We start from the raw sequence: 144,179 nt of genomic DNA on the forward strand, positions 1-144,179 counted from the left end.
CACGTCGTCGTGTGCCTCCGCCCCGACGCATAACGTCGTCCGACGTCACGTAAGTACGTGGTAGGAGGGGAGGATTGGTCGTTAGGTTAGAGGAAGATCCGCGTGAACCAGGAGGCCAACGAGGCACCCCACCTGGCATCAGCGGATCATTGTACCACTGCTCCTCGCGTGAGACGTACCGGAGAGTAAGCTTTTTCGAGGCATTATCCAGCGGTGGTCTTGGCCGCGTGACGCCGACCGCGCTCGTTCCGATTTGTCTCTTAATGTCCGTAAAATTAGCGTCGCTCCAGAGGAGGGTACAAAAAAAACACCGCCCGTTCGTCTGACATTAATGGTCGTGGATGAAAAAAAAACTGAAAAGATTTTGGGTTCGCTCAGACCGGTGGGAAAGTTGCGTATAGGCGTAAGGCCAGACGGATTTTGAATCTTCGTGTTTTACATGGATGGAATATTAAGGCGTAAGGTGATTTTAGATTTTTCCCCTCCCCCATTTTACTGGAGTCTTAAGGTTGAACTTGACGTGAGGCTCATCCCAGCCGCGTTTGGGGGGGTCTCCCCCCTTCAGTGATGAGGTTAATTAGTGGTGCGGCTCTGAGTTAATTACTGGAGAATTACCGATAAGTTGCCTGTAGCTCTGAGCCAGGTCGATCATTACTACCCCCGCTGAACGGCCGGTTACCCCCCCCAGTCAAGATGGTGAGGTGTTGTAGACCCAGAGATGCGCTGCTCTCCCCCAGTAGATAACCTAGTGTCATACACACCATTGAGATCTTGTGTTAGTATCTGGCCTTCCCATGGTACTGGCCACCGGCAGCTAACTGCACCGCAGACCACCATATGGTCTGTTATTGGGCTTTCCCATTGAACCTCCACACGTATTTCACACGTAGTTCACGCCCTCACATTAGTGGCATCTCGCATACAGCCTCAGAATCTCACAGTAATGAATCAGGATTCCCTCCCTCTCTCCCCAGCCCTTAAAGGTGGTGGGTGTGAGGTTACGTGAGTAGGTGCATATTACGGCAGGCGGGCCAGAGGCGTGTGGCTTGTGTGTGCTGGTTTTATGGAAATTACACACGTGTGGGTTGATACCATCCCCTTCCCTCTGTAGGATGCTCCCTTTTCCCATTTTGTCGATTTAGAATTAGTCCATTTTTCATCTCCTACATTCTTCATTCGTAGAATTAGGATATTAAATCTCCCTCTTCCATATCTCTCTCTCTCTCTCTCTCTCTCTCTCTCTCTCTCTCTCTCTCTCTCTCTCTCTCTCTCTCTCTCTCTCAGCTCGCAAGACTTGGGGGTCCTCCCTTCCGTCTGTTCCTCTTATCCCGAGGGCGGAGATGTCTGTTAGAAGGGGTCTCCAAACTCTTCCTCTTCCTCTCAGTTGGTTAGCTGTGAGGTATTACCAGTGCCGTATCTCCTCACTCCCTCCTCCTCCTTACCATCACATTTCCTCATCATGGCACTGTAATATAGTGGGCTTCACGGTGCGCGTAGGTCTTTCTTCTGCACTTCTGAGGTATTGTACCTGTGTTACACCGAGAGATGAGCGCGATGGTGTTCTCTCTCTCTCTCTCTCTCTCTCTCTCTCTCTCTCTCTCTCTCTCTCTCTCTCTCTCTCTCGGTCCGGTGTGGTTACATTAGTAACAGCTTGGGCATGATGCGCTCCTGTATGTCATTCCCAGGCTGTGGGCAAGACAGAATGCGCCTTGGTGTAGCATTCTCAGGCTGTGGGCAGGATACGCCTCGATGCGTTATGGGACCATGGGCAGGATACACCTCGATGCGTTATGAGACCGTGGGCAGGATACACCTCGATGCGTTATGAGACCGTGGGCAGGATACACCTCGATGCGTTATGAGACCGTGGGCAGGATACGCCTCGATGCGTTATGAGACCGTGGGCAGGATACACCTCGATGCGTTATGAGACCGTGGGCAGGATACGCCTCGATGCGTTATGAGACCGTGGGCAGGATACGCCTGTGTTTGTCACCAGACTGCCACAGTCCCCTCCGCCGTCCTGTCAAATCTGGAGGAGACGCCATTGCACCTGACGGCGAGTCTAGTGGGCCTGGAGGAGATGGATCATTATGGCTCTTCAGATGAACCCCCTTGAGTGCAAATCATACCTTGACTTCGAAGCTTCGACCCTTCACCACGACAATACGACCCTTGAGCAGGACGCTACGACCCTTGAACACGACGCTTCAACCCTCGAACACGACGCTACGACTTACAGAACACAATAGCACGACTTTTTTTGGTGTGAAGTGCTCCGCCATTGACCTGATGCTTGAGGGACAGGCCAAGGGGGAGGGGGTTGGTCAGGCTACCATAACCAGGGTTCGAACCTTCGTACTCAAGTGATTCCAGCGTCGTGTTTGAGAGGCAGACATTTGGAAACGATAACACCACCCCAGTTTTAACCCAAGGTGTGGGTTTGGCACCTGTCGATTTGGGCGTGTACGAGGGAGGATAGTGTGAAAGGTGTGGCAGTGGCAAGCATTGTGCGAGAGGCTGGGGTAGCGGTGGTGCATGTGTGTGTGTGTGTGTGGTAGTGCAGTAGGTGTGGTTGTCGTGCTGGAAGGGCGTGGCAGTAATGGGTTGAACTAGTGGTGATTTTAGAAGTTTAATTTAATGTTTTTTTTTTTATTCTGTTGCATTGTAATTGATTGTGGCAGTGGATACAAGAATTGTTATATGTGGTGTGTGTGTGTGTGTGTGTGTGTGTGTGTGTGTGTGTGTGTGTGTATTACTGGAGATAACGCCATTGAGGAAACAAAAGGGAAAAAAGACTGGCTTGCAGTACGAGAGAGCAGCGTGGAAGTGCCGAGTAATATAACTCAGCGCAGTGTAGAGTATGTCTTATCACTGTTGGGGGGGAAGGGAGGAGGAGGATTGTGAGGTGGAGCCGGCCGGCCTCCCTCCTCCTCCTCTTGAGTTGCCTGCGGATCTTGCCCAGAGCAGCAGCACACAAGTGCCAGGCGTTGCCTCACTGCCGGCCGACCCCGAGTTGCTTGCTGTGTGTGTGTGTGTGTGTGTGTGTGTGTGTGTGTGTGTGTGTGTGTGTCAGTGGTCTGTACTTGGCTGGCTGGGGAGGTGTGGCATGATCCTTTTTCCTGTCGAAGACAGTCAGGGTGTGTCTTTTGAGACCCGTTTCGCTCACGTTGTTGTTTCATTGTATTACCCCTGTCCTTACGTGATACTATTCTCCTGTCGACGGTCAGGTTCTCTTAGGAGACGTAAGCGTGCGAGGAGCGGCGGTTGACGGGAGGTGGTGATGGTTGATGGCAGGGTATTTCCCCATCATCATTACCTATCCTCACACTACAGATTTTCTCTATCCCCTGTCCCTCCATTTCCTTTCCTATCCATTTCGCTCCCCTTCCTTCCCCCACACCTACTCCTCCCACCCTCCCACCAGCCTAGATCCTCTCCATATCTCTGGCTCCCTCCCCTTCCCTGGGCTCCTCACTGTGACGACCCGTTGGGTGGTGGGTGCTGGATGGTGTGTTTTAAAGAGTGCTTTTACCACGAGGTGAGTGTTGTCAGACTGCACTCGTCCGCAGCGCCAGGTCGCCTGGCAAGCTGACCTTTTCGCAACCGATGTAGAACGCGGGGAATGGGTCAGCACCTCCGCCAGCCTGCCTCCCCTGGCGGCGGGAGGAGATGTGGGCTGGTCTGTACAGATTTGTTGTGGCCCATGATTCTCCTCATGGCCTGTGTGGTGTTTGAGGAGTCATGTGGGTAGGGATGGTGATGTTGTGTCACCCCGCGGCCGTGACTGCACGGTGTGTGTGTGTGTGTGTGAGTCACCGTTTGTTGTTGTTGTTGTTGTTGTTGTTGTTGTTGTAGTGGTTGTTATTACATGTTGTTGCTATGCTTTTATTGAAATCTTTTTCCTGTAGTGCAGAGTTCATATTTTCGGCCACACACACACACACACACACACACACACACACACACACACACACACACACACACAGAACTAAAAGCTCTTTTCTGCCAACATTTCTCTGATTGGCCGACCAAGGTTAAGTCTTCGGCGTACATTTAGAACACCCCCATCTCGAGGTGCGACCATGTGAACCCGCGCTGTGTATACATATTGCAGTCGACATGCCCTCCGCAACGTCTTGCGGCACCTAATATTGCCGATGGGTCCCGCAGGAGAATATTGCTGGGCTAATACAGTGAGGCATCTGGTTTCTGCACTGGCCTTGTAAACTGCCAGCAGAACACTTCGTCACCACACGCAATGCACGCACCCCGACGCCAGAACCAGTCCTGGATAGACCGTGTTGAGATTCTTTTTATACATATATATATATATATATTCAAGCTCTTCGAGATTGTACCGTGGTTGTGTCTGAGCTGGTGTGTGTGTGTGTGTGTGTGTGTAAGGGTGCGTTTTACTTGGCCGTAGCCTACTTGCTGGTGTGTGAGTGCGTTGTCACAACCCTGTTGTGATTGTATCTTGATTTGTTGGTGCGTGAGCGCGTGTAAAACTCGGGTGTGATTTTTATCTGGTCTGTCGGGGTGAGAGCGTTTCAGATTTTGCTGTGATTGTGTCATTCGCTGGTGTGTGTGTGTGTGTGTGTGTGTGTGTGTGTGTGAGCGCGTGATTGTATCTTGATTCATCGTTGTGTGGGTGCGCTTCATGCTGCTATTGTGATTGTATGCGACTTGAATAGTGCCTTAGCGAGGTTTTCCTAGGTGATCGTGTATGACCTGTTGGTGTCTTATGTGCCTCTAAGGCCCTCGAACCACTGTAGTCTCCTCTCTCTTGTGAGGGCTGTAATGTATGGATGTGAAGGACGTTCAAAGGCCCCCCCTTTTGATATATATATATATATATATATATATATATATATATATATATATATATATATATATATATATATATATGTATAACTGTGACCGTATCGTGAATCCTGTTGCTCACTGACTCTGCAGTACACCGATTTCCCCTCCCTAAGTAAAGGTTATCATCGAACCGATGACACATCGTCCGATAGCCTCTGTCTGGAATAGATCAGTGTGGAGAGAGAGAGAGAGAGAGAGAGAGAGAGAGAGAGAGAGAGAGAGAGAGAGAGAGAGAGAGCACTGGTATGGTGCCAGATCTCTCTGCAGGGATGTGTGTGTGTGTGTGTGTGTGTGTGTGTGTGTGTGTGTGGACGGACGCGCACGGGAGGCTGGACATGTGTGGTGGTGTTGGCTGTTGCCGCAGCCTTGCTCCAGCATCAGCGGGCCCGCCTGGGGTGGCTGGACGCCGGCTGGAAAACATCCGTCCTCCCTACCTTCCCCCCCCCCCCCCCTCCCACACTGCTAAAACTCTCTGGTTGGGTAAACCACAGTTTCACTCGCCGACCTCGTCGGAGTAAACCTCCCTGGGAGAGCAAAACCGGTTTTATCCGCTGACGGCGTCGCCCCCTAACTCTCTGGCCGGGTAAACCACGGTTTCGTGCAATGACCTACGTCCTTAAACGACTCTGTAAACCGTAGTTTCTCTCACTGATCTCGTCGAAGTAATCCCAGAGTAAACTGCAGTTTCATTTGCTGACTTCGTCGAAGTAAACTCAGTATACCACAGTTTCACTCGCTGACCTCGTCGGAGTAAATTCTCAAAAGTAAACCACAAATTTCACTCGCTGACCTCGGCGAAGTAAACTCTCAGGCAGGGTAAACCACAGTTTCACTCGCCAGCCTCGTCGCACTAAACTCTGTGCAAGGGAAAACCACGGTTCCAGTAGCTTATCTCCGGGTATATGGAAATTGCTTCGTATGTTGGGACCATTGCTCACACACACACACACACACACACACACACACACACACACACACACACACACACACACACACGTACGTACATATTACAACACCCGCTTCTCCCCCTGGTTAAAGGGGAGGGTATGGTTGGGGGTGTGTTGTGTCGTGGCTTGGTGGTGGTGGGTGGCTGTTGTGGTGCTGGTGTTAGTAGTGGTGGCCTGTGTGGGGTTGTGGTGGTGACAGAGGCTTTTGTAGGATTGTGGTGGTGGTGGTGGCCACTGTTGTGGTGGTGGTAGGTGTGGTGTAACACGGCGGTGGTGGTCCACCCCCCTTCTCCAGCTCTCACGTCTACCACACACACACACACACACACACACACACACACACACACACACACACACACACACACACAGCCACTCTCACTCTTTCCGATACTTCACCCTTAAAACCCCCTCTTGAGCACGACGCTTTGAGTTGGTCAGCGCACGTTGGTACGACCATTGTACACGACCACACGACTACCCGTGGGTATCAGTGGACGACCTTTGGGATGGTACTACCCTTGAGGTTCAGTGGCCGGGCCTTTGACCTAACCCATAGGGTCAGGCCGAGAGGCCAGCCCAGCGTCCTTAAAGGTCGTACCGTTGTGCTCAAGGGTCGTTTATGGTCGTGCACAAGAGGACGACCACAACTGTGCATCGGCAGCAAATATGGGTTAGCTTCGCGCGTGGTCGTTTAGCTCGGTGTTACGTGTATGTGTGTTTGGCTAGGACCTAAACACCTTTCTCCCGGTTGATGGATATTGTTGCTTTGTTGCAACAATTTTTTTTGTAACACATCCTCTTCGTATACACCGTCACGAATTTCGCTCACGAATAATTTGTGAGGACATCTCGACTCGGCGATTGGTGGATGTATTTTGCATTCGATTTCAGCCAATAGGATTAACGCGGGGCGTGTAACAGGTTGAATGTTCGAAACTTATTATTGTGCATCCACTTGATAGCTGTATGAGATAACAGAGTGGTTGACCGCTCAGGAACTCGAACGCTGGTCGATGTTTGTTCATAGGTTACGGTGCTATGCACTACAGTGTAGTCGATCCTGTTTCTGATCTGAACTGGTCGCTTTTCCTGCCTCCATTTGAGGTGTAGTCACTGATGTTCCATGCCTGGGCATTCCTGTTACATTGTGGGTGTTATAAAGCATCGGGTTATGTGCCAGGCAGGGGAGTTCAGATGCGGAGGAAATGACTCGAAGGTCTTTGACTCGTTTGTTTTGGTAAGAGGCCGCCAGGTTGATGGAGGGAACTACCTGGAGGCTGTATGTTCAGAGGTCGAGGTGCATACGAAGGATGGACGGGTACAGGGTGTGGGCGGATTGTGAGAGGGGCGTCGAGGCCAAAGGGCTTGGCTTGAGGGTGTGGAAGATGATGTTCGCTGGGGCAGAGTCCCCGTCATGAGCAGTAGGTTGCAGCGGTGATGGGTCGCTGATAACGGGAGGCGCGAACACGATGTTCTCCCTGTCATTTATTGGTGATGCAAGGGAGGGCGACCTGAGGATACAGCTCGGCCGAGTGGAGGTTTAGGGCAGGAGGCGTGGGCCTGTGTGGCATGGTAGGAGGCGTCAGGATGTGCAGCAGCCTTAGAGAAGTGTCAGGACGAGGGGTAGATTTGGGCTTCGTGATGGAGGGTGTAAAAGCCCGTGAGCGCATCAGACGACGAAGGGCTGCCAGCCCTCTCGCTGCACCGTAGGGTTGCATGGGCGTGTTCCGGGGATTACTGTCTGGACCTGGTGATGTGGTCTGTTGTTGCTCTGTTTAGATTCGTAATAGGATGACCACGTGTAATGTTGGCTTTTATATATAAGATTTGTGTGGGGCTTACGTTTGAGAATAGGATTGTGGGGACGGGGGTTGTGGTTCGTGAGGTGGGGTGTGACCTTAGGGTGTTAGTTGTAAATTGTGGCAACATGGTCTTGGGATTGTGGGATGTGGCACCAAGGTGTGAGGTTGTAGGGTATGGCAACAGGTTTGAAGGGTTATGGGAGGTTATGATTACGGGTTCAACGACTGTGTGGGAAATGGCGGATCGTGGGAGCGTAGGCAGAGAGCAGTTTTCGAGTCGCATGGGAGATAAGTATGGCGATGGCGGGCGCGGGGAATGGCAATGGGAGTCGAAGGTACGTTATGGGGGTGTGGTAGAGATCGCATGGGGCTCAGAGGCTGGGACACTTGGTGATGGGATATGATGGTGGTGGCGGGATCCTGCGGGACGTGCGGACATACGGCAAGCGATGTCGAGGGAACATGACGACTGTGGCTCTGCAGTCGGGTGGTTGGTGTGTGGTTTGTGGTGGTGGTGTGGGGACGTGTGGGTGAAGATAACATTCTTGGTGGTTTATATATATATATATATATATATATATATATATATATATATATATATATATATATATATATATATAGTCGAAGTGTGAGGCATTGTGGCCACATGCTGTGACTGGCTAGGTATGTGGGTCGACGGCCGCCGCCCTAGTAACTGCCACCTCCCCCACCACACCAGGAGGCTCTCCTCCTGACCCCCTTCACTCATAGAATCCTCCGAGCGTTGCAAATTTGGCGATCGGTATCGTCGTATCGATCTCCATAAGGTTTGTCTTATTTGCGCCATTGTCCTCCGTTTCGTTCCTGTGGGTTGTGGTGAGTGGTAATTGTCTTTCATGGTGTCCTGTTGGTAATTTGATGTTGTTGGACCGTACCGGCGGCGGGCGTTTTTAATTACGCGGGCGTTATCGGGCTGGTCTGTCAAACCATTGTTTGGACGGCGTTTTTTTTTTTTTTTTTAGATAACTCATTACGAGAGGTCTTCTCTGTATGGTGGCAGTGAGCGGAGATAAGCCGTAGCTATTTGTGCCTGGATGTAGGAACTGGGGCGGGAGGGAGGGCTGTCAACGCATCTTGCTGTGATGTGTATAGGTTTCAGGAATGTCACAAGACTGCTTCACCGTAGTCTGTTGCAGTGACGCGCGTAGTTTCAAATTTCCGACCCGTCTGCCGAGTTGAGCGTAAGCGTTGCGTTTTCGACGCGTTGCGAGCCTCTGTATGGACGTAAAGGGAGAGGGGAAGGACTGGTGTTCCCCGTGGCTGGCCAGCAAGCGGCTGGTGTGAACCCAGTGGCCACAGGAATGGTGGGAACGCTTCGACGTCCTCCCGCCTCCGACGTGGTAATTTTGTTAGCGTTTTCCTCATGGTTCCGTGATTGGGCAGTGTGCCATAGAGAAAAATGTCTAGTTTTATTATGATTGTATGTTAATTATTGAATGAATATGATAGCAGATCTCATGAGTATTTTTGCATTGTATTTTTTTTTTTATGGTTATCATGATTTACTTTCGTTTTGTTCGTGAGAGAGATAATTGCTGCTCGTATCTTTTTTTTTTTCCTGCACGAACGTGACAGCAGGAAATTCTCTTTTGACGAGGTCTGCCACCTGGCGTTGTGACGTGTGGAGTCGTTGCCTCCTCCTCTCCTCTCCATGAGCGACTGATCAGTCATCTGACGTACGGTCGCGGGGTGGCAGGACTCGACCAAGTCGCCACCCTCAGCCTCCAGCGGTATCCAATTGTCAGAGGAAGTGGCGGTATGGGTAGGTAGCCAGCCAGCCTGGTGCTCAGGCGCACACCTGCGGAGGAGCTGCTGTTGCACGCTCGACTGGCGGGTGAGGCCCAGCATCATCTCCCCCCCCCCCCCCCCACTCCCAGCGTCTCCCTTAAGCCTTTTGACAGGTGCCGTATCCAGCCCTCGTTTGCGGCGGAGAGAGAGAGAGAGAGAGAGAGAGAGAGAGAGAGAGAGAGAGAGAGAGAGAGAGAGAGAGAGAGAGAGAGAGAGAGAGAGAGATGGGAACATGATGGCATCCCTGAGTCGCAGTCTGTGTGGCAATGGTTGTGAGGAACACCCCACCCCCATGATTATGAGGAACACCCCCACCCCACCCCGATGCTTGTGAGGACCCACCACCCAGCCCCTATACGACTGTGTGATGGTGACGGTAACAGGCTCGGATGCGCGTGTCTTTTTTTTTCTCTCTCTCTTTTAAAGGGAGAATAATGTATTTACAGTTAGGGGAGTCGTGAGCGAGGCGTCTGAAGCGGCCCCCGGAGCGTGGAGACGACCAGGATGTGGTTGACCGAGTGTGTGTGTGTGTGTGTGTGTGTGTGTGTGGGGAGCCAGGTAGCTGCTTGACTGGAGCCAGTGTCTCCAGATGGAGAAACTCGTGGGATCTCGCTCTCTCATTCTCTCTCTCTCTCTCTCTCTCTCTCTCTCTCTCTCTCTCTCTCTCTCTCTCTCTCTCTCTCTCTCTCTCTCTCTCTCTCATGAATGAGGAAGGGAGGGAGGGCGGAGGGGAGGCTTATACTCCGTGGGGTTTTGCCTGTTGGCGTTAGGTAGGCGGCATGGTCAAGGTCCCCACGGTCGTGAAACTTGAGAAGCTGGCGGTACGCCGACTTGAGATAGGTCCTGTATTTTTCCCCTTCCTTTTCTGAGCAGCAGTGGGGGATTACAGGGTCGCACACGCTGTGGCTGATATCGGGGGGTTGGTATGGCATGGCATGGCTGGGTATTCCCGTTGTGAAATGGGAGAATACAGTCGGTCTGGCGGGCGTCGTGTCCAGATGGAGAGGGTACACTGGATAGATGTGTACCCATCAGCATTTTCATTGAACATACTTCCTCCTCCTCCTCTCCCTCCTCCTTCTGCTTCCTTGAGCTGGCTCCCTTCTGCACTAGGTAAAAGATATGTCGTAACACGCCATTATTGCGGAAAGATAAATGGGGGGGAATGTTGTGAGAGGGGATGAGGTTGGGGTGAGACAAAGCGATAGCTTGTCTTTAAGTGTCGTGGAAGAAGAAGGAGAAGAAAAAAAAAGCATTGGTTATTGTCTTGAGGCCGACAATAGAACCAGGTGGTGCAATTCGTCTCGCCCGGGTGTTGGGGGTAAGGGAGGTCCACGTCACCAACGGTGTTTCCCCACCTTGCTGAAGGCCTCGTGTTGAGCAGAGTGTCGAGGTGTGCGAAGGTGGGGAGAGGAGGCTTTTGTCGCCGTGTTGGTTCGGTGGCGCCGTCAGGAGCGAGCTGTGTGTTTGTGTGTGTGTGTGTGTGTGTGTAGGGTGAATGACGACTAGAGAGCGAGAAGGTCCTTTTTTTTCCTGGGGTGATGATGGTAGATAGAGTATTTTGTTGGGTTTCAGTGTCGGGGTGGGAGGAGGAGTTGCTGTGTGACGCGACCTGATGCCCCGAAGAGGCGTGTGGTACTGTCCCAGTCCCCGGAAACTGCCGTTGTGACGAGTCGCAGTACCTACGAAACAAGAGTGTCCGTTGTGCGTGTGTGTGTGTGTCACCGTTACGTTACCCAGGAACAGCAGCGTCCGTGACCGGCCGTGATGTGTCACCATCGCGTCACCCAGAAACAACAGCCCCGCTCGTGACGGCCCGACTCGTCTCGGTGACGATACCCAGGAGCGGCAGTCCCCCGTGACGGCCCTCCCGACACACGTCACCCGGAACAGTACTCAGGAACAGCAGCTTACTGTGACGGCCCTAGAGAGAGAGAGAGAGAGAGAGAGAGAGAGAGAGAGAGAGAGAGAGAGAGAGAGAGAGAGAGAGAGAGAGAGAGGTACGTTTGGCTTGTGTTGCGTCCCACCGTAACAATACCCAGAAGCGAACCCCATGACCGGCTCTTGTGCCCGAACGCACCCTTCCGAACACATTGTTGTTGTTCCGCCGCACAGAGCACAGAGCACCACCTTTTATCTTTGGGGAGTCGCCATTGTTCGCTGGGGGTTGTGGAAACTGGTGGTGTATATATATATATATATATATATATATATATATATATATATATATATAGGGGAGGGTCGTCAGGTTCTGGAGAGTGTGTGTGTGTGTGTGTTTCGCCTTTCCTCGCGAGGGAGGAGATTCCCAGCGATTGGTTCGACGTTTGCGCAAAGACGTGGACATAATTCCGGACTGTGCAGGTATTACCGAATGTGGGAACAGACCTGGAGTCTGTTTTACAATTTCCTTTTACTCTTTTTTTTTTCCCCCCCTGCGTGACGTCTTTTACCCTGTGGAAAAAAGTCAAATTGTTGTTCGGTGTTCAACAGGACTCAAAAAGTTACGATAAGTGATCAACAGCGAGTAATTAAGATATCGAGTGATTCATCATTTGTGAAGGTGGCTACAAAGTGATTCAGATGTTGAAAAGAATTGGCGAGTGAGAGGAAACGTTTTTTTTTATTTAAGTGCTGCTGCTAGGCCATCACGCCTGTGTTATTGTGAAGGAGTGTCGAGTGCAGACAGAGACAATTGGGAACAGTGAAGGAGTGAGGAGGGGAAGCGGAGGCGAGATGCCTTCCTTGTACGAGCTGGACTTCAGGAGGAATAAGGTAGGTGTGTGTGTGTGTGTGTGTGTGTGTGTGTGTGTGTTGTGTGTAAGGAAGGAAGGAAGGAGAGGGGTCGTTTTGCCTTCTGTCCCATAACACCCATATCTCTCTCTCTCTCTCTCTCTCTCTCTCTCTCTCTCTCTCTCTCTCTCTCTCTCTCTCTCTCTCTCTCTCTCTCTCCACTGTGTCATCTGGAGCAGTAGTGAACTCTCTCTCTCTCTCTCTCTCTCTCTCTCTCTCTCTCTCTCTCTCTCTCTCTCTCTCTCTCTCACACACACACACACACACACACACACACACCACATGGTTACCTTTCTCGTCTTAACGAGAGGGAAATCAGGAACTGAGCCTTGGGAAAATCCCTGCTTTCCCGTTCCTCTTTCTCCCGCCTTTAGAAAGTGATAATATAAGAGGGAAGGAATTCCAGGCACCCCACACCGCTCATACCCACCTCAAAGTCTCGCTGAGCGACTTGGAGGAGGTATGTGGGTACTATACACTAGTGTTTTATACATGGTTCTTTTTTTTGACATCACTATTGCGCAGGATTACCCCCACACACATTCACGCCATCATCATTTTAACAGTAGTTGAATTCATCAGGTCGTTATTTTCACGTGAGGTGATTTTGTCATAGAATTATTAGATGTGTAGAAAGAATATAATCATTTGAGGTTGTCGAATTACTCCACAGCCCAAACGCCATACTCTGCATGACGCGAATTTTGTCAGGCTGGTTGTGGAACAGTCCCATGTTGTGTCGTGGGTGCATATGCACGTTAACACATCAGCAGCAGACTGCATGAACGGTGGAGGGAGGAGTGCTGTGGAGGGAAGTAGAGGGAGGAGTGCTTTGGAGGGAAGTGGAGGGAGGAGTGCTTTGGAGGGAAGTGGAGGGAGGAGTGCTTTGGAGGGAAGTGGAGGGAGGAGTGTTGTGGAGAGGGGAGTGCTGTGGAGGGAGGAGTGTTGTGGAGAGAGGAGTGCTGTGGAGGGAGGAGTGCTGTGGAGGGAGGAGTGTTGTGGAGGGAGGAGTGTTGTGGAGAGAGGAGTGCTGTGGAGGGATGTTGGTGCTGTGGAGCGGCGGTCGATGTTACCATGATGAGTGACGATGTTTACAAAGCTTGGGTTGGTGAGACATGTGGGTCACAGATAACGGAGATAGAATGGGTTGTAGATATCTCTCTCTCTCCCTATCTGTCGAATGGTGATGGTGAACCGTGTGCAGATACTGTGAGCTGTGTACACTGACGGAGAACTGCAGTGTGCAGTTAGTGAATTATTGCTACTTTGATGGGTCCAGTGTGAATGCGGGTATCCCAAATAGTTTTTAAAGATACGAGCTTTGGCATATAATAAATAGAGTCTGTGGGTTATAGGTAAGCAGGAGGGGGAACTGTGCATATGTAACGGTCTTAGTATTAAGAGGTTTGCCAGAACCAATACAATGCTGGAGCGCCCGTGTGAGATTAGAAAATGTGGTGCTCTTCCCTTGGACGTGGGTGTGGTAGAGAGGGGCCGACGGGGAAGATGCATTTTTGTTCCGAAGAACTGAATAGGCTTGTATGTTACGAAGGTGCTCAAGATCAGGGTCCAGAGGCACTGAAAATATAGATTCTAACTTCAACACGTTAGTACAACCCTTGTGTAAAATGGCTCGCCCTCTGACCTGACCTGTAAGGGTCATGTCAAAGGCCTGGCCGTTCATACCCAAAGGTCGTGCTGGCGTGCTTGCACAAGGGTGTTAGAGAGAGAGAGAGAGAGAGAGAGAGAGAGAGAGAGAGAGAGAGAGAGAGAGAGAGAGAGAGAGAGGCGGGAGTGGGTTGCCAAGTGTCGCCTGAGGGAGGGAGAGAGGGCGTGTCGATAAGAGCAGTGCGGTATGTAAATGAGTTTGGGAAGTACAAAGAGCAGTGTCACCTTGATGTGGCGGATGACACGGTCTCTCCTTATGGAATTAAACGACGTGGCCTTCTGCCGAGTCGCGGGGCCCGTGCCTTTGTTCGCTCCTGTATGAGCTGTGGTGAGGGAGTGCAGATGACGTTGGTGGTGGACGATGGTAGGTCGACCCACCTCCACTCCAGCTGGTACGGGGCGTCAGGTGTGGTGGAGGTGTTGCGAGGCGCGGGATTGGTGCACGGGGATAGGCAGGGTTAGGACTTGGGCAGTCAGGCATGGAGTGAGGGGGGGAGGGTGGGGCCTGTTATAAGAAGGGTGGTCCGCAACTGTGTCAGCGGACGGGAATTGACGAAAGCCACGGGTGAGGGGGGACACAGGACACCGAATGGGGGCCCGAGTGCCCCATGGTGCTCTCAGAACGCTCCTGGTGATGACATAGGTCTCCCGTGTGTGCCATAGGCTTGGGGGGAAATAAGGTACTGTATCATGCTGAAGTTACTGGAGAGGCAGCTCAAGCCGATATATTACACGTCACTGCTCTCTCTCTGTCTCTCTCTCTCTCTCTCTCGTTCGTGGTTACCGTTTTACCACAGGCATATATGACGATTGCCTGACAAAAGGCCTGATATGCGAGGATAAAGCGTCGATTCACAATCTCTCTCCCGAGTTGCAAAACCTTACGTACGTATCTGCTCTTGTTAGGAATGACGGCTGGTTGCTAGAACACACACACACACACACACACACACACATATATATATATATATATATATATATATATATATATATATATATATATATATATATATATATATATATATATATATAGCAAAGGATCACAGTTTTGCGCGTGATCAAGTATATTCCTATGAGTCCACGGAGAAAATGGAACAATATAAGTTCCCAAGTGCACTTTCGTGTAATAATCACATCATCAGGGGAGACAGAAGAGAGAAATATAACAGTCAGTTGCTATACATCGAAGAGACGAAGCTAGGACGCCATTTGGTAAATATGCGATTGTCCAAGACAATCGCATGTTTACCAAATATATATATATATATATTGACATTTTTTATTCATTTAAGGAACATCATTGCTTTTTAAGGGTTTGATTTTAGGTCCGGGTAGGTTGGTATAGGAGGTAAGAGGGTGTGCTGTTAACGAGAGAGGAAGGTCATGTGCTGCGATGCCATTCATGGGGTGTCGGGGGTTTTCCGTCGGTCATGACGTGATGGATGGGTGTGTCACGGTTGGCAACTGTCGGTTTTGCCTTCGGCTTCTGAGGTTGCCAGCATCTCCCTTTTGGCCAGTCACGAGGGACGGGTAAGTACGGTTATCCTCCGCTTTGATTCCTCGAACAGTGAACTCCTACCGTACGATATTTATCCGATGTAAACGTATGAATGTTGATGGGACGATGAAAACAATATACCCACATCACTGCAAGCGTTTTTCGGAGAATATCACACCAGTATTCTTAATTACTCTCCTTGATGCGAACGATTCTACGGGTCTGATGCGCCTGCGCGAGACTGTTATGGCGGAGGAGGACGCGTCAACGGGAAGACTCTCCCGTTGCAAGATGTGGGTTAGGGCTTGGGAGGGAGGGAGGAGCAGCACCTGGGCGTGGCTTGTGGACCGAGCTGGCTCCCAGCACGTGCAAGACAGTCGACAGGTGCACGGGTTCGGATTTGCTGGTCATCTGCGTTTGTGGTTTAGAATGGTGATAAGCTATATATATATATATATCCTCTTTTAAGGAGGAGAGGTGTGGTTGTGTGGTGGCGTACTCTAAGGTTGAGCCGTTTTGAAAAAGTGTCATTGTATTCGTCTGGGATGCCTGGTGCCATCCCATGAGTTGTACAGCAGGTTGTAGGGATGGTTGGTTGTGGTAATCCGGGTGACAGTCGTTGTGGTCGTGTCGACACTGGTGACGTAAGTTTTAGTAAGTTATGTACTGGTGTTGTGTACCCCCCGAGTTTGACTCGTGACTTTAGTTACGGCCTCTTTAAGCACGGTGGTTTTTTGCGGGTCAGGTCGGAGGCACGGCAGTCGTACACAGAGGGGCGGAATTAGGTCGTGGTCAGGTTGTGTCCTACCGCAGTGGTACGGTAGTGGCAGTGGTCAGTGGCACGTCGCGGGTGCTGCAGCGCCCCAGAGGAAAGTGGTGGGGGCTGGTCGGCCTCGCTGGTTCACGGCCTACCACTGTTATTTGTTGATAAGGTCAGGCCGGCCTCAAGTCTCCTGGTCACAGCCCAAGCTCCTCATTGTCCTCGCATTACTATTGCCTCCCTCATATTTTTTCCCCTGATATCAGCCTCCCGGTCTCCTGGTCACAGCCCTTGATCTTCATTAGCCTCATATTACTCCCTCATACCTCATTTTTCCCCTCATAACAGCAAACCGAAACAGTTATCTTGCTCCAAATCGTCCTCCTGTTATTCCTTCTTCCCTTATGGGATGCACGGTAGAGGAGTACGAGAATGCATTCGACAGGTACTTAAGACAGTGGACCAGACCAGCCAGGCTGTGGGTGGGGGCTGTGTAGGTCTGACAGCTGCGGCTGCCAACAGCTTGGTCGACTAGCGACCCAGTCTAGCAGCCTGGGCCCAGCCTGGGCTTTTGAGGGTTGTGAAGACTCTCCCACGAAGGACACCATGAGGTATCCAGAGTCACATAACGTATATATTTCAGTCCGGATCCAAGACCAGTTCACAGTCGTGTGCTGTGCCATCAGCCAACACGCCGCGTGTTTCACGCAGATTCTCCTCTCTCTCTCTCTCTCTCTCTCTCTCTCTCTCTCTCTCTCTCTCTCTCTCTCTCTCTCTCTCTCTCTCTCTCTCTCTCTCTCTCTCTCATCGTAGACAATCTTCTGGGGCGTCAAGCCGCCGAGCCCCGAGCCAGCTGACTAATGTTGATTGCCAGAAACCATGACGTCGTTGAAAACTGGTGCAGGTGGTGGTGGTGGTGTGGGGTTGGGGGGGTCTCCTGACGGTGACAGGTGATGTGTGGTCCTGATGCAGACAGATGGCGCAGGTGATGGTGGGTGGGGGCTTTAAGGCAGACTGGTGGTACACATGTGGGGGTTTTGAGGTAGACAGGTGATGGGGGTTTTAATGTAGACAGGTGATGGGGGTTTTAATGTAGACAGGTGATGGGGGTTTTAATGTAGACAGGTGATGGGGGTTTTAATGTAGATGGGTGACGGGAGTTCTGATTCGGACGGGGGTCGGGTGTTGAGGCGTGGGCGGGGTCAATGGTTCTCAAGTGTCATACTAGCATGTAAGATACACAGAATACTAGCAGGACCTCAGTTTAACCTGGGAATGGCTCGTTTTCATGGGCGCCGCGACATTGCAGGCCACATTACAGGAAGAAATATTCACATGTCACCGAACCTCCCCAGTACGTTTTAAAATGCCGTGTCTTTTTGACGTGGTTTTCTTTTCTCAAATATCGTGACTGGTAACATTTGGTCAGTCGCAGCTTTCCTTCAGGTTATTTAATGGCTGGCGATGTGATCTTTTTGTGCGTGTGGCTGGAGGGAATGCTTAGCTGGCGAGGCTTGTGCGTGGGGGCTGGAGGGAATGCTTAGCTGGCGAGGCTTGTGCGTGGGGGCTGGAGGGAATGCTTAGCTGGCGAGGCTTGTGCGTGGGGGCTGGAGGGAATGCTTAGCTGGCGAGGCTTGTGCGTGGGGGCTGGAGGGAATGCTTAGCTGGCGAGGCTTGTGCGTGGGGGCTGGAGGGAATGCTTAGCTGGAGGCTTGTGCGTGGGGCTCGAGGGAATGCTTAGCTGGCGAGGCTTGTGCGTGGGGCTGGAGGGAATGCTTAGCTGGCGAGGCTTGTGCGTGGGGCTGGAAGGATTGCTTAGCTGGCGAGGCTTGTGCGTGGGGCTGGAGGGAATGCTTAGCTGGCGAGGCTTGTGCGTGGGGCTGGAGGGAATGCTTAGCTGGCGGGGCTTGGAAGAAAAAAAGAAATGGTTGGAAGTTGAGACATCTTGCTTCTCGTGGTCATGCATTTGTCGGTTCATGGTACAGTACATGACCGTGAACTGGACTTTCACACACACAAACACACACACACACACACACACACACACACACACACACACACACACACACAGAGCTGTGGTTAAGGAAATATGCAATAAGCTGTTCACATCGTCCATTTGGCCATGAATATAATATGCATCTCAAAGTAGGGTTGATACAGGTAAAGAAGCACAGAGAACGACTAGAGAGGATCCAGAGATGAGCGAGGAAATGGTGCCAAGATTAAGAGAGATGATTTACAGGTAAAAAGGTTATGGACCCAAAATTTGGTCACCCATGGAAGAGAGAAGAGTAAGGGGCGACTTGGATCATAACCTTTTGAGTTTTTAAACCAATCTAATCGAGTCACCAGTGAGCAGTTCTTCGAAAAGTGTAGAGAACAGCCAGCGGCCATGGCATGAAAGTCTCCAAGAAGTGTTTACTTTGCAAAAATGTTTAGATACATTTAGATGCAAGAGTTGAAGATGACTGGAACAAACTCATCGAGGTAATTATGAATTTGGACACCACGCACACACGTTTAAAGTGTTGTATGATTAGGACTGTAAGGTCAAGAGATGGGATCCTACGAGTGTAAGACTCCCCATAGGGTCCCAAGAGTGTAGAACTCTTGCCATGGCATCCCACGAGTGTGGGACTCTCCCCATGGGGTCCCAAGAGCGTAGGACTCTCCCCGCCATGGCATCCCACGAGTGTATAACTTTCGTCATGGGGTCAGACGAGTGTAGAACTCTCCCCATAGGATCCCACGTGTGTAGAACCCTCGCCATGGCATCCCACGAGCGTAGAACGCTCCCCACGTACTCTGCAAAAGAGGTAATTCCACACATCGCATCGAATCACACACGAAAAGGCAATAGGGCGAGCATATGCCACACCAGTGCACTTTGATGCAACATGTATTATTTTTCATCCCCACAGTTTAATTGCTCTTTGTGAGAGCGGATGCTGTCGTTTCTGTCTTTTTTGGGGGGGAGGGAAAGAATATTATTTGTCGTTTACATTTAATGCAGTGGAACAGTGGCGAGTGGGGAACTATGCTTATAGATGACGAGTTAGGTTCAGCATGGAGCAGCCTTTGAGACGTAAACTCATGATGTATATATATATATATATATATATATATATATATATATATATATATATATATATATATATATATGTGTGTGTGTGTGTCTGTGTGTGTATATATATTCCTATGAGTCCACGGGGAAAATGAAACACGAAAAGTTCCCAAGTGCACTTTCGTGTAATAATCACATCATCAGGGGAGATCCAAGAAAGAAATATAAGTCAGCTGGTATACAACGAAGAGACGTAGCTAGGACGCCATTTGGTATTATCTTCTGGGTTGGGTTCCTGGTAATGTTGGGTGTGATATTTTTCCTCCGTTTACCGCGTTGATGACTGCATGGTGTGTGTGTGTGTGTGTGTGTGTGTGTGTGTGTGTGTGTGCCGGACCAGCAGCGTGGACCAGGCTGGAAGGACCGTGGTCTTTCATCCGAAGTTCGGCCTCCTCGGGAGACCAGGGCTGCTCCCGCAGTATTGCCATCACTCACTCTTACCTCATTCCCTTCTCTCCACCCCCACACCCGTCAAGCATTATTATTTATTTTCATTCGTCAATGAATGCATACTTAATAGTAACTTGATTTATGTCAGCTAGAAGTTGCATTTATATATTAATACATAGTTTTATGTTTGTTTCTGTGAGAAAAATTGTGAATAATTCATTGGAATGAATATTTTTTTTCCTAAGCGGAAATTACCTTTTTTTTTTTTCTTATTGGCGTGGGATTTAGACGTTGGCGTCACTGTAGAGGGGCGGGGGGGTTGAGACAGAGGGTGGAAATGCTTTCTCAGAATCGACAGCATATTGTCGTGAGAGGGACTTTTGTGTAGAGCCGCCTTTTACACAGCAGACCACAAATGGCCCCTTTACTGCTGGCCTTCTGCCGGAGATGGAGGGATGGTCCGGCTCCAAGAGGAGGAGGAGTAGGAGGGAGATGGTTGGTGTTGCTCCGGTTTGGTGAAACACTTGGGAGAGCGGTAGCAGCCGCCAGCCACCACAGGAACAAACGGCTCGCAACACCACCCACAGTGACACTGCAGAACATACAAGTGGCGCGGTAACACAAGGGGTGGAAAGTGTGGAGAGAGGTGGGTGGGTGGGGTGCTGACACAGATGCACGCAACACAAGGAAGTGGGTGGGTGAAGGGGAGAGACCAAAAAAAAAGAAAATATATAAAAGAACACCAAAATTTAAGGAGTGGTGGAGGAACAAACGAGTGACATTTCACTTGAAGGAGTGGTCGAGGATCACACGAGTGACGCCACAACACAAGGAGTGGCAGAGGATACACGCAAGTGATACCACAACGCAAGGAGTGGCAGAGGATACACACGAGTGACACCACAACGCAAGGAGTGGCAGAGGATACACACGAGTGACGCCACAACACAGGGAGTGGCAGAGGATACACGCAAGTGATACCACAACGCAAGGAGTGGCAGAGGATACACACGAGTGACGCCACAACGCAAGGAGTGGCAGAGGATACACACGAGTGACGCCACAACACAAGGAGTGCCAGAGGATACACACGAGTGACGCCACAACACAAGGAGTGCCAGAGGATACACACGAGTGACACCACAACACAAGGAGTGCCAGAGGATACACACGAGTGACGCCACAACACAGGGAGTGGCAGAGGATACACACGAGTGACGCCACAACACAAGGAGTGCCAGAGGATACACACGAGTGACACCACAACACAAGGAGTGGCAGAGGATACACACGAATGACACCACAACACAGGGGTTGGCATGGTGGCGTCGGAGCGGGTCACCAGCGCCAGGAGTTGCAGGAGAGGCAGGCTCACCAGGTGCCACAAGAAATGGCATGGAGGAGGGGGTTGGGGTAGGAAAGTCATTAGCGGCTCACCAGCACAAGGTTAGCAGGGAGTAACGAACGCCAACGGCACTGCAGGACAAGAGAAGTGGCACGGAGGCTGGTGACTGGAGGAACAGTTCCCACTGAGTGTCGTGTAGTGCCTCAGTGGGGTATATTGTCGTATTCAGGTGTGGCCTCAGATGACAGGGGCACCGAGCAGATGGGTCAGTGACGTCTGTGAGTGTGTGAGGAAGAGCAAGTCCGTCGTAGGTTGTGGATTATAGGTTGTGTGTGAGTATGACAGTGTTGTACAGCCACGGATCCCCAGGCACATCTAGGCCAATACGAGAAATCTCGCTTTGATCGGTATTTAACATTTGCTTCTGTCCAGGGAGCCATTTATGCTGTTCGAATATTAATACCTTTTTTGTTCAAGAAATGTCGTGGCTAATGCATATTAATATGTCGGAAGAATTACACATATAAAGCATCTGATGATAAGGTTGTACGAAAATGTCGTGTGTTGGTATAATCCCAAATGGTACCGTCCTGAGTTATGAGTGTTGACACTGGGAACGATCTTGAACACCCTCTCTCACATGGGTGGCTGGTGTTTGCTCTCTAACGCATCACATCGAAGCCACTAGGCTTGGACTCCATGCCTCTTCCATACTCACTGTTTACACTCATCGTTTAACTCTTCGCACTCCTTTTCTCGTCCATCTCCTCCCCTTTACACATACATATAGACCTGACCTCGATTAAGGCTTTTCTCCCGTGAGTGGAGCTTTGCTACACCCATGCACACACTGAAGCTGAAATTGATGGAGTTTATGGAGAGTCGGTAAGTTACACGGATGATATCGTTGTGTTTCGGTCGGTCGGGTGTGATTCAGGGCAGGCCAGGGTCAACATGGCTGGGAACACAAGGCGGGGAAGGATGTGATCCAGGGCACCCCAGGGTCAACATGGCTGGGAACTCAGTACACCATTGTTCACCGCTTGACGCCCTGCCTCCCTCCCCTAGGGAGGCTGATACACGCTCCTTCCACAGTGGCTAGATTGCCGTCTCAAGCACCACATTGATTTGGAGGCCCTTCCACCCCCTTGAAGTGCCTTCCGCCACCATTGAAGTGCCTTCCGCCACCCTTGGAGGGGCCGACCGTCTCCCTTGAAGGGCCTTCCCTTACTGTAGGACACTTTTTTACGGATCATTTAAAGAATTTGTAAGTCAGTTTCCTCATGATTCTTCCCATTATTCTGTAGCTACTCAATATGGAGCCTCGAGAAGTTTACATCAGTTCTTCCTTCGTCCATCCTTGTCATTGGCCTCCGGGATTATATGACGGTATTTTATTTTCCTCCTGTGGACACGCCCGTGTCCCGTGTGGCTGGAGATTTTTAGGGATCGTGTTGGGCGAGGATTGGTGTGGGGGTCAGCACACGGGCACACGTGTAGGGATGTGACATTGCCGGGTGTCTGGCTGGTATGGGTGCGTTCGGAATGACGGGTGTGTCGGCTGAGATGCACCAGGTGAAGACTTGGGGTTATGGGCGAGGACGTGAGAGCGTTGGGAGGAGGGGGAGGGGGGTGGGGTGCGTGAGAGTGCGTATAATGCCGTGCGTTGGGAGTGTGGGAGATGTGTGACAGGGCCGAGGCGAGGCGGCAAGCCGCCACAGTAGTACTGGGGGTCGGGCCTTGTGGACAACCTCCGCCACACCTCCACAGCTGTGTGTGTGTGTGTGTGTGTTTGTGTGTCTATACCTGCCACTCCTCTCGCCACGCCCCCCTCCCTCCCTCCCTCATCTCTGGACCCGCCTCGTATGTTGCTCGTGTCACTAGTGCTCTCCTTAACGCCACGTGAAGACGTTGGTAGCGCACCTACCCTACTGGGCCCACAGTGTGTGTGTGTGTGTGCCTACATTTCTCCGTTGTGGTGATCAGTGTAGACATCATGCGGGTGTATGGCAGCTTCAGAGGACTACAATATTTGACAGACGGCGGAGTGAAAACTTTTTTTTTTTCAAGTGTCGGGTGTTGTGAAGTTAATGTGCAACGAGTAAGAGAGTGTTGTGCCGTACGAGGGGGAGGGGTTGTGATTCTCCTCCCGACCCTCGCGGGGCAGACAAGTGCTCCCAGCACCACGCTGGGCCTGGCTGACCCTTATGCCAAGGGGCCCCTGTTAGTGAGGAACTGTTTAAGTGTCATGCATTAAGTGTTACGAAGTTGGCAGCAGCTAACTGCCCGAGTCGTGAAGATATATATAGCATACTGGCCAGAATTGTGAGGATTTAGTGTGTCCTAGTGATTGGAAATCTCGTATTCACACTCCCGAAAAAAAAAGAAATTGTTTTTAAGGCATTATTTGGATGTGGAATTTAGGTGGTTGTGTTGTAGCGGTTTATGTTATAAATGTGTGTGTGTGTGGTTTTGCTCTGTGGGTTTTACATATTGTAGTATTGAAATGTAAAGTCAGCTCTATAACCCATATATGTTTTGAAACTTCCGGCAGGACGTAGCAGCCCTTGAGCACGACGTTAAGGCTCTTTAAACACGACGGTTTTGACCCTTAGCCATGATGGCCTGGCCTTTGACCTGACCTCCTCAAGCTGAGGTCAGAGCCCTGTCCCTCGATACCCAAGGGATCGTAACGTCGTATTCAGGAGTCGTGTATTTACGTTCTGAAGGGGGAGTAGCCGTCGTGGCGAGAGGTCGTACCCTGTCGTGCTAAAGTGTAGTGACATATATGTTCAAGGGTCGCGTCGTCGTCGTTGCCATGGGTCGGGCTGCTGTTGTACTGCATGAGGAAGGACGGGGTCGACGTCGTGAGTGCGTACAGCCCCCATTGTCTAGATAGAGCACCGTACTGACACGTATATACCTAACGGGCGCCGCCTCGTATATGGCCCACGTCCCGTAGGGCGAAGGAAGTGGTGCAGTTAATAACACTCCCCGGATGTGACTGTAACAAGTGCGAAACCTGAACCTTATTTTCCTGTTGAACTGAGAATGGTTTACAAGAGACACGTAGATCCGACTGTAATGATGACCGTCGAAGGTACAGTCATTTGTCCCGCCGTAGATCGTCGAAGGTACAGTCATTTGTACCGTCGTAGACCGTCGAAGGTACAGTCATTTGTACCGTCGTAGACCGTCGAAGATACAGTCATTTGTACCGTCGAAGGTACAGTCATTTGTACCGTCGAAGGTACAGTCATTTGTACCTTCGTAGATCGTCAAAGTTACAGTCATTTGTACCGTGGATCGTCGAAGGTACAGTCATTTGTACCGTCGTAGACCGTCGAAGGTACAGTCATTTGTACCGTCATGACAGACCAATGTAATGTGGTCGAGGGAGACAGAAAATTATATGACGTCCCGTTCATTTAGCCAGATTAAACTAGGTCGCTACCACAACACCAGTCGATGGGCACAGTATACAATATACAGTGTACCAGTATACAGTGTACGTTGTCACGTGTGGTCAGAGGGGAGTATGATGCGAGAGTTGCTGGCTGGTCCTTGAGGATATGACCTTTTGCGTCAGAAAGTCGCCGCGCCCAAGGTTCCGACGGCAGGGAAGCCGTTGCGTGTTTTTCGCTTGGAAGGTTTACCGCTGCGGCGAACGTTGATTCATGATGTAATTTCTCACGTCCCAGTGACACTGCCGTATTCTCAGACGTCCCTAGAGGTACTACCGTAATCTCAGGCGTCCCTAAAAGGTACCACCGTAATCTCAGATGTCCTTAGTGGTGCTACCGTAATCTCAGACGTCCCCAGAGGTACTGCCGTAATCTCAGACATCCCGAGAGGTACTACCGTATTTTCAGACGTCCCTAGAGGTGCCACCGTAATCTCAGATGTCCTTAGTGGTGCTACCGTAATCTCAGACGTCCCCAGCGGTATTACCGTAATCTCAGACGTCCCTAGAGGTGCCACCGTAATCTCAGATGTCCTTAGAGGTGCTACCGTAATCTCAGACGTCCCCAGAGGTGCTACCGTAATCTCAGACGTCCCCAGAGGTGCTACCGTAATCTCAGACGTCCCCAGAGGTGCTACCGTAATCTCAGACGTCCCACAGATACTCCCGTAATCAGACTCTCACATTTTTATGTAAGATTAAAGCTGAAGTTTGATTTTTTTTCTCTTAACGAATATAATTGTTAGACTCGAGACGTGGATGGCATAATCCGAGGTCATTGATAGAAGGTGTTACTTGTGCTACAGACTCGCCAGTCGACTCTACTCAGGAAGAAGAACTCCAGCTTCTCCGTCGTAATGTTGGGAAACGGTTATGGGATTTCATTAATTCTTTTTGCTGAAACATCTTGGGGCAAGAGAACCAACCCAAGGTTAGGTTGAAGCAATTCGTGAGAGTCGGCGGCCAGACGTTGCCTTGGTGTCGGCCGTGCCAGGACCGCGTCGAACTCCCAAGCCAAATTATGCTGTGGGAGGGAGTCGTCACCGGCCACCCGCACCGGGTTAATTACCACCCTTCAACTACAGTTACAGTCCTCCTCCATTACCCCACTCCCTTACGCCTGCCAGCTACATGAGTCCCCTCACCCACTTACGTTCTACTCAAGTCTCCTCACTCGCTCACATTTACACCTGGCATCCCTGACGGCACGGGAAGCGATCCGTCACTGTTTACGCCCATATACGCTCTCACCTGACATCCTTTAAACTGCCTGGGGAGGTAAACTGACACCGCTACATCCATAGACACTCCCGTTTGACATCCTTGACAGCATAGGAAGTATAAACTGTTACTACCTGACCCACGTACACTACTACTTGGCGCCCACGACAGCATGGGAGGTAAACTGTTACTATCTGACCCACGTACACTACTACTTGGCGCCCACGACAGCATGGGAGGTAAACTGTTACTGTTTGACCCACGCACACTCACACCTGGCACCCACGACAACATGGGAGGTAAACTGTTACTGCCTAAACCACGTACATTCCCACCTGGCCCCCACGACAACATGGGAGGGAAACTGTTACTGACTGAACCACGTACATTCTCACCTGACACCCATGACAGCATGGGAGGTAAACTGTCACTGACTGAACCACGTACACTCACACCTGGCACTCACGACAGCATGGGAGGTAAACATTCTGCCTACACTGACCTACATCCCCACCTGGCACGATATATATATATATATATATATATATATATATATATATATATATATATATATATATATATATATATATATATATTACGTTGTTATACTGAGGTGCACAGCAACGCAGGTGGATCACTCACTACACTGGCACTGCAGTGGAACACCCGTCGCAACCATGACCGTTACACCCACGTACACACCCACCCAGTTCCCACTGGAGGCATATGGGAAGGTTAGTGGGAGGAGATGTGGCGAGGAGGGTGGGGGAGAATATGATGAGTTAAACTGAAGGTTTTTTTTCTACGGTTTTGAAGGGAAGAAATGATACTTGGAGGAGAACCTGCATTCACCATGTAGTGATGTGTTTCGTATCTGGTAGGGGTATAATGGGAACGATTTGTGGTACGAAAGAAGACTTGGAAGAAAAAGGAGAATCAGAGTAATGAGAAAAGGGTCTGAAACTTGGTACAGATATTGTTCTGTAACGCTGGAGATACGTGTCATTAAAGAAGACGTTTGTGGAACGTGTTAGTGATGAAATATAGTGTGCAAAATGAAAAGCATGATAGCTCAGATGTGGTTATTGATGAGGGAAATATTAAGAGAGTGAAGGATAGCTGTCAAGTGACGCTGGAATCGCATATGAAATTCTCAGGTTGTAGGATGAGAAAGAAAGCACATAGCGTTGGAGTGGTATAAGTTAGAGGATTGGATGATAACATGAGGGTGTGGGGGATTCTGAAAAGTGACCCCAAGGTCCTAGAATTGATTTAACTCTGGTTAATGTTGAGCAGTGTTTGTGAGAGAGGAGTTGAGGAAGGGATAGTGGGAAGTGCTAAGATAATATCCTTTAGTGGTAACATGTTTACTGAAAACAGGAGTCTTAGATTTGCCCGTTAAGCAAAAGGTCACCTTAATGCCACGTAGGTTCACGAGATGTTCAGATATGTTAAAAAAAAAGACATGAAAAAAAAAAATTGTTGACGTCGTGGTCGATCTGCGATCGTTCCAGGTAGCTGGACCTATTAACGAGTGTATTTACTTGGTATTTCGAGCAGTTCCTGGTGCTATTCTGATGAAAATTATACCAGTTTCTGGGCTGTAGTCGGCGGCCGACCTTGGCACGGCGTGTGGAAAATGACTCATAGTGTTTGTGTGATGCAAAGATGAGGAGACAAATGAGGCCACCTTTGCAATGCCGTAATTTCCTGCCTCGTTCGGACGAGTGAATTACAGGAACTTGAAAGTAAGTGATGTAGGTTAAGGAACACAGCGAAGGGAGTGTGGCTTGACAAGAGAAGACGAGAGAGAGAGAGAATATGAGGAGTTGGAAACCTGAACGACCACGTCGGTGTTCGATCTCTTACCGGTGATGAACTCCTCTCCTGCACGCCCCACCCGAGGCAGGCAGGACCTGCTCCTGGGCTATCCTTGTCGGAGCGCACACGCCCCCTCACGGTGCTTCTCCCGCAGTGAGCGCCGGGCATGAGGCTGCAGTCTTGATCAAGGGAGGATGGACACGAGGCGAGTGTTTGCCTCAGCGTCAGGTGCTTCTCCGTCAGTGAGTCGAACGGGCGGCCGTAGTGCGAGAGACAATGGACTCGGGGCAAGTGTTGGGCGAGTGTTGGTGCATCGGCCAGGTGCTGGGGCGTGGCTTGCTCCTGAAGCCGAGGCGTGTCCCGTACTCGAGCGATAGCGACTCCTCCTCCTGGTGCTCCGACAATTTCTCCAGCACCACCTTACCCCCCGGCCTCTGGAACCGCGCCGTCACCACCACCACCATCACCACCACAGCCACAGCCACGACCGCCACCATCTTCTTGGTGCGTTTGGCCTCCCTCCCTCCCCATGGGAGTGTTAGTTGGTAGTTGATTATACTGTAGACGTAAAGCAGATATTACAACAATATGTTCTTAAGGTTATTCCCTTGACGTAAAGCAGATATTACAACAACAGGTTCTTAAAATTATACTGTAGACGTAAAGCAGATAACATAGTAATGATAGGTTCTTAAGATTATTCCCTTGACGTAAAGCAGATATTACAATAATATGTTTTTAAGATTATACTGTAGACGTAAAGCAGATAATATATTACGACAATAGGTTCTTAAGATTATACCCTTGACGTAAAGCAGATAATGTTACAGCAATGGGTTCCTAAGATTAAGTAATTTGAGAATTGTAAACTTCACGCTTTTGGGAACAATGGTGAGAATACCATTTATTGTTCGTAAATATCAATAGATTTGATGACTGATAACGCGTTTTAAAAATCACTATGATTTGTCCTGATGGATTCTAAAGGAGAACTCCGTTTTATAAAGTTACGTTACTTTACGTTGTTACTTTTTATTCTTCAGAAAGTAGAGTTATGAAACTGGCGATAGAGCTCGTGTTTTGGAACAGGATCACAAATAGCTGACGCTTACTCCTCTTTTGAAATGATTTCACGTGATTTTATTCAGTTTACCCGCGTGGTAGACCGTACAGACGCAAGTAATTAAGGAAGAGAATTAGATTGAGTAATTGCATTGAAGGTGTGTGTGTGTGTGTGTGTGTGTGTGTGTGTGTTGCGTAAGAAAATTAATTGTTGCTGCATTGCTGCTTTTGGTGTGAGAACTTAAGAAAAAAAACAAAAGATAATCCATTGAGGACGTTATGTCACCGGGTTGAGATGGAGTAATATTGATTGTGGACGTCTTTCAACCGTCGTTTGACTCGACTCGTGATGGACGTCAGTCGTGAAATAATAAGAATTGATAAAGGTATCAGTCGACAGAACGATGGAATACTTATGTTGGCTATGTCGTGAGTACTACATCGGGATCTGGTGGTCACCTGGGGAGCAGGTGTAGAGAGGAAGGGATGTGTGCGTGTGTGAGGAGTGAAGTGTAGGGGGTCAGGTTTTTGTGGGTGAGGGAGGAGGTAGGGTCGTCGTAGCGTAGGTCTCGTCGTGCGTGCATTCGTGAGGCTTCCCTTGGGCCGTTTGGGGGTGGCACACGGTAGGGGAGAGGAGGAGGAGGGGCTGCTGCCGCACCACCTGCTGGTCGGCTGGGTTGAGGTGGGGGGGAGGTGGCGGCCATGCCCACACCCGCTCGCCACACTGGCCAGGGAAAGAAAGGAGGCCAATCTCAGATTACGACAGGACTGTTTTTACAGTACGGTGGCGCGGATTATCGGTTATGGCTTGCGTCAGACGCATGTCTCGTATGCTCTTGTAACGTAGCCTTCAGTTGCCATATTTGTGCTACCGCTGTAGATATATACATTGATATTGTCAATAGATGATTTTTGATGTTTTCTTGACTGGGCTGAGCACAGGTCAGTCCACGACAAAAGGATCCGCAAGTCATGCATTGAGAAACACAGTTCCTGTCCAAGAAGTGCTAATGCGTTGTATTTTTTTCAGTTTATTTCGATACTTTTAATGAATCAAGAATTCTTCATTGTAAAGGGGGGGAAGTATATTTTTAACTTTTGTCTCCAGCGTAGAGAGAGAGAGTCTCCTAGAGATCTTTTTTATTTATTTATTTAATTTTTTGGAACTGTCTCCTCTCCCGCCTGTCCCTGGGAGTCATGACCTGGTATGGTAAGGATGCGTTCGACCTGACCTGCAGAGAGGGTCGGGTCAAACGTATCAGATCGTAGGCATGTATACATTCCCCTCACCCGCCCTGAATCCAATGACTCGAACAACGGTAAGATTCATGACTCTCTTAAATTTTGCTCCATTTTTGCCTCATAAAGAAGGTTCAGCCTAGAACTTAAACCTGCCCTTGATAAAAAAAGAGTTCAACCTAGAGCTTAACCTGCCCTTGATAAAAAAAAAAAAAAGTTCAACCTAGAACGTAACCTGCCCTGGAACGTTTTAAAGAAAAAATAAAAAACTCCCCACTTTTGGCCAGGAAACTGAATACAGATGCTTATGATATTTTCCCCTCCACACCAATATTTCCATTTAATTCTTATTTTAATTTCGGTAAACTGGCAGCACAACAGGCCACCACCGCACACATATATGTTCCTCGTCGATCCTTCCTGATTATATACTGTGAAAGGAAATCCCTGATGACTCAAAGTGATCGCTATTGTTGACACGTTCGATGGTTTCATATGTTATTTGGTTCATTTATATTCTTTTGTCATATATATATATATATATATATATATATATATATATATATATATATATATATATATATATATATATATATATATATATTCCTATGAGTCCACGGGGAAAATGAAACACACCATAAGTTCCCAAGTATATCAACTGACTTTTATTTCTCTCTTGTGTCTCCCCTGTTATGATTATTACACGAAAGTGCACTTGTTTCATTTTCCCCGTGGACTCATAGGAATATCTTGATCACTCGCAAAATTGTGGTCCTTTCCAATATATATATATATATATATATATATATATATATATATATATATATATATATGATTCATATTACATGAATTGTAATGGTTTGTTCGTGCACTGTAATCATGCATGCCCGTACTGATAAGATACTCATGTGTATTTTGGTCTTTACAGGTGAGTGAACCCCTGGTTACACTGTCACAGCACGTCACGTGGGGCGCAGTGAGTATGGCCTTTCTTAGAGAAACGGTGGCGAGTTTGAAGGCAAGGTGATATAACCTGGCCTGTTTGCAAGGGACTTTGCTCTTAGGTAAAGAAATGTGTTTATTGATATAAGAGGTGCTCACGGAAGCTACCCATGGCCCTGTGTGGCATGTGTGTGTGTGTGTGTGTAGGGTTGGAGTAACGTGGACGGAGTTTACACGTTAGGTTCCACAACATCTGAATCTTTGACGCCGCGGGGAAGGTGGGCTTATGTAGCCGCTCTGGCGGGTGAAAGTGTTTCAGAACTCCCACTTTAAACGGGCGAGAGAGGAAAAGAGAATTGGCAAACATGCCGACAAACTGTTGTGCAATTGTTCTGAGGACAAAGAGATAATGACATCCAATTTTTATCGAGCCCCGGGATCCCGGAAGCTGTACCCAGCGATCGCTGTGGCGTCCATTCGTGCCAGCCCACGTCCGCAGGCGCGGGCCTCGGCCACGTTTGCTTTCCCTCCTTTCTCATCTTTTCCCTGTGACGTTTTTACTTCTCCGTAGGAGTCTCTTGTCATTTTCTTTATTTTCCTTCTTTGATATTAGAAAAAAAAATATCGCCATTCAGCCTTGAGCTTAAAAATTATGCCTTATGTTTTGATAGGTTATTTGTGCCTTAGGAGTAAGTTATTAACGTCTGTATATGGTCGTTATTTTCTATGTTTTGATAGGTTATTTGTGCCTTAGGAGTAAGTTATTAATGTCTGTATATGGTCGTTATTTTCTGATCTTCGTCCTTCATGGTGTGTCGTTTTAAGTCGCGACAGACCTCTCGTGGAAGCCAAGAAAGGGATTCAGGCACACAAGTCTCTTAAAGAGTTACACAAGTTGCATAAATATACGTGGCATGCGAGAACAGAAATGGGAACAGTGACTAGGCTTATCATGTGATTATTGGAATATTAATATCGGATCTGCATGCAAGACCTGATACAGCTGGTTGAAATAACGAGGGAATATTATATCTTTTGCACAGAACATAGGTGACAGAAATAGTGACCTTCGGAATATGTAGATTTCACCCATGGACAGGTGTGAAGAGCGGCCCACTTTTGTGTATAAGATTGAATTCCCTATCTCAAGTTATATGTCACGTATCGTGTTAATCTGATTCTCCTAAACCAGCTGAGGGGCTGAAAGGTTGATGGTATCTGATACGCTACCGGTGTTTCTTGAGTAGAACCCAGTACCATACAAGGTGCCCAATATTTCTTTCAGAATGAGTTAATATACCCAGATTTATAGACGGTTATTGAGAAGCTTTGGCTATGCCAGATTTTAAACACATTGATATATTGTGACTTATTGAGGCTGTGTGGTTATAGATACTAAAGTTAAGAGTTGGTAGTAGATTAAGAAAATAGATTGATGATCTAATGGAAGGTTTTTGTCATTGTTTCGTAGTGTGTCTTAAATAGCCAAGGTGATATTAAAGTGAGTTTTACAGAAAACGAAATTGTATCCGTTTTCTTTGAAGGAGACGAAGGTACACTAATCTTGTCGGCCTCACGCGTTGTAAATAAAAAAAAAAGATACCATTGTTTATTGATTTTGCTCCAACAAGCATTGTATAAAACTAGTTTGAGAGATATTAGGGACAAATTGTGAACTATAGAGAGTCCAGCAAGTAAACTGACGTAAAAAATTCAGATTTTATCGTAAGCCAGACAAATGGATGACTCCGACAGTGTATCGTCTGAAAATTTCTCTGATTAACTATCAAGTTTATTGCAAAAGTCCCAAATTAGTTAAAGCCTGGCAGGTATTAATGGATACCTCCAAGGTTCAAGATCAGTATAATATAATGAATTCAGGTCCTGATTGTATCTTACTAATTAACTCTAAAGGTGAGAATTTTTGAATCAGTTGAGCAGTTTCTTTGTAATCCCAAGATATGTAAATAGCTTGTGAAAATGAGCGTAAAATATGAGGGGGCATATTTTGACTCAAGGATTTGATTGAGGATAACGAGACAGGGGCATTATTAGAGGTGTATTTTGATTTTTCTTTGCAGATTCGACGAAAGCATTTATTCTGAAATCTAGACTTAAGTGTGTTCCCTCTTGCGAAGTAGCGTGCATTATATATATATATATATATATATATATATATATATATATATATATATATATATATATATATATATAGAGAGAGAGAGAGAGAGAGAGAGAGAGAGAGAGAGAGAGAGAGAGAGATTCCTTTTCTGTCTGGTACATGAATTATCACCATATGCGTGAGTTGTAATCCTGGAGGGAACACGTAATGACTTAAGTGAGTGTACCCTTACAGAACGTCTCTTACATTCCTGTTTTCTCTGGTATCTACTCTTCCAGAATGGCCATGAGTGGATCTCGTGTGGGGAAACCCTGGTTGAGTATCCCCTTACGAAGCGCCTCACATATACGTTTTCTGTAAGGGGTTAAATGTCGGAGGGGAGCACTGATCTAGATCATCACACTGTAAAGTAATATCTGGGGTCCGGTGTTATTGTAGATGGAGGGGAGAAAGGAAGATAGTGGAGATAGACAGAAAAAAATGGAAAACTAAAAGAAGAGAGAGAGCTCTGTCTAGCTAAACGTATATTATAGAGCGCATTATATGAATCGTGTGCATATCACGATTATATATACAAAAGGATTTCTTTGAAAAATGATTGTACTCTCACGTTAATAGATTCTATCTTTCATTTTAGCCATCTCTTCATGGTGTGTCAGTATTATCATTACTATTATTATTTGAAATTTAGTTTGTTTTGTACAAACACGAGTATCCCGTTCCAAACGTCATGTGTAGTGTTCGTTTTCTGTTGAGGTCCAAGCTCAAGTGGTAGTAATGATCCCTTAGAGTATTTACCCTGCCAAGGTTGTGGTCAACTGAAACTGTAGGAGTCGTGTGTGGGGATGCAGGGAGCTGAGCAATGCCATCCCGAACACACTCTCTCTCTCTCTCTCTCTCTCTCTCTCTCTCTCTCTCTCTCTCTCTCTCTCTCTCTCTCTCTCTCTCTCTCTCTCTCTCTCTCATATGGTAGGCCAAGTTAGCGTCGTATAAAGATTGTAAGCGGAGCCATTATCCCTGGTGAGGATCCCCCCCTCCCCTCCAGCATAAAATGTATGTTGATATGGGGGAAAAACAAAAATAGATTCTTAAGAAAGCACGAGATGATGGGAAGCCAAGGTGTGGAGGGAGGCCTTTTACCGATCACTCGTGGCTCGAGTTACACACACCCCAACACACACACTCTGGTCTTGTCACTGATCCTACTCACAATCTGTCGTCATTTCAGGGAGTAATTTGCTATGTTGGCTCTTTTGGGGGTCTGTGTCTGTACCCATCATGGAGTTATGGTTCATTTCGGTGCTCGGACGATGATGAATGTATGTGATTCAATCACTCGATCAGACGCCGTTCTTTTATTTTCTGTCCAGGTTGTTGGTTCTGTTTGTATTAGGCTTCAAAGACAAAGGGAGATGGAAACGTGGAGATTGTGTAAAGTTTAGGGGAGAGAGAGAGAGAGAGAGAGAGAGAGAGAGAGAGAGAGAGAGAGAGAGAGAGAGAGAGAGAGAGTACGTTCGCGTGTATTTCTAGGACGGTAAAGTGAAAAGGTTGGAGTCATACGACAGATACAAGCGAATATCACGCGAGGTGGGAGAATGTAATGAGGAAGGCAGAAGGCGTGGTTGGTGGTTTCGACTGCCTGTGGTGGTCGTGTGGCGTCCTACAAGGTTGGCGACGCCCTCTCCCTCCCTCCCTTCCCCCAACTCTGACTCACGATATTCTCTTTATGTATGTCAGCCAACAACTTTCCTCGGTCGCCGCCACCACCACACCCCACACACAGTCTCATATGTATCATCGTGGCAAATAAGGCACACGCAAACCCCTCGTCGTGGCAATCCAAGGGGGGTTAGGTACACGCCAAACCCCCTTCAATAGCTGTTGTAGCCTTCCTCATAGCTGGTGTGGGCGTTGCATTCCCCAAGGGGTCTTGTTGACGCCGTGAGTTTTGTAGCCTGACTGTGGTCTTGTAGTGTCGGTCAATTTGCGGTTCGTATTGCTCTTTATGTGGTGGATGATGATTAGCCATGACGAACGGTGTTTTCCATTATTATTGTGACTGGACGGGATGTTGTAAGAGGTTGTATCCGAGAGGAATTTTTTTTTTTTTTTGTGTGTGTGTCTGTGATTCTGGCAATGTGAAAGGGATCGTGTTCAGTGTTGTGGGTATTATTTCTGGCGTCCATGAGTCTCAAGATTTGCTCTCTCTCTCTCTCTCTCTCTCTCTCTCTCTCTCTCTCTCTCTCTCTCTCTCTCTCTCTCTCTCTCTCTCTCTCCCCCCACCCCAGCGCGAAATGCGGGTGTGACATTTAAAAGGGTGATGCAACGCTATCTAGAGTGCGGCTCTCGGTCGAAAGCATCAAGTGCGTTGCAAAGAGTGTGCCTTTGAGGCTGCTGTACCAAGTGACTGCCAAGGTGCGTTTAAGCTTACCAGAGGCCATGTGGTGCATGGCGGGGTTAGGAGTAGTTGAGAGAGAGAGAGAGAGAGAGAGAGAGAGAGAGAGAGAGAGAGAGAGAGAGAGAGAGAGGGTGAGTGACCTTGAAGTTGGATACGTGAAGGGCGGGGGGAGAGACATGCAAGGTATTTCCCTTCAGAGATCCTGACCCTTGTCGTTGTGGCGGGCCGCTGGACCTTTTGAACGTGTAGGTGTTCATGACCACCTCACCGCCACAGCTTGGCTAGAGAGGTGTCTGCCGGGCCGTGATGGTCTACCCAGGGTCGATAGGTGGTGTTCCGGTCCACACCCTCGGTTGGTGGTGTCTTGGTCCAGTGGGCCCACTTCGGCAGGAGGAGTGTCCTTGTCCAGTGGGCCCACCGCGGCAGGAGGAGTGTCCTTGTCCAGTGGGCCCACCTCGGCAGGAGGAGTGTCCTTGTCCAGTGGGCCCACCTCGGCAGGAGGAGTGTCCCGGTCCAGTGGGCCCGCCTCGGCGGGAGTGTCCCGGTCCACTGAGCCCAACACCGTGTCAAGAGCCCGCAGGCCGCTCGTGCGCGCGGCCCCATCTCATGACACCTGTTCCCAGTCTGCCGCTCATGTGACCACCTCACTGCGCCGTCAGCTGAGAGAGAGAGAGAGAGAGAGAGAGAGAGAGAGAGAGAGAGAGAGAGAGAGAGAGAGAGAGAGAGGAATAAGAGGAAGAGTCGGAGGAGGAGTTTCTATTTTGGTTATCAAGTCTTTGTGGAAAACGATTCGCAATGAGATATATTTATTCCGGGGTCACGTACACACTACACTAACGAAACGTCAACAGGATTTCATACAACTGAGAGAGAAAGCAGGAGGTTATCTACCTCGTAAACATACCTATTACTTGCACGTTCCGATTCGCTTTTTTTTTTTTTTTTTTTGCTGCATTCGTGACGGATTTCGAACCCTCAAGTTTTCTGGTATTTGGAAAGGTTCGGGCCTTTGTGGGATTCGTTAGGAGAAAGATCTAGTGGTGTGTAGGACGCTCTGGTTTTATGATGAGAATTATTTGGAAGTGTCCAAGAATTTTTGTCTATTATAATAATTATTTGCAAGGGTCCGGGAATTTATTGGTTTATGATAATATTTATTTGGAGGAGTATAGGAACTTGTAGGTTTGTAGTAGGAATTATTGGAAGAATCCTACAATTTGTGGGTTAATGAGTTATTTGGAAGAGTCTAGGAATTTGTGGAATTATAATTAGAATTATGTGAAAGAGCCCCAGGAATTTGTGGGTGTATAATTAGAATTATTTGGAAGACTCCAGGAATAATGGGCTCTTTTTTATCGTATCTATAAATGTTCAGAGACTAATCTAATTGGGTAATGAAACTGGTTAATAAAGTGTGACAGACAATGATTATTTTATAAAGTGATACAGATTTGAGGTCCATCATTATTTGCCCCTGAAGTATCGTTACTTGTAAGTGTGACAACATCCCTCGTTGCTTGCAAGTGTGACAGCATCCCTCGCTACTTGCAAGTGTGACAGAATCCCTCGTTGCTTGCAAGTGTGACAGCATCCCTCGTTACTTGCAAGTGTGACAGCATCCCTCGCTACTTGCAAGTGTGACAGCATCCCTCGCTACTTGCAAGTGTGACAGCATCCCTCGCTACTTGCAAGTGCGACAGCATCCCTCATTACTTGCTAGTGTGACAGCATCCCTCACTACTTGCAAGTGTGATAGCATCCCTCGTTGTGTGACAATATCCCTCACTTTCCCATACACTGTTCAGGACCAGCTTCCCACACACACACACACACACACACACACACACACACACACACACACACACACACACACACACACACACGGTCGCCTCCACCGCCACACACATGATTGGTCTCCAGCGCCGCACGTCATCGTCTCCACCATCTCACAGTGATTGCCCGCAGCACCACACACACACACACACACACACACACACACACACACACACACACACACACACACGGTCTTCTCCATCATCACACACGATGATCGCCTCCATCGCCACACATGGTTCTTCTGCATCCTTCTCCATCACCACACACGATTGTTCTGCAGCAGTGTCTCCATCACGACAGAGGATCGTCTCCATCACCGCACACACACACACGTTTATTGTCTCCATCACAACACACGATCGCCTCCATCATTACACAACACACATGGCTGTTCTGCCACAGCCTCTCCATCACGACAAATGTTCGCCTCCGTCATCACACAACACACATGGTTCTGCAACAGTGTCTTCATCACGACAGACGATCGCCTCCATCACCACACACACACACACACACACACACACACACACACACACACACACACACACACACGTGATTATATTAGTCACGTATTGTTTATTAGTGAGATTATACCAAGGTGAAGATGCTGTTGTTTGTAACGGGTGTGTGGCAGAAGGAGTCACTTCTGGGTGGGAGGACGTGGTAGAGGTGGTGATTTGCTTCCTGAGCAGAGGCGAAGGTTACACGGGAAGGAGAGAATAACAGGAGACCCGATGGTCCACGAAGAGATAGGTTATCTGCTGTCGTAAAGCAGGTGGCGCCTCCTCACCCACCTCTCCCTCCGGCTCAACTGCCAATAGAAAAAAGAGAGGGGGGAAGGGAGGGGTGAATCAGAAGACACATCATGTAATATGGAGAAAGTGCACTTGCCTGGAATGTTTTGTAGGAAAGTGTGATCAGGATTAGTGCCCTAGTAATTTCACCGGTGGTTGCACTGAGGCTGGACTGAAAGAAGAAGAAAAAAAAAAGAATAGGTTGAATTGTCTCTTCGTGAAGTAGGATTATTTACCTGATAAGAGATATCACTGAAGCATGTGTCAAGCCTTGATTTGAAGGTACTGGTTGTGTTTGCATTTATTACATCCGGTGGCCATTTATTCCCATGTTCTACAACCCCTGAGCTGGAAAAAAAAAAAATCTTACATATTTAGAATCTTCGTACCGTCACAGTATTTCTGGTCATTTATTTTGTTTTCGGTTAGGGAGAAATCTACGTAAGTTCTGGAAATTATTGAGCGATTGTAAGACTTCTTACATCTCATTGGAGTCTTCTCTGCCTTTATGGAGTCATAGTGGAGGTGGTGGTTGTAGGGTGGAGGAGGGGGTTGGAGGGAGGTGGTTGTGGTGTTGGGGAAGGGGATGGTTGTGGGGCATGGAAGGGGTTGGTGGGAGGTGGGTGTAAGGCAGGGGGTTAGGATGGCGAGGGGGTGTGGGGGTGCGGATAGCTTTAGGGCAAGGGAGGAGTTGGAGGGAGGTGGTTTTAGGGGGAGGTTGGAGGGAGGTGGGTATAGGGAGAGTGGATTTGGGTGGCGGTAGCGGAGGAGGGCAGGAGGGGCAGCGGGTGATGAGGACGCAGGGACCCGTTGTGAGGTTAATGCCTCTGGCCACCTCCTCCTCCTCCTCCCAGTCTGCCTGGGAAAACAAACACCGATGTAGGTAGAGTCACTCCTCCGGCGTGATGGGTGCTCCCCCTACTGAGCAGGAGCCTCTCTCTCTCTCTCTCTCTCTCTCTCTCTCTCTCTCTCTCTCTCTCTCTCTCTCTCTCTCTCTCTCTCTCCCTCTCCCCGCTACCATCTGCATATATACACACACTCACTCACACACCCTCACGGCGCTCCTGCATCACACGCCGACTTAAAGCCATCCTTTTTCTAAACCACAAGCCCACGACGCGTTGTACCGAATCATCATGGTATTTCACTGTGTTCTGTATAACAGATGCTCGTGAATTTGAATAACTGTGTGATAATAATTCTTGAGAAGTCTGCGGGTGAAAAAAGTTGATAAGCACCAGGAGACTGAAACAGGTTAGAAAATAGTTATCCAAGTGGCTCTGGATATTCGTGGCGTAAGTAGCACAGATATGTATATATTTTTTTTTAACCCTCGGTCTTTGTCAATACGTATATACGTGTGTCACGTATCAGTAGTGTGATGGAAGGAGCGAATGGTGAAGGCAGAGGTGGAGGAAGGGCGTGTTTGTAGCCCGGCTGGGGCAGGAGGAGTAGTACTCAGTGTGGGGTGAGCTCACCACCTCCCAGCCAAGAGTTGCCGGATAACGGGTTGTCTCCAATTTACTTCCAGTGCCGCCCTACCGTCTCCCCTGTGGATTCTCCCACAAGCTCCTGCGACTTGCGGCCGTGTTCCTCACGACGCGGGTCGACGAGACGGTGTGAGGGTGCGGGGGATATTACGAGTGTTTGGAGAGTTGTGTTTATATGTGGCGGTTTTTGAGCCCCGCCCGCGGCGCTGAGCAGCCGGGCAGCCGCACTCACCTGGCGGCCACTAGTCAGTCGGTAAGGAGGCCGCAGGTGCGACGGTCCTCGCGTGACCTCCTCTTTGTCCTCCACCCCTCCCCAGTGTTCCGTGTCGGTGTGGTAGTGTCGTGGTGTGAGGGGCGTACTGGTGGTAGCCGCGTGAGGGCCGGTGTCGGTAGTGGACAGGCCGAGTGTTATGGTGGCACCGATCGCAGCAGCAGCGGAGGAGGAGCACGGCTCACTGGTATTCGTGATAGTGGACGACGTGCCATGTAAGGCGGCGCCATGCCTAGTCGCGGGTTTTTCTCGCGGGCGGTGCACTCCGGCAGCTCGGTGAAGCCTGGGCCCGCGTCCCTGCCGCCGAGCAGCACGCAGGCACCTCACCCCATATACGCGGGGCCTCCTCCCCACGTCAAGAACGGCGGTTGGTGGGGCGTGCCGCCCTGGCTGCAGAGGGGCAACAAGGGTCTCCCTCGACACAGCTCAGGACCCATCCCCCAGGTGGCTCCGTCGGGACCCTCGTCGTATCCGGGTACCACCTCACCGGGCGCCCACATCAACACCCTCCCCAGCACCCTTCCCGGAAACCTGTCCGGCACTCACCCCGGCACCCTTCCGGGCACCTTCACGAGTACCCTCCCTGGGCGAACCAGCCATCACCCATACTATCTCCACCACTCCCATCACCTCGAGCAGAAACAACACCACCACCACCAACAACACCACCACCAACTCAAGTTGGATCCCAAGCACCATCACAAGATCGAGCAGAAGCACTCCCACTATCACCAGTATCACAAGGGTGCGCCCAGGCAGCAGAAGCAGCAGGCGACGTCGTTGTCGTCCTCCTCCTCCTCCCGTCCGCCGTCGGTGGCTGAGTCTCGGCCACACACGCCTCATGACCCTTACTTAACGAACGGCACGGGCGACGCCGGGCCGCAGTCGCTGCCCACCACGTGGGAGACACAGGGGCATCGTGGCCAAGGTGAGCGTGCCATTCATCAGCAGCAAGACCAGCCCGACTGTAAACAAGAGGCGGCACTACACCAACAACAACAACAACAACAACAGGTGCAGCAGCAGGAACAACAGCAAAAGCAGCAGCAGCAACAACAACAGCAAAAGCAGCAGCAACAGCAGCATCAGCCCGACAAGCTGCAGCCAAAGAGAGACGTGGAACTGAATCAGCTGGTGAGTTTTGTGGTCCACCCAAGGCTGTGAATGTTGGTTATATCTGTAGTGGTTGTGTCCATGAGGAGTCTTTGTCTCCCTTCTCTGGTCACGCAAACCATTAAACCCATCAGACTTTCCAAAACAACTTCGACCAGAAGAAAAAGAAAGCCTTTCGCGTTCAGTGTTGTGAACTAATTGTAATTCCTTATGGTTTTCGCAGAAATTGATTTTCAAAATTACTCGGTTTTTAGTTTAAAATCTCCGTTTCAGCCTTAGTGTGTATAACAGCTTTTCTGTTTTATGTTCAGGATATTCTAATAGCAGCTGAATTTTGTTTTTCTATGTTTTACTTATATTGGTTGACTTGCTTAGTGTCATGAGCAAGTGAAGCTCACCTCTCGTGGATGAAACCTCCTCCTTTTCCTGTAGATGGAACGTCATCTGATGAGCATTTTGTGTAGTACACTTTTGCAAACACTGCCAGGCAGCAGTTGACTCTGTGTTGGCACACTGTATTCCCCTGCTCGGGCACAGGATGGGTGTCAGCGTGTCCACTCACAGATTTGATCATTGCCTCTCATTTTAAAGCCTGGTAGAATTATTGAAGGTTCTGCCGTGAAGGTCATACGGAGAGGTTCGAGGGTTCTCGAGGTGTATCTTTTTGCTCAGGAACCATTATGTGTTTTTTCCTCCCCAGTAGCAGAGTAGGTTGATGAACGTGGGCGTGACCCAGTCTGTTCTTCGGTGGGGGGGTTGTGGTGTGCCGTGGACTACTGAAATTCGTGTGAATAACATTAGCCTAGTCTTGGAAGACCCGTATATTTTTCACACGACCCCTATTAACGCTCCGTTTGGCCGTATGAGAAATTCTTAGTCTTGGCTGAAAAGTATCTTATAGAGTTGTGTATACCTTTGGTGTGCATTGTTTATTGTAGACATTATACATGATGTTTTTTTATGACTATAATGCTTTTAGGTGTATTGTAGCGTTTTGGGAAATATCGTATATTTCATCTCTAAGGTTAAGGAAGGTTAATCAGACCGTACGGAGGGACCTGTAAATCATCTGCTACAAGCACCATCCTGGTAGGTCGATGTCGTGCTTTTCAAGGTCACTTCCGTACTCCTGCAAGGGGGGGAGAATGTACGTAGGGTTCTTGCGTTAGCGGTTTGTAGTTAGGTTGGTTACGCCGGCGCCTCCTGGCACGGTGCTCCCTCCGCTCTCATTGCGGCTAGGCTGGCGTCATGTTGCTGTTTCATGTCTGGATCTAGGAAATTTTTATGCGATTGTACAGGCGGGTAACATGAATGGCGGCTGCGCATTATTATTTGCGAATTATAAATGTAAGTAAGGTTAGCGGAAATATAAGTATAGGTAAGGTTAGTCGAAATGAAAATAGAAATGGGTGACACCAGTTTGATATTTTGTGTTCCGCCACAAGGCTTTATGATACTCACCCCAGTGTCTGTGTGTCTGTGGATACATTCATGTTAGCACAATAACTCAAAAACAATATAGGATAGAGACTCGTGCTTGTGTTATCTCTCGTGTTGGGTGACAAGCTGAATATATTTTCAGGCACGTATTTGTTTAAATCCATATTGTCATTAGGAAAAAGCTATTACATTTTATGCGAATGTTGGAAGTCGGGTGCTGAATAGTTGCCAGGTCACATTTATATACCATGTGTGTCGGGGCAAGGAAAATTACCATGGCATGAGCTCATTAGTTTTGCGGTATTGAAATCTCTGTGGGGCATGGCTAACACAAGCGCTTCGTGTTTGGACCTCAGACACCCACTTTACGTGTGATAGTAGAGTATATATCAAGTCGTTGGTTTGATTTTCGAAAACCTTGGAAAGGGGAATCCCTCTCGTGCATGTTTGGTCAGTCCGGATGCTGTGTATACGAGCTGTAACCCTGATGGTAGTTGGCAGGAAACCCAGCTCTCGTGAGGTGGCCTCTGCATTGCATGTCGTGGTCCAGCGGTAGTCAAGGATACGCGGTGGTGGAGAAATGTGCGGTGAAACTATTGTCGAGCTGGCTACTTTCGTATTGTCATGAGGGTATATATATGGTGTGGGTTAACGATAGTCACAAGGTATCGTAGCTGATATGGCGCCTTTTGTCACGAATGATGACAGTCTTGAACTGTAGTGGTGAGAGAGGGGGGTTGGTGAGGTTACCTTACCTTAGTTACCTTACTGCTCTACGCCTCTGTGTGATAATGCACCTCTTGAGATGTGTTCAGGAAGGCTTGTCATGAGGAACGGTGTGAACGCCCTTGAGGTACACTTGCGGTTGAACCGCCTTGAGGAACGGCGTGAACCCCTCTTGAAGGCTCGATGTCACGATGATTATAGATGACGGCATCTCAGAGTATGTAGAGAGATGAAGGTCGGGAAGGTTTTAATGATGGTAGAGTGCCTCAGGGACGAGTCTTGGGACCAGTTCTCTTTCTTGTATGTATTATTGTATAACTTTTGCAGTTGTGTCAATATATATATATATATATATATATATATATATATATATATATATATATATATATATATATATATATATATATATATATATATATATATAACACATGGCTCCTGACTTCACGCCTTTATGAGAACGATCATGTTAAAGACTCATGTGTAAAAGTCAGATTGAAAATGGTCCCCTCTCTCTCTCTCTCTCTCTCTCTCTCTCTCTCTCTCTCTCTCTCTCTCTCTCTCTCTCTCTCTCTCTCTCTCTCTACTCTGTCTTCATTTTCTAACCGACGTTTGGCCCTTTTTTTTTTTAATTAGGAAAGTTTTTATTCAGGGTATTAGAGAGTCAGTTTATGGCTGTGCTCCTTTCCCTCCGTTCGTCTCGAGAATGTGATCGAGGCAGCTTCTCCAACGCCTTGGTTCTCGAGTGGTCAACCGTGAAGCCCTTGGGTACTGCTGTAGTTAGTCGTTATAACCATGGGCACGCACCCTCGTGCCCATGGGCCATAACGTCATGCTTTATGGGCCATAACGTCATGCTTTAAGGGCCATAACGTCATGCATTATGGGCCATAACGTCATGCTTTAAGGGCCATAACGTCATGCTATAAGGGCCATAACGTCGTGTTTGAGTCAGTCATGCTCAAGGGCTGTACTGTCGTGCCTAAGGGCCTTGACGTCGTGCTGAAGGGCCGTACTGTCGTGCTCAATATGGCCGTAGTGTCGTACTCAATATATTATAGCCTGAGTTGTTCACTCTTTTAATCCGAGTTTTATTTTCTTTTTCCTGTTGATGGGACTCCTTGACCATTACCTCATTTTCACCATTTCTTTTGAGGGGACTAACATTGAAAGGGTAGACATAGTTGATGACAGTATGTGCTCTTGTACTGGATGGTGGGAGGGTGTATAATTTGCCTGCGTCCGTGGGTGTGTGTGTGTGTACTTACCTATGCGTACGTACGTGCGTGCGTGCCTTTATGTGTGTAGACTGCTTGTATGGTTATTTGATTTTGTAGTCTTGCTTTTCTTTACGTCTTTTGGATTTTTTTTTTTTTTTTGTTGGGTCTTCCTCTATACACGTTTTGCTTGCAAGGATTAGGAGTCGTATTGGAAGCATGTTTTGTACTGTATACATAGCTAGAAGTCCCATGTATCTAGAGCTTTCATACTCCCATTGTACTGTGTATGTTCAAGGACGTTTTACGGCAGATATGACGATACGTCTTCGGAAGTGAGTGGAATGATCTTAAAAGTGTGAGTGGAAGGAAACGTGTTAAGAGAAATGCATAAAATTGGTGTCGGGATGTAGAGGTGTACGGTCGCATGCCGATCAATTGGAGGGTGTGTTGGAATCCTGCAGGTGTTTGTAGGGTTGAAAAACCCTTGCTGTTGCTGTTGGGGTGTACGGTAGCGTTGGCTCGGGGGAGGAGTGGCGGTAGTTAGTGCGTGTAACTCGAGGACCAGTTGTGGTAGTACGTGATGAGGAGAGATTTTTATCAAGGGATGTGCACGGGGTGGAACACGTTTCCATCGAGATGTAGCGAGGGATATTAATTAGCCTGTGGTACGCCCTTGTACCTGGTTCCTCATGCTGTTGGATGGAGGGGTATTCAGGGAGTCTGCTGGCGAGGCGGGTGATGGTGCGTGTAAGGGTCGGGATGAGCAGCCGTGATCTCCGGGATGGTTGGCTGCTCGGGAGAAACTATACGTGGACACCACCCATGTCGGGTTGGCTCTTGACGGGGCTGCTGGGGGAAGCCAGCCAGAGCCGCTTCGCTCCACACTTTCCTGCACGCCATCCTCTTCTCAACCACTCACCATTACCGGTCTTTGATATATATATATATATATATATATATATATATATATATATATATATATATATATATATATATATATATATATATGATTAGTTGAGATAAAAACTGTAGATCAAAGTACACATGATGTGTGTGTGTGTGTGCCTCCCTCCACACTGACGCGGCTCACTTTCTCCTCCTCCTCCCTCACCACTGGTCCGAACTCCTGCTTGAGGAAAACAAGGCTTCGCTCGGCGTTTCTTGTGCTCTTGCAGGGAGGGCAGGAGAGAGAGAGAGAGAGAGAGAGAGAGAGAGAGAGAGAGAGAGAGAGAGAGAGAGAGAGAGAGAGAGAGAGAGAGGTGTAGTAATGATGCCATTGGATTGCGTTACTCAGACAGGCCGTTGTGCGTGCCTGATCTTGATGTTATGGATCAGGTATTACACCATGCGTGGGGCGACTGTGAGGCGCATCGGTCGCTGCTTGCTTTGGTTGTGTGTCTGCTCTCTCGAGAGCTACACTGTGTGGTGTGGGTGGGGCAGCGCCGGTCACCGCTGGACCATGGATGTATACCGCATGATGTTGAGTGCAGATTACGAGCAGATTTCGGTATGTTCCAATAGTGTTCGACATAGCATGGCAGACGCATGTCTTAGTCACAGCCATGTTGGCTGAAGAGGCTACGAAAGAATTCATTTGTAAAGAAAAGATGGAAGATACGAGTTTAATTTGAGTACACCAGGTGTTTGTAGGGCCCGAATTTTGAAAGAGGGAAAGACGAGGGAAGGACAAGAATGCCACACAGATTTCTCGTACGTTGAAGGGAGAAGTTCTCGCACTACTTGGTCTCTGCCCACACACTACACCAGTGGCTTTGGGAGGTGCTTCCCGAAGGGGGTGAGGGGGATGAAGGCAGCCATATCCCCATCTTTATTTCCTCCTCTGTGGCGGGACGGTGGACGAGGCGGGACGCGCCAGGTGGAGCACACACACACACACGAACCCGTGAAAGGTTACTAGCGAGAGTGACCCAGCTTAAAGGCCAGGGGGGAGGCGGCTCTGGCGTGGGGTGGGGTGGGGAGGAAAGTTCACCTCACAAAGGACTTGGAAGAAATTCTGCACACCGCTGAGCCTGCACGTGAACTCCCCTTTTATTATTCTTGTAGGGCCCCTCTTCAAGGAGAAAGGTGACGACGTCTGTTGAAGAACTTGTGGAAGATGTCGCAGGTAGAAGAGTCGTAACATTGGAAGATCGTGTCGCAGGTGGAAGAGTCGTGACTTTCGAAGATGTCGCAGGTGGAAAAGTCGTAACTTTCGAAGATGTCGCAGCTGGAAGAGTCGTAACTTTGGAAGGCGTAGCAGGTGGAAGAACCATAAGGCGAGAGATGACGCTGTTGGAAGATGTACAGGAGCTCTTATTTCTCCTATCTGTGTCCGTGTGAAGGAGGAGGAGGAGGAGGAGTCTCCTCACGCCTGGTGGTGCGAGACAGTTAACCCACAAGATTCGACCTGGGAAAGGCAGGCGGAGTTTCGCCTCTCGTGGAGGCCCTGCTTGTGGCACACACACACACACACACACACACACACACACACACACACACACACACACCAGACCCTTCTAGTGTGCATTAACCTGCGTCCACATAGCTGAATAATAAACTTGTGAAGGTCAGCAGGTCACTACATCATCAGACTCAAGCTGGTTGATTTAACCTGCGTCCACAGTGCAGGATGATAAACCTGTGTGAAGGCCTGCAGGGGGCGCTAACATCAAGGCTGGTTTATTGACCTGCGTCCACAATGCAGGGTAATAAACCTGTGTGAAGGTTAGCAGGGGGCGCTAACATCAAGACTGGTTTATTGACCTGCGTCCACAATGCAGGGTAATAAACCTGTGTGAAGGTTAGCAGGGGGCGCTAACATCAAGGCTGGTTTATTGACCTGCGTCCACAATGCAGGGTAATAAACCTATGTGAAGGTCAGCATCAGCTGGTTTAGTAACCTGCTTGTACTGTGCGGGATAGTAATCATGTGGAGGCCCGCGGGGGTCATCCGCATCAGATTATGCTGGTATATTATCCTCCGACCACAAAGTGTCATAGCAGTGTTTTCCAGTGGCAGATACTTGATGGCTCGAAACTACCCTTGGGAGAGAGAGAGAGAGAGAGAGAGAGAGAGAGAGAGAGAGAGAGAGAGAGAGAGAGAGAGAGAGAGGTGGTGATGATGGAAGAACAAATGGATGAACGTTAACACGGTCGGATGGCGGAAATAAATCCCCTGGCATAACTAGGTCGTTGGTAGTTACCTTGGAAGGTTTGTACGTTGTTGATGATGGCTGGTGGAGACGTGGCAGGCCCCCGGTAGCAAGCCAGCCAGGAGGGTTGGTGGCCTGAGAGCTATTTAGGAATTCATGTCACTGAAAATGTGCGAACCACAAGCAAGACCAAAGAAGAGTCGACGGATGTAATACTTATCCATCTGGCTCCCATTACTCGTATTCTCAGCTCCATGGGGATGGGTCGGGGATCCATCCAGCAGTCGAAAGTCTCTCATACACATCCTTGTACTGATTTCCAGATTTGTGAAGCGAAGCGCAGTGTTTTCCCACACTTTTAGAATACTCTCCTACATAATACACCAGGAAAGGAAAATATAAGCTGTTGAATATGGAATGGAAGAACCGGGTGTAAGGAATGAGGAAGCGAGTGTGAGATTTGGGAGATGGCTGACTGGCTGCGTCCCTGGCGTCACTAATACAAGAGAAAAAAAACAATATTAACCCAACTTTGGGCGATTAATAGTGCGAGGCGTTTGACACCATTGATAGGTGCAGCCACCATGCCTTAAATTGGCGAGAGAGAGAGAGGAGAAAAGACGCGGGGCCCTAGAGTTGGTGGGAGAGAAAGAGAAAGAAGCGTCGAGAGAGAGAGAGGAGAAAAGTCGCGGGGCCCTAGAGTTGGTGGGAGAGAAAGAGAAGGAAGCGTCACAGAGCCTGAAATTGATGAGACAATAAGGGAGGAGAAAATGTCATTTTAATTTAAATTGATGAGGGAGGTGGAGAGGAGAAAGGCCACTTCCCTAAATCTGAATTTTGTGTACCGTTAAGACTCCCCTCCTCACCCCTTATTGATGATTGAAGTAGCGTGACATATTGAGTGTAGCTGTTATGGACTTGAGGGGAGGAAACTTGGAAGTTATTGAAAGGTAGCTTTAATTAGACAGTTTTCCGCTAGAGTCGTCTTCATCGAGGCGGGGATGAAGGAGTGTGGAGGGTGTGTGTGTGTGTGTGTGTGTGTGTGTGTGTGTGTGACACATGTGTCAGGTCCCGTGACCACAGGGGCCCTGGCGCTGCTGTCGACGACCTCCCTTGCCCTCCGCCACCACCACCACCACCACCACCTTCTGGATACTTTGTCTCACCACAGCCACCACCATCCGTAGCCTTCCTTACCCCCATTTGCAGCTCCTCTCCCTTATCGTTACTTCCTCATCACCATCATTATGTTTACCTGTAGACTTCACGTCACCGTCCTGGCCATCTTGAGCCTCTCTCTCCCTCACTGTGGCCACCTGTAGCCTGCCTCACCACCACTGTGACGACCTTTAGCCGCTCATACTGTGTTATCACGACCTCCTGTAGCCGTTCGTACTGTCACCACAACCACCTGTAGCTGTTCGTACTGTCACCACGACCACCTGTAGCTGTTCGTACTGTCACCACGACCACCTTTAGCTGTTCGTATTGTCACCACGACCACCTGTAGCCTGTCTCTCTCCCCTCCTCCACCACCAGTAACATGTCATCGCCTCCATTTACGTATGTAGCCTTTGGCCCATCACCACCACCGCCTCCTCCTTCAGCAACCACAGCACCGCCACATCCTCACACGCTGCAGGCACTTCGAAGGCATCTACATGGCGTGTGGTGTTAGTGTGGTAGCAGGACTATCCACCAGACTCCTTCTGGCATGGTATTAAGGGGTGTTGCTTTTGTAAGGGAGTTGGACGGCCCACCATGGCGTTAAGGGGGATGCTGTGTTGGTAAAAAGGGAGCTGGACTCTCCTCTCATGGCCTGGTGTTAAGGGGGTGTTGACATGACAACAGGTTTTCCATGTTCATCTGCTGGCTGGCCTGGCCGCTCGCCATCAGCTGGGAATTTCAACGAGACACAGGTAGTGATCTTGCTTTAGGTGCAGGCCGTCGACTGCGCGTTGGGGGAGGCAGGTTCTTCTTCCTTGGCGTGTTCCTTGCGTCACACGATTGTAAAGAACCACTGTCCCCATACACGACCTCCTGTACCCAGTTCGAGGCTGCCATGGCAAAGGAATGGTCTCTCCTGACCAGCTGTTTTGACATTTACCACAGGATAGCGCATGAGTCACAACCAGTGGGACACGCACACTGACTTCATCTGCAGGATGTAACAGGATTGCAAAACGTATTTGGTGGTGTTGGTTTTACTTGCCCAAGGCGAAAAGTCGAGGTTTGAAAATATTTCCACCACCCCCCTGCTGAAAGTCTTAAGGAGGGAGAGGGAGGGAGGGTGGGGGTTTTGTTTTAGGGAAGGGCGGTGTAGCTGATTGATGGGACGGTAAGAAGGGAGGAAATGGAGGGGGTTTGGGAGAGTGGAAGGGGTACTGGGGTGGAAAGAGATGGGTTGATGAATAAAAGAGTTTGTATTCCACAGAGCTTGTCGCCTGGCATTGCCGGGACAAAGCCCTCATATGAGGTACACTTGCTGAAGCACCTCGCCGTCGTTACGTGTGTGTGTGTGTGTGTGTGTGTGTGTGTGTGTGTGTGTGTGTGTGTGTGTGTGTGTGTGTGTGTGGCGGAGTTATATTGCGGCCTCTCGTCAGTGTAAACAGTGACTTAGCACTGAGGCGGGAGATGTCCATAGGGTTGCGGTAAGGAAGCTGATTTTAAAAAATGGGGGTCCCACAATAGTTTTTTTTTTTTTTTATATACATACCACCTGCATCACTTGCTCGACGGTGGTGAGGGGGTTGCGCTACGGTGCTATACTTATTCTCGTACACCTGTCTTGAACATGAGACCCGGTGGTGTGAGGAGAGGAGGGAGGGTCTTGAACGTGAAGCAAGGTGGTGTGAGGAGAGGAGGGAGGGTCTTGAACGTGAAGCAAGGTGGTGTGAGGAGAGGAGGGAGGGTCTTGAACGTGAAGCAAGGTGGTGTGAGGAGAGGAGGGAGGGTCTTGAACGTGAAGCAAGGTGGTGTGAGGAGTGGAGGGAGGGTTTTGAACATGAAGCAAGGTGGTGTGAGGAGAGGGGTGGGTGTGCGTTGAGTTGGGGGTGTTGGTGTTGAGTAAGGCAGCGCTTGCTTGCCCTTGAGCTGGTGCAAGAGTCGGGTGTGGCGGAGCACGCTCCTCGTCACGGATCCAACGACTCCCCAGCACATGCTTTCCACCCCACCGCCACCAAGGCGAGGATGAGGTGTTGGGAGACAGCAGTGGCGCCCTGAAGAGCGCTGTTTTAGGACTGCGTAAAGGAAATGAATTACCTCATGATCAAGAAGCTATTATGTCGACGTTGGTTAGTAATGAGGTGGTCGTGTGGTATGGAATGGCCTGCTCAGCAGTTGAAGAAAAAAGGTTGGGTTTCGTGTTCCCTTCCCCACTGGGGGCTCTCTGGGGAAGAGAAAGCACACACACACACACACACAGACACGGGAAATTAGCGGTGGCGTAGGCTGGAGGGATCGATTGTGAGGTTTTAGCGGTGCTTTACCCACAAGATTGAGGAAGCAATGGTAAGGGCAGGTTTTCTTTTCTCTCTCCCCTCCTCCCTCCCCCATCCCTCTTCTTGGCTAATGACACATTGTGCGTCATGACTGTGGGGAGGGGGTGGTGGGGGATGATGACGAGGGGTGGGAGGTGTCTCCCGGCAGGGGTCACCGCCAGGGGTCAACCCGGCCCACAGCCAGGTTCCTTGGGGCGGAATTTATGTCAACAGCGCGCCCTTCCCGCCCGCCCACACCCGCGCCCTGTGGCTCGAACGTGGGGATCCTTAAGGAGCCGTACACTCTGCCTCCCTCCCTGGCTCTGTGCCGTGGGTTGTGGGTCTTTAGAAGACGGTACCTGTGTACTGCCCCGGCTGCACCGCATGTTCCGTTGGCGCACCTATGCGACGCACTGTTGTTGGTTCTTCCGCACTGCACGTTCCGTCGTCCGTGCACCTCCGCACCACAGAGGTGGTTTGTCCTGCAGCACACCTCATGTCCCCCCCCCCCTTCCCCTTTTTGTTCACCTATGACACTGACGAATGTTCCCCCCCCCCCTCCCCTCCCTCTTTCGTTGTTCGTTACCGTTCTCGTGATGAGGTGCGTGAGTCACGTAGGTCCGTGTGGTGGTGGGGGAGGAGACCGCAGGCGGCGGCATGGCAGTAGTTTCTCTCTCCCAGTCTACATCAGTAGTCGTGTGTGTGTGTGTGTGTGTGTGTGTGTGTGTGTGTGTGTGTGTGTGTGTGTGTGTGGACTCCTGGTAAGTCTTGCTGCGGGGTCTGTACCCCATACACACACACAGTTATCTGGGCGCACTCGTGTCTCACGAATTCTTCTACCTCGACGCCCCATTCCCCGGCTGCAGTGGGTCTGACTTGCCAAAATTCTCTCTCTCTCTCTCTCTCTCTCTCTCTCTCTCTCTCTCTCTCTCTCTCTCTCTCTCTCTCTCTCTCTCTCTCAGGCCCTTGTTCCCACCTCCCTCGTTCGAGGTTCTTGGTGAAAACTGGGATGCTGGTCTCGTGTAGACGTGGATGGGCCCGTGCCAGGCTAAAAGCCTTGGTGAATCTTGATAACTTTTCACACTTTCTGTTCTGGACTCGTGCACTCGCGATCTTATCTTTATGAGCATTATCTGCGCCGGACCCGACGTCTGGTACCGCCTTTAAGGCTATCCACTGTGGTACGATGAGGATCTAATGCCATACTATCTGGAGGCGAGACGCTTACAGTTCCATTGCAACGGGGTTTGAGGGTGAGAGAAATGAGCGGTCCTAAGGTACAAGGGCAGGTGGCTTATTCGATTATTTTACTACTACTACTATTACTACTGTTACGATTATGCGTGCAACTAATTTTATTGCAATGACCCTGTAAGAAAATTCAGTATTGATCCAATGTTTATTGGCATGTTCATAGTCTCCTCTTAAATTTGAAGACAAACTCCTTAGGACTGGAAATTTGATGCGAGTATCTTGGGCGTGGCGCTGATCTTTGCGGCCTCGCAGACCTCTACAGTACTGGCAGGGAGGAAGACATAACGCGAGGGAGGAAGACAGACGTGGTGTACCTCACCGAGCCATGAACTCTCGTGGCTATGCCTTTGGGAAGCGTGTTGGTGGTGAGGAGGTTGACGAAGAGGCATATGACTCCCTGGCTCCGCGAAGTGGGTCGGGCGGGGCGCGGAGGGGAGGACTGTGTCGGGGGTGTGGTGTAAGGAGTGTGTGTGTAGTGAAGGTGGATGGGGTTAGGGGCACTGATAAGTGGGAGGAACGTACTGCGGAGTAGGGACGGGGATCAAGCCGAGGTCAGGTGGTGTGGGGGGAAGGCCTTTAGGGGTGTAAGTGGTGGTGGCGGTGGGGGTCGAACCTCTCGGGCAGGAGGTCGAGATTAGGGTGGTTAGAGGGAGGCGTGTGTATGTGGAGAGGCATGGGCTGAGGGATCGACTCAGGGGTTAAGGTTGTTGGAAGAATAAAGTTCAAAGTGTTTAGTGATGAGCATTAGATGGTTGGCAAGCGTGTGCTAGTGAGTGGTTAGAGAAAGCCTCGGGCCTCAGGGGTCATTAGGCAGCATCAAAGCAGTCCCCCCAACACGACAGTAAAGTCTGTGTATCTTTAACATTTATGGGACGCGTGGGATAGACGATAAGGAATTACCTGTTTAGCTCGGCTAATGACGCTCTGCAGGTGTGGGGATATTATGGTGGTCGTGTGTGTGTGTGTGTGTGTGTGTGTTTGAAGGTCGTCAAGCATCAGTCTTGCCGTCGACTTTTGGCCACCTGTACATTCATCCTGGCCACCCTTTGGCTACATACACCATCCCATTTGCTTTGGGAACGGGTGTCTTTTTTTTCGTGGGTAATTCCTTGTCTTTCCCCACCTGCTTTCGACACCCTCTTCTCCCTCTGCGGCTTCGCGTGAGGGAGGGTGACCGTGGCTTTGTGATGGCTCAGACTCCACGCACACTTGGATCTGAAAATACGTACGTTCGTCTGTCTTACCCAATGGTGGACATGTTCCCTGTTCCCCACCACTGTTATTGTCATGGTCACTTAGGACTATACTTATTTATCAGTCCTGCCGCTTCCATCCCTCATGCATTCGCGTGAATGCATCGCCCGCCACATAGACATTTCCTCTGGATCCAGTTATACAGCTGTGTTTTGTGACGTTCTCTCCAGACGAGCGTCCAGACCCTCTTCATTGCTGTGTCATCGCATGGCGCACCATGCCCGCCATACCCCTCCATTCAGGTCATACGTTCCACCAATTCCCCAAGTTTTTTTTTTCCTCGCAAGCACCTGTCGAAAGTATTAGACCCAAAAACTGTATTATCTGCAGTTTTCATCCTATCCGTCAGTTATTCTTGTGTCACACTCAGCCGTGTACGAATCCTCCTCACGTGTTGTGGGTGGGGTTAAGCAGGGATTACCAACACGCCCTGGGCTTCAACCCCGCAGGGTAGGCCAGGCAAGGGACCACCAAGTTCCCTCGGGTATACTTGATACCTGTAATTAAACCATTCCTCACACACGTAGAGAACTCTTCTGTCAGCCCCTTCTTTCTCGTCGCCCTCAATCTACTGCCGTCCTTCTGCATGTGGCGTCTTCCGTTTTGCCTTTTCGTCTTGTATCTTCCGAGAGAGAAATGCCCTCTTGGAGTTAGAAGGTTCCGCGAGTCCCGTTATGTGTAGAAATCCCAGTGGACGACATATTCGGCCTGCCTGAGTCTCGGGTATCGCGATGATGGAGAGGCAGTTTAAGCTTAGTGAGAAGCAGGGAGCAACTGCTAGCCCGCGTGTTGGCCTCAGTAGAGGCAGTTTTATGGTTTGTGGTGGTGGTGGTGGAGAGACAGATAATGGCGTGTGGTGGTGGTAGAGAGGCAGATAATGGTCTTTAGTGATGGTAGAGAGGCAGATGATGGTGTATAGTGATAGTAGAGAAGCAGATAATGGTCTTAAGTGATGGTAGGGAGGCAGATAATGGTCTTTAGTGATGGTAGAGAGGCAGATAATGGTCTTTAGTGATGGTAGAGAGGCAGATAATGGTCTTTAGTGATGGTAGAGAGGCAGATAATGGTCTTTAGTGATGGTAGAGAGGCAGATAATGGTCTTTAGTGATGGTAGAGAGGCAGATAATGGTCTTTAGTGATGGTAGAGAGGCAGATAATGGTCTTTAGTGATGGTAGAGAGGCAGATAATGGTCTTTAGTGATGGTAGAGAGGCAGATAATGGTCTTTAGTGATGGTAGAGAGGCAGATAATGGTCTTTAGTGATGGTAGAGAGGCAGATAATGGTCTTTAGTGATGGTAGAGAGGCAGATAATGGTCTTTAGTGATGGTAGAGAGGCAGATAATGGTCTTTAGTGATGGTAGAGAGGCAGATAATGGTCTTTAGTGATGGTAGAGAGGCAGATAATGGTCTTTAGTGATGGTAGAGAGGCAGATAATGGTCTTTAGTGATGGTAGAGAGGCAGATAATGGTCTTTAGTGATGGTAGAGAGGCAGATAATGGTCTTTAGTGATGGTAGAGAGGCAGATAATGGTCTTTAGTGATGGTAGAGAGGCAGATAATGGTCTTTAGTGATGGTAGAGAGGCAGATAATGGTCTTTAGTGATGGTAGAGAGGCAGATAATGGTCTTTAGTGATGGTAGAGAGGCAGATAATGGTCTTTAGTGATGGTAGAGAGGCAGATAATGGTCTTTAGTGATGGTAGAGAGGCAGATAATGGTCTTTAGTGATGGTAGAGAGGCAGATAATGGTCTTTAGTGATGGTAGAGAGGCAGATAATGGTCTTTAGTGATGGTAGAGAGGCAGATAATGGTCTTTAGTGATGGTAGAGAGGCAGATAATGGTCTTTAGTGATGGTAGAGAGGCAGATAATGGTCTTTAGTGATGGTAGAGAGGCAGATAATGGTCTTTAGTGATGGTAGAGAGGCAGATAATGGTCTTTAGTGATGGTAGAGAGGCAGATAATGGTCTTTAGTGATGGTAGAGAGGCAGATAATGGTCTTTAGTGATGGTAGAGAGGCAGATAATGGTCTTTAGTGATGGTAGAGAGGCAGATAATGGTCTTTAGTGATGGTAGAGAGGCAGATAATGGTCTTTAGTGATGGTAGAGAGGCAGATAATGGTCTTTAGTGATGGTAGAGAGGCAGATAATGGTCTTTAGTGATGGTAGAGAGGCAGATAATGGTCTTTAGTGATGGTAGAGAGGCAGATAATGGTCTTTAGTGATGGTAGAGAGGCAGATAATGGTCTTTAGTGATGGTAGAGAGGCAGATAATGGTCTTTAGTGATGGTAGAGAGGCAGATAATGGTCTTTAGTGATGGTAGAGAGGCAGATAATGGTCTTTAGTGATGGTAGAGAGGCAGATAATGGTCTTTAGTGATGGTAGAGAGGCAGATAATGGTCTTTAGTGATGGTAGAGAGGCAGATAATGGTCTTTAGTGATGGTAGAGAGGCAGATAATGGTCTTTAGTGATGGTAGAGAGGCAGATAATGGTCTTTAGTGATGGTAGAGAGGCAGATAATGGTCTTTAGTGATGGTAGAGAGGCAGATAATGGTCTTTAGTGATGGTAGAGAGGCAGATAATGGTCTTTAGTGATGGTAGAGAGGCAGATAATGGTCTTTAGTGATGGTAGAGAGGCAGATAATGGTCTTTAGTGATGGTAGAGAGGCAGATAATGGTCTTTAGTGATGGTAGAGAGGCAGATAATGGTCTTTAGTGATGGTAGAGAGGCAGATAATGGTCTTTAGTGATGGTAGAGAGGCAGATAATGGTCTTTAGTGATGGTAGAGAGGCAGATAATGGTCTTTAGTGATGGTAGAGAGGCAGATAATGGTCTTTAGTGATGGTAGAGAGGCAGATAATGGTCTTTAGTGATGGTAGAGAGGCAGATAATGGTCTTTAGTGATGGTAGAGAGGCAGATAATGGTCTTTAGTGATGGTAGAGAGGCAGATAATGGTCTTTAGTGATGGTAGAGAGGCAGATAATGGTCTTTAGTGATGGTAGAGAGGCAGATAATGGTCTTTAGTGATGGTAGAGAGGCAGATAATGGTCTTTAGTGATGGTAGAGAGGCAGATAATGGTCTTTAGTGATGGTAGAGAGGCAGATAATGGTCTTTAGTGATGGTAGAGAGGCAGATAATGGTCTTTAGTGATGGTAGAGAGGCAGATAATGGTCTTTAGTGATGGTAGAGAGGCAGATAATGGTCTTTAGTGATGGTAGAGAGGCAGATAATGGTCTTTAGTGATGGTAGAGAGGCAGATAATGGTCTTTAGTGATGGTAGAGAGGCAGATAATGGTCTTTAGTGATGGTAGAGAGGCAGATAATGGTCTTTAGTGATGGTAGAGAGGCAGATAATGGTCTTTAGTGATGGTAGAGAGGCAGATAATGGTCTTTAGTGATGGTAGAGAGGCAGATAATGGTCTTTAGTGATGGTAGAGAGGCAGATAATGGTCTTTAGTGATGGTAGAGAGGCAGATAATGGTCTTTAGTGATGGTAGAGAGGCAGATAATGGTCTTTAGTGATGGTAGAGAGGCAGATAATGGTCTTTAGTGATGGTAGAGAGGCAGATAATGGTCTTTAGTGATGGTAGAGAGGCAGATAATGGTCTTTAGTGATGGTAGAGAGGCAGATAATGGTCTTTAGTGATGGTAGAGAGGCAGATAATGGTCTTTAGTGATGGTAGAGAGGCAGATAATGGTCTTTAGTGATGGTAGAGAGGCAGATAATGGTCTTTAGTGATGGTAGAGAGGCAGATAATGGTCTTTAGTGATGGTAGAGAGGCAGATAATGGTCTTTAGTGATGGTAGAGAGGCAGATAATGGTCTTTAGTGATGGTAGAGAGGCAGATAATGGTCTTTAGTGATGGTAGAGAGGCAGATAATGGTCTTTAGTGATGGTAGAGAGGCAGATAATGGTCTTTAGTGATGGTAGAGAGGCAGATAATGGTCTTTAGTGATGGTAGAGAGGCAGATAATGGTCTTTAGTGATGGTAGAGAGGCAGATAATGGTCTTTAGTGATGGTAGAGAGGCAGATAATGGTCTTTAGTGATGGTAGAGAGGCAGATAATGGTCTTTAGTGATGGTAGAGAGGCAGATAATGGTCTTTAGTGATGGTAGAGAGGCAGATAATGGTCTTTAGTGATGGTAGAGAGGCAGATAATGGTCTTTAGTGATGGTAGAGAGGCAGATAATGGTCTTTAGTGATGGTAGAGAGGCAGATAATGGTCTTTAGTGATGGTAGAGAGGCAGATAATGGTCTTTAGTGATGGTAGAGAGGCAGATAATGGTCTTTAGTGATGGTAGAGAGGCAGATAATGGTCTTTAGTGATGGTAGAGAGGCAGATAATGGTCTTTAGTGATGGTAGAGAGGCAGATAATGGTCTTTAGTGATGGTAGAGAGGCAGATAATGGTCTTTAGTGATGGTAGAGAGGCAGATAATGGTCTTTAGTGATGGTAGAGAGGCAGATTGCACCGTCGTGCTGAAGGATCGCACCGTCGTTTTCAAGGATCGCACCGTCGCGGTTAAAGAAGTTAAGGAATACACGACACTGGAAAAATAACGCTGTGTCAATATTAGTTCTCCCTCCCGTGTCATGTCATTACCCGCCCTCTCCTTGTGAAAGTGGTCTGTTGTTCTTGTTCAATGGCGCGAAACACGTCAGAAATTGCCTCATGTTATTGCCACATTACCGTGAACACCCCCACCCTGTGCACGGCGGCACGACCCCCGAGTGTGATGACCGGGGTCTTCGGCTTGACCTCCATACGGGTCAGGGTGGTGCTCAGACCCCAAGGGTCTATGGGAGGGGGAGGAGAACTGTGGCCTTCGGATTCACAAGCCCGAGTCTCGGAAAATCCCGGGACGAAGGGTGCATGACGTAGGACCTGTGGACGAATGACGTTGGACATGTGGACGAATGACGACACCCGTGGCTCACAGTCCCCACACACTTTTTTTTTTTTTTTTTTGTTAAGGGTAATTTAGTTAAGAAAATGATGGGTCCCCTTTGGTTGGCGACTTTTCAAAAGCAAACTACATAAACGCAAGACTTAAAAGAAGGCGTAAAAGGGACGTATGACTTATAACTGGTCACAGTGATATTAGAGTTGGGCGTGTAAGCTACACAAGGCCAACCCAAACCATTTCACAACTGGACTTGGGACAGACTTCCACATTCACCGGAGAAAAGTCTGTGTATAGTTTGACGATCGCATAGTTTCACGTCGAATGCATTTGACGTTTGGGGACCTTCTTTGTATAGCAGAACTAGGTTAAGTCTGCCATCCCTCATATCTACTCCTCATATTTACTCTGGTTCATTTTTTTTTTTTTTTTTTTTTTTTTTTTTTTTAGCTTTCTTGGCCACTCATCAGCGATGTAGTGTGACGACAGCGTCGGGAAGACCATAAGACGAGCGAACGAAACATCCTGGGGAAACATTTTGCAGCGCAGCGATTGTGTCTTAATTTCACCTCCCCTTTTTTTTCTTCCTCTCGTGTGGTGGAAATGGAAAGCTGGTCTCCTTCCACGTAACCTTTAACGTCGGCTGGAACAGTTAACACAAGACAAGGGCGTTCTTTGTGCCTCTCACCGTTTTTATATTGATTCTGTGCACGTTCGTCGCCTCGATTGATTTTCATATATATATATATATATATATATATATATATATATGTATATATATATATATATATATATATATATATATATATATATATATATATATATATGTGTGTGTGTGTGTGTGTGTTTACCAGCCTAAGCCAGGTGCCCATTTATCGCCAAGCCCCTGCCCCATAAGGGGAAGGATGAACAGCTGGGTTTGGCAGTGGGCCGACTGCCACGCCCGTGATTCGAATCTGGGCGTGTCGGTGCGACGCTTACTATACTACACTACGGAAGCCCATGTGTGTGTGTGTGTGTGTGTGTGTGTGTGTGTGTGTGTGTGTGTGTGTGTGTGTGTGTTTAATACTTCAAAAGAATTTTTTTTTTAATCAAACATCACTCGTAAGATATCGAGATCTTAAGTTCTTAAAATTACTTCCAACACGACTAGAGGACACAGGTTGAGCCGTGTGATGGACCGTAATAGCAGCAACGGAGTTAGACGGGTCTCAGTACGGAGTCAGACGGGTCTTAGAACATCGCCCAGAGAACAGCAGCTGAAGTGACAAAGGCCAGGTGAGGATGGCGTCATGAGCGGCGGGCGGGAAGACGACGACGCCTGAGTCATCATCATGTCTTGGTTGGTTCAGGGAGGTGGGGGGATCTACGCTCGTGACGTTATGGTAATAACTGTGTGGTTCCGTCCGGGGACGCTTCCAGTGTGCGCCCGTCGGTAAAAAACCTTTCAGGAGCCCACCATTAGTGCTTTGCCGGGGAACGACTGACTGTGTATATCCAGGAGAGTCTGACTGTACAGTCAGGACTTGTGACTGTATACCCAGGAGCGTCTGACTGTATGTGTAGTCAACACTCTTCACTGTATGCCTAAAATCATCCAGGAACATCTGACTGTATACTCAGAAACGTGTGACTGTATACCTAGGACGTCTGACGGTATGGTCAGGAACATCTGACTGTATACCCAGGAACATATGGCTGTACAGTCAGGATCGTCTGACTGTATACCCAGGAACATATGACTGTATACCCAGGAACGTGTGACTGTATACTCAGGAATGCTTGACTGTAGTATACCTAGGAAGACCTGACTGTATTAGCCGGGAATGTCCGACTGTATACCAAGGAATCTCTCAGGCAGGCTGTGACGTACCGTGGCCCGAACGGTCAGAGAGGCGCATCGGAGGAAAGGAAGTCGAGTGATACCGTCTCTGCCATTTGAGGCATACTGAAACGGTCGAGGGGAGCCGTGGAGTATCAGGTTGGGGCTTGGCTATGGATGGTAGGCTTTTGGTTCCGGTACATTGTGTGCATTGCAGCTAAAAGAGTGGATGTAATGCAAGTGATGAGGCCATTGGGATATGTTCCTGACGCTCCCTTCGATAAGGCCTTGGAACAGGCATGTAGGTATCGGAAATCGTTAGTATTATTTATATTTATGGGATTTAGGGGGTGTCAGATTAGTTTGTGGTGAATTGTGGAATATATGTAGACTGTTTGACGAACTTCTAGATTGAGAATTGTGTACGTTAGACGGTGAATGTCGTCAAATTATTCAAGCGTTCGATCGTATTTTGATGTGCCGGCCGAATGTTTCGGCGTGACGGCGTTCGTGTGGTGGTGCGTTGTTGTCCGTGGGCGTGTTAGGTGTGGCGGTGTCCGTGATGTACTTGGCGTGTGGGCTGGTGAGGTGAGGGGGGTGGGGGTTGGTGTGGTTGGGCACTTCCGGAGGGTGAGGTCAGGCCCTCCCACTCTCACTTTCCTTGAGGATTGTGGCGATAAGTAATGGATCATGGTCCCGCGTATTGGAGTCACGCGTATTTGTCTCGAGTGTGGCGGCCATTTGATCCGAAATAAGTTTTTAGTCGCTTCACCGTAATGTTTGATAAGAATATCGCATTTTCCGGGGAAAGTGCTCTCGTCTTGTTGTGATGACGGAATTTCCAGATCGGGGTGATATTTCGAGCGATCGGAGCGGTAGCGATGTTTGCTGCATCGCCTGGTGCTAGCGAGAAGAGCTGTTACTAACAGCTTAGCCATGTCCAGCGTCAGTCTTTTAAGTTGTTGGCCACGTAATGTATGACTTGAATGTAACGCTAGATTTAGGTTCTCCTATTAATGATGACACAAGATTGGTGATGATGTTTGTGGTACGCTGTAGGGGAGATGTACGGTATATATACATAATAACCGATTTGGCTGATCAAAATCAACATAGTCTACTCTTGGCCATATTGGATGAAAAGGAGAATATGGTAGGAGGAAAAAATTACTTTTGCCCCGTGTCATATTGGTCACCTTACGTAAAAAAAAGGTAATTATAGTCATAGGTCCGTGGTGGTAGACGTGACTGTTAAAGGAAATAAGGGAGGGGGTTAAACATCCAAGGGGGAGAGGCGATATCTTTCGTGTGTCTGGTCTCCACACACAAACTGTGGGAAGCAGCGGCCAATCTCTTGGCACAAGTCAAATAGCTGATAACGCGAGGCGGTGGAAGGGTCGCTGAGTGCCTTGTGGTAAGTGGCTTGAAGGTAGACGCGAGCCTGTGTGTTACGTAGGGGGTTTACAGGGTTGTGTGAGGGTACTTGGGGACGACGAGGTTCCGGCCGTGACGCTGCTGCAGTGGGGCTATTGCGTAGCCATTGTGAGTGTGTAGGTAGGGAGGGAGGGTGAGGCAGCACATTAGTGTGGGGACTCTTCATGGGTGTCCCTATTGTGCGGGCTAGCCAGGGCCTCCCTGGGTGGGAGGGGCGGGAGGAGGAGGAGGAACAAAAGGCCAGGAATGCTGCCACTAACGGCACCGCGGGTACTACCCCCACACCTACTTACTCCTGCCTAGGACCCCGTTCCCTCCAGCCGGGGGTCGCCACTGATCTCAATATAACTAATGATTACGGGTGTTGCTGCAAGATGGTCGTAACGGTCCCTCCAGGAGCTGGGCAACCCGCTCCCAACACGTGCCCTGACGATTAGCCAACCAAAACTAACTCTCTCTCTCTCTCTCTCTCTCTCTCTCTCTCTCTCTCTCTCTCTCTCTCTCTCTCTCTCTCTCTCTCTCTCTCTCTCTCTCTATATATATATATATATATATATATATATATATATATATATATATATATTTTTTTTTTATCTATGAGTCCACGGGGAAAATAGATCACGATAAGTTCCCAAGTGCACCTTCGTGTAACAATTACATCATCAGAGGGAGATACGAGAAAGTAATATTAACAGTCACTTGATATACGACGGAAGAGACGCAGTAAGGATGTGCTCTGTTTTCCTCTCATAGTCGAATTGTTGACGAATGGAGGTTGGTTCGTTCATTGAAGAGACTTTATAGAACGATAGTATCTAAGGTGAAAGTTGAGATTGGAATACCTGAAGGAATGTATTAGATTTACGAGGATACACAGAGTGAAGCGTTTTAAGGCGTGGCAGAGTGTATTGTGTCTTGTCTTTTTTTTTTCTTTCTTTTGAAGAATTTTTTTTCGTATTTTATTGTATGTCGAGCCATTGTAGTTGCTGTTTGGCTTCTCTGTTCACAGTCATGCCCTTTCCTTCCTCGCTTATTCTGTTGATTCATTTACAGTTGTGGTTGTGGGGTTAATGTTTGTACGTTACGGAGAGGGTTTTTTTTTTTTACACTCGTGTTGCCACGTCTCTAAACCTTGTATAAATGTACCATTATTTTGATTCGTATGTATATTTACACACACACACACACACACACACACACACACACACACACACACACACACACACACACACACACACACACAAACAAACACACACACACCTAGCCTAAGCCAGCCAGGTGCCCGTTTATGGCACAATTCCGTGGGGAGGATGAACAGTTGGGATTGGCTGTGGTCCGACTGTCCCCCCGAGGATTCGAACCCATGCTTGACCTTGCTAATCATGGCCAGCAACGCTGGCGACAGCCCCTTGGAAGTCCGTGTGTGTGTGTGTGTGTGTGTGTGTGTGTGTGTGTGTGTGTGTGTGTGTATTAACAATATCACTGCAAATGTTATATGTCAGTTAGGTTCCTTTCTGTAGGTAGCTCAAGACCCCATGGTACATGGATAGCATTCGCTCCGTTACTGTTGCCTTATTTTTTCTGTTTTAATCATACCGTTTGAGCCTGAGGGTGGTGGGCCTATACATCACCCGCGCAACCCGGTAGATAACGTCCAGTTAGCGCGCGCGAGAGAGAGAAGGTCTTGTGGCCTGGATACATTGACGGTGTGTTTAATACCTGTTGGCACCTACCCTGTTGAAGTATTACTGTAAGTTGTTCTTCCGGCATTGTTGGGGGGGCGGGGGGGAGAGTGCGAACAGCGCCCTGGAGAATTGACACCGCTTAACTACCTTCTCTAACCTGGAGATGTTTGACACACACACACACACACACACACACACACACACACACACACACACACACCCGTGTCGCGGGTCAGTGCCTCAGAAGCTTGTCTACACGTGGATGTAGTAGTGCCTGGATCTGTTTAACCCAGTAATACAGGTTTGGGCAAGATGCTTTTTCAACCATCGGCTCTCCCGATAACTCTCGGATCTCGACTGAAACTCCCGCAGACGACGACTGATGTGGTGGTGTCCTACCATTACGACACTGTGTGGAGCCCAGCCTCCTATATACCGTCACGGCCGTTCGGAATCAAGCTCGCTCAGTGTTTTGGTGGCTGGCTGGGTGAGTGGGTGGGTGGTGGTGAGTGGAGGCTTCAGGGGGTAACCATGTGGACCGACTGCTTTCAAGGCTGGAGTTTTTTTTTTTTTAGAATGAACTAATGAAGGCTAAGACGAGGACATCTTTTGAGTATCAGTGATGAGACAGATTTTGAGGTAGCGTTTAATGTAAGGTTGAAGATATGATTCAAGGGAATTGAAAACGTGACTGAAATGATTACTAATTAGAAATGATAGCCCATGCTTTAATTGTAGTCAGATTCCTGATGTATATATATATATATATATATATATATATATATATATATATATATATATATATATATATATATATATATTACGAAATACGTAACTCTTTTTTTCCCCCCTCTGCATTCTTACAACTTCGCCACCTGGTTTTATCTTATACCAGTCGACCAGCGGTGAAGGAGGTAATATCTCGTACGCCGTGTCCCACTTCTTCGTGGAGGAGTGGCATAAGCCGCCTCCCAGCTGGCTCAAGTTTTTGAGGTGGGAGGGAGGGAGGTTGGCCTCGTATACACGCACTCACACACCCACTCGTGTCATGCACCACATACTGCCAGCCAACCGCGTCCTACTGCAGGCTTGGTATATCACCGGCCTCTCTCTCTCTCCTCCTCCTCCTCTCTCTGGTAGCCCCAAGCGGCCGAATGTAAAACACTTCCTCTCAAAACTCTTCGTCGCAACCGCTTGCACGCGACGACTTGAAAGTTGGCCCTTCCTGGGGACGATCGTGCTCGAGGAGGTTAGGAGTTAAGTCTTCGTACTCAGGAGTTAAGCCATCGTACTCAGGAATTAAGTCATCGTACTCAGGAATTGAGTCCTCGTACTCAGGAGCTGAGTCATCATACCCGTACTTTTCAGGTGCGCAAGTAACCGGAAACGACCCCCCTCCCCCTTGACCCCAGGGGAATGGGATGGGGTTCTCGTGTGTCATTTTAAGTCATTACGTTTAATTAGGTTAATTTCCTCCTTGATGTCATGCTTCTCCTGCCGGAGGGTTTAGTTGTTGGTGTCCTCGTCGTAGGGAGAAACGTCCAGAAGAAGAATGCACGAACTGGTTTGTGGAGATATTGTTCAAGTGGTTCAGTTTACGAATTGCCTCTCTCAATCTGCGTTAGATGATAACTACTTTGCTGGGTCGTCAGCTGACTTAAAGAGACTTTGAATACCACACTGATTCATGTTGAATCAGTGTGATTCCCCTCGGAAGTATTAATGTGGTCTAGGTTGATGATAGGAGGTTGAATCACAACCGTGCTGCCGATTGTGATGTTTTTTTGTTTTGTTTTCAGTTCTCCCCGAATGTTGTGGTCAGTTTTAGCATCATCCCTGGACCGCTGTCTTACCATACTCGAGCGCAGACGTCAGTTAGGAGGGGATGGTGTAAAGTGGTAGGGAGCCTTCGGTGACCTTAACCGTATATCTTCAGGTTAATAGCGATGGTGAGGCTGGTTTTAATACCGTCGCCCTGCTGTCTGAGTCCGGCGTCACGTGGGCAAGAGCTGCTTCGTCAGCGCCTCCTCCAGTGTCACCTTTCCGTTGTCATCTCCAGTGTCACCTTTTCCTTGTCGTCACCTCCTCCAGTGTCACACTTCCGTTGTCACCACCTCCTCCCGTGTCGCCTTTCCGTGGTTCACCAGCTCGCTCCTTGTCGACTCCCCACAACCCGCTGTCACCATCCCGCCTCTTGCGTTGCAGTCGAAGGGAAGGAAAACCTTGAGTCGAGGCTGAGGGATGGATGATAATACGCGGGTGGCGGCCCTTGACAGCTCGTGGCGGTGACGTACCTTGCACGGCAGCCCCGCAATTGCAGCTAGCAGCCAGGCGTGTCCTAACCAGGCAAGATGGAGCGATGGCTGCCTTTGTTACACACGTCTGCAGGTATCACTCACACTCCTCCTCCATCACCTCTTTTTCTTTTTTACAGTCTCAGTTCAACCCGCTTACCAGATACAGGACCCTCCTTTGTCTGCTCCCAGCGCAGGTGAGGAGCGCGACTCTCCTCTCACCCGAATGTAACTTTCACGGTATGAAGATTTCGTAGATGTCCTAAAGCCTGGGCCCAGCCCGGGCTACTGTAGGGGGTGAAGACTCCCCCACGAAAACTTCCCCGGGTATTCGTGTCGAAAGAATAGCCATATGTCCATCCAACTAATACCGTCCACAGAAGCCAGTTGCCATCTGCAGCCAATATTGTGTGTGTGTGTGTGTGTGTGTTTTGTTTTACACACTTCAAGCCCGGATGCTCAGTACATATACCATTATTGGCCACTACCGCATTCACGTTTGGAAGGTCAGTGTTAAATGCTGCACTTGATTGAAGTCAAAAAGCTGTCGACAATGGTGATGGTGTGTACCAGGTTTGTTGTGGGTCCTGGCGTCCGGGTTAGTTGCCACACATGCTAAGCAAGGTAGGTGTGAGACAAGTCTCGCACACACACACATCACACCACACCAGTCTGGACGTCACCAGGTGTGGGTCATTCATGTCTCCACTACGTCTGGCATTCGTCACTCGACGCCACTTCAGAGGACGACTGGGAATGATAACAACAGACATTTGAAGAGAAAAAAAAAAGTGCTCATAGGTTAGGCATTTTTTGTTGTCGTTGTCGTGAGGGTATGAATAGAAAAAAAAAGTGGATCTGTTGAATGAAGCGTTTGGTGCTGTATCCTGAATGTTGTGTTGACGCGGGGTGGAGGGCGTGCCCCGCGCCGGACAAGGCCATTGTTGACACATTTGGAGGTGGCCGTCGCCTTAATGCTGTTAGACCGGAGGCCTCGTCCACAGAGCCACTACCCCAGCCACTTCTCCCGGCCCATCTACCTATCCATTTCATTCCTTCCTGGACTTGACCATACCACATCTTCCCTGTCCCATCCTTCAGGTTTCGGTCTCATCCCTTCCTCCTATCCGTTCCTCCTAGTCTTTTTCATACGCTCCCTTAATGAGATCTGTAGATTTTTACAGCCTTACGATATGGCCGAATGTTTAAATCTTATGTTTCCACTTGCCAAAAACTCTGAAAAGATTTAGTTGTGTGTTGTGAAGGTTATAGTTTTTGTGAGGGTAAAAGAGTGGTGTGATAAAACGTGGCCTTTCTGGTTTATAAGTGGAGCAAATATTTTCTGTTGGTTCATTGTGGATGAGGGACTTCTTTTTTTTTTACGTGGGCAACGTCGATACACGTTTTATAACGGGAAGATCGCTTGACTGTGTGGAGATCCGAGTGTTGTCACTTATGCGCAGAGGCGACGCAAGTTCCCCAACTACCCAATAATAAGTAGAGTGGAAGGTTCGGATTACTGTAGAGATGTGTGTGTGTGTAGAATTTAGATGGTTGATGGCGTACGGTGGCTTAGGTGAGAACTCTTGTCTTGACATACCGTTGTAAGTAACGTTTGGGACTGTTGAGATAACAGATATGCTTTACCTGATCTCCCAGTGTTTTCGTGTTTGTTTAAGCCTTCGCTCGGGAATTTAGGGTGGAGAGTCTCTCCATGTCCCTAATGAGCCACCGTAGCTCTAAGAGTGGGACCTCAGGGTTCGGTAGGAGGGAATGCCAGCACGCGAGTTGTTGGCCGGTCGAGGGATGTGACCCTATTGTCGTGAGGGACCCCTAAGGCGTTGTTGTTAACTGGGGCATCTCCTACACACACACACACACACACACACACACACACACACACACACACACAACCCAGCTCGGTTCCTTGTCACGCTAGGAACGGGTAGCTTACACAGTTGTAGGCAGCCAGTCCTTGAACGTACACGTCCTGGTACACCAGTTGACCTTAACCTATTTGAAATCGACGGTTGTGACCCCTTGGGAGGAGTGATGGCCTGGCCTTTGACTCCACCAGGCCATCATACCCAAGGGAGGGGTTTTACACCTTCCGCGTCTGTAGACCCCCCGACGCCATATGGCGGCGGCGTAGGTTTAATGTCTCTTACTACACGTTCTCCCTCGAGGTCAGTTATCTATACTTGCGGTTAACAGGTAGCGGTGGACCAGCTGGGTAATATGCTGCCACTGTCTCGAGGGGGGAACGACGGCTTTTTGTCCAACATAACGCCACCACCACCTTTAAGGCCTCGCGTGCAGCGCACCGTCGCTCTCTGCCCTGCTAAACTTTCCCCGGGTTTTAAAACGTAACGCAGAAGAAGAAAAGAGTTCCCGTGGTGGTCAGTCCGGGTTTGGGTTACGTCAGCGTGTGAGGTGTACTGTAATGTGGAAAGGCGATGTGGGTGGAGGAGGAGGAGTAGGTGGCGGAACTGGGGAAGTTCTCCTCTCACGTACGATCGCCTCGGTTACTTCATGTTACGGTGTCTTGTTGACATATGGTGTTAATAGTTGTGGTGTGTGTGTGTGTGTGTGTGTGTGTGTGTGTGTGTGTGTGTGTGTGTGTGTGTGTGGAGAGCAGAGTGTCTGTGCAACGCCCGGCACTCGGTGGCTGAGGTTGCGGATAGCGAGGAAGAGAACCATACATCAGTTGGAGGAGCAGCGAGGTGTCTCCGCTGACGCAACTTGCCCGGCGGGGACGGGACAGGAGGGGGGAAAGTCGAGTCTGGAGGTACTACACCACCCGTAAGGCTCTCCCTCCCCCCCACACCCACCCCTTCACCTTCCGCTGTTCATACTCCACCTCAGAGGCCTTGATCTCGCCTCCATGCATGCATGAAGGGACTTTCACTGACTCGGGTCGTCCCAGGCTTCGTGAAAGTAATTAGAATGAGTGGGAGAGAAAGGCTGGAGAAAGGTGAGAGTTGGCTGGCCCGAAGGTGAACGATCCTGGTGGAATGTGTGTGTGTGTGTGTGTGTGTGTGTGTGAAAGGGAGGGGACGAACATGACTCCTTCATTCAGCCACTCCGGCAGACGGTCTTCTTGGGGGAGCCCATCCCTTTGGAGCGCCGCCGGGCCGCACGAGTCCTGACAGGACGTACTGAATGACATTATACATAGGGGCGGCGGGGGCAGCGTGAACCCCAAGAGTAAACCAGAGGGGCAGCGGGGTCCCATGACGCATTATGAATCACCTCCCATCGCCACTGCGTCGTTAACTACCAGCATCGCCGCCACCACCACCACCACCCGCGCCTGTGAATACGCTGCGACTTGCACGGTGATATTTTTCGTATGCGGTTTCTTGCAAGCCTTTCGCGATACGTAGACACGACAGTTTCGTGGGCGCGTGACGGCAACGCGACCTTTGACTCGGCTTGCATGTCGACGTAACACGGTCGTGTGTATCGAGGGCGTTTTTCCCTCAGGGTGTCGACTGAGGCGGAGCGGCGGCGTTATTGCAGGCAGGCCATGATGCCGTCCGAGCAGGACCTGTGATTCCCTTCCTCCTCTCCAAGACCCATAATGTGCCCGGCAGTACAAGGTCAGAGCAAGGTGGACTCCTGGGTCTCGCTGCATTAACTGTACACGCCGTGGCGGAAGTGTGTGTGTGTGTGTGTGTGTGTGTGTGTGTGTGTGTGTGTGTGTGTGTGTAAAAAGCTACTCCCCAACGCACCACAAGTGTAAGAATACAAAAAGCTGATATTGATGACCATGTTGACCTGAGAAACTCCCGCTTGAAAGCAGATATCTGTGTGTTCAGCCAAGCCCCTCCCCCCCGAATTTGCTCAGCGTGTTTACTTTCCTGCACCTTGTGCGTATTGTGTGTGTGTGTGTGTGTGTGTGTGTGTGTGTGTGTGTGTGTGTGTAAGTGTGCTTGCATGGTGAATGCCGTGATTTTATCTCATCATAAAATCTCCCGGGTCTCGTCTTTTATCTGGCCTACTTTCCTCCGTGGATGAATACTCGCTGTGTTTCCAGCTATCATCTTTATCAGCGTTAATTTGGGTACAATTTGAGGGAATTTCACCGGGAGGGGTTTTGCCTGGCTGTATGTGGGGTGCGTCATGTCGCCAGCTGGCACTGTGGCTTTGCTGCTGAATCGACGATGACCATTTGTGTTATGTGCTCTCGGTGGCTGGTCGCTGACCATCGTGATGGGTCGCCGTGTGTTCAGACCCGCCCTGGTGCTCGTCCGCCGCCTTAGCTGTTCACCCTTCGTCAGGAGGTAGCGTCCTCAGGCACGACGGTAAGTAAGGATTTCTGGGTATGTGATGGCTGGGCCATCACGTACCCAAGGGTCGTACCATCGAGCTCGAAGGCCGCACCGTCGTGCTTAAAGGGGTTAATGATTACTGTCGTGTTTTCAAGCCTTATGAAAATATATTCTGCATTGTAACGTCTTTCAGTTCTACGAATTGTGTATATATTCCCCCCCACTCTTCTGTTTTTGTTTGTCCCTTGCGATGTTGGTTGGATTCCCTTCCTGTATTAACTCGCTGGGAAAAGTGTTCATCAGTGCTTTTTTTTTTTATTCATCGCTGCCAATGGAAGGAATAAGGAATGTCCTTATTCCTTATGTCCTTATTTTGTGTCTCTTTTATCAGTCTTTTTTTTCATTAACATTTGGTCACATGCCGTCCCCTTGGGCCGCTGTTTGAGGGTTCTGTGGTGTGTGTGTGTGTGTGTGTGTGTGTGTGTGTGTGTGTGTGTGTTTTGTTTCCCCTCTATATGGAGCAACACAGCCCTGGTTTTGAGTTTGTTTTTTCGTCGCAAGGTTGTATTACAAGTTTGAATTTCTGGTTTTGTCCCAGAGTGTTTCGGCCTTCTCATGTCCACCAGGGAGGCAAGTACAGGACAGGATGGATTTTATTTATTTTTTTTTTTCCCCCTCCGAGACCTTCAAAAGCATTCTTGTTAAATAATTCTCAACAGTAATATTAAGAGATTTCTATTACCATACGGTTGGCCTCGACTTCATCGTGCCGTCGGGCAATACGATTCTAGGAAAAAGAAAATTGTATATAACCTTCAGGAATTGTGCCGGAAATTGGGGTCAGTGGAGTAACAGTGTTGTGGGCCCCGAAGAACGGCGCTGGCGGTGAGGGTGGTGTGGGTGACGGTGTGGAGGAAGGTTCGTGTACTACAACACCACACGGTTCGGGGGTCTGGATTGGTGTGCTGCGGTGCCGTGAAGTGGGTCTCCCCCCAAGGATGATTTACGATTGTGTCGGAGCGAACTTTGCGTGCGTGCGTGAGAGAGAGAGAGAGAGAGAGAGAGAGAGAGAGAGAGAGAGAGAGAGAGAGAGAGAGAGAGAGAGAGAGAGAGAGAGAGAGAGAGCCACCGGCAGTTGTGACTTGAGTACGTGTATACTGGCCGAGGTTACTAATCTTTTTTTTTTTTTTTCTCAGTAGCGCATGAGGAGGTTGCTAATTCCCCCGTTGACGTACTTGGGAAGGTTATTGATCCTTATAGACGTTCTTGAATAAGGTTATTGATCTCAAGGCGTACTGGAGGGAGGTTATTGATGCTTGTCCGCGTATTTGACAAGGTTATTGGTTACTTAAGGGTATTTGACAAGGTTTGTGAGTCTTGTAGGGGTATTTGAAGGGATTGATAATCCTTGTATGTGTATTTGATAAGGTTATTGAATGTTGTAGGCGCTCTCCGGGAGATTATTGATCCTCGTAGGTGTTCATAAGGAGGTTTATTGATCCCTGAGTGAACGAGAATATTCGGGCCGTGTTGCTGGGCCGTGGACCATTTGGTAGCGACTCTCTTCGACCCCTGGTACAGCGTCGGCTGTACTAGAAGTGACCTGCTCGTCTTTCCACGCTTTTTGTCACATTATTACACGTTCGCTCTTGACGATCCACAGGTTTGTGTGCTTGTGTGTGTGTGTGTGTGTGTGTGTGTGTGTGTGTGTGTGTGTGTGTGTACATGGGAGTTTTTGACATTATCTGTAGCCACATGAGTGACGTGGTGTCGCTATCAGTGCTCACGTCATCGGCGACGTTCCTGATATTGGCGTGGAAGGCGACGTGGTTTAGTGGGTCACAGTCAAGTTGAGGGTGTTAGCGCGGAATGTGTCGTGGGTGCACGTCGGTCGGTTCCTGCCGGAGCGTCCGTACCCTAATGGGTTGGCCAAGGACCAGCCAGCGTCCTGCCGTGTCCTTGACACACACACGGTCGCCCCGCTTATATAACGATCTGGTTTTATACGGTAGACGTCTCTTTGTTAGACCGACTCTCTCTCTCTTTTTTTCTTTGGAGAGGAAGAGAGGTTTTATGTCCCTCACGGAAGGACTGGGGGGCTTCCTCTTTCCAAGATGGTGTTTGGTCGTCGTTGACGTAAGCAGTACACGCGCCAGCGGTACGTGATATGTTTACTTGCGTGTCTTGCTTGATCGAGTCCGAACTGGTTGAGGGTAGAAGGCCTCTCCAGAACCATGGTGAGGTCGTCAAGCTGGCCACGGGTACACGTGCCACCCCTGCGCGGTGTGTGATACGGGCGAAGACGCTTGCTAGGGGAGGGTTGTTAAAGGCTGGCTGGGTACACACACGCCAGTGATGTGTTTGTTGGGTGTTGGTACGCTGGGTGGTGGTGAGGAGTAGGAGGAGGCGGCTCTGCCTGCACGTAGTTGCTCTCCGGTCACTCCCTGGCGCACCGTGCTAGCACCGCATGACAAGTGCCGCTCTACACACACTCACACCACTGGATGGTTGTAGCTTTCCCGCCGTACGTACGGCAATGCACGGTTCGCTGAAGAAACATTTTTTGCTCATTAACCTTAATCTGAAAGCGCGATTCCGTGTTTCTGTAGCAAAGCATTGTAGGTACAGCGGGTTATGATTAAGATGGCTCTCTCGTAGAAGGCGGTTTTCTCTCCCTTTACATGGTACTGTAATTATTTCGCACTAGGAAATGAAAGCATTTTATGCTTGGGTGACGCTTAAGGTTTGCACCGTCGGTGTTTATGTTTTTTTTCTTTAGAGCTTTTTATCTTCAGCCGAACAGCAAGGTGTACCATTGCGCTTGTTGTTTATTCCCTGGACATCCTTCAAAACGTAATTCATCGTACTACAGTGCGTTGCGATGGCTGTACGTAGCCGTGCAGGTGGCGGGGACCGACCCCAAAGGTGGTTATCGCGTTGGTCTACGGTGAAGACTGGCCGTGGACACGCCCATCTCATCCCCCACTGGTTTCTGCCGACCGATGCGACGGAGGTTCACCCCGTGACGTTGCGGAGGCACCAACAGGTCGTCTCGTCGCACCCGTGAACGCCGGGGATAGCAGGTACATACAAGTGCCCATGGAGACTCAACTTATCGTCGGATTGTGTCTCGTAGACACATTGTGGAAAGTAAAGTATATCCACGTCCTTTCAATAATAGTAATATCTTATTATCTTACGAATCTCGTCAGGCAAGAGGAAGATCACGTTGTTGATTAAAATCGAGTCGTATGAGGGATTTACAATTCGATTTCGTGCCTTGAGGTTACGACGCATCGTGATGGTAATGTGCCTGACAGCACCAGGGGTAATGGACATACCTGGGAGAGGAATGCGAGGAGATGTGCTTGGGGTTGTGTGTGTCTCCCACCAGGAAGCATCCGCCCCATTGCCTTTAACCTGTCGCCCAGGGGTTGGGCCCGCCATTGTACCAAACGTTTGGTATGACCTTACCCTTGTGTGCCTGGGGGCCTGAGCTTTTTACCTTGAAGGTACCCCTGTGGCTGGCGAGAGAACCCCCAGGGGGGGATGCTCATGAAAGAGAGGTCGTGAACCATCCCCCCGCCTTGTGGACACGTTTGCCTCTCTTCGTAGTACCTGGGGGTGATGGAGCAGCCACACCGGATGATGGGGCTTCCCGGGGCATTTATTATCATACCTAATGACAGGAGATGGCGCCATCGGTAGACTACACGCTGATGATTAGGTGTGTGTGTGTGTGTGTGTGTGTGTGTGTGTGTGTGTGTGTGTGGACTTGGGCGAGCAGGCTTCTCCGTACTAAATGGAAGCAGTTCCCGCGCGGTTATAAACGCTCTTGTGCCTTGTTAAGTTACCCCCTCACTATCTTGCCTCCGCTTCACTTGTTAGCTCCTTCGACAAGCTGTCAGATAGGGTTACGTTACCATAAGGTGGTGATAACGTGTAAAGCTGGTGTGGTCAGAGCTTCAGCGACTTTCAGCATAATTTCCCCGAAGTCAGTATCTTAACGGTACGATCTCTTGACTGAAGAAAGCGTTTACTTTGTGGTGTGTTTCATGGTAGGTGAGCAAACCCTTAAAGCCTCAGAACTGACTTTAAACAGGGTTGCGTCGGTGTTGCTCGGGCTCACAGAAGTGTGTGTGTGTGTGTGTGTGTGTGTGTGTGTGTGTGTGTGTGTTGAAGGTAATTATTTGCTTCCTGACAGTAGTAACTGGGGAAGACCTTGACCTGGTAATTTGACTACACTAATCATTTTATTTTTATTTTTTATCTTTCCAGGTGGGTTTCGCCTCTTCCGTCTCACCCAAAGTTATATTTTCATCTACCTGTCTTTCTACCCCCTTGAATGTTTAATCATTTTTGATCTTTCTACTGCTTCAGATCATGATTAACTCCATTAGACTTTCTGTACTTGTGGGTAAGGACTCTGAGCATGTCCCTTTAGCCCTTGTGGTGTGATTCTTTATAATCATTAGTCTTCTGGGGTCTTGCGTAAGGGAGGAAGCGTTCTTCATCAGCAGTTTTCGTAATGTGTTCATTTATTATACGTTTCCTTAATTTCGGCAGTTAGCAGATTATGTCTTCTTATATATCGCTGATTATATCTTCTTCCGTGTCGCAGTGTAGTTATATGATACTCAGTTGTAGACGACGTTGGAGTTGTAGATATATTGTTTTTTTGAGGAAGAGATACTGTTGGGAGGGTTGTAAATCTGGCGGCGATGTTAGTGGTTGTTTTGAGCCTCAGGATGACTCCTTCAGGAGGCCTGACCATTTACTTCTACAAGTGTGGGAGTGGTGGGTGCGTCTTGTATCTCACGATGTCGGAGGTCCTTCCGTCCCGGCCCGATGAGGCCCAAGGTGTCGTGCGGAGGTGCAGTCACACGATTCTGCAGGTGGAGAGAGAGAGAGAGAGAGAGAGAGAGAGAGAGAGAGAGAGAGAGAGAGAGAGAGAGAGAGAGAGAGAGAGGCAGTCAGTCCTTGGGGGCGTTGGTTAATAACGGCGAGACGTGCCTGTCTGTCATGAGCTGCTCTCTCTCTCTCTCTCTCTCTCTCTCTCTCTCTCTCTCTCTCTCTCTCTCTCTCTCTCTCTCTCTGAGCAGCATTTGTCTTCTCTCAGTACTTAGAGAAGGAGAACTGGATCAAGTTGTTTTTAGTGGGCAGGCGTCTGGCGGTCAACGTGTCCCCCCGAGACGCTGCTCTCGCAGTCGGTACCACGAACTCCGAACATTTGGACAGCATCCGACTAAGCCGTTTTGAGGACGACAATAAGATCCTCGAGTACGAATGCGTGAGCCTTGAATGGTATGGCCTTATCTCTCTGTGCTGGTGGTGACTAGGCTGTTGCTCCTCTGTTTATAGGATAATGTAGAGGTACAGATCTCATAGCAAAGCCCTGGAGGAGTTCGGGCCAGTGGACCATCGTGTGTTAAGCCGCTCGGCCTCACTGAGGAGAGATTCCGTACCGTGGAGACTTGCGCATGGCAAGAGCCACCTTTTCCCAGACACAGTGGCATGATGGCAGACTGCGTATATTGACGGTAATTGAAACGTGCGCATGGGCTGGCCTGACGACCGTGGTGCTCCCACGGCTGTTGCAGAGACTGCAGACGCCGCATCGTCAACCCTCCAGGCGAACGTACCGGTACGGCTCTTCAGCAGCTCGGCGCTAGCGTCTCGCCAACGCTACGACCCTTGGGTGCGATGGCATGGCCTTCGACCAGACCGTAGAAGGGGTCGTGCCAGATGTTATGCCATCGTACCTCAGTGGGCCGTACCGTCTTGCCTGGGGGCACGCCCAGTCGTGCTCAAGAGGTTAAGCGTTTGTTTCATGTTTTGGGTTGAGCGGTGGCTTGCCGTAAGTTGTTTTGAGGGGTGAAGTTTGTATTGGCGTCCCTCGTAATCGGCTTTTACGATTACTACTGGCGAGATGCAGTATAGATTATGAATGTACGGTTGCCTGGGAATACACGGGAAAGCCGTACTGCAGGAGAGCTCATCTCCTGACGAAGGCATCCGCTGGAAAACAGTAAATATGATCCCAAATTCCTCATCTGTGTAGATGGTGGTGCTGGGCTACGAAAGATTTTTGTAAGAATTTTTCGTTTCCCGTTTTTCTCAAAGTATCTCACTCCCGGTATGAATACGATGGTCTTGTTAGCTTTACACCTGTCAGAAAACCTATTTAAAGCTCTTCGACGTAATTTTTTTTTATATATATATTTTTCATCAAACGGATTTATCAGATCAGTTGAGTGTCTTTTGGTGATCTGGGTCTGTTTTGCGTAGACTAAGGAGGTGCAGCTGCTCCACCAGCGACCGTTATGGGTCGTCTGGAAGAGCGAACTCGGTGAAGTTTTCTAGTTATTTAGTGTGTCACGTTAGCACGGCGGACGGTGCCGCTTGGTACGAGCGGGAGTAACATGAGCTACCACGCGCGCGCGCGCGTTAGCAGTGTGCTGACTTCTCTGGCTCCTTGAGTATCGACGGTACGACCCTTGGGGTCGACGGTACACGACCCTTGAGCACGACGGTCAGGATCCTTAGGTTCGACGGTACACAAGGATCGCAGTATCTCGCACGAAGATTGTACCGTCGAGCTCACGGGTCGTACCGATGGGCTCAAAGATCGTACCATTGTGCTCAAGGCTCGTAACGTTGGGCTCAAAGATCGTACCATTGTGCTCAAGGCTCGTAACGTTGGGCTGATCGTACCATTGTGCTCAAGGCTCGTAACGTTGGGCTCAAAGATCGTACCATTGTGCTCAAGGCTCGTAACGTTGGGCTCAAAGATCGTACCATTGTGCTCAAGGCTCGTAACGTTGGGCTCAAAGATCGTACCATTGTGCTCAAGGCTCGTAACGTTGGGCTCAAAGATCGTACCGTCGTGCTCAAGGCTCGTAACGTTGGGCTCAAAGATCGTACCGTCGTGCTCAAGGGGTTAGAAAGCTTTACAACCACATTTAGTTGAACTATAGATTTTCTTGCAACTTTCGTACTGGGATTACATTATTGAAGTCGGTTGAATACATACATGTAATTAATATGATCTTTAACATTTGAATTTTATTTTTCTAGCCTCTGTACATTTATTTTTTTTTTATTTTGGTTATCTTCTGTGTATCATTAAGATAAAAACGAAAATTTTGAACATTGCACCTTGTTTCAGACGTATGATTATCTCTTTTTCGTTAGTTTTATTTGAAACGAATTAAGCTATTACTTCTGGTGTTATGCATTTGTGTGAGAACAATTATGATTTAGTTTTGGCATTCACACGGAGGAGCTGACTATCTCTGCGTGTGAGCATTGCCAGGGTAATCGTTGAAAAGTAATGGTTCGTAATTTCTCTTTTTGTTTCTAATATTCTTACGGCCAACATTATTGTATTAGTAACAGGGGGAAAACACAGTAGCAAATGATTTCTGTATAGAAGGGTGGATTACGTGGCGCGGATTAGATACATGATGTGGTAGACCGGGACCAGTTCTTCGTCACCCGCAGCAGCATCAGCGGCAACAGCACGCTACCACCACGACCCGCTCGCTACCAGTCCTCCTCCTCCACCACCACCCGACCAAGTACCCCTAGTAGGGCAGAGCGGAGTGGGGCTGGTCAGTACCTCAGGTCCATACTTACAGTATACACAAAGACCAGCGGGAGAGCTTGCACCACCTATTCCTTACTGGGGCGTCGCTAGGCTGGGGGCCAGGCAGGAAAGCTTCATCTGCGGTGCGCATCATCACGGCCCTCGCGCCGCAGACCACAGGAAGACCGCAGGAATGGCTGCGGATGGATGACCTGGTTCGACCTTCCCGGCGTGAGGGACGGAGGCTGGCCGGTAAGGCCATCTGGGTATCACATGTCCGCCGCAGGCCGCACCTCGCCGCCACCTGCGCAACCGCTGCCTTCACTGGGACGTGGGCATCACTCGTTTTTCTCGTGTGGCGAGAACCTTCTACTTGACCTCACCTGGTGATAGGAAGTGGTAGTTAGTAGTGTAGCGCAGCGAGATGCCGTACGCAGATTTCGTTGTTAGCTCGATAAAAGTGATTTATTTTCCTCAGCAATTAATGTTAGGAGCTGTTGATATCTTGTTATGGTAAGATATCCCGCAGTAAGATTGTGGTGGGTCGTTCGTCTTAGTCCTCCTGATGCCCTATTTTCACGAGAGAATGTTGACGGGTGCTTGCTTTGTCTCAGGTGGCCCTGATGGGGGCTTCCCCCGCCGGTCGTGTTTGGAAAATTGACCTCCGCGGCTTCGCTTGAGCCGTCTTTATCTTTGGTCGGTAATGTCTTGTTTTATGTATGTTGTCTTTAATAGTGCTTTAGCGTGTTCAAGGTGACTTCAAAGCTCGGCCTATAGGTTGAAGAATGGCCAGTGAGTTTATACAGAGTTCATCAGGTCTGCCTTACTGCTCATCCATTGAATAAACGGAGTTGTATGCACCATATTCCAGAAGTTAACCCAATGCAGTATATAGTTGGGACAGTATTTTTTAATTTACTACGTAAGCGTGTGTTGTTTGGATGGTGCATGTAGTGTGTGTGTGTGGCATGTGAAGTTGTTGCGTCAGTAAGCAAGCCTGGCTGCAATCGCAACTGGACTGCACTGTTCAGGCACAGGCCTTTACCGCAGGTCACTGCGACGCCACTTGACTGCCAATGACGCAGACAAGAATTAACGAAAGTATAAACGCTGGTGGTCAGCGACAAAGACAATACTATGTGCTTTTGCGAACATAAGATGCAATTTTGTTTATCGTTTGAGAAGTAGAAATCTGCACTAGTTCTGACAAACAGCATGTTTAACTGTGAATAGTTTGCAGAACTTCCGATTGCGAGATGTAAATGTGTCTCTGCTTGTCTGGTTAGGAAATGATAGATGCAGCCCATTTACTTCATGAGCAAGTACAGTAGTGCTTTCCGACTGTAACGATAGCGTAGGCTGCATAATGACACTGCCGACCTTTACTAAGCCGTGGTGATGTATCACACTCAAATGTTGCACAAGCATGTCATAATTAGCTGTGAACATTACTTCTACTGTAGAATTGTAAGCATCTGGCATTTTGATGCAGTACAAAAGCTCTTTTACCTTGTTTTTCAGTAAACTAAAGCTTGCATGTGCGCCTGTTTTCTGCGAGTAGATCGAAGATAGTCAAATATATTTAGTGTCATATGTTGCACAAGTAATGGTACAAGATTGTGATATAATTGTTAGTGTTCTGAAGTAAATGCATAAGAGAATATGCTCCTGACGTATATATGAACAGTGTAGAACCTTTGTATGTTTTTGAGTTTCACTTCTCTTTCTCTCTGGTAATATTATCTCATCTGGATTCCACTCGTCAGAGAATTAGTGCCTCCCCCATTTTTCTATGTAATACCTAGCCTGTCATCATTTTCGTGAATTCCACCCTTTTGTTGCACTTCCTGTTGGTAAGGTCGTTGGTAGTCATTGCGGGCTCTTGACCTGATCATGATACTTCTTAAATGAGTAACTTGGGTTGTGCTTTGGGTTGGAGGGGCTAATGGTGGTTGTTGGTTGTGACACAAAGGAGATGTGGAAGATGCCTATTGTTTTACATTAGCTAGGGAGGTGCGGCACAGCCCACATAACAGGTGTGACAGAAGAATAAATATTACCATGTCTGGGGGTTCTTGTTAGAGCAAGTCACTCACCTAGACAGCGGATAGTTGCAGTTAATATCAGTCCTTGGGTCGAGGATCATTGTTTACTGTAGCATAGCCCCTGATGGCATTTATGTCAGAAAAGATGCAAAAGTTATATACTTCATGTAATGTATGGTTATGCTAGGTTTATTGCCAAGTCTGAAAAAAAAAGTTGAGCACCTGTTGGCACTACTGCTGGTGGGTATGATGTAAAACCTGAGCCAGATATGAAGCTAGTGTGGCTGGAGGGAGTGTGAGGTCAGTGTAGGAAGTCACACAAGGTCCCTCCAGATGGGGACATACGCCATGGACCGCCATGGCCCCTCAGGTGGAGGATATCTGGAATTTGACACTGGCTATCTCCCCACCTTATTTCCTCTCCTCGCCCTCCCCTCCTACCCCTCTGCCAGTTTCAGTTACGTCCTCCCCTCCTCCCTCTTCCCAGTATGTCATCCCACTTCCATATCTACTGTTTTTATTTGCATCATGTTTTTTGACGGGAGTATAATTGTACACCATCTTCCTCTCAAATGTATCCTCTCATTGTATATCTGATGCCACAGTCTTACCTAGTGTCCCATTGATTCCACAGTTTTGTTTACAAGTTTTTCTCTGTTTTTATACCACTTAGCACTAATCCACTTAGATTTTTATCCATTCACATGATCAGGTGTCTACCCTCTCCATTGTCATGGGTGATAAAAAGCAAACTCATCCCTTACTACCTCTCTTCATATTCTGATAGATGGCCTCAGACAGAGTCATGGCAACCCCCTTCCATACATCTTGCTACTAATTTATCAGGCAGCACTTGGGCCAGCATGTTACAAGTTAGTGTCTTTTTTTTATTCTCAAAGTTTTTGAGAAAGGTGCAGTTATTTTATGAATACTAACTTTAAAGCATACATCTAACAACCTTTTGATTTACGAAAGTAGCAAGAGTTTTTCATGGTTCACCATATTTTCTTTTTTTGCGCATGTGCGTGCGCTTGATGAGAGTACAAACCTGACTTAGACAAAAATACTAGGGTTGGGGATTCTTCAGAAAACCCAGATGTATTATGTGCACGTTAGGGCTTACTACTTTGAAAGCATTATGAAGTGGATCTATTGATGATATTTCTGCTTCTTTGCTTCAATTATCCTTTGCATGAAAATGTTTGTAAGGGTAAAATTGGCAAATGAATTTATAAGTGAAACTTTAAGTTAACCTGTGCTTAGTGTATTGTATTTATTCATTTATGAAACATTGTCAAGAAAACTGTTTTCTTTGCAGAAGGTGGATCCAGAATTGATTTTCACCAAACAAGAGAGAATTGGCAAGGGCTCCTTTGGTGAAGTGTTCAAGGGTGTAGATAATCGTACTACACAGGTGGTTGCTATAAAGATCATTGACCTTGAAGAGGCTGAGGATGAGATCGAAGACATCCAGCAGGAGATCATGGTTCTGTCCCAATGTGACTCTCCATACGTTACCAAGTATTATGGCTCGTATCTTAAAGGTCAGTTCTTTTCTTTGGTCTTTTCTTTTACCATCACTGTATTCTTCATTGGAATATCCCTTATAAAATTACAGCATATATCTATAAAGCTTTTTACCACTCATGTCTTTAGTTTCTTTTGTTGGAAAGATTCTTTTGGTAAAGTTTTGTGATGTGTACTAACTTTCATGTCTGGTGCAATGTAGATGGTTTACTACACCCTACTGCCATTTAACAGGTTGTTGATGAAAAATATTGGACAAGATTTTTCTTTTTGTTTTAATATGTAAGTGACAATAGGAAGAATAATAGTGTTTAGTTGGGTACTCATGAAAAACAAATTAGAAGATTATTTTTTTGCCATTTTTATTTTACATTTTATATTTCATTTATTCATTTATTATACTTTGTCGGTCTCCTGTGTTAGCGAGGTAGCAAGGAAACAGACGAAAGAATGGCCCAACCCAACCACCTACACATGATATACATACACGTCCACACACGCACATATGCATACCTATACATCTCAACGTATACACGTATATACATACACAGACATATACATATATACACATGTACATAATTTATACTGTCTGCCCTTATTCATTCCAGTCGCCACCCTGCCACACCTGAAATGAAAACCCCCTCCACCCTCATGTGCACGAGGTAGTGCTAGGAAAAGACAGCAAAGGCCACATTCGTTCACACTCAGTCTCTAGCTGTCACGTAATAATGCACCGAAACCACAGCTCCCTTTCCACATCCAGGCTCTACACAACTTTCCATGGTTTAACCCAGACGCTTCACATGCCCTGGTTCAATCCATTGACAGCACGTCGACCCCGGTATACCTCATCATTCCAATTCACTCTATTCCTTACATGCCTTTTACCCTCCTGCATGTTCAGGTCCCAGTCACTCAAAATCTTTTTCACTCCATCATTCCACCTTCAATTTTGGTCTCCCACTTCTCGTTCTCTCCACCTCTGACACATATATCCTCTTTGTCAATCTTTCCTCACTCATTCTCTTCTCGTGACCAAACCATTTCAAAACACCCTCTTCTGCTCTGTCAACCACACTCTTTTTAATTACCACACATCTCTCTTACCCTTTCATTACTTAATCAATCAAACCCCCTCACACCACATATTATCCTTAAACATCTCATTTCCAGCACATTCACCCTCCTCTGCACAACTCTATTCATAGCCCATCCCTCGCAACCATATAACATTGTTGGAACCACTATTCCTTCAAACATACCCATTTTTGCTTTCCAAGATACCATTCTCGACTTCCACACATTCTTCAATGCTCCCAAAACTTTTGCCCCCTCCCCCACACTATGATTCACTTCCGCTTCCATGGTTCCATCTGCTGCCAAATCCACTCCCAGATATCTAAAACACTTCACCTCCTCCAGTTTTACTCCATTCAAACCTACCTCCCAATTGACTTGTCCCTCAACCCTGCTGTACCTAATAACCTTGCTCTTATTCACATTTACTCTCATCTTTCTTCTTTCACATACTTTACTAAACTCAGTTACCAGCTTCTGCAGTTTCTCACCCGAATCAGCCACCAGTGCTGTATCATCAGTGAACAACAACTGACTCACTTCCCAAGCTTTCTCATCCACAACAGACTGCATACTTGCCCCTCTTTCCAAAACTCTTGCATTCACCTCCCTAACAACCCCATCCATAAACAAATTAAACAAACATGGAGACATCATGCACCCCTGCCGCAAACCTGCATTCACTGAGAACCAATCACTTTCCTCTCTTCCTACACGTACACATGCCTTACATCCTCGATAAAAACTTTTCACTGCCTTTAACAACTTGCCACCCACACCATATATTCTTAATACCTTCCACAGAGCATCTCTATCAACTCTATCATATGCCTTCTCCAGATCCATAAATGCTACTTACAAATTCATTTGCTTTTCTAAGTATTTCTCACATACATTCTTCAAAGCAAACACCTGATCCACACATCCTCTACCACTTCTGAAACCACACTGCTCTTCCCCAATCTGATGCTCTGTACATGCCTTCACCCTCTCAATCAATACCCTTCCATATAATTTCCCAGGAATTCTCAACACACTTATACCTCTGTAATTTGAGCACTCACATTATCCCCTTTGCCTTTGTACAATGGCACTATGCAAGGATTCCGCCAATCCTCAGGCACCTCACCATGAGTCATACATACATTAAATAACCTTACCAACCAGTCAACAATACACTCACCCCCTTTATTAATAAATTCCACTGCAATACCATCGAAACCCGCTGCCTTGCTGGCTTTCATCTTCAGCAAAGCTTTTACTACCTCTTCTCTGTTTACCAAATCATTTTCCCTAACCCTCTCACTTTGCACACCACCTCGGCCAAAACACCCTTATCTGCCACTCTATCATCAAACACATTCAACAAACCTTCAAAATACTTACTCCATCTCACATCACCACTACTTGTTATCACCTCCCCATTAGCCACATTCACTGAAGTTCCCATTTGTTCCCTTGTCTTATGCACTGTATTTATCTCCTTCCAAAACATCTTTCTATTCTCCGTAAAATTTAATTATATAATATATATGTATATATATATATATATATATATATATATATATATATATATATATATATATATATATATATACCGTAACCTGAGCCAGGTACCCATTTTATCAACCAACCTTCTAGGGGTGGATGAACAGCCGGGTTGACTGTGGATCGACTTCTGCAACCAGGATTCAAACCTGTGTGCTCAACCCTGGGTGGCCGGTGAATGTGTCACAGTCAGGAACACTAACTGCTACACTGCATTGAAAAATGTGTGGAAGTTGAGAACGTTATCTTAGAAAGCAAAAATGAGTATGTTTGGAGGAATAGTGGTTCCAACAATGTTATATGGTTGCGAGGTGTGGGCTATAGATAGAGTTGTGCGGAGGAGGGTGGATGTGTTGGAAATGAGATGTTTGAGGACAATATGTGGTGTGAGATGGTTTGATCGAGTAAGTAATGAAAGGATAAGAGAGATGTGAGGTAATAAAAAGAGTGTGGTTGAGAGAGCAGAAGAGGGTGTGTTGAAATGGTTTGGTCACATGGAAAGAATGAGTGAGGAAAGATTGACAAAGAGGACATATGTGTCAGAGGTGGAGGGAACGAGAAGTGGGAGACCAAATTGGAGGTGGAAAGATGGAGTGAAAAAGATTCTGAGTGATCGGGGCCTGAACATGCAGGAGGGTAAAAGGTGTTCAAGGAATAGAGTGAATTGGAACGATGTGGTATACTGGGTTGGACGTGCTGTCAATGGATTGAACCAGGGCATTTGAAGTGTTTGGGGTAAACCATGGAAAGTTTTGTGGAGCCTGGATGTGGAAAGGGAGCTGTGGTTTCGGTGCATTATACATGATGGCTAGAGACTGAGTGTGAACGAATGTGGCCTTTGTTGTCTTTTCCTAGCGCTACCTCACGCACATGCGGGGGGAGGGGGTTGTCATTTCATGTGTGGCAAGGTGGCAACGGGAATGAATAAGTGCAGAAAGTATGAATTATGAACATGTGTATCTATGTATATGTCTGTGTGTGTATATATATGTATACGTTGAGATGTATAGATATGTATATGTGTGTGTGTGTGTGTGTGTGTGTGGACATGTATGTATATACATGTGTATGTGGGTGAGTTGGGCCATTCTTTCGTCTGTTTCCTTGCGCTACCTCGCTAACGCGGGAGACAGCGACAGAGTATAAAGAAATATAGAAAATAACGTGGAAGCTATTCTATTATTTGGAAGAAGACACCTTGTCTCCTTTATTATTCTCCTAATGTTGGACTCTGGTGGTAGGATAGGATGATGCTTGCTTGTAAGTCCTTCTCACACGGGATCTTGAAACTTATTTCCTACTAGATAATAAATACTCATAATGAGTCCTTCTTACACTGTGTACCATCCTTATTACTTTACATTTGCTTGGCTTAAATTCCATCAGTTGTGTATCCAACCAACTCTGGAGTTTGTTTAGGTCCCTTTGTAAACTGGTGCAGTTATCCTCACTTATCACTTCCCTCATGACATATGGAAACATATTCAGGTAAGAGTCCTTATTTTCAGACAAATCATTTACATAGATCAAGAAGAGTAAAGGTCCCAAATCATTAGCCTGTAGCACTCTGCTGGTCACCTCCACCCATTTAGAGAAGGCTCCTGTGACATGCATCCACCATTCTCTTTCAATGAGATAATCATCGAACCATTGAAGAGTTTCCCTCCTTATTGCTGCCATGCGATCCAGTTTTGAAATCAGCCTTTCTTGCACAACAGTGTTATATTCATTCTGGCAGTTCACCCAGCCTTCCCTTTTGACCAAAACAGAGCTCACTCTTTTGTTAAGAAGTTCGTTACATGTGACTTTCTTTCCCTAGAATCATGCTGTTTTTCATGGTAATTTCTACTCTGTAAAGTAATCCATCTGCTTCATGTTGATCTTTTCTAGAATCTTACAGACCACATTGGTCAGTGAGACCAGTATGCAGTTCAGAGTCTCCTCCACTATTGGTCTCCTCTCGCTTTTTTTTTTTTTTTTTTTTTTTCCTCTCTCCAAAGAGGGAACAGAGAAGGGGGCCAGGTGAGGATATTCCCTCAAAGGCCCAGTCCTCTGTTCTCAACGCTGCCTCGCTAATGTTAGAAGCAGTGAAAAGTTTTTATCGAGGATGTAAGGCATGTGTACGTGTAGGAAGAGAGGAAAGTGATTGGTTCTCAGTGAATGTAGGTTTGCGGCAGGGGTGTGTGATGTCTCCATGGTTGTTTAATTTGTTTATGGATGGGGTTGTTAGGGAGGTAAATGCAAGAGTTTTGGAAAGAGGGGCAAGTATGAAGTCTGTTGGGGATGAGAGAGCTTGGGAAGTGAGTCAGTTGTTGTTCGCTGATGATACAGCGCTGGTGGCTGATTCATGTGAGAAACTGCAGAAGCTGGTGACTGAGTTTGGAAAAGTGTGTGGAAGAAGAAAGTTAAGAGTAAATGTGAATAAGAGCAAGGTTATTAGGTACAGTAGGGTTGAGGGTCAAGTCAATTGGGAGGTGAGTTTGAATGGAGAAAAACTGGAGGAAGTGAAGTGTTTTAGATATCTGGGAGTGGATCTGGCAGCGGATGGAACCATGGAAGCGGAAGTGGATCATAGGGTGGGGGAGGGGGCGAAAATCCTGGGGGCCTTGAAGAATGTGTGGAAGTCGAGAACATTATCTCGGAAAGCAAAAATGGGTATGTTTGAAGGAATAGTGGTTCCAACAATGTTGTATGGTTGCGAGGCGTGGGCTATGGATAGAGTTGTGCGCAGGAGGATGGATGTGCTGGAAATGAGATGTTTGAGGACAATGTGTGGTGTGAGGTGGTTTGATCGAGTGAGTAACGTAAGGGTAAGAGAGATGTGTGGAAATAAAAAGAGCGTGGTTGAGAGAGCAGAAGAGGGTGTTTTGAAGTGGTTTGGGCACATGGAGAGGATGAGTGAGGAAAGATTGACCAAGAGGATATATGTGTCGGAGGTGGAGGGAACAAGGAGAAGAGGGAGACCAAATTGGAGGTGGAAAGATGGAGTGAAAAAGATTTTGTGTGATCGGGGCCTGAACATGAAAGGAGGGCAAGGAATAGAGTGAATTGGAGCGATGTGGTATACCGGGGTTGACGTGCTGTCAGTGGATTGAATCAAGGCATGTGAAGCGTCTGGGGTAAACCATGGAAAGCTGTGTAGGTATGTATATTTGCATGTGTGGACGTATGTATATACATGTGTATGGGGGGGGGTTGGGCCATTTCTTTCGTCTGTTTCCTTGCGCTACCTCGCAAACGCGGGAGACAGCGACAAAGTATAATAAAAAAAAAATAATAATATATATATATATGTGTGTGTATGTGTTTCAGCACCATAGCTAAATGATAATGATGGTTTGAAACTTAAAATTTTTATGCATACTAAGGGAACCTGTAGGGTATGATTTTTTTTAAGTTTGGTGAATTTTTTGGCAGCTCCATGACAGTGATCGATAGGAACTTGAAACTAAGTGGACCTCATGGGTGTGTAGTCTATGGGCTTGGATGTAGATGGGTAGCTCTGGTTTTGGTAGATTGAACATGACAACTAAAGAGGCACTTGAGGCTTAGAAAATGGATGAAAGCAAATGAGGTGGTGGCTCTCTGTCTGTTCCTTGCTACAGAGAAAACAGGAACAAGTAGAAAACAGATATATTCTATGTGTGTGTGTTACTGGACTTCTGCTTGTGATTGCAATGGGAAATAAAGATTATGTACAGAGAGGCTATATTATTGTGTGGATGATGAGGATTAAACTCTCTGTTGTGGACTACTTTTCACTCCAAGAGCCCCATAAAATGGGTTCTTGGGCTGTATGATGATGATAACACATTTACTGTGAATGTGTAATAAGCAGGTAATGATGTCCATATTCAAATTAAAAAATTTAATTAGAAATTTTGTGGTCGTAAGTGTGTTCCAGAGTTCACAAAATGTAAATTGATTTCAGGTACGAAGCTATGGATTATTATGGAATACCTTGGTGGTGGGTCAGCATTGGATTTAATGAAAGCTGGAAGCTTTGAAGAAATGCACATTGCTGTTATCTTACGTGAAGTTATCAAAGGATTAGACTATTTACACTCCGAGAGAAAACTTCACCGTGATATAAAAGGTATGGATAATTTTTGATATTTCCTTGACATTTCTGTTGACGACGTTGACTTGGTAAAATATAATTTTGCTAAATTACTGGAATTGTTGGGCTATGTATTTCACTGATTGTTTACAGTAAATGACAGACATTTACATAAAAGTAAGCAAATTTTCTTTGTGTGGACATAAGTTCAAATAATGTCTTGTCCATATACCTTGCTTGTATACAGGGAGGAAATTGCTTTTTAGATCGGTTGGAAAGGCATAAAAGGGACTGGCATATAATGATATAATTGTGAAGGAATTTCAAAGTTGCTGAAGGTGGAGCTAGTGGGTAATGAGAAGTGTAAAAATATTGTTTTGTCAGTCATAGAGAACTATATAGTTGTCCGAATTGAAAAGCAAAGGTTTATTGTCAGATATAGGGCTAGTTGATTGCTATGTTTAATTTTTCCTTTTAGTAGCCATGGCTGTTTGAGGTTCATATTGCTAATGCAGGAAATGGTGAATATGTATGAAACAAAGAGGGTGTGTTGAAATGGTTTGGACATATTGAGAGAATGAGGGAGGAAAGACTGACAAAGAGGATATATATATGTCAGAGGTGGAGGGAACAAGAAGCAGGAGACCAAATTGGAGGTGGAAGGATGGAGTGAAAAAGATTTTGAACGATAGGGACCTGAACGTACAGGAGGGTGAGAAGCATGCAAGAAATAGAGTGAATTGGAATGATGTGGTATACTGGGGTCTGCTTGCTGTCAGTGGGCCGAACCAGGGCATGTGAAATGTCTGGGGTAAACCATGGGAAGGTCTGTGGGGCCTGGATATGGATAGGGAGCTGTGGTTTCGGTGCATTACACATGAAAGCCAGAGACTTGAGTGTGAATGAATGTGGCCTTTTTGTCTGTTTTCCTGGCACTACCTCGCTGAAGCATGGGGCAGCATTGCTGTTTCTTGTCAGACAGGATAGCGCCAGGAATGGATGCAGGCAAGCAAGTATGAATATGTACATATTTATATGTCTTTGTATGTGTATGTATATGTTGATATGTATGTGTGCCTGTATGGGCATTTATGTATATATATAAATGTGTATGTGAGCGGATGGGCCATTCTTTCTTCATCTGTTTTCAGACACTACGTCACTGATGTGGGAAACTGTGATCAAGTGATTGGGTCCCAGTGAATGTTAGTTTGCAGCAGGGGTGTGTGATGTCCCCATGATTGTTTAATTTGTTCATGAATGGGGTAGTTAGGGAGGTAAATGCAAGAGTTTTGGAGAGAGGGGCGAGTATGCAGTGTGTTGTTGGTGAGAGGGTCTGGGAAGTGAGTCAGTTGCTGTTTACTGATGATACAGCTCTAGTGGCAGATTCAGGCGAGGAATTGCTGAGGTTGGTGATTGTGTTTGGAAGAGTGTGTGAAATGAGAAAGTTGAGAGTAAACTTGAGGTACAAGTTAATTGGGATGTAAGTTTGAATGGAGAAAAATTAGAGGAAGTGAATTGTTTTAGATATCTGGGAGTAGACATAGCAGGGAATGGAACCATGGAAGCAAAAGTGACTCACAGGATGGGTGAGGGGGCAAAGGTTCTGGAAGTGATGAAGATATGAAGATTGTGTGGAAGGAGAGAATGTTATCTGGGAGAGCAAAAATGGGTGTTTGAAGGAATAGTAGTTCCATCAATGTTATATGGTTGCAAGGCATGGGTTATAGATAGGGTTGTGCAGAGGAGGGTGAATGTGTTGGAAATGAAATGTTTGATGACAATATGTGGTGTGAGGTGGTTTGATCGAGTAAGTGATAAAAGGGTAAGAGAAAGTGTGGTAATAAAAAGGGTGTGGTTGAGAGAGCAGAAGAGGGTGTGTTGAAATGGTTTGGACACGTGGAGAGAATGAGTGAGGAAAGATTGACAAAGAGGATATATGTGTTAGAGGTGGAGGGAACAATGAGAAGCAGGAGACCAAATTGGAGGTGGAAGGATGGAGTGAAAAAGATTTTAAGTGATCGGGTTCCGAACATACAAAATGGTGAAAGGCTTACAAGGATTATAGTGAATTGAAACAGTGTGATATACTGTGTTTGACGTGCTGTCAGTAGACTTAACCAGGGCATGTGAAGTGTCTAGGGTAAACCATGGAAAGGTATGTGGGGCCTGGATGTGGATAGGGAGCTGTGGTTTTGGTGCAGTACACATGACAGCTAGAGACTGAATGTGAATGAATGTGGCCTTTTATTTGTCCTTTCCTGGCGCTACCTCACTGGAGGGGGAGGGGTGCTGTTTCCTGTGTGACAGGGTAGCAACAGAAATGGATGAAGGCAAGAAAGTATGAATATTTTTTTTTTTTTTTTTTTTTTTTTTTTTTGCTTTGTCGCTGTCTCCCACATTTAAGAGGTAGCGCAAGGAAACAGACGAAAGAAATGGCCCAACCCACCCCCATACACATGTATATACATACATCCACACACGCAAATATACATACCTACACAGCTTTCCATGGTTTACCCCAGATGCTTCACATGCCCTGATTCAATCCACTGACAGCACGTCAACCCCGGTATACCACATCGATCCAATTCACTCTATTCCTTGCCCTCCTTTCACCCTCCTGCATATTCAGGCTCCGATCACACAAAATCTTTTTCACTCCATCTTTCCACCTCCAATTTGGTCTCCCACTTCTCCTCGTTCCCTCCACCTCCGACACATATGTCCTCTTGGTCAATCTTTCCTCACTCATTCTCTACATGTGCCCAAACCATTTCAAAACATCCTCTTCTGCTCTCTCAACCACGCTCTTTTTATTTCCACACATCTCTCTTACCCTTACGTTACTTACTCGATCAAACCACCTCACACTACACATTGTCCTCAAACATCTCATTTCCAGCACATCCACCCTCCTGCGCACAACTCTATCCATAGCCCACACCTCGCAACCATACAAAATTGTTGGAACCACTATTCCTTCAAACACACCCATTTTTGCTTTCCGAGGTAATGTTCTCGACTTCCACACATTCTTCAAGGCTCCCAGGATTTTCACCCCCTCCCCCACCCTATGATCCACTTCCGCTTACATGGTTCCATCCGCTGCCAAATCCACTCCCAGATATCTAAAACACTTTACTTCCTCCAGTTTTTCTCCATTCAAACTTACCTCCCAATTGACTTGACCCTCAACCCTACTGTACCTAATAACCTTGCTCTTATTCACATTTACTCTTGACTTTCTTCTTTCACACACTTTACCAAACTCAGTCACCAGCGTCTGCAGTTTCTCACATGAATCAGCCACCAGCGCTGTATCATCAGCGAACAACAACTGACTCACTTCCCAAGCTCTCTCATCCACAACAGACTTCATACTTGCCCCTCTTTCCAAAACTCTTGCATTCACCTCCCTAACAACCCCATCCATAAACAAATTAAACAACCATGGAGACATCACACACCCCTGCCGCAAACCTACATTCACTGAGAACCAATCACTTTCCTCTCTTCCTACACGTACACATGCCTTACATCCTTGATAAAAACTTTTCACTGCTTCTAACAGCTTGCCTCCCACACCATATATTCTTAATACCTTCCACAGAGCATCTCTATCAACTCTTATCATATGCCTTCTCCAGATCCATAAATGCTACATACAAATCCATTTGCTTTTCTAAGTATTTCTCACATACATTCTTCAAAGCAAACACCTGATCCACACATCCTCTACCACTTCTGAAACCACACTGCTCTTCCCCAATCTGATGCTCTGTACATGCCTTCACCCTCTCAATCAATACCCTCCCATATAATTTACCAGGAATACTCAACAAACTTATACCTCTGAAATTTGAGCACTCACTCTTATCCCCTTTGCCTTTGTACAATGGCACTATGCACGCATTCCGCCAATCCTCAGGCACCTCACCATGAGTCATACATACATCAAATAACCTTACCAACCAGTCAGTAATACAGTCACCCCCTTTTTTAATAAATTCCACTGCAATACCATCCAAACCTGCTGCCTTGCCGGCTTTCATCTTCCGCAAAGCTTTTACTACCTCTTCTCTGTTTACCAAATCATTTTCCCTAACCCTCTCACTTTGCACACCACCTTGACCAAAACACCGTATATCTGCAACTCTATCATCAAACACATTCAACAAACCTTCAAAATACTCACTCCATCTCTTTCTCACATCACCACTACTTGTTATCACCTCCCCATTTGCGCCTTTCACTGAAGTTCCCATTTGTTCCCTTGTCTTACGCACTTTATTTACCTCCTTCCAGAACATCTTTTTATTCTCCCTAAAATTTAATGATATATATATATATATATATATATGTAGGTTTGTGGCAGGGGTGTGTGATGTCTCCATGGTTGTTTAATTTGTTTATGGATGGGGTTGTTAGGGAGGTGAATGCAAGAGTTTTGGAAAGAGGGGCAAGTATGAAGTCTGTTGGGGATGAGAGAGCTTGGGAAGTGAGTCAGTTGTTGTTCGCTGATGATACAGCGCTGGTGGCTGATTCATGTGGGAAACTGCAGAAGCTGGTGACTGAGTTTGGTAAAGTGTGTGAAAGAAGAAAGTTAAGAGTAAATGTGAATAAGAGCAAGGTTATTAGGTACAGTAGGGTTGAGGGTCAAGTCAATTGGGAGGTGAGTTTGAATGGAGAAAAACTGGAGGAAGTGAAGTGTTTTAGATATCTGGGAGTGGATCTGGCAGCAGATGGAACCATGGAAGCGGAAGTGGATCATAGGGTGGGGGAGGGGGCGAAAATTCTGGGAGCCTTGAAGAATGTGTGGAAGTCGAGAACATTATCTCGGAAAGCAAAAATGGGTATGTTTGAAGGAATAGTGGTTCCAACAATGTTGTATGGTTGCGAGGCGTGGACTATGGATAGAGTTGTGCGCAGCAGGATGGATGTGCTGGAAATGAGATGTTTGAGGACAATGTGTGGTGTGAGGTGGTTTGATCGAGTAAGTAACGTAAGGGTAAGAGAGATGTGTGGAAATAAAAAGAGCGTGGTTGAGAGAGCAGAAGAGGGTGTTTTGAAATGGTTTGGTCACAACTAGAGAATGAGTGAGGAAAGATTGACCAAGAGGATATATGTGTCGGAGGTGGAGGGAACGAGGAGAAGAGGGAGACCAAATTGTAGGTGGAAAGATGGAGTGAAAAAGATTTTGTGTGATCGGGGCCTGAACATGCAGGAGGGTGAAAGGAGGGCAAGGAATAGAGTGAATTGGAGCGATGTGGTATACCAGGGTTGACGTGCTGTCAGTGGATTGAATCAAGGCATGTGAAGCATCTGGGGTAAACCATGGAAAGCTGTGTAGGTATGTATATTTGCGTGTGTGGACGTATGTATATACATGTGTATGGGGCGGGGTTGGGCCATTTCTTTCGTCTGTTTCCTTGCGCTACCTCGCAAACGCGGGAGACAGCGACAAAGTATAATAAAAAAAAAATAATATATATATATATATATATATATATATATATATATATATATATATATATATATATATATATATGTTATCCCTGGGGATAGGGGAGAAAGAATACTTCCCACGTATTCCCTGCGTGTCGTAGAAGGTGACTAAAAGCGGAGGGAGCGGGTGGCTGGAAATCCTCCCCTCTCGGTTTTTTTTTTTTTTTTAATTTTCCAAAAGAAGGAACAGAGAAGGGGGCCAGGTGAGGATATTCCCTCTAAGGCCCAGTCCTCTGTTCTTAACGCTACCTCGCTAATGCGGGAAATGGCGAATAGTATGAAAGAAAAAAGAAAGATATATATATATATATATATATATATATATATATATATATATATATATATATATATATATATATATATATCCCGTGTCAGCAAGGAAAAGCCAGAAGCATATATATATATATATATATATATATATATATATATATATATATATATATATATATATATATATATATGTGTGTGTGTGTGTGTGTGTGTGTATATATATATATATATCTGGCAGCAGATGGAACCATGGAAGCGGAAGTGGATCATAGGGTGGGGGAGGGGGCAAAAATCCTGGGAGCCTTGAAGAATGTGTGGAAGTCGTGAACATTATCTCGGAAAGCAAAAATGGGTATGTTTGAAGGAATAGTGGTTCCAACAATGTTGTATGGTTGCGAGGCGTGAGCTATGGATAGAGTTGTGCGCAGGAGGATGGATGTGCTGGAAATGAGATGTTTGAGGACAATGTGTGGTGTGAGGTGGTTTGATCGAGTAAGTAATGTAAGGGTAAGAGAGATGTGTGGAAATAAAAAGAGCGTGGTTGAGAGAGCAGAAGAGGGTGTTTTGAAATGGTTTGGGCACATGGAGAGAATGAGTGAGGAAAGATTGACCAAGAGGATATGTGTCGGAGGTGGAGGGAACGAGTAGAAGTGGGAGACCAAATTGGAGGTGGAAAGATGGAGTGAAAAAGATTTTGTGTGATCGGAGCCTGAACATGCAGGAGGGTGAAAGGAGGGCAAGGAATAGAGTGAATTGGATCGATGTGGTATACCGGGGTTGACGTGCTGTCAGTGGACTGAATCAGGGCATGTGAAGCATCTGGGGTAAGGTAAACCATGGAAAGCTGTGTAGGTATGTATATTTGCGTGTGTGGACGTATGTATATACATGTGTATGGGGGTGGGTTGGGCCATTTCTTTCGTCTGTTTCCTTGCGCTAACCCGCAAACGCGGGAGACAGCGGCAAAAAAAAAAAAAACATGAACATAGTAAGGTGAAAATAAAGTGTTTGAGATGTAGTTATGCTTAGAAAAGACAGCTTTGCTTACCCTACATTAACTGTTTAAGATGGCATATATGACTTTGTTTCTAAGGTAGTTACTGTTTTATAACTATTAATTGTAGGATTTGTTGGCTGTACTAAAAATTAATGCCAGTTTTAATTTACAGCTGCCAATGTATTGCTGAGTGAAATGGGAGATGTGAAACTAGCAGATTTTGGCGTAGCAGGGCAATTAACAAACACAACAAGTAAAAGAAATACATTTGTTGGTACACCATTCTGGATGGCTCCTGAGGTCATCAAACAATCTGCATACGACTCTAAGGTGCAAAATGCTATTTCTATATGTTTGAGGAAAAATGAAATGTTTGCTGAATAGGGAGTTTATAACAATTGCCATGGATTTCAGATATGAATACAAGTACCTTTGAAATTATAGAGTAGTACTTTGGTGTATGCTGCACAGTTAAAAGCCTAATTTAGTACAGTGTAGTTATAATCATGGGAAATATGATACATACAAGTAATGTGTATTTATTTTATCAAACATGACATATGTGGCTTCCCATCTCAGGATCTTGCCAGTTAAATCTTTTTAGTCATAAGTAAACTGCACTCTCTTGCATTTTTATATTTTCTTTAAAATTAGTGAATACTTATAAATGATATTTATACTGAAAAGAAGAATTCTAGTTAGGAGGCATAATGGGCACAAATTATTATTTTCTTTTGAATGGTAACTGGTGTTAATATAATTTTCTTTCATTCACAGGCAGACATCTGGTCGCTGGGAATTACAGCCATTGAACTCGCTAAGGGAGAGCCACCTAACAGTGACCTACACCCAATGAGAGTCCTCTTTCTAATACCTAAGAATAATCCTCCTCAGCTTACAGGGAACTATAGCAAACCTTTTAAAGAGTTTGTTGAAGCATGTTTAAATAAAGACCCTGAAAATGTAAGCATTTTTTTTTTTTATTTTAATTTTTCTTGTGCATTATATTAATAGGAGAAACTCTGGTCTAATTGCATTTGGCTTGGCCAAGTTGGATTGAAATTGATATGGAAAGTTTACAGATATTACCAATGAAGAGTTAAAAGAGAGGCCTTGTAAAAGGTGCTGTGAATATTTAGGGTGAGTGGAAAGTTAATGCAATGAGAATTTTTCACCGGGTAGCATGGCATGTGTATGAATGACAAGGGAGGAAAATGAGTGATCATAGTTGTTCAGTCTGTTTATGGACAAGGTGGTGTGGAAGTTAAAGGATCTTAGGATAAGGGGTGGGTCTGTGGCATGCAGGGGGTAGGGGTATGTGGGAAGTGAATCTGTTGCTGGCTGTGGATGATTTTGCTCTGGTAGCAGACGCATGACAGAAATTCCAGAAGATGCCGAGTGATTCTGGTAGAGAATGTGAAAGGACTGACTATTCTGAGACCTCCTTTGGTTTTTGATCCATGAAGTTGTGGGATTCTCTTCTTTTTGTCTTTCACCCCTTCTTAAAACCTTTCATCCATTAAAAGTTTGGCCTACAAGTATTTGCAAAGCCTTGATTAATTTCTTAATTCTTCTTTCTCATGATCATATATACCTGAGATGGCATAGATTGGCTCATGCCATGTTGGTCAGTGTAGAAAAAAAAAAGATGGTTGCAAGTGAATTTGAATGAAAGTTCGATGATGAGGTGCAACAAAGGGATGAGACAAGATAGATGAAGAATAAGTTATCATGGAAAGGACGTGGAGGAAGTGGAGTGCTCTATGCACCTTGTAATAGACCGGGCAGCAGATATAATCACAGAGCCAAGGTAAGACAGAGGGTAGGAGAGGAGATTAAGGTCCTGGCTGCAGTAAGGAGTGTAGAATGAAAGGTCATTGTCTTTTTGGGAAAAGATTGGTGTGTTTGAAGTTATAGTATTTCTGATTGTGCAATGTGAATGTGAGTCTTGGGCTGTATGTTCAAAAAGAATGGAAAAGAGTAAACATATTGGAATGAAATGTCGGAGGACATCCTCAATATGTTATGTGAGGCAGGTTGATTTTGTAAGGAATGACATTGTAAGGGAGAGGTTAGGTAGTAGGCTTAGTGTGATGAAGAGAACTGACCAGGTTAATCTAGAATAGTATGGACATGCAGAGATAAGTTAAGAAAGACTGACTGAGAGGAAAGTTCTTTTTGTCCAAATATTTCTCTCACATATCCTTCAAAGTTTGGATTAAATATCCTACATTCATTTTCACTGTAATCTGGAAATACATGAGTCTTTTCAGGCACACAAACACTGCCCATCTTCAGCCAGATGGAATATGAATGATTCATCACTACATAAAGAACTGACAGTTGTGATTCATATCCTGAAGTGTTACAGATGAGTGTGGTGATGTAGATAATATGTTGATTGGTGGACTGTATTCCCTAAGAGATCATGAAATGTAGTGTGGTCGGCAGGGGTCTTATTCGGGTGAGTGGTTAGGGAGTTTGCCTGAGATTTCCACACCAGGGAAAGTTTGGTGGAGGTGGTCATTTGGTATGTGGTAGAGAATAATTGAAGAGTCCTAGCTTGTCCTGTACTCTTGTTGTTACCACACCTTTTTCTTACCCTATCATTACCTGATTAACCCTCCTCACACCACATTGTCTTCAAAAATTTTATTTCCAAGAGATTCACTCTCTTCCATACATTCTCATCAATAACCCATGCCTCTCATCCATACAACTTTCAGACATAACCATTTTCACCTTCCCAGTTAGTGACCTCTCTCTGATTTTAATGCTGTATATTTGCAGAAATCGAATGCCACACCTTATCCTCTTGTAGACTTGTCCATTTATGTCATTATTATGTATTTGTACCAGATTTTTTTTGTCATTAGATAATGAAATTTATTGATTTCTATTAATTTTCAGAGACCAACTGCCAAAGAATTGCTCAAGTTTCAGTTCATCCGCAAGGCCAAAAAGAATGCTTACCTCATGGACCTGATAGATAGATACAAGGCCTACAAGAAGAATTGCACAGATACGGATACAGATTCAGATCCATCAGATTCGTAAGTGCTGCTGTTTTGGAAGTATTGAATGAAAAATCTTTTCAAACTCACTCATGATTGAGGTATGCTTAAAGAGGATTAAGTGCCTAGTAATAATTTTTAGAATAGTTTGAACTCTACCTAACATTTGGTAAATACCTTAGGTAGAAGTAGTTAGTTGGAACATTAGGTAGGAGCCTCTGGAAACCCTGTGCTAGAGTTGCCTCTGCCAGTGGTCTTTTAAGGGGTAGGCATTCAAGGGTAAGAAGAAGCACTAGAGTTCACCAGTTATGGAGCCTTTTTTGCTGTGGGCACCCCCTTGAAGTTCCCTGTAGGGGATGGGCATCAGGGACATAGATAGACAGTTTGAACCCTACAAATTATTGATTTTACTGCAGTTGGATGATAATGTGTATGTTTTATGGTACTGCTGCTGAGTCTTTATACAGAAAGTAGTGTGTGTACTGGAAAAGTGTGTTATGAGCAAATGGTTTGCAGTAAAAATGAGATGACATTAGAGCAGTGTGACACCATTCACACTTGTTAACATTTTAGGTAGGATATACTTGAAAATGTTAGTGATTGAATTTGGGGTATCTGTTTATCATGGTGGCACAGAGTAGAGGTTATTGTCATTTGAAATGGGTCATTATTTTGTTTGATGGGTTAATGATTGGCAGTGTTTGCTGAAAAAGAATCAAGATTGATTGTAGATATGATAATGATTTTTTTCATAAAGTTAATCCATGTGTAATGTCTGTTTTAATGGTATAGACATGCACAATGAGGTAATATAGTTACAACAAATATTTAGTACATTTGGCATTGGAAAAATTTCAAGATGGGAGTTGTGCAAGGGTGTATAATTACTGGTGCTCTGAGAGCCATTTTATTTAATAGGAAATGGTATGAACAGTTGAAAGGCTTGCTTGTTGCAGTTTTTATTCATTCCATGAAAGTAGATATTTAAAGCTCATTACGAAAAATGAGAGCTGTAGAAATTTATAACATAAGCATTAATATTTACAAAATTAAGAATTTTAGACATGAAAGATGTTAATGGGTAATATCATTATATATTAGCATGAATGAAAACAATAAAACTTCATAATGTTATTATGTATGTATAAGACTTCCATGCCATTCTGAAAGATGTTATTTTACATTTGTAGGTACCCTCTAACACTGGAAAATGTTACATTACTATGAGAGTAAATGTGAATAAGAGCAAGGTTATTAGGTACAGTAGGGTTGAGGGACAAGTCAATTGAGAGGTAAGTTTGATTGGAGAAAAACAGGAGGAAGTGAAGTGTTTTAGATATCTGGGAGTGGATTTGGCAGCGGATGGAACCATGGAAGCAGAAGTGAATCATAAGGTGGGGGAGGGGGAGAAAGTTCTGTGAGCGTTGAAGAATGTGTGGAAGTCGAGAACATTATCTCGGAAAGCAAAAATGGGTATGTTTGAAGGAATAGCGGTTCCATCAATGTTATATGGTTGCGAGGTGTGGGCTATGGATAGAGTCGTGCGGAGGAGGTGGATGTGCTGGAAATGAGATGTTTGAGGACAATATGTGGTGTGAGGTGGTTTGATCAAGTAAGTAATAATAGGATAAGAGAGATGTGTGGTAATAAAAGAGTGTGGCTGAGAGAGCAGAAGAGGGTGTTTTGAAATGGTTTGGTCACATGGAGAGAATGAGTGAGGAAAGATTGACCAAGTGGATACATGTGTCAGAGGTGGAGGGAACGAGAAGTGGGAGACCAAATTGGAGGATGGAGTGAAAAAGATTTTGAGTGATTAGGGCCTGAACATGCAGGAGAGTGAAAGGCGTGCAAATAATAGAGTGAATTGGAATAATGTGGTATACCGGGGTGGACGTGCTGTCAATGGATTGAACCAGGGCATGTGAAGCGTGTGGCGTAAACCATGGAAAGTTCTGTGGGGCCTGGATGTGGAAAGGGAACTGTGGTTTTGGTGCACTATTACATGACAGCTAGAGACTGAGTGTGAATGAATGGGGCCTTTGTTGTCTTTTCCTAGCGCTACCTTGTACACATGAGGGGGGAGGGGGTTGTTATTTCATGTGTGGCGGGGTGGCGATGGGAATGAATAAAGGCAGACAGTATGTATTATGTACGTGTGTATATATGTGTATGTCTGTGTGTATATATATATGTATACGTTGAGATGTGTGTGTGGATGTGTATGTATATACATGTGTATGTGGGTGGGTTGGGCCATTCTTTCGTCTGTTTCCTTGCGCTACCTCACTAAGGCGGGAGACAGCGACAAAGCAAAATAAAATAAATACTATGAGACACTGCAGTGGTAAAAATAAATGCCTATTTATTAGACAACTGTTGCACTGGTTATTTTCTGTAGTAATTACAAAATAGCTCTTTCCTCTTAAAACTAGTATGTAATAGGAAAGAGCTTTTTATTAATGTATTATGATCAATAATTTTAGCATCATGGAATGCTAATTTACATACTATTGCTCTTTTATTTGTTCCTTGGTTAATGTTCTTAAACTAGCATACTTCTTTCTCTCCCACTTAATAATATCCATTTCTTGCATTTGTGAGGTAGTGTCAGGAACAGACGAAGAAAGCGTTATTTGCATATTATACCCATTTGCTAGATGTTATCGATAATGCATCAAAACCAAAAGCCCCTGTATACAAACAGGCCCAACAGACCTTTTGGTGGTTGGTGGTTTCCTCTGGCTGATTCATATGCCTTGGTCTAGTCCATTAACAGCATTTCTCCCCCTGTATGCCACATTCCTCCAGTTCACTCATATCCGGTCTTTTTTACCCTTCTGCATGTTCAGGCCCCAAGCATTCATGGTCTTTTTTTACTCCAGCCTTCCAATTCAGTCTCAACTTTTTCCATGTTCCCTTCACTTCTGATGCATATATCCTCTTTGTTAGCTTCAAGCTGGAAACATTTTGCAGGTATACATGAATTTCATGTATACCTGCAAGTTGTCTGTACAATTAGCGTTCCTGACTGTGACATATTCATGGGCTGCCCTGGGTCAAGAGCATAGGTTGAAATCCTGGTTACGGCAGTGGATCGTACAGTCATCCCAGCTGTTCATGTACCCCTAGGGGTTGGTCGATAAAATGGCTACCTGGCTCAGGCTAGGGAATACATAGCATTGATAGGATGGCCTTGATTATGTCCTCAGCTCCCTGTATCGTCTCAGCTAACATATAACAAAAAGCTACCTTGCACCCTTTTAAGCAGTGTGAAACTTTTGTATAAACTTTATGTTAAAGTAGTGTATTTAAGTAACCCTTCAGTAGAGACTCTTGACTCACAATTGATGGTCACCTTGAGCAAACTTTCATGTAAACATCCTTTCCACCATTCAAAATATATCCTTTTGATAGATCAGTATGCTGTAATCCATTCACTGCAGCTGGGATGTTAATCAGTCACTTCTACCTTGAGGTGAAACATCCAACCTTTAATGTAATAGTGGAATTCCATTCATCATTATGAGATGTTACAGCCCATGTTTCCTCCATTCTTTGGTCCTTCTGGGTGGAGATGTCAAGGAGACCTTTACAAGATTTTCACCATGTGGAATAATTTGTGAAACTGTGACACATACAAGATATTACTGATGACATCCGATAGTAATCATGGTTGGATGATGAGTACAAAGTTACCACCAGAAATATGTAAATATTTGATACATAGAGAAGATTTAATCAGGATGAATGTAGTCATCTTGTTGATGTTCTTCACTGAGAGTTGTTATTTTCAGAACTCTGTATGTATTTCCTCCTGAGTGTAGCTTTGTGTGTACAATACCACAATTGGTGTCCCCAGATTGGCATGTACTAGATTATATACATTTTTTTGCTGTAATTTCATTTTGATAGTTAATCAAATATTTTTGATCATGGAAAGGGGCTTGGTTCTAAATTATTCATATAAAATCAGTCTTTTTGTTGCAGTTTGAGTCTGATCTGTAAGCTAAGATAGAAACACAAGCTTCTTAGAAATATGCACCTTTTTTCTGCTTTTAGGTAGCATCATTGCTAAGTATTCTGTTTGAGCATATGAATTATGAGACTCAGTTTCAAGTTGCCATTAGACTTTTTATTGGAACCATCATTTCTCTTGGCCTTATTGCTTGTATAGGTGAACCTCACCACATACTTGAACAGAACTAACAGCAGTCTCCAGAAACTTTCCAGTGCAAAGGTGCACCTACTCATTTATTCCTCAAAATCAAGCACAAAATGTAGATTTGGCTGTGTTCATTGCTTCACCTAACCATAGAATTACTGGCATTGAATAGAATCCACAGCTGACTGAGTATCTAGTTTTTACAGGTATTGACAAGTGCCAGAAATGCACATTCTTGTCTCACTTCAGAGATGATGTGGCAGTTATATCTTCCTTCAGTACTTGACAGCCCTCTTTGTTCCATAAACAGTTTTTCAGCTCTAATGTTTCCTCAAGTTTAAGGAAAACAAGTTAGAATTATGCTTCACTCCTGTTTCTCCATAGAGGTAATTTGGAAGAAATCATATATTCCCTCAATACTTGACAGCACAGTTCTAGTGTTTTCTCACCTCATGCTCAAAGAAAACAAGTTTTCTTATTAAAAGTATGTATCACTGTCAATTAGATCAGGGCTCAACATTATGGACATGCACATATGGTAGTGTGGCTTCCTCTATTATGTATATCAAAGGTGGTTATTTCCATTTAAATATTTCTCATGTAGTGTTACCATTCTTTGTAGTATGGTAGGGCATGATTTTTTATTTTTTTTTCTTGCCTGTTGATGAATTATTATTAAGATATACTAGAATAAAACTAAGTATATGATATTTCTTTGCAGTGAAGACAGTCGGGTTGAAAGTGACGTTGAAGACCCAGCATGGATTATGACAGTGAAGGGTCCTCCTGGTGGGTTGTCTCCTACCAGTATACAGGAGGGGCTTCCATCCACCACCTCACCACTATCATCATCTCCTCCACCTCCATATAACAGTGTGCCAGCCTCATCTGTTCCTTCAATGGCTCATTCTCCACCCAAAGAAAATAATGGTGTCATTTATAGAGAAAAGACATCATCACCAGTGAGTAGCAGCATAGTATTTTTTATATTTATTATACTTTGTCGCTGTCTTCCGCGTTAGCGAGGTAGTGCAAGGAAACAGATGAAAAATGGCCCAACCCACCCACATACATATGCATATACATACACGTCCACACACACACATATACATACCTATACATTTCAATGTATACGTATATATACATAGACATATACATATATACACATGTACACAATTCATACTTGCTGCCTTCACTCATTCCCGTCGCCACGCTGCCACACATGAAATGACAACCCCTCCCCCTGCATGTGCGCAAGGTAGCGCAAGGAAAGGACAACAAAGGCCACATTTGGTCACACAAAGTCTCTAGCTGTCATGTATAATGCACTGAAACCACAGCTCCCTTTCCACATCCAGGCCCCACAAAACTTTCCATGGTTTACCCCAGACACTTCACATCCCTTAGGTCAATCCGTTGACAGCACGTCGACCCCAGTATACCACATCGTTCCAATTCACTCTATTCCTTGCACGCCTTTCACCCTCCTGCATGTTCAGACCCTGGTCGCTCAAAATGTTTTTCACTCTATCCTTCCACCTCCAATTTGGTCTCCCACTTCTCCTCGTTCCCTCCATCTCTGACACATATATCCTCTTTGTCAATCTTTCCTCACTCATTCTCTCCATGTGACCAGACCATTTCAAAACACCCTCTTCTGCTCTCTCAACCACACTCTTTTAATTACCACACATCTCTCTTACCCTTTCATTACTTACTTGATCAAACCACCTCACACCACATCTTGTCCTCAAACATCTCATTTCCAGCACATCCATCATCCTCCGCACAAATCTATCTGTAGCCCACACCTCACACCCATATAACATATAACATACCCGTTTTTGCTTTCCGACATAATTTCTCACCTTCCACACGTTTTTCAACGCACCCAGAACTTTTGCCCCCTCCCTCACCCTGTGACTCACTTCTGCTTCCATGGTTCCATCCGCTGCCAAGTCCACTCCCAGATATCTAAATCACTAAACTTCCTCCAGTTTTTCTCCATTCAAACTTACCTCCCAGTTGACTTGTCCCTCAACCCTACTGTACCTAATAACCTTGCTCTTATTTACATTTACTCTCAGCTTTCTTCTTTCACTTACTTTACCAAACTCAGTCACCATCTTCAGCAGTTTCTCGCTTGAATCAGCCACCAGCACTGTATCATCAGCAAACAACTGACTCACTTCCCAAGCACTTTCATCCACAACAGATTGCATGCTTGCCCCTCTCTCCCCCAATCTCCAAAAGCATATTTTATAGGCTATATGATTGATGAAAGCGAAAAACTTCACTTTAGGGGATTGTTATTTAGCACCATACCACTTCATGGCAGAAGTCTGTAGTTAGAATGATTTTTTTTTGACATATATTAATGGAACAAGAGGGCATATTAGAAAAAATGAACTTGATTGTGGGTGTCACTTGAGGCTCAATATTGATATCACAAAGATGATACAGCCCAACCTTGACTGCTGTTTTTTTTGTTTTTTTTTCATCAGAGAATCAAAAAGACTACCAATTATCAGATTTTGTTGATCTACTCAGGATAACCCAACAAAAGTTTTATTCATTTATTTATTATTTATTTTGCTTTGTCACTGTCTCCCGCATTAGCGAGGTAGTGCAAGGAAACAGACAAAAGAATGGCCCAACCCACCCACATACACATGTATATACATACTCATCCACACACGCAAATATACATACCTATACGTCTCAACATATACATATATATATACACACACAAACATATACATATATATACATGTACATAATTCATACCGTCTGCCTTTATTCATTCCCATCGCCACCCCACCACACATGATATAACAACCCCCTCCCCCCTCATGTGCGCGAGGTAGAGCTAGGAAAAGACAAGAAAGGCCACATTCGTTCACACTCAGTTTCTAGCTGTCATGTAATAATGCACCGAAACCACAGCTCCTTTTATCCCTGGAGATAGGGGAGAAAGAATACTTCCCACGCATTCCTCACATGTCGTAGAAGGCGACTAAAGGGGACGGGAGCAGGGGGCTAGAAACCCTCCCGTCCTTGTATTTTAACCTTCTAAAAGAGGAAACAAGAAGGAGTCACATATACAGATATATATATACACATGAACACATTCATACTTGCTGCCTTCATCCATTCCCGTCGCTCGCCACCCCACCTCACATGAAATGGCACCCCCTCTCCCCCCCGTGCGCATGAGGTAGTGCTAGGAAAAGAAAAAAAACCATATTCGTTCACACTATGTCTCTAATTGTCATGTGTAATGCACTGAAACCACAGCTCCCACTCCACATCCAGGCCCCACAAAACTTTCCATGGTTTACCCCAGACACTTCAAATGCCCTGGTTCAGTCCATTAACAGCACGTCCACCTTGGTATACCACATCAATATAATTCACTCTATTCCTTGCATGCCTTTCACCCCCCTGTATGTACAGGCCCCGATCGCTCAAAATCTTTTTCACTCCGTCCTTCCATCCCCAGTTTGATCTCCCACTTCTCTCATTCCCTACACCACTGACACATATATCCTCTTTGTCAATCTTTCCTCACTCATTCTCTCCATATGACCAAACCATTTCAATACACCCTCTTCTTTTCTCTCAACCACACTCTTTATTATCACACGTCTCACTTACTCGATCAAACCATCTCACACCACTTATTGTCCTCAAACATTTTATTTCCAACACATCCACCCTCCTCTGCACAACCCTATCTATAGCCCATGCCTTGCAACCATATAACATTATTGGAACCACTATTCCTTTGAATATACCCATTTTTGCTCTCTGAGATATCGTTCTCACCTTCCACACATTCTTCAACGCTCCTAGAACCTTCACCCCCTAACCCACCTTGTGACTCACTTCCCATTCCATGGTTCCATCCACTGCTAAATCCTTTCCCAGATATTCAAAAACACTTCACTCCCTCCAGTTTTTCTCCATTCAAACTTACCTCCCAATTAACTTGTCCCTCAACCGTACTGAAGCTAGTAACCTTGCTCTTATTCACATTTACTCTTAGCTTTCTTCTCTCACACACTACCAAACTCAGTCACCAGCTTCTGCAGTTTCTCACCCGAATCAGCCGCTAGCGCTATATTATCAGCGAACAACAACTGACTCAGTTTCCAAGCCCTCTCATCCACAACAGACTGCATACTTGTCCTTCTTTCCAAAACTCTTATATTCACCTCCCTAACCACCCCATCCATAAACACATTAAACAACCATGGAGACATCACGCTCCCTGGCCGCAAACCAACCTTCACTGGGAACCAGTCACTTTCCTGTCTTCCTACTTGCACACATGCCTTACATCCTTGGTAAAAACTTTTCACTGCTTCTAGCAACTTACCTCCCTAACCATATACTCTTAATACCTTTCACAACGCATCTCCATCAACCCTATCATATGCCTTCTCCAGATCTATAAATGCTACATACAAATCCATCTGTTTTTCTAAGTATTTCTTACATACATTCTTCAAAGCAAACACCTGATCCACACATCCTCTACCACCTCTGAAACTACACTGCTCTTCCCCAATCTGATGCTCTCTACATGCCTTTACCCTCACAATCAATACCCTCCCATATAATTTCCCAGGAATACTCAACAAACTATACCTCTGTAATTTGAACATTCATCTTTATCCCCTTTGCCTTTGTACAATGGCACTATGCATGCATTCCGTCAGTCCTCAGGCACTTCACCGTGAACCATACATAAATTGAATATCCTTACCAACCAATCAACAAGTCACCCCCTCCCCCTTTTTTTTTTCATATAAATTCCCCTGCAGTACCATCCAAACCTGCCGCCTTGCCAGCTTTCATCTTCCGCAAAGCCTTCACTACCTCTTCTCTGTTTACCAAACCATTGTTCACGACCCTCTCACTTCGCACACCACCGTGACCAAAATATATGTGTGTGTGTGTGTGTGTCAGAAGTGTAGAGGACAAGAAGGGGGAGACCAAATTAGAGATGGAAAGATGAAGTGAAAAAGATTTTGGGTGGTCACGGCCTGAATATTGAGGATGATGAAAGGCTTGCATGGGATAGAATGAATTAAAACAGTTCGAAAGTAGGATGTGCAAACTAGTAGGTAGAGAGGAAGGAGAATGGTTTCAAGAGAAGATGAGTTTGCAGCAGGGATGTGTAATGTCTCCATGGCTGATTTCTTTATAGATTGGGTGCTGAGGAAGGTAAAAGTGAAGATCTTGGAGAGAAGGGCAGGTGTGCATTCTGTTAGGGTTGAGGGACCCTGGGAGTTTGCTGATGACATGATGCTGGTGGCAAATTTAAGAGAAACTGCAACAAATTCTCTTGAGTTTGGGAGAGTTTGTGAAAGGAGAAGGTTGAGAGTAAATGTGGATAAAAGCACAGTTGATTATGTTTAGCAGTGCAGAGAAAGGTGAGTTAGAATGTGAGCTTGTATAGAGAAGACATGGAGGAAGGGAAGTGTAATAGAGACCTGGGAGTGGACATGGCAGAGAACCATTGGGACCATGAAGGCTAAAGTGATTCAAAGGATGGGTGAGAGGATGAAGGTTATGGGAGCACTGAGGAATGTGTGGAGAGAGAAATCACTATCTGGGCAGTCAGAAATATGTATGAAAGTATTGTAGCCCCAACGGTGTTGTATGGATGCAAGACATAGGTTATAGATGAGAATATACAGAAAAGGGTGAAAGCTTGAGGATAATATGTGGTGTGATGAGGGTTGATTGGGTAAGCAATGATAGGATAAGAGAAAGGTGTGGTAATAAGAAGAGTATGGCTGAGAGAGCTGAAGAGGTTGTGCTAAAATGGTTTAGGCATTGAGAGAATGAGTGAGGAGAGGTTGATAAAGAGGATATAAGTGTCATAGGTGGATTGGATAAGCAGAAATGGGAGACCAAGTCGGAAATGGAGATTAAATAAATTTGAGTGCACAGGGTATGAACATGCAGGAGGGTGAAAGGCATGCACAGGATAGAGTGAATTGGTGTGATGTGGTATACTGGGGTCTATGATACTGTTGATAGACTCTACCAGGAGATATGAAACAATGGTAGGAAATCTTGGAAAGGTCTGTGGGGCCTGGTTCTGGATAGGGAGATGTAGTTTTTGTGCATTACACATGACAGCTAGGATGATAGCAAATGAGGCTGTTCTTGGTGCAATTTAACTAAGATTAGAAATGGCAAACTAGTGTGGAAAAATAGAAATATGAAATCTGAATTTGAGGAAAGTTAAATTTTCACTTTTTTTACAGACACGTCCAACATCTGTAGCACCACCACCTCCAAATGAAAATGAGAAACGCAGAGATTCTCGTCACATGGATCACAGAAATTCTAGAGACATGGACATATCTCCACGATCTAGTGAACCACATACTAATGGTGATGATAGGCGTCTCTCACGAGAACTAACAGATATGAGAATTGATGTAGACGATCATAGGAATGACAGTGACCGTCCGGACAGAAATGAATTCAATGATAGACGTCACAGTCGAGAATTACATCATCCAAGGGACAATAGATCAAGTTTAGTAGATGGTCGGGAAGTAAGGCGGCCAGAACATCGTCTCAGTTCTTCGCACCCACAGCCTCCACGGGCAAAATCTCCTCCTCCACCAACTAGCATATTATCTGGTGTTGTGTTACCACTTATCTCAGAGGTAAGGAACATGTTTTTCTCCTCTGAGTTCTGTCCTGCAAGCATGAGATATTTTCAGGGATGCACTGTAAGATCATCAAGGTAGGACCTTCCAACTTAAAGTATTTGTGGTGAGAAGCACTAACCTTCCTTACCTTTCTTTGTCTACTTAGCCATGGCAACGGCAGCATGCTTACTTAGTTCCACCTTCAACAAGTCGGAGACCGCACAGAAATGACATCACACTCCTTTTTCTTCTGGTAGCCTGATACCTCAGAATTTGCAGATCATGGGCTTCAACCAAGAAAAATTAAGTAACATTATTGTCATTTATAAGAATGCCCAGCTTCCCTGGAAGTTTAGCTTCTCACCATTATCATAAAAAAACTTTTCTTTATAGCTTTAAGTTCTGTGAGTAGAGTTAGTAATTACACACATGCCCTGGAATAAGAATTTTCTTGTAGATGGTAATCTATTTTGGGTTAAGGTGAACCCAAACCCAAGGTTTTGGGGTAAGAATGAGACTAGTGAATTTAGAAACAGGGCTCTTTTTTTATTCAAGGAAGAGTTCATCAAGAGTGTATCATGCCTTTTGCTCCCTTAAATCGCCTCAGGACCTTTTGGACCTCGGCAGAGATTATTGAAGGGACCACTTATCATCATTTGTCCAACCTGTAACCTTAAAACCCCCTCTGCAAGGAATATCTCTCTTTGGATTAAGATCTCATTTTATTGGATCAACTTGGGCTTTAAGGTAGAGCATATGATGTGAAGCAGGTGAGCTGTACCTTATCCTTCCATAGAAACTTTTTATAAGGCAGTTCCTTAATTTAGAAATTTTGGATCTACCCTGTGTGGCTTTAGGGATTTTTCAGGAGAGAGGGTTTTTGGCATCCATAATCTTTGTCGTCAAATGAAACCTTAGTTTAGATGTGTTGGATTTACACTGTGGCTTTAGGGATCCCTCATTCAGGAAACACCTTTTGGTTTGTCTTTAAATCTTTGAATGTCATTTTACTTTTCATTTTAGTCTTCTTTATAAAAATGTTTATCTAAATTTTCCTCTTTCAAGCTGACCAAGCAGATAGCAAGAGAGAAATATAGGTTTTGAACATTGTCAAATAATGTTTTCTTTGGGGACATTGTCCCTTGAGCAATTTTTAAAAATTGTTGATGTTAGAACTCAGCTCTGCGTTCCTCTCGTTTTTTCCCAGAGACTTTTTATCAATTGTAATCAATTTTGGATGTTTCCAGCGATCTGCCAATTCCAAGCTGTCAGGTTGCAGAGAAGATTGATGATGTCATCTATGGCAGTCTCTAATAAACCAAAGACAGACAGACAAAACAAGGAAGCTGCCATTGCCTTGTTTCAGTGGATAGTGAATAGTTGCAAAGCCAGTGCTTCCTTTGTAAATATTGTGGGTTGGAAGGTCCAAACCCTGATTTTCCTTTAAAAAACATCTAATTTTTGTGAAACTCCACCTAGGAGAGAAGTGGTTTTTCAGTATTCAGAACTCTCATTTCTTGAAAGGATGATATATTTGGTTTTTGAAATGGTTTGAATAAGGGTGAAAATAAGTCATCTTGTGTATAATTATGTTGTGAGAATTAAGTTTCTAGCTTGTGTATAACTATGTTGTGAGAATTAAGTTTCTCACTTGGTCTCTTATAAAGTTCATTTGAATTTCATAAAGATCCTGAAATATAGGCTCTTATGCTGAAGATAATCAAAATCTGGGAAAATTGCTAGTCTTTAGAAAATTAGAAAATTACTTAATTCTTACATTGTAAGATGGTGTGTGGAAAAAAAATACTGGGAAATGATAAGGTTAGCATTCAAAAGTGACTGAAAGTATGTTGTTTTATCATTACTTTTTAGTTGGTCTTGTCCTTTGCTAAACGTTGCTTCTGTAGGTTCAAGTGTTTTTAATTACCTATATGTTCTGTGTAAGGAGAGGGAGTTTTACATTAGTGAGGCTCCATTTGGTGAACAATCTCAACTAACAGACATATTTCTAAATTTCTATATGCTGTCTATAGTAACTGTGCTTTCACTCATATTATTCCATTCATCCATCACTCTTATGTTGTAAAAGTACTTTCTCACATCTTTTTTCTGTCCCTAACATATCTTTCAGAACTGTTCACTCTGTTATCGTTTTGTTTCAGAAACTCCTTCTTGCTATTAAAGGAAGTCATTACATTATGAAAATAATTATTTTGGGACAAACTTTTACAGCTTCAGCGCCGCCACCGACACTCCAGCCGAGGAGGAGATTCCCATCGTACAGATGCCATTGAGGAACTCAAATCAGCATTTGAGTCAGCAGAACGATCAAGTCCAGGAGTTACTGATGCTTTCATTCGTGACTTATTTTCAAAACTACTTCCTAATATGACAGAAGCAAGGATCATGCAAGCACATGAGAATCTAATGCGGTGAAGTTTTGGTAAAATGTTTGTACATGAGAACATTACTACTTGTTGCTTGTCAGTGATACTTAATATGTCTAATGATGTGCAACAGAAATCCCACAGAGAAGTTGTATACTTCAGTATAATGACACTGGAACTACAATGGAACAGGAACTTAATCCCAAGTGAGACCTTGCCCCTGCATCTTCCACTTTTTATATTGTGATAATGGTTTTCCATACTTTGCTTATCTTCCTCTCCCTGCCCTCTGACAAAGTTATGTACTCAGGGCTGTCCAGGGACTTGGTAAAGAAGGCAGGAAGATTGCCACTTTTCATATATATATATATATATATATATATATATATATATATATATATATTTCATCATGTGCTTTATAATTGCTTTTATTATGCATATGATATCAAGAGAGAAATGAACAAAAACAGAGGGGATTGTGTTTTCATTTTGTTTTAGCAAAGATAAGGTTAAAAGGGGGATCAGGAGACCTCTGTTGATGGGGACTGTTCCATGAGAGAGACATTCAAAACCATAAGCAGCGTGGCATTGTACATAACTCATGACCTCAGTGCCTCACATGCAGTGTCTTGATTGGTGCCCACAAATTGGTGGGTTCATTGCAGCAGCATCCACTTCCCTGGTAATGGTAATGGAAAAATATGATGTAATCCTGTGTTATCTGGGTACAGGTTACACAGGAATATGTTTCCTTTTATTTGCATTTTTACATGGTAACACCTGCCTTTATGATTCCAAATTTTAGTGAACCAGTGAGATAAATGTTTTATGGCAGGAGGTAAACCTCTTGTATTACTGTGTATCATACTATTGTATATACCTTATGTATGTCAGTGAAGAGTGTTTGAATTATGTAAATATTTGCCCCATTTTAACCATACTAAACAAATCTAGTTTGGTTGATACAGGACTACAACTCCCACCCCTTTATTCATATAAATAGCTGGTCACTGCTTGGTATATTTCCTAAATTGAGTGAATAGTGTGATATTTGTTCAAATATTGAAGTTGCTTTTTTTTTTTCTTTAATTCTAAAATTTTGACCAGATCAGATATTTCTAGCATATATAGGACATTAATTTCCAGTCTTGGGACAGGATTGGAGTCTTGTTTACTTATGAAAATAAGGCTCATTACCATTGTGCCCATCTCTGCCATAAATCCCTTTGTGATACTTGCCCATTTTAGTAGCCAAAGATGTTACTATTTATTTCTTATCTGACACTTCTTTGAGTGTCAAAGACAGTAGGTTGTACCCAGTCTTGAATTATTTTATTATATGTTATGATGCAAGTTTGCCTTAGAAAACAAAAAATTCCTAACTTGAAACTAACATTCCAGTACTGGTGATTTTCAGAATGTTTAGATTTATTTCACCTAGTCCAACCCCCCCCCCCATTTTTCCCCCCTTTATATCCAACATCCATGCAATCTTTTCTGTCCTTCCTTGCCAGCTTAACTCAAGGCTCTTTAGTCTGTTCAGCCCTTGGAATTGCTACCCAATGTGCCCTACCCATGACTTAATTCATCATCTCCCACTCTAGTCTTTCCATACCCACCTCAGCTTTCCAATAAACCTACACCTTACCAATCTCCATAGATATATATATATATATATATATATATCTCCACCTTCCAGCCAATCTACCTACTCCCTTGTGAAGCCACCACTTTAACCAGTCACCCCACCAGTTTGCCCATACCAACATTTCCTCCCACAAATCCACACATCTTACAACAATCAACCCACCTAGTCTGCTGTTATCAGCCTTCTGGTAGCCTCATGTTTTTTCACCCAGCTAACCCAAGCATTTGCATCAGCTGCACCTGTGTGTCACATACCCAGATCCAGTCCGCTACTACATATTTAGCCCGTCTTTCTACTAAATCATCCGACCTTCATCCTTTTCCATGTTATCCCATCCATCTATATCCTCATACTTCAGCTTCAACACCAGTTTGTGCATAGTGACCCTAAACTTTTAACCGAACTCTTTCGGCCTACCTACCCAGCCAAACCCATGCCCTAATCTACTTACCCCAACTTCATTCCAACACACGACTTTTATAATATCCCTATTTTATTCCACATATCCCCATTACACTCAACCACTCCACCCAGCCTTCCTACACTATCGCCATACCAAGTCATTCATACAGATTTACCCACTTGGAACATTTACTGTGTCATACACTGTGAAAGTTTAACAACATCCACTTCTTGATCTAAGACCCACCCTTCTATCCATGCATGTTCAAACTCTTGAGCACCCAGTCAGCCATACTTAAACCCCTCAATAACCCACCTATTCCTGCCTACCCAGCAACCCATTCTTGTTTACCCAAACCCTCACCTAAATATATGCAAGCTCTCATTTTTATATCCTCACCTACTTACCTTTATACATTTACACAACGTATTAACGCACTCATAAGTATTTACACAAAACAATTTTTATATTGCTTAGTCCTTTTTATTGAATTTTTTTTTTTTTTACTACCAAACTCTCCATTTTTTCAGCTATTCAGTAACATGGTGTCTCATGGTGTGAATAAAATTTGTAACCCAGATCAGTGCACCCATAGGCAAATTACCGTGTTCATGTGAAAATCATTAGTTTCTAAATCACCATGATACATGGGAATAAAAAATTATGCCAGAGATGTTTATGTAACTGGTAGGGTTACCTATGTAAACTTTACCTCTTTACTTCATTTAACATGTGCAGAAGCAGTTCCTGATGTTTCTTAAATTGATGCTAAACAGTATAACCTCAATAAACTGTGAAGTAAAGGACTTTCATTGTCAGAAAATTTATAATATGTTTTCCCCCTCATTTTTTAAATATAATTCAAAAAAACCCTTACAAGGCTCCTTGCAGTTTCAAGGTTCCTCTACAAACAGTAGCAGAAAAATAAAAACTTTGAAATGAGTAGCTCCTCAAGTGAAATTGTACCCCTTGTTAGTTAACTAATGATGATAAAACCTTTCTGAAGGTAACTTTTCGCTCATGGCAGAACTACAAGCATATGGTCCGATAAAACCTTTCTGAAGGTAACTTTTCGCTCATGGCAGAACTACAAGCATGTGGTCCGGTAAATTTAATGGCATGTATATTTTTTTCTTGTCTCACACTAGTTTGCTCTTTCCCTTGTTATTCAGGTAGCCCCAGGAACGGCAAAGAAAAGGCCTCAGTTGCTCACATCCATTCTCTATATCTCGTGTAATGCACCAAAATAACCCCCTATCCACAACCAGGTCCCACAGACTTTTCTGTGGTTTTCCTCTATAACTTCATATGCCTTAATTCAGTCTATTGACAGCACATCATGCGTATACCATAGTGCTCCAATTCACTATCTACTGCACACCGTTTCACCCTCCTGCATATTCAAGCCCCAAGCACTCAAATTCTTTCATATTCTTTTCTACACTTCTCTCCATATGTCCAATCCATTTCAGTACAAACTCCTCAGCATTCTCAACAACACTTTTTATTAACACCTCTCACCCTTTCGTTATTTACTAGATCAAACAAACTGCCACATATCATGTAATGTCCTCAAACATTCATTTCCAACACATCCATCTTCCTCCACATAGCCTCATCTCCTGCCCATGCCTTGCATGCATACAACATTGTTAGGACTACTATTCTTTCAAGCATTACCATTTTTGGCTTCCCAGATAATGACCTTTCTTTCCACACACCCCTCAGTGCTCTCAAAACACTCATGCCCTCATCCACTGTATGACTTAATTCTGCTTTCATTTAAAACATTTCACTTACTCCAAATTTTTTCCAGACAAACTCACACCCCCAAGTAACCTGTCTCTTAGCAGTGCTAAACCTTGCTTTTACTCTCAAGTTTCTCTTTTCATACACTCTCTCAAGCTCAGACAGCAACGACTGTAGTTTCTCACTCGAATCTGCCACCAGTGTGGTGTCATTAGCAAAGAAGTAACACACCCTAAACATATCCTATTTCTCACTTCATTTGCTCTCGCCTTTTGCCATTCTACATTTAATCTTTCTTGGTATTTCACACAAGTTTCTTTTCCAGGCTCACTTATATATACATATTCTTATCATTTTCTTGTATAAACCACAGAATAAACATTATATTTTAAAAATATATGGTCACTATATTAAGTTCTGAATGAATTTATCAGTCTGCAATATGTTGAACATAAAAATACTGCTGATGCTTTCTATCATTTCTAGCATTGAAATTAACACTATCCCAAGCTCCATTTTTTTTTCCCCTTTTGGATTTCTATGAAACTGCTTTTGTAAATAAAGTGGCCCTTCCTCCTGTTAATGCCAATTACTATAAATAATTTATCTTGTTGTAGAAGGACTTACTTTATGAACATCTGTCCTCTGGCATTGTATGTACAGTAAATTGGTTGATGAATTAATAAATCTAGCAAAGCAAACAAACTTGACTTATTCCTAATATACAAGTATTACTTTAAAGGTAGTGATGGTAGGGAAGGGGAGATGGAGTGAGCATTTTGAAGGTTTGTTGAATGTTTGATGATACAGTAACAGATGTAGTAGGGTGTTTTGGTCAGAGTGGTGCGTCAAGTGAGAGGGTCAGGGAGAATGGCTTGGTTAACAGATAGGAGTGGTGTAAGCCTTTATAGAAGATGAAATCCAGCAAGGCAGCAGGGTAGGATGGTATTGCAGTTGAAGTTATTAAGAAAGGCGGTGACTATTGTTGATTGGTTGGTAAGGATATGGTGAAGTGCCTGAGGGTTGGTGTAATACATGTATAGTGCCACTGTATAAAGGCAAAGGGGATATAGGTGAGTGTTCAAACTAGAGGCATAAGTTTGTTGAGCATTCATTACTTACTTGATCAAACCACCTCGCACCACATGTTGTCCTCAAACATTTCATTTCCAACACGTCCACCCTCCTCTTGCACAACCCTATCTATAGCCCACACCTCGCAACCATATAACATTATTGGAACCATTATTCCCTCAAACATACCCATTTTTGCTCTCCAAGATAATGTTCCACACATTCTTCAATGATCCCAGAACCTTCACCCCATGACTCGCTTACGCTTTCATGGTTCCATCCGCTGTTAAATCCACATGGAGAGAATGAGTGAGGAAAGATTGACAGGGAGGATATATGCCAGAGGTGGAGGGAACGAGGAGAAGTGGAAGACCAAATTGGAGGTGGAAAGATGGAGTGAAAAAGATTTTGAGTGATTGGAGCCTGAACTGAACACACAAGGTCGAAAGATGCGCAAGGAATAGAGTGAATTGGAACGATGTGGTATACCGGGGTGGATGTGCTGTCAATGGATTGAACCAGGGCATGTGAAGTATCGGGGGTAAACCATGGAAAGTTTTGTGGGGCCTGGATGTGAAAAAGGAGCTGTGGTTTCGGTGCATTACACATGACAGATAAGAGACTAAGCGTGAATGAATGTGGCATTTGTTGTCTTTTCCTAGTGCTACTGTGCATCCACGCTGGAGGAGAGGGTGCCATTTCACATGTGGCTGGGTGGCGACAGGAATGGATGAAGTTAGCAAGCATGAATATGTACATGTGTATTTATATATATGTCTGTGTATGTATACGTTGAAATGTATAGGTATGTATATGTGCGTGTGTGGGAGTGTATGTAAATACATGCGTATGTAGGTGGGTTGGGCCATTCTTTCCTCTATTTCCTTGCACTACTTTGCTAACACGGGAGACAGCGACAAACTATAATAAAAAAATAAAATATATATATATATATATATATATATATATATATATATCCCTGGGGATAGGGGAGAAAGAATACTTCCCCCGTATTCCCTGCGTGTCGTAGAAGGCGACTAAAAGGGAAGGTTGGGTGGGGGGTGCCTAGAACAGAAACAGGGGCCAAGTGAGGATTTTCCCTCAAAGGCTCAGTCCTCAGTTCTTAACACTACTTTGCTAACACAGGAAATGTGAATAGTATGAACATATATATATTTTTTTTTTTTTTTTTTCCATACATATTCGCCATTTCCTGTGTTAGCGAGGTAGCATTGAGAACAGAGGACTGAGCCTTTGAGGGAATATCGTCACTTGGCCCCTTCTCTGTTCCTTCTTCCAGTATGAATTATGTACATGTGTATATATGTATATGTCTAAGTGTGTATATATATGTATACGTTGAGATGTTTAGGTATGTATATGTGGATGTGGGCCATTCTTTCATCTGTTTCCTTGCACTACCTCGCTAAGGGAGGGTATTGATTAAGAGGGTAAAGGCATGTACAGAGCATCAGATTGGGGAAGAGCAGTGTGGTTTCAGAAGTGGTAGAGGATGTGTGGATCAGGTGTTTGCTTTGAAGAATGTATGTGAGAAATACTTAGAAAAACAAATGATTTGTATGTAGCATTTATGGATCTGGAAAAGGCGTATGATAGAGATGCTCTGTGGAAGGTATTAAGAGTATATGGTGTGGGAGGCAAGTTGCTAGAAGCAGTGAAGTTTTTATTGATAGAATCAGTGAAGAGTTTTTATTGAGGGTGTAAGGCATGTGTACAAATAGGAAGAGAGGAGATAGATTGGTTTTCAGCAAATGTCGGTTTGCGATAGGGGTGCGTGATGTCTCCATGGTTGTTTAATTTGTTTATGGATGGGGTAGTTAGGGAGGTGAATGCGAGTTTTGGAGAGAGGGGCATGTATGTAGTCTGTTGTGGCTTGGGAAGTGAGTTATTTGTTGTTTGCTGATGATATAGCACTGGTGGCTCATTCAGGTGAGAAACTGCAGAAGCTGGTGACTGAGTTTGGTAAAGTGTGTGAAAGAAGAAAGCTGAGAGTAAATGTGAATAAGAGCAAGGTTATCATGTACAGTAGGGTTGAGGGACAAGTCAGTTGGGAGGTAAGTTTGAATGGAGAAAAAATGGAGGAAGTGAAGTGTTTTAGATATCTGGTAGTGGATTTAACAGCGGATGGAACCATGGAAGCGGAAGTGAATCACAGGATGGGGGAGGGGGCGAAGAGCAAGGTTATTAGGTACAGTAGGGTTGAGGGACAAGTCAATTGGGAGGTGTTTGAATGGAGAAAAATTGGAGGAAGTGAAGTGTTTTAGATATCTGGGAGTGGATTTAACAGCGGATGGAACCATGGAAGTGGAAGTGAGTCACAGGGTGGGGGAGGGGGCGAAGGTTCTGGGAGCGTTGAAGAATGTGTGGAAGGCGAGAAAATTATCTTGAAAAGCAAAAATGGATATGTTTGAAGAAATAGTGGTTCCATCAGTGTTATATGGTTGTGAGGTGTGGGCTATAGATAGGGTTGTGCAGAGGAGGGTGGATGTGTTGGTAATGAGATGTTTGAGGACAATATGTGGTGAGGTGGTATGATTAAGTAATGAAAGGGTAAGAGGGATGTGTGGTAATAAAAAGAGAGAATGAGTGAGGAAAGATTTACAGGTAGGCTATATGTGTCAGAGGTGGAGGGAACGAGAAGTGGGAGACCAAATTGGAGGTGGAAGGTGAAAGGTTGAAAGGCGTGCAAGGAATAGAGTGGTATGCTGGGGTTGATGTGCTGTCAATGGATTGAACCAGGGCATGTGAAGCATCTGGGGTAAACCATGGAAAGTTTTGTAGATGACAGCTGTCTGGCTAACCTCAGAATAGTCACTCTCCCAAGATGTCAACACAACCAAAGTTTAGATGGACTGATGGAGCCAGCTGTTCACCACCATGATAACCCAGAACTGTCAAAATTGTTTGATGGTTACCTATGTGGAGGATGTAATCAGGCTGTCTCCATACAGTACTTTGTATTATGTTCACCACAAATGAATAGGGTACTATCCCCTCTGCCTGTCTCTGTTGTAGTATATAGAGCCACTGGCCATACCTGTAGTCTATACAAGAGGTTAGCCAGGAGTGACAGCATAGCTCTTAAATAAATCAATTATGTGTGTTATGTGTACATAATTTCTTCTAAGCCCTTTTATTTTTACTTGGCATGAGTTATTCATGTTATATATATATATATTTGATCGCTGTTTCCCACTTCAGCGAGGTAGCACCAGGAAACAGATGAAGAAAAGCCCATCTGTTCATATATGCATAAATGCCCATACACACACATATACATATACTTGCCTGCCTTCATCCATTCCTGGGACTACCCACCCCACAGAATACAGCATTGCTGCCCACTGCTTCGAGAAGGTAGCACCAGGAAAAGACACAAAAAAGGAAGCTATGGTTTCAGTGCATTACACATGACAGCAAGAGACTGAATGTGAACAAGTGTGGCCTTTTTTGTAAGTTTTCTTGGCGCTACCTCACTGAAGCAGGGGGTGGTAGTGATTCTGTATCCTGTCGGGTGGGGGTAGGTAGTGCCAGAAATGAATATGTGCATGTATGTAATATGCATGTATATGAGTGGTTGGGCTCTTCATGTTTCCTGCCGCTACCTCACTGACGTGAGAAACAGCAGTCAAGTATAATAAGAATTCATGAATAAATATATAATATTACTGGGATCAACTTCCATGAAAGAATTCTGGTGTTACTCAGGACCCTTCCAAAGGCTGCACCAACTCCAGCAGCAGAGGCATGCAAGACATAAACACACCCACCCCTGGGAAGTGAAAAGTCCCCTGATGAGACTATAGTTTGAATGACACAGTCCTGCATAAAGTGAATTTTTACTCATGGTGTAATCTCAAGCAAGCTGACTAGTAACAATGTTCCTTGTTGATGCTACAGCCAGGGCTCCAGTATGAAGGTTCTGGGAGTATTGAAGGATGTGCGAAGGTCATTATCTAGGAGGGCGAAAATGGGCTTACTTGAAAGTATAGTAATCCCAACAATGTTTTATGGATGAAAGGCACAAGCTGAAGATGACAATATGCAGAAAAGGGTATTATACATTACATTATATATATATATATATATATATATATATATATATATATATATATATATATATATATATATATATATATATATATATATATACACCCTCTTCTGCTCTCTCAACCACACTATTACCACACATCTCTTACCCTTTCATTACTTGATCGATAAAACCACCTCACAAATATTGTCCTCGAACATTTCATTTCCAACACATCCACCCTCCTCTGCACAACCCTTTCTATAGGGTCTCGTAGTGCTGTAAAAGTTTGGAGGCAAGCAAGCATATATATATATATATATATATATATATATATATACACACACGAATAAAGTACATAGAATATATGAGTGGATGGGCCATTCTTCGTCTTTCCTGTTGCTACTGCGCTGATGTGGGAGACGGCAATCAAGTATAATAATGATTAATAAAGTGTTTTATACCTTGCTTCCTCTTCATTGCCCATCTTGTTTGTTGTATATAAAGAAGCCACAGGAGTTACTCCATACAAATGTTGAATAAAGTGATTATCAATGTAGTTTCTTTAATTTCTCCTTAAACCCTTATGCAAATACTTCCTTATTAAAAGAGGTCCATTACAAGGACAAGTTAAATAAACAAAGGCATTCAAACACCAACAGAGGAGAAATGAATATCGTCTAAAAATTTGAAAAATATATACCTTTTCATGCAGCCAAGGAAGTGCAAATAATGTCACTCTTGGATTTATCTCGTTCTAACTTACCCTCTATCGTTCTAGCTCTCGTTCTATCGTTTTTGATCTGTCTCTCTCGCACTAGCTCTCGTTCTGTCAATTTTCTTCTGTCTCTCTGTCGCTCTAGCTCTCCCGTTCTACCTCTCTTTCATTCTGACTTTCGTTCTATCATTTTTCTTCTGTCTCTCTGTCGCTCTAGCTCTCCCGTTCTACCTCTCTCCAATTCTGACTTTCGTTCTATCATTTTTCTTCTGTCTCTCTGTCGCTCTAGCTCTCCCGTTCTACCTCTCTCCAATTCTGATTTTCGTTCTATCATTTTTCTTCTGTCTCTCTGTCGCTCTAGCTCTCCCGTTCTACCTACCTTTCATTCTATTCTTGTTCTATCATTTTTCTTCTGTCTCTCTGTCGCTCTAGCTCTCCCGTTCTACCTCTCTCTAATTCTGACTTTCGTTCTATCATTTTCTTTCTATCTCTCTGTCGCTCTAGCTCTCCCGTTCTATCTACCTTTCATTCTATTCTTGTTCTATCATTTTTCTTCTATCTCTCTGTCGCTCTAGCTCTCCCGTTCTACCTACCTTTCATCCTGCTCCTGTTCTATCATTTTTTTTCTGTCTCTCTCTCGCTCTAGCTCTCCCGTTCTACCTCTCCCTTACTGCAACTTTTGTTCTATCATTTTTCTTCTATCTCTCTGTCGCTCTAGCTCTCCCGTTCTACCTACCTTTCACCCTGCTCCTGTTCTATCGTTTTTTTTCTATCTCTCTCTCGCTCTAGCTCTCCCGTTCTACCTACCTTTCATCCTGCTCCCGTTCTATCATTTTTTTTCTATCTCTCTGTCGCTCTAGCTCTCCCGTTCTACCTCTCCCTTACTGCAGCTTTCGTTCTATCATTTTTCTTCTATCTCTCTGTCGCTCTAGCTCTCCCGTTCTACCTACCTTTCATCCTGCTCCCGTTCTATCATTTTTTTTCTATCTCTCTGTCGCTCTAGCTCTCCCGTTCTACCTCTCCCTTACTGTAACTTTCGTTCTATCATTTTTCTTCTATCTCTCTGTCGCTCTAGCTCTCCCGTTCTATCTACCTTTCATCCTGCTCCCGTTCTATCGTTTTTTTTCTATCTCTCTGTCGCTCTAGCTCTCCCGTTCTACCTCTCCCTTACAGTAACTTTCGTTCTATCATTTTTCTTCTATCTCTCTGTCGCTCTAGCTCTCCCGTTCTACCTACCTATCATTTTACTCCCGTTCTATCGTTTTTCTTCTATCTCTCTCTTGCTCTAGCTCTCCCGTTCTACCTCTCTCTTATTGCAATTTTCGTTCTATCATTTTCCTTCTGTCTCTCTAGCTCTCCCGTTCTACCTCTCTCTTAATGCAATTTTCGTTCTATCGTTTTTCTTCTATCTCTCTGTCGCTCTAGCTCTCCCGTTCTACCTCATTCTCATTCTAGTTCTCGTTCTGTTGTTTTTATTCTATCTCTCTTGCTATTTTTAGGCAAATTTACCCTATTTTTTTGTATCAAGGTTATTGAAGCCTTTGATATTTATATATATAGAATTTTGAAGTATCTTAAACTTTTTTCCCTAATAGATTTGACTTTCATAGGATTTGTGTATATATATAAAACTATATTTCTTTGCTTATTTGTCTGTAAGCCTTTGATGTTAGTTATCAAATACCAGTGCTGAATATTTTGCTTGCAACTTGTATGTGTAAAGTTTAATTTTAGTTTAATACAAGTTACATGTTTTAGATTTGAATTAGAGTTTCCTTATTCATCATATTCAGCCTATAACTTCTGATATATATCAGGTTTTTACAAAGGAACAAATGATTTTATAGAAATCAAACAATATTGGTTTATTCTACATGAGCACAGTCATTGTCTCTGCTGATCTCAATTCTGTATGCTGCACTGCAGAACTCTCTCCAGCATCTGCGATCTGAAATTTGAAGTCTTCTCCATATGTACCTATAAGTTCTGTACTTTTGTATTTGTAGGTCATGATATAGTTTGATTTGAGAAATCCCAGGTAAAGAAATCCAAAGGTGTTTTATGGTAAATACATTTCTCTGAAAGAAGTTTGATATTGTCTTTCAAGCTTTTCCTTAATTTCCTTATATACACTTACTGCAATCTGCGATCTGAAATTTGAAGTCTTCTCCATATGTACCTGTAAATTCTGTACTTTTGTATTTGTAGGTCATGATGTAATTTGATTTGAGAAATCCCAGGTAAAGAAATCCAAAGGTGTTTTTTTTTTATGGTAAATACATTTCTCTGAAAGACGTTTGATATTGTCTCACAAACTTTTCCTTAATTTCCTTATACACACTTACTGATGTCAATTCCCTTTGGGAACTCTCTCAAGGGGATAGCCATGGCATAAGTCACCATTGCTGTTCAACTCATGTTGCTTCTTAGCCTTTAGTGCCTCACCCTAAACAGGCCACTGGCAGAGGGCAACTCTAATATTCCTGCCTAATGTTACAAACTACTACTTCTACCAAATGCTCCCAGCTAATGATCCAACCTATATAGATATAAAAAAGATGACAAAATGTGCCTTGAACTACCAACCATTTACCTTTACGTCAGTGTTAGGTAAAACAATGGAAAAAAATATGATAAAATTGTCATGTTTCTAGATCACAAAATTGCATTGGACAACCAGCATGGTTTCTGTGATAAATCATTCCTGATATATCTGCTCGAATTTTTTAGTGTTATCAGAACTGGGATGAAAAAGTACCATTTGATGCAGTACAGTTAAATTTCCAAAAGGCTTTTGATAAAGTACCTCACAAGAGACCTTTACATAAACTCGAAGCACATGGAATCAGTGGAGAGCTCTGTACATGGATCAGAGACTGGCTTACTGGAAGAAAGCAACTTGTAGTATCAAATGGTGAAGCCTCAGATTGGCTTTATGTAATGAGTTGTCCTTAAATACATGCCTTAATAACCCCCTAGTATTTCAACCCCAGATTCGTATTCAGCGTTAAAAATGGTTTTAATACTGACATTTTAAGGAAAATCTATTACCTTTATAAAAATATGAAAAACTGCAGGTAACTGATAGTCTTGGATATTTATAGCATGTGAAACTTTTTCTCTTAAAGTTGATATATGAAACTGTGAAAAGCTTCAATACATAAAAGTCGCAGAATTTACCTTACAGGGCTTCCTTAAGTGGACATATACACAATAAATATGAAGCGAATATTCAGTGTATAATACCACATGCCTTAATGAACCTAAAACACTATTTCAACCAAGGATGCATATTCAGTATCGTAAATACTATCTATAGTTTCCAAGAAAGTCTATAACTGAAAAATACCTAAAACTGCAGATCACAGTCTTGGGTATTTTTTGGCCCATAAACTATTGAAGGAATTTGCCTTATAGTGCTTCTTCAAGGCAACAGATACCCAATAAGTATTCACAGGACAATTACATGCTTATTACATACCTTAATGAACCCAAAACACCATTTCAACCCCAAGTACCAAAAATTGTAGGTCCAAAGTATTTTCTAAAAAAGCTCATGAAACTCTTTCTTTTATAATTGATATTTAATATAATGAAAAGCTTCTAAACATGAAAAATACTCATGGAATTTAGCTCATGGTGCTTCCTCAAGCTGACAGATACCCAATAAATATGAAGCAAATATTCAAAGGATGATGACATACTTATTATATGCCCTAATAACCCCAAAACAATTCCAACCTCAAATTCATATTCAGCATGGAAATTACTCATACTAAGCTTTTCAAGCAAATCTGCAACTCGGAAAAAAAACTGGGTAATAGTCCAGGGTATTCTTTCAACCTTGAAAATTTTTCTTTTAAAACTGAAATATAACAATAAAAAGCCTCTATATTTGAAAAATCAAGGGAAATTTCTAACAGCAACTACTGAAGCCAAAAGACACCAAATAAATATGAAGTAAATATTCACAAGATAATTAAATAGTTAATTACAGGCCTTAAATATCCCAGAGCACTATTTCAACACTAGATTTGTATTCAGCATGAAATATATAATTTATACCGACATTTTCAAGCAAATTCTATTTCCTTCAAAAATATACTAAAACTATAGGTAATAGTCAACATGCTGGGATTGGATTGAACCAGGGCATGTAGAACATCTGGGGTAAACCATGGAAAGGTTTGTGGGGCCTGGATGTGGATAGGGAGCTACGGTTTTGGTGCATTACACATGAGAGCTAGAGACTGAATGTGATTGGATGTTTTCCTGGTGCTACCTTGCTGAAGCAGGGGCTAGCATTGCTGTTTCCTGTGGGATGGGGTAGCACCAGGAATTGGATGAAGGCAAGCATGTATGTGTGTATGTATATGCATATGTGTGTATATGGACATTTATGTATATATATGTGTATATGAGTGGATGGGCCAATATTTTTGTTTCCTAGTGCTGACTCAGTTTTGCAGGAAACAGCAATTAACTATAAGTGGAAAATATTTTTTTTTTTTTTCAAACTACTCGCCATTTCCCGCGTTAGCGAGGTAGCGTTAAGAACAGAGGACTGGGCCATTGAGGGAATATCCTCACCTAGCCTCCTTCTCTGTTCCTTCTTTTGGAAAATTAAAAAAAATTGAGAGGGGAGGATTTCCAGTCCCCCGCTCCCTCCCCTTTTAGTCGCCTTCTACGACACGCAGGGAATACGTGGGAAGTATTCTTTCTCCCCTATCCCCAGGGATAAGTGGAAAATATATATATATATATATATATATATATATATATATATATATATATATATATATATATATATATATATATATATGCTACCTCACAAACGCGGTAGACAGCGGCAAAAAAAAAAAAAAAAAAAAAATATATATATATATATATTATATATATATATATATATATATATATATATATATATATATATACATATATATATACATATATAGACACCACCTTGCCAACGCAGGAAATGGCAAATAGTATGAAAGAAAATATATATATTTTCATACTACTCGCCATTTCCTGCGTTAGCAAGGTAGCGTTAAGAACAGAGGACCGAGCCTTTGAGGGTATATCCTTACTTGGCCCCCTTCTCTGTTCCTTCTTTTGGAAAATTAAAAATGAGAGGGGAGGATTTCCAGCCTCCCGCTCCCTCCCCTTTTAATTACCTTCTACAACACAGGGAATATGGGGAAGTATTATTTCTCCCCTATCCCCAGGGATAATAATATATAACGTTTCAACATGTGGTATTTTGCACTAGAGACAATTGGGAATTAGGGTACAGGCTTGAATTGTTACAGGTGAAGACTCATACTTGTGAGATATATGAAAAGTTTTCCTTCACTTGGGTAATATTTTTGTGTAATAGACTTGGGTATTTTAAAGTATTTTTTGTACTTGTATTTTATAATGATGTCTTGATAAAATACTATTCAATTTGTATCCCACCACCCTGGCGGTCAGCTTACAGACATGAGTATGTGATACATTCCACATTATGTGTATTATACCAGTACCTGCTTTGCCATTATTCAAAGCCTCCAAAGTAAGTGTAGTCATTTCATTGTGGAGAATGTCCGAGATATTCATGGTAGTACAGAACTTAAAGCAACAATTTTTATATTAAATTAGAGATGCTTAAGAGGCTCATATGTATGATACAAGTCCATTGGTCTCATTCTCTTAATTGTGGCTACAATTAGGAAAAGCAGAGAGAAAGCTGAGAAAGTGTATACGAGATGGAGCATTGTATTGAAGAACATGGAAAACATTTTTAGCATTTGGAATGATGACTAGGATCAGAGGAACATGCCATGAGTAAACTGATTATTGAAAAGGTAAAGTCTTCATATAGTGACCTGAGAATGCAGCAAGTGAAATAAGGAGAAAACTTTTTTGGAGGTAAAGGGTGGTTTGAGAAGTGCAAAAAGTGTCATTCTTTTCACAACAATAATATGACTAGGGAGGCTGTCAGTGCAGATACTGAGACTGCACAACAGTACTCAAGAGTTTTTAGAGGTTTTATACCTTAGCAGGTGTTAACCCATTGACTGCTGATATTCCATATATGGGATGCTCTGCCTCTGGGATTTGACTGCAAGTATCCCATGTGTGTCATTTCAGTTTTTAAAAGGGTGCATGCAGCAATAGGGGGTGTTAATATGTCAGAATTCATTGACTGGCATATCAGAGGGTATTTCCACAAGTCTGTCCATGTTTTTCTGCTTGAGTGGCGAGTAACTATCACAGGGCTGAAGTGTACAGTATAACAGCTTTACCAATAAAGGAAACCCAAATTATTTCTTTGACTTATTAAATACGCTTCACTTGGATAGTTAATGGGAGTGAATCAAGTGAGTTTAGTTTTCAAGATGTAGAATCTGAAGCCTTATGGGCATTGATGGATGTTGCAAACTTTACTCCATAACATTTTCTTTATGATAGAAGTACTTCAGGTATAAATGAGCTCGTTTTACTGTCACTGAAAATTCTGAGGGGCTGGACTGATTCTTAAATTATTTTGATAAAGAACTGAAAGGCAAGATAATTATTTTGATAAAGAACTGAAAGGCAAGATAATGACTGAGGCAAATCACTGGTATAGTTTTGCAAAGAAAACTTACACAAAATCCCCAAGCAGCAGGCTGTCCTAGTTCTTTGACACCAAATGAGATGAAATTTATAAGATTATGTGTATGAGGATGGTGATGGTCCACAAGAAGGAACATGAAGTAAATTAATATTAGACTACATATGAGATGTATGAGCTGAATTTATCAGGAAATTGATGTCCCAGGATTGCTTTTTGTAGGTTCTTAGACTTCTTCATTTTATGGACAACAAGAGGCGTAGTGGTAACAAAAAACTGCAGAAAATTAAACCATAAAGACATATCAGACAATGAAAAGCCTGATGGAGAAAGTGAAAAAAAAGCTAGCTAGCTTTGTGGAATACAATCAAGAAATGAGTATTTTTCATTGGCTATGTTGGTTTGAGAAAGAGCACTAAGTGGTATATCAAACTCTTTCACTTGTTAGATATATCAGGGCTGAATGCCTTCCATATGAAATTTGTGAAGATGCACCAAAGGAAGGAACAGAGAAGGGGGCCGGGTGAGGATATTTCCTCAGAGGCCCAGTCCTCTGTTCTTAACGCTACCTCGCTGAGGCGGGAAATGGCGAATAGTATGAAAGAAAAAAGATATATATATATATATATTTTTTTTCAAACTATTTGCCATTTCCCATGTTAGCGAGGTAGCGTTAAGAACAGAGGACTGGGCCTTTGAGGAAATATCCTCACCTGGCCCCCTTCTCTGTTCCTGCTTTTGTTAAAAAAAAAAAAAAAAAAAAAAAAAAAAAAAAAAAAGAGAGAGAGAGAGAGAGAGAGAGAGAGAGAGAGAGAGAGAGAGAGAGAGAGAGAGAGGAGGATTTCCAGCCCCCCCGCTCCCTCCCATTTTAGTTGCCTTCTACGACACGCAGGGAACACGTAGGAAGTATTCTTTCTCCCCTAAATATACATATGTAAATATTCATGCTTGCTTGCCTTCATCCATTCCTGGCACTATCCTGTTCCACAGGAAATAGCATCATTATCCCCTGCTTCAGCAAGGTAGCACCAGGAAAACACGACAAAAAAGGCCACATTCGTTCACACTCACTCTGTAGCTGTCATGTGTAATGCACCGAAACCATAGCTCCCTATCCACATACAGGCCTCACAGACCTTTCCATAACTTAATTACGAATTACAAAGAGAACCTGCAATATTTCAAAACCATCTTGGATGAATACCAGAATAGGACTAATTTACCAAAAGAAGAAAACAAATAAGTTGAAATCAATCAAAACTGATGAAAATCACCAGGAATTAATAAAATCCAGAGTGAACTCGAGGAAGAAAACTGAATTTCCATGAAGGAATTCTTCAAATATATAAGACAAGGAAAGACGGTAAAAGAAGGATTGGACCATTACGAAACAGACATGACATACTAAGTTATTCTTTTAATTCTGTATTCACAGTTGAAGAACCATAACGAATTCTCTAACCAATCAAAAAGTTTCAAGGATTCAATGAAGAAAAATAACAGTTGATAGAGAAATAAAGTGCTCTGAAGTACTTTTAAATACCCCATATAAAAATTATTCAACAAGTTTTTATCGGATTATCAGGTGCCAACTGACTGGAAACTAGCAAATGCTACTCTTATTTATAAAAAAAAAAGGAGACAAAAAGTGTCCCTTGAACTACTGCCCAAATCAGCCTTATGTCATCATAAGGTAAAACGATGGGAAAAATATGATCAAATTTTTAGGTTTCTAGAGGATCAGTATAACCAACAAGGTTTCTGCAATTGTAGATCCTGCCTGACAAATCTGCTAGAATCTTTTTAATGTTATTCATCCGAATTGGGACAAAAAAGTACAGTTTGACGTACTATATATAGATTTCCAAAAGGCTTTCGATAAAGTACCTCACAAAAGACTTTTACATAAACTCAAAGCACACAGGATCGATGGAGAATTCTGTGCATGGATCAGAGACTGGCTTACCAGAAGAAAGCTGTATGTAGTGTTACACAGAGAAGACTCAGATTTGGCTAGATGTAACAATTAATGACCTAGAATTTGGTCTCATATCTAAGATCTCCAAATTTGCTGTCATCAATACACTAGAGCTGTAAACAGGCAGGACTGTGAAATGATTTAAAGATTACTTACTAGCAGAGTGGTCAGACAGATGGCAAATGAAGTTTAATGTAGACAAGTGTAGAGTTACGCACTTTGGAGACAAGAGTTTACATTATGACTACAAACTATTCAGAAACTCTCTGACTGAAGTAAATGACCTTGGAGATTATCATTAGCAACAATCTGGAGTACACTAAACAGTGTCAAGTAGCAAGTAAATAAAGGCAACATAATGTTAGGTTTCATAGCCAGGAACATAGATTACAAGAAACCAGAAAATTCTCACACTTTATAATTCTCTTGTAAGACCACACCTTGAAAATGCAGTCCAGCTTTGGTCCCCAAACTATACAAAAGACGAGGAAAAATTAGAGCAAGTACAGAGATGCACGACAAACTGGATCTCTTCTCCCTTAAAAAACATACATTTTGGGACGACTTCATCCAAGTCTTCAAAATTCTGAACAAGTGCGATAACGAAATCACGAACATCTTTTTGAAATACAAAAAATACGGTTACCAGGTCAAATGGAATAAAACTCAAAGCTAAAAGATCTAGTACAGACATGTGAAAAAGGTTCTTTTCCTACAGGTGTGGTGAGCACTGGAATATGTGACCATCAGACATACCGAATGCTTACACTATAAATACCTTCAAAAGTCATTTATACAAATATTATATAAATTCGGGTATACTCTCAAGAAAAAAAGTCAGGAATAAAATGTATAAACGAGCAGTAACAGGGACAGTAGAAGCTTATGGTGCAGCAGCAGGGAGTCGGTAATAGCTTAAAAAACTGCTGCGCAAAATTGCATTTTCTTGTCAACTTATTTCTTTTACCAGACAACTCCGGCCTTTATGCTTGCCCCTTCCCAAGATCCTCACTTTTACCCCCCATAAACAAATTAACCATGATGACAACACACACTCCTTACACAGACCAACCTTCACTTGGAACCATTCACTCTCCTCTCTTCCTGCTTGTACACATGCCTTACACCCTTGACAAAAACTTCTCACGCCTTCTAGTTAGAGTAAAGTACCTGAACAAGTTCCAAGGACCGTAGACCCCAAGCAGGAAGGAGTCACTTGAACCAAAACCCTGACAGGGTTAAGTCCTACAAAATTAAGAGTATACATGAGTAATGATATCATAACATCTATGAATTTTCATAAGCTGGCAGTACCTTATCCAAAACATTACCCTCTTGAGTATATAAGGCACCAGTTTGCTGGGAATTTAAACCACATGATCACTTGACAGAGATAATTCTGCATCATCTGAAATAATAGAAATATTATAGGTCATAAGCCAAGGGTAAGAAGAACTAAGATTACTGCTGTCACAAGGTTTGAGAGTTATTATCATTAGCCTGAGCCTTCACTTCTAATGGATAGTTTAAAAAAGTTTACTTTTTAAAATTTTTTCCATAAGAACATGGAGACAAATGGAAGAAAAAATTGCTGACTAATCTATACCCATTTTCTTTAATATTTTATCAGGTTGCCTTCCACTAGCAATATATTCTGATCTATTCACCCTGACTCACCTGTGGACAAGAATAATCCAGCCTTCAGCTAAGGTGTTGGCTCTGTAAGTAAAGACTCCAGATAGGTTGATTGTCATCACACGCAAGCCTCACCCCTTTTGGAGATCATGAAAGCCTGGCTTATGGCAAACCTTTTTGTTTGGAAAAAAAAAAAAAATTAGGATATTCTAATTTTGTAATTTATGGTTCAGCCTTACTGAGTGAATGGGAATGCCTAGTGTGTGGCTTTCAAGCACTAACGACAAGTATAAACATTCACAAAAATTGCAGATCATCACTGTTAGGAAACATGAACATAACATTTGATACAGGAGTCACTTCAATCTCCCTGAAATTCAACAACTAAGCTGGGTCAAAATACAAAAAATAACTCTTAAGAGCAAATATCTGTGTTTTCATACTATTACAACTATTCTTAGTGGCTGTGAGAAAGCAAAATATGCAGGATAAGTGCCTGAATGAAAATGGAGAAAGTTATCATGTATTTCCATAAAAATAAGCATGTCCTAGGGCTATTTATGTATCTTAACTGTCTACAAAATCTTCCATTAGTAAATGAGAGAAACTCTCTTATCTGCTTGACTTAAAAGAGAGAGAGAGAGATTTATAACATGGAATTTAACGGACAATATTTTTCATATGAATATTAATCAATACTCAAGAATTACAGTATTCAACAAAGATACCTTTTTTGTACTGAAAATCATTGAGAGACTGTAGGAATTTATTATATTGCTATTCTTTGTTTGTACAATTTTTGTGATTTCACAATAGGACATATCTGTTATATACAAAGTTATATCTATTCTTTGCAGTCTTACCCAAGAGGATCAAGGCAAGCTACAAGTCTTATTATATTCTGTGTTTTCACATGAAAATGCTAGTGAACTATGTACAAATGTAAGAAAAAGTGACTGTGTGTACCTAAACTTTAAGTGATTATGTGCAATTACAAACAACAAATATACAGCAATAAAGGGCTAACAAGTTTTGCACAAATAATAATGAACGACTCATTAATTTCTTGAAAAAGTGTACAATTATAATTTACTCTGTAACAAACAGACTAATTACAGCAAATAATACCACATAAATTGTACGTTGTCAAAATTTTAAACCAAACATATCACTTACTTTACACTTCATGACCATAAAATATTTATGCCCATTGGTATACAAGCTTTAAGCTAAAGGTTTGCATCGCAAACAATAAATCTATGTATGTCCATATACAAAGGAAATTGTACTTGAGTTGGAAGAGGTAGCCTTTGGCCACTATACCTACTTAGCAACACTGTGTAAACAACGATACCATGATCTTTTCTACAAACAGTGTGTTATCGTAGAAAACTACCAGAAAAAATCAAGATATATACAAGTCAAAAAATCATTTTTCTTTCAAATATACCATTAAACAATTAAAAGACAACCAGTTACCAATTGTCTAACTCTTAAAAATGTCATATAAGTATCTTTTTCAATACGGGCTATCTACATCTAATATTATCCCCTTTAAGTTAGCACACAATAACAATATTAAGTTTATCAAATTATTAATATATTGTAAAATTTAGGACACTATTTTGGTAACAACACAATAAATACTTTTAATATTTTTGTATTGCCTTTTTTATATAAAATTATTTCCCCACTTTAATGAGGCAGAGTATAAAACAAATGAATGGAGGTCTCATTTGCATGCATCCAAAATCTAAGAAATGAGAACAAAATGAAACTGAAATGATGTCAAAGACCCTGAAAAAGATAGCTGTTTATAAAAATGCATTACAGAATTGCAGTATAAGAACAGGATGTAGGAGAATTCTAGCAGAGCCCAGATATAAAGAAGTAGGGGGGAAGAAATCTGACAAGAGAAATATCAAGAAAGCAATAATGGATGAATGGTAAAATGTGAACAACAAAAGCATTAAGCAAATAATGAAAAGGAATGAAAATATATTTAAGTTTTCCTCTTCAAGGAAAAACAGAAAATTCCCCATTCAAACCTCTGCATTTGGTCACCAAACAAGTGATGTTGTCTGGCAGTGACAGCTAGGTTACTGGTTCATGGTAACCAGGCTTGGTTTTTGTTCTGTATGGTGATTGCAAGCCTGTAGCAAGTCTTTACCTTACAAATCCAGTAGTAAATTTTGGTCATTGCATAATCTTGTCAGCTAGAATTTTGCAAATTATTTTGTCACATGATGTTTCTCTTCTGAAATGCATGATTTGGCTGCCCATCTCATGAACATAAAAGTTTTCCCCACTTGCATCAATTTATAATATCCTCCTATATCAAACAATATCATATTCAAGAACCATACACAAGGGAGTACCGATTCCATCTATCTCTAGTGCATGGATATGAATTTACAGTTCTACAAAAGTAAATATATGAAACATGAGGGCAGAGACAAACAGACAATATAATATAGCAGAGATTACAATGCAGGACAGAAAAATGATGACCATTGTGCTGAAGTATGATTTCATGCCAAGTTAATCATATGGCTGGATAGTGGGTGAAACCCTAAAAATTTTATTCGTACAAGAAAAAATAGTAGGCCATGAATAATATGACGACAATCACTAAAATGATGATTATAGTATCTTTCTGGAAGAACCAGGTAATGACTGCTGACTGTGTACAATGGAAGTACAAGATATGTATGGAAATTAAAGTGAATTCAAATTTATACAAAGAACATGTGTCCTTTTAAGTTTGGTGTAATTAGAGGATAATTGTGGATTTGTTGGGTGGTTTGCATGCGATTTATTTAATGCAAATAGGAACGGGAATTGTGATGTAGATGAAATCTTCTTAATCTATTATCAATGCCCTTATTCCTAATAAAACAGGGGATAATTGTGGATTTGTGGGGTGGTTTGCATGCGATTTACTTAATGCAAATGGGAACGGAAATTGTGTTGTAGATGAAATCTTCTCAATCTAATATCAATGCCCTTATTCCTAATAAAACAAGGGCATATAAGCATGCATCATTTGTGGGAAGTAGTTCTGCAGATCTGGGGGTCTCCATAACCAAATCTTGCTACCATACCCTTTTCCTAAACCTGCAAATCATCTTCAACCTAGCCAATTTGCTATACAAGCAAGAATCAGATATAGTAGTTTTAATTTTAGTATCCAAAGGATCCAGAAAAAAAATGAGAAATGTACATTCTAGTGTCCTAGCTAAACACTTAAACGCTTAATATCCTGTCCTATACTTAATCTGTTACGAGGCTTCCAAATATTTTGTTACATTATATATTTACTCGTACACGTCTTACATCATTGATTAAAAACTTTTCACTGCTTCTAGCAGTTTACCTCCCAAACCATATACTCTTAAGACCTTCCACAAAGCATCTCTATCAATCCTATCATATGCCTTCTCAAGATCCATAAATGCCAAGTACAAATCCATCTTTTTTCTAAATATTTCTCACATGCATTCTTCTAAATAAACACCTGATCGACACATCCTCTACCACTTCTGAAACCACATTGCTCCTCCCAATCTGATGCTCTGTACATGCTTTCACCAATCAAAATCCTCCCATACAATTTTCTGAGTGTGAACGAATGTGGCCTTTGTTGTCTTTTCCTAGCGCTACCTCACGCACATGCGGGGGGAGGGGGTTGTCATTTCATGTGTGGCAGGGTGGCCACGGGAATGAATAAGGGCAGACAGTAAGAATTATGTACATGTGTATATATGTATATGTCTGTGCATATATATATGTATACGTTGAGATGTATAGGTATGTATATGTGCGTGTGTGGACGTGTATATACATACATGTGTATGTGGGTGGGTTGGGCCATTCTTTCGTCTGTTTCCTTGTGCTACCTCCCTAACGTGGGAGACAGCAACAACGTATAATGAATATAAATATAATACAATTTTCCAGTAATACTCAACAAACTTATGCCTCTGTAGTGTGAACACTCACCTCTATCCCCTCTTCCTTTGTACAATGGCACTATACATAATTCTGCCAATCCTCAGGCACTTCCCCATGATCCATACATACACTGAATATTCTTACCAACTAATCAACAACATAGCCACCCCCTTTCTTAATAAATTCCACTGCAATACCATCCAAACCCACTGCCTTGCTGGAATCCATCTCCTGCAAGGCTTTAACTACCTCTTCTCTCTTAACCTGACCCTCTCACTTTGCACACCACCCTGACCAAACACCCTACATCTGCCATTCTCATCAAACACTTTCAACGAATCTTCAAAATACTCACTCCATCTCCTTCTCACTTCATCACTACCTGTTATCTCTTCCCCCCATTTGTTCTCTTGCCTTATTATGCATATTATTTACCTCCTTCCAAAACATCTTTATGTTCTCCCCAAAGTTTAATGATGCTCTATCACTCCAACTCTCATTTGGCCTCTTTTTCAACCCTTGCACCTTCCTCTTGACCTCCTGCCACTTTCTTTTATAATCTCCCAATAATTTGCACTCCTTCCTTATAAGTATCATCCAAACGCCTCTCTTTTCTTTTTCACTAACAACTTTATGTCTTCATCCCATCATTCACTACCCTTCCTAATCTGCCCATCTCCCACCTTTCTCATGTCACATGCATCTTTTTCACATGCCATCACTGCTTCCCTTGGCAGTGAATGGAACCATGGAAGTGGAAGTGAGTCACAGGGTGTGGGAAGGGGCAAAGGTTCTGGGAGCAATGAAGAATGTGTGAAAAAAGAACATTATCTCAGAGCAAAAATGGGTATGTTTGAAGGAAGAGTGGTTCTAACAATGTAATATGGTTGCAAGGCATGGGCTATAGATAGGGTTGTGTGGAGGAGGGTGGATATGTTGGAAATGAAATGTTTGAGGAAAATACGTGGTGCGAGGTGGTTTGATCAAGTAAGTAATGAAAGGGTAAGAGAGATGTGTGGAAATAAAAAGAGTGTGGTTGAGAGAGCACAAGAGGATGTGTTGAAATGGTTTGGTCACATGGAGAGAATGCGTAAGGAAAAATTGACGAAGGATATATGTGTCAAAGGTAGAGGGAACGAGGAAAAGCAGGAGACCAAATTGGAGAAGGACGGATGGAGTGAAAAAGATTTTGAGTGATCGGGGCCTTAACATATAGAAGGGTGAAAGGTGTGCAAGAAACATATAGGAGGGTGAAAGGTGTGCAAGAAATAGACTGAATTGGAACGATGTGGTATACCGGGGTCAATGTGCTGTCAATGGATTGAACCAGGGCATGTGAAGAGTGTGGGGTAAGCCATGGAAAGTTTTGTGTGGCCTGGAAGTGGAAAGGGAGCTGTGGTTTTGGTGCATTACACATAACAGCTGGAGACTGAGTGTGAACGAATGTGGCCTTTGCTGTCTTTTCCTAGTGCTACCTCGTGCACATGCAGGGGGAGGGGGTTGTCATTTCATGTGTGGTGGGGTGGCAACGGGAATGAATAAGGAGAGACAGTATGAATTATGTACATGTGTATATATATGTATATGTTGATATATGTGCGTGTGTGGACGTCTATGTATATACATGTGTATGTGGGTGGGTTGGGCCATTCTTTCGTCTATTTCCCTGTGCTACCTCACTAACGTGGGAGACAGTGAGAAAGTATAATAAATAAATAAATAACTTTCTCCATTCAAACTTACATACCAATTAACTTGTTCCTCAACCTTACTGAATCTAATATATATGTATATGTATACATACACAGCAATATATGTATATACACATGTACATATTCATACTCACTTGCCATCATCCCTGGGGATACAGGAGAAAGAATACTTCCCACATATTCCCCTTATGTCATAGAGGGCAACTAAAGGGGGCAGGAGCAAGGGACTGGAAAACCTCCCCTTCCTGTATTTTCAGTTTCTAAAAGAGGGATCTTGTTATTTATAGTAAAAAATACTGACATTACTCTCAAGACAGTAATGAACATATGATGACCACTGAAACACTACAGTTCTACCTTTATTCCTAGTAATGATTTTTTTTTATTCCACAATGCAAAATGATGTGCTCTGGTGTATGTCTATATCTAAACTGTCCTGATCACCAATTTCCTTATTTCCCTTGTCACTGCAAATTCCTAATTCAGCATTAAAAGATTCTGCTTGCCTTGGTTATTCCATGAGTGAAAAGTTGTACTGTCGTTAGGGTTGTTTAATCATCAATGGATAAAAAGAAGTATAATAAACACATTCTCACTGAAAAGGAGTCTAGTCCGTCCTTTTCCTGTAAGTGCAGCTTTCTATCTGCAAGAGTCCCATGAAAGTAGGCCTGGGGTTATACAATCAATGAATTAATTATCAATAATAATTTTCTTTAGTAATTATCCATTCTTACTTGTATGTTCTTGCTGAATTAACTTTTATTTTTTTCACAGACTTTGTCAGTGCAAGCGGGAAACAGCTAAACTGATACAAATAACTTTTCCACATGTAATCTGGATGTTACTGCTTTATCTTCAATATCTATATATGTACAGACAGTTGGTAATCAAAATATCTGTGGAGGATTGCATGTATTATCCTGCAAAGTAAAGAAAGCACTGATAAAAAACAAAATGTATACAGTTCACAGACAGACTGATTAGCATCAGTTGCACATGGAAACACTACCACGAATGATTTCTCTTTCCTCCTTACTTCATTCATGCTGCATTTCTACTTGGTAATCTACCATGCAACATAAAACCCTGAAGAAGCCCTGCAGCATTTACTATTTTCTCATTTTTTCACTACCTCCTTTACTACATCTGCTTCTCTTCCAAGCTATATGCAGTGAGGACACCCTTAGTCTCTTGTAAGATATATTATTATTTCACAGTGCAAGCAGGTGGCATGTGCTTACCTTATGCAACAGCATATGCAACTTTTAGATTTCAGCTGCAAACATGAGCATTGCTGTCAAGTCTTCACCTCTTAAAGGTGGGAACTTACTGGTAAGCAATACTTCTGGGAAGATTCAGCAGACACCACTCTGCTTTGAATGTAATAAATAGTATAAAGTTAGACATATATAGCTGAATATATACATTATGGTTGGACTTCAACTAATGAATCACTAAGTATAGTTTGATGATGTAACTTGTTTTTGTGATGTCCACTTCAAATCATTACATTTACCTGCATTTGCAAATGATAAGCAAAGATAAACATGTTTATCATTCTTACAAGTGCAGTGTATTTATAAGAAGTACACAAACATGCCACTGACACAAAAGCCCCTTCAAATGTTTACAACAAAATGTAAATGTAAATAGAAGAGGTTTTCAGGAAAGGTAAATTAGATGTGTGTATGCAGATGAGAGTTAAAGAGTAGTGGAACATATGAATGGAAAGAGGTTAAAGATGCGACATCAAGCTTCTTAGATGGTAAAGATGACTATGGAAATGAAAAGGTAGGAATTCTGATGAAAGACAAGTGATGTGAAAATACACTCAATTACAAATATGTAATCACATGGTAATTACAAATTCAAGTTTAAAATAGTTCATACATATCATTTAACACAAAAAAGGGGAGGGTATGGATGTTTCCAGATGATAACCCAAGAGAGCAATTTAGGAATATAATTTAGGCATGCAAAGAATAGAGTGAATTGGAACAATGTGGTATACCGGGGTTGATGTACTGTCAATGGATTGAACCAGGACATGTGAAGCGTCTGGGGTAAACCATGGAAAGTTTTGTGGGGCCTGGATGTGGAAAGGGAGCTGTGGTTTCGGTGCATTATACATGACAGCAAGAGACTGAGTGTGAACGAATGTGGCCTTTGTTGTCTTTCCTAGCGCTATCTCAGGCGCATGTGGGGAAAGATGGTATTCATTTCATGTGTGGTTGGGAGGCAATGGGAATGAATAAAGGCAGTAAGTATGAATTATGTACATGTGCATATATGTATATGTCTGTGTATGTATACATATGTATACATTGAAATGTATAGGTATATATATGTGCATGTATGGACGTGTATGTATATACATGTGTATGTGGGCGGGTTGGGCTATTCTTTCGTCTGTTTCCTTGCGCTACCTCACCAACGCAGAATAATATATATATATATTTAGGGAAGCAGTGGTGGCTTGCGCAAAAGATGCTTGTGGCATGAGAAGTGTGGGAGGTGGGCAGATTAGAAAGGCTAGTGAGTGGTGGGATGAAGAAGTAAGATTATTAGTGAAAGAGAAGAGAGATGCATTTGGACGATTTTTGCAGGGAAATAATACAAATGAGTGGGAGATGTATAAAAGAAAGAGGCAGGAGGTCAAGAGAAAGGTGCAAGAGGTGAAAAATAGGGCAAATGAGAGTTGGGGTGAGAGAGTATCATTAAATTTTAGGGAGAATAAAAAGATGTTTTGGAAGGAGGTAAATAAAGTGCGTAAGACAAGGGAACAAATGGGAACTTCAGTGAAGGGGGCTAATGGGGAGGTGACAACAAGTAGTGGTGATGTGAGAAGGAGGTGGAGTGAGTATTTTGAAGGTTTGTTAAATGTGTTTGATGATAGAGTGGCAGATATAGGGTGTTTTGGTTGAGGTGGTGTGCAAAGTGAGAGGGTTAGGGAAATAGATTTGGTAAACAGAGAAGAGGTAGTAAAAGCTTTGCGAAAGATGAAAGCCGGCAAGGCAGTAGGTTTGGATGGTATTGCAGTGAAATTTATTAAAAAAGGGGGTGACTGTACTGTTGACTAGTTGGTAAGGTTATTTAAGGTTATTTCCTCTCTTCCTACACATACACACACACACATAGATAACCTGGTTCTCAGTGAAAGTTGGTTTGCGGCAGGAGTGTGAGATGTCTCCATGGTTGTTTAATTTGTTTATGGATGGGGTTGTTAGGGAGGTGAATGCAAGAGTTTTGGAAAGAGGGGCAAGTATGCAGTCTGTTGTGGATGAGAGAGCTTGGGAAGTGAGTCAGTTGTTGTTTGCTGATGATACAGCGCTGGTGGCTGATTCATATGAGAAACTGCAGAAGCTGGTGACTGAGTTTGGTAAAGTGTGTGAAAGAAGAAAGCTGAGAGTAAATGTGAATAAGAGCAAGGTTATTATGTACAGTAGGGTTGAGGGACAAGTCAGTTGGGAGGTGAGTTTGAATGGAGAAAAACTGGAGGAAGAAGTATTTTAGATATCTAGGAGTGGATTTGGCAGCGGATGGAACCATGGAAGCGGAAGTGAATCACAGGGTGGGGGAGGGGATGAAAGTTCTGGGAGTGTTGAAAAACGTGTGGAAGTCGAGAACATTATCTCCGAAAGCAAAAATGGACATGTTTGAAGGAATAGTGGATTCAACAATGTTATATGGTTGCAAGGCGTGGGCTATAGAGAGAGTTCTGCGGAGGAGGGTGGATGTGCTGGAAATGAGATGTTTGAGGACAATATGTGGTGTGAGGTGGTTTGATCGAGTAAGTAATAATAGGGTAAGGGAGATGTGTGGTAATAAAAAGAGTGTGGTTGAGAGAGCAGAAGAGGGTGTTTTGAAATGGTTTGGTCACTTGGAGAGAATGAGGAGAAGTGGGAGACCAAATTGGAGGTGGAAAGATGGAGTGAAAAAGATTTTGACTGATCGGGACCTGAACATACAGGAGGGTGAAAGGCGTGCAAGGAATAGAGTGAATTGGAACGATGTGGTATACCAGGGTGGACGAGCTGTCAATGGATTGAATCACGGCATGTGAAGCGTCTGGGGTAAACCATGGAAAGCTGTGTAGGTATGTATATTTGCATGTGTGGACGTATGTATATACATGTGTATTGGGGTGGGTTGGACCATTTCTTTCGTCTGTTTCCTTGCGCTACCTCGCAAACGCGGGAGACAGCAAAAAAAAAAAAAAAAAAAAAAAAATATATATATATATATATATATATATATATTTTTTTTTTTTTTTTAATTTTCCAAAAGAAGGAACAGAGAATTGGGCCAGGTGAGGGTATTCCCTCAAGGCCCAGTCCTCTGTTCTTAACGCTACCTCGCTAATGCGGGAAATGGCGAATAGTTTGAAAGAAGAAAGAAATATATATATATATATATAATGTTATCCTTGGGGATAGGGGATTAAGAATACTTCCCACGTATTCCCTGCGTGTCGTAGAAGGCGACTAAAAGGGGAGGGAGCGGGGGGCTGGAAATCCTCCCCTCTCGTTTTTTTTTTTTTAATTTTCCAAAAGAAGGAACAGAGGGGGCCAGGTGAGGATATTCCAAAAAAAGGCCCAGTCCTCTGTTCTTAACGCTACCTCCCTAACGCGGGAAATGGCTAATAGTTTAAAAGAAAGAAAAATATATATAATGTATGTATGTACGGTTCATGGTGAAATGCCTGAGGTTTAGCTGAATGCATGCACAGTGCCATTGCACAAAGGCAAAGGGGATAAAGGTGAGTGTTCAGATTACAGAGGTATAAGTTTGTTGAGTATATTCCTGGGAAATCATATGGGAGGGTATGGATTGAGAGGGTAAAGGCATGTACAGAGCATCATATTAGGGAAGAACAGTGTGGTTTCAGAAGTGGTTGAGGATGTGTGGATCAGGTGTTTGCTTTGAAGAATGTATGTGAGGAGTACTTAGAAAAACAGATGGATTTGTATGTAGCATTTATGGATCTGGAGAAGGCATATGATAAGAGTTGATAGGGATGCTTTGTGGAAGGTATTAAGAGTATATGGTGTGGGAGGTAAGTTGCAAGAAGCAGTGAAAAGTTTTCATCAAGGATGTAAGGCATGTGTACGAGTAGGAAGAGAGGAAAGTGAATGTCGGTTTGCGGCATCAATCAATACTCTCCCAGGAATACTCAACAAACTTATACCTCTGTAATTTGAACACTCACCTTTATCCCCTTTGCCTTTAAACAACAGCACTACGCATGCATTCCGCCAATCCTCAGGCAATATATGTATATATATATGTACATAAGGTTTATGCAATTATAATGAAGTTAAAAAAAAGCACAACAAACTTTATTTGGTGCAATTACAGACAGAAAAATGTGTCACACTGCCATGAGAGTTTCATGTTTTAATAGATGGGGCAACTGTGAACCAATGCTGAACCTGAGTGGGATCTGTGAGTGTAGTCGGGTGAACCTGCTGCAATGCTTAACGACAGTGGTAAATACCTGAAACCACTAATCATTGTATAGTACAGTGCTGTTATTTGATTCACAGGTCATCCTGATAATATGTAGGAGGAGGATGCAGAAATCATATGTTAAAACAACATTCTTGTTTCTGATGGAAATGTGCATTTACAGCCTGACTGAGGAAGTTGTTTTGGATTGTTAAGTTATTTTTAAGTGATGATAAATGGAAAACTAAACTTGAGAGTACTTACCCTGGGGCAAAGAACTGGAGGTGCTGAGGTGGCTTCAAGAGAACAGGAAAAAGTTAAGAGCAGAGTATGCATATAAAAATTGTAGAGCAAGGATGAAAAACCTAGATTTTCTAAAGTACACGTGTAAAAAAATTGGAACATCATTAAGCTTGGATGTTTCCTTAATACAGCTAGAATATTTTTCATGGCTGAAGATACAAAAAGATGTAGACTAAAAAACTTTAATATCTGCAAAATTTCAGTAAATAACTATTTTACAGGTATTCCAAATGAAGAGGCAAAGGAAGGCATTTTTATCATACGCAAAGAAGGTGATGTGTACAGATGGTGTGAATGGAGAACTAAATCTCCTTTAAAGTGTACAAGTCTACAAGTTCAAAAATTTAGAAGCCCATATTCACTCTGACACTAGACATTAGATGAGGATGCATGACAGTGAACCGTGGGGGGTGTAAGCACTTGATCCATCCTAAGTAAATATGAAGGCAGTTAAAGAAAACAGTAAAGTATTGTAGAATGGAATATAGTGTAATACAGTCTGTTGGTTTTTAAATATTTTGAAGATTTTTGGCATATTACAGAGAATACATAAATAAACTTATTTATTCAAGGCAGATTTGAAAAAAAAAGGGGGTATACATATCTGAAAGTGAGGTTTCAATCTAAATATGGCAGATGAATCTATAACACAAGATGAATTATGTTAGAAAATTGGCAACTGGCTGTCAATCTGATCATAATTTTGAATACTTAAGTCTTACTCAGGTAACTCAATACACAAAAATCTTTCATTTGAGCTTGATAAGAACTCTCATGAACAGGACACAAAATTCTTCAATAGAGTAATATGCTTCTGAAACCAGGTCAATAGAAATTCAGCTTTTTTCTTTCTTTCGAACACTCCGTTTACTGCTATATTTTGTCATAATATCAATAATCTTACCCTTATGATCAAACAATTTGTTCATTTGTGATCTTGCTTCTGTCATTTGGTCCTTAATTATTTTTGATCGCTGAATATTAGCTTTCACCAACTCTGATAATCGGTTCACATCTTTTTCAAAGTCCTGAAATATATATGAAACAATAAATCATAAGTAAACTTAAATTCAATAAAAATGTGACAGGAAAGAAGCAGACTATACTGTATTAATCATTATTCACATTATTTATACATTTATTATACTTTGTTGCTATCTCCCACATTAGCGAGGTAGTGCAAGGAAACAGATGAAAGAATGGCCCAACCCACCCACATACACATGTATATACATACACGTCCACACATGCACATATACCTATACATTTCAACAAATATAAACATTATTTATTGTTTTATTTTACTTTGCCGCTGTCTCCCGCATTAGCGAGGCAGTGCAAGGAAACAGACGAAAGAATGGCCCAACCCATCCACATACACATGTATATACATACACGTAAACACACGCAAATATACATACCTATACATCTCAACATATACATATATATACACACACAGACATATACATATACACATGTACAAAATTCATAGTCTGCCTTTATTCATTCCCATCGCCACCCCGCCACACATGAAATAACAACCCCCTCCCCCCGCATTTGCGCGAGGTAGTGCTAGGAAAAGACAAAAAAGGCCACATTCGTTCATACTCAGTCTCTAGCTGTCATGTATAATGCACTGAAACCACGGCTCCCTTTCCACATCCAGGCCCCACAGCACTTTCCATGGTTTACCCCAGGCGCTTCACATACCCTGGTTCAATCCATTGACAGCACGTCCACCCCGGTATACCACATCGTTCCAATTCACTCTATTCCTTGCATGCCTTTCACCCTCCTGCATGTTCAGGTCCCAATCACTTAAAATCTTTCTCACTCCATCTTTCCACTTCCAATTTGGTCTCCCACTTCTCCTCGTTCCCTCCACCTCTGACACATATATCCTCTTTGTCAATCTTTCCTCACTCATTCTCTCCATGTGACCAAACCATTTCAAAACAACATCTTCTGGTCTCGCAACCACACATCTCTCTTACCCTATTATTACTTACTCGATCAAACCGCCTCACACCACATTTTGTCCTCAAACATCTCATTTCTAGCACATCTACCCTCCTCTGCACAACTCTATCTATAGCCCATGCCTCGCAACAATATAACATTGTTGGAACCACTATTCCTTCAAACATACTCATTTTTGCTTTCCAAGATAATGTTCTCGACTTCCACACATCCTTCAACGCAACCAGAACTTTTGCCCCCTCCCCCACCCAATGATTCACTTCCGCTTCCATGGTTCCATCCGCTGCCAAATCCACTCCCAGATACCTAATACACTTCAATTCCTCCAGT

General features: G+C 44.4%; 2 protein-coding genes across 8 annotated transcripts in view; one reads left to right on the forward strand and one right to left on the reverse strand.

Moving 5' to 3' along the window:
* The first annotated feature begins 27,341 nt into the window (after positions 1–27,341).
* LOC139760288 (uncharacterized) lies at positions 27,342–120,076 on the forward strand. Of its 2 annotated transcripts, none has more exons than XM_071683252.1 (9): positions 27,342–28,029; positions 80,684–80,909; positions 87,449–87,613; positions 94,525–94,682; positions 95,130–95,315; positions 97,263–97,405; positions 102,250–102,490; positions 107,813–108,223; positions 110,441–120,076. In XM_071683252.1, the coding sequence occupies exons 1-9, from the start codon at positions 27,802–27,804 to the stop codon at positions 110,642–110,644; spliced, it is 1,962 nt and encodes a 653-aa protein (XP_071539353.1). In that variant the 5' UTR covers positions 27,342–27,801; the 3' UTR covers positions 110,645–120,076. The 2 variants fall into 2 exon arrangements, with proteins under 2 accessions (XP_071539353.1, XP_071539352.1); XM_071683251.1 differs by lacking the exon at positions 27,342–28,029 and adding an exon at positions 39,467–40,813.
* A 7,606-nt stretch (positions 120,077–127,682) lies between these two features.
* The window catches only part of Sap130 (Sin3A-associated protein 130), an 88,779-nt gene continuing 72,282 nt past the window's right edge, over positions 127,683–144,179 (reverse strand). For 2 of the 6 annotated variants that reach the window (XM_071683257.1, XM_071683255.1), the window contains exon 18: positions 140,436–142,897. In XM_071683257.1, coding sequence (XP_071539358.1) covers positions 142,706–142,897 — 192 coding nt within the window. In that variant the 3' untranslated portion in view covers positions 140,436–142,705. Of the gene's footprint in view, positions 130,226–130,494; positions 130,626–131,204; positions 137,492–140,434; positions 142,898–144,179 lie in introns of those variants that run through there. The other 4 variants (XR_011715304.1, XM_071683259.1, XM_071683258.1 and 1 more) reach the window with 4 other exon arrangements.

This window comes from Panulirus ornatus, chromosome 36, assembly GCF_036320965.1.
Source record: "Panulirus ornatus isolate Po-2019 chromosome 36, ASM3632096v1, whole genome shotgun sequence".
Classification (NCBI taxonomy): Eukaryota; Metazoa; Arthropoda; class Malacostraca; order Decapoda; family Palinuridae; genus Panulirus; species Panulirus ornatus.

Coding starts and splice junctions, on each gene's coding strand:
- LOC139760288 (XM_071683251.1), top strand. CDS start 39,908: ATGCCTAGTCGCGGGTTTTTCTCGCGGGCGGTGCACTCCGGCAGCTCG. Junction 80,910..87,448: donor TTATGGCTCGTATCTTAAAG/GTCAGTTCTTTT, acceptor AATTGATTTCAG/GTACGAAGCTATGGATTATT. Junction 94,683..95,129: donor AATCTGCATACGACTCTAAG/GTGCAAAATGCT, acceptor TTTCATTCACAG/GCAGACATCTGGTCGCTGGG.